The sequence below is a fragment of the Panicum virgatum genome, chromosome 2N (genome assembly GCF_016808335.1).
Source record: "Panicum virgatum strain AP13 chromosome 2N, P.virgatum_v5, whole genome shotgun sequence".
NCBI lineage: Eukaryota > Viridiplantae > Streptophyta > Magnoliopsida > Poales > Poaceae > Panicum > Panicum virgatum.
This window is the reverse complement of record NC_053146.1, coordinates 68,109,030-68,232,944: the sequence shown is the minus strand read 5'-3', so window position 1 is coordinate 68,232,944 and position 123,915 is coordinate 68,109,030. Positions and strand designations below refer to the sequence as shown.

Sequence of the window (123,915 nt, the reverse complement as noted above, 5' to 3'; positions counted from 1 at the left end):
AGCATAACCCTTAATTTCAGTATTCAATATTATTATCAAGTATTGTGCATTTACGTTGTTAGGAGTTGTATGGAACCCTAGTATGCATGTTTCTCCCTAGGTACCTATGAGTTTTTACTAGTATGAAGGTGTCGTTAGAAATGCTTTGCTAAGTAGGAACTCGGTAAAAGTCGAGTGATTTTGTCACTCGCGAGATATAGGTCTTGTTACTTATGGAAATGTTACTAGAGAATGAATTAATGAGGAAAGAAAATAGAGACCGGGCGGAGGAAAGTTGGACATGATTATGGATTAAAGAAAAGTTGAGTCTCTGCCTGTGTCGATTGAGGACCGTTCTGTTGTTGGCCCTTTGACTGAGGATTGAACAGTATTAACCACATGACAGAAGTAGGAGGTAGTCGAAACCGGTAAGCTAATTACCTAAATTGCGTCGGAATCTGAGTCTCGACCTGCGGTGCTGGGTAGGGATGACGAATGGTGAAGTCGTCCACGGGTTCACCGGGTGTTCGCACGTGCGGGGCTCATCATCCGGGTGTTTGCGGGCTTGATTCAGACTTCGGGGTAATCATGGGAACAGTTGCGTGGTGTGACTCGACGGGGTCGCACTGGGCGTGTGAGTTAGGTCCACCTTGTAAGGTTAAATCGGATCGATTCGCCGTGATTCGCGGATATGAGAGCCTTGATCAATGCGTCGCATCGTAGTAAGAATTGAAAGGACAGAAAGATGAAAGGTGGATGTATGGTTATGTTCTGGAAAAGATAATATGAACAACCATGTGTGTATTAGCTGTTCAGGCAAATCTAGTGTTATTTATCAAACTAATTGGATCTAAAATATTGAAAGTAAGGATCCAGTACTAGTGGCTCTTCAGCAAAAGAACTCCAGAGCCAAAAGCCTTGCATATTTAGGAGTCGGCTAAGTATATACCAATAGTCGGGTAAGCCTTGCTGAGTATTAGAGTACTCAGGGTTTGGTTGTAACCCTTCTGAGCAGGCTGTATTCCGGAAGACTTCGAGGAAATCTGTGCGTCCTGGATTGGTCAGGCTCTTCCTCCAGGTTGGACGGTCGAGTGGGTCCCGTCTTCTTCGTGAAGAGCAGGCAGGTGAGTCTCACATCAGTGGGCAAGATGTGAAGCTTTTTTTTGTCATCGACGTTATCTATCGTACGGTATTTTGAAGCTTATTTCAAACTGGTTGTATTTTCCGTTGCGTTTGAACTCTGTATACGAAAGGTAACCTGGCTTATAAAACTTTATTGTAAATTAATTTGGAGACTTTTGTTTAACTCTGGTTGTAAGTTAAGTTTGAAAACTTTTGTTGCTTGTAATCACCTGTGTTCGTCTTTTGGCGAGAGTTCCCGTTTAATCGATCCTGGTTATAGCAGTCAGTCTGGGTGTACTGGTGGAGTACAATATTGGAGGATTAAGTTAAATGGTTGATTAGTGCACTTTATCGGTATTATTTGGACTGTTCTGTGACAGCCGGCTATGGAGCCGGTGGCCGGACCTGGAGGCGCGCCGGCCAGGAGCCTGCGGCGGCACCGCCGCTCCGCTAGTGCGGCGCTCAGAAAGGAGGAGTGGAAATGGTGCTAGGGTTTGGGCGAGCACCGTCGCCGATTTTGCAATGCCGAAACACGCGGGCAGCCGTCGGATCTCATCCGACGGCCAAGGGCGAACGGGCGGCCATACGGGCTGGTTTCGGCCCAAGAGGGGATCGCGCGGAGGCTGAATTCCCGGCCCAGGCCCAGGTTGTGGCCTGGGACGCGGGGCGGCACGCGCGCACAGATGGGCCGCGTGCGCGCGCTGAGCGGGCCGTGTGCTGGCCGGTGGGCCGCGCGTGGAGCCAGTGCGCCAGGCCGAGCTGAGCTGGCCGGTAGAGGAGCGCTTGAGCTGCCGAGCCGGTGCGAGCCAAAGGCCCAGGCGGGGGCACTGCGCCAAATCGGACCGAGCCACATGGCTTGCAGGCCACGTGCGCGTGCTGCACGCCGATGCGCCGCGCTCGGCGCTGCTGTCCGCCTGTTAATGGGCCAAAGTAATTCCGGGCAATGGGTTGAATACATAGAGCTGAAAAGGAAAATTTTGGTTACAGTTTTCATATTTTCAGAAGCATTTATTTGATGAATATTGTATAGTCTTTTATCTCTAATCTTTTGGAACCAACGGCAAAATTAATTAGAGAAAAGTAAAGTCAAAAGAATGCTTTTGAAGGAGTATTAATTTTAAGACAGAGTTTTGGCAATTTTGTCAATATTTAGATCTTTACTCAATCTTGAACCAACTGGATAAATTGTTTAGAGGAGAAATCAGTGTACATAAATGTTTAGAAGTATAATTACTTCTAAAAAGAAAGAAAAGGTTTCCATTGCCATAAAGAAAGGAAAAGTTTTCCGCTGGCTTAAAGAAAGAAATGTTTTCCGCTGCAAAGAAAAGATTTAATCTTTCAATTAAGTCGGAACCAATGAGAAGATTTAATTGGAAGAATAGTTTAAAAGCTTAAATGAGTTTTTCCCTGTGGGTAAAAGACACATTTAAAGTTTAAGATAGAAAAGCTTATGCTATTTAAAGTCAAAATTGAATTTTGGCATTATTCTGCCATTTGAAGTCTCAAAGTTGAGCATCACTGGAATTATAAAGATAATTCTCAAAGGAGAAGAAATTTAAAATTAATTATGATATTGTTATTTTCTGACCAACATTGGTGATAACAATATTATAATTTTTTTATGAGTCATAGCTTAAAGATTAAAGTCTCTAGTAAATGTTGCATAAAGTGACCATTTTCAGAGAATAGATAAAGCACTTGTAACACCCCGTATGTTAATTACCTTAATTAGGATTAAGTGGGAGCTTAACTTGATCATTAGTGCTAATCGGGTACTATTTACGGGTCCAGATATTTGTTTTCGAAGTCTCCCGAACCGGCCAGCACGTTCCTGTGTTCAAGTCGTCCACGGTGTCGTCTCATCCTCGCTCACTTCCTCGCTTCTCTCTCGCGCGTGCGCCACCATGGTCGTCGCGGCCACGAGCCGAGCCGTGCCGTGCCGCTGCCGCTCAGACCACGCCATGCCTCTCATACTCGCGCGCGAACGCCGTCGCCGCACGCCTGCGTCGCCCACGCCACCACGCGCCGCGTCGGCCCTGCCGGCCGCACGGGTCGCGAGCCCTAGCTCCGCCGGCCTTGATGGCCGTGAGGCCGCCCTGCCCTCACCGCCGCGCGCTGCCCACGCATGTGCATCGCGCTGCGGCACCCGCCACCCGCCCGCGCGCCCTGCGCGCCGTCCTCGGCCATGGTCGCCGTTTTCCCAAGCTTCACCGTGGAGCACCCCCCCCCCATCATCCTCGGCCCCAATCGACCCTGAAGCTAGCTTCCCCACGGCGCACTGAAGCTTCCCGGCCCGCTCGCCGCCGCTCAGAGCCGCCGAAGCGCTGCCGCCGCGGAGCACCATCACCACCGCCCCCACCTCGTAGCAGAGAGCCCCTCTCCGGCCGCCCCCAACCCCGTCCGAACCCACCAACGGGTAGAGCTCGACCTCCTCTTGCTCCTCCCCCTCTTTCCCCTCGCCGCCGGTGAGCATCGTCGCCGGAATCGAGCTCCCCGTGCGCTCCTCTGTTCCAAATCGCGAGCAGGGACCTCGGGCAACAATTGACACAAGTCCAGGGGGTTTTCTGCACAGCTATAGACTCATATGAATAGTGCTGCGAAGAGCTCTAAGATATATAAAATTTGTTGGATTCCTTGTTCTAAGATATATAACTTTCCTTACAGGTTTACCTTCAGTTTATAAATATTTTTTGCCCTATTTTAAATGTTAGTTTAAGTGGTTGCAAGCTTTGAAAATGCATAGTAAATAGTATAAAAATGGTAAAAATATAAAACCAGTTGGGTTAGTTTTTTTTGGCATGTAGAACTTAGGAAAAATATTTAACCTGCTGGTTATTTAATATTTCTGTGATGTATTGGTTTAATCATGGTTAATGATTGTTTTACTTTATTTATTTAATATATGCAGTTCTGGATGTTTAAAAATTATGAAATTTATGCAGTAGCTTAATCCTTGCATGCCTAGTTCTCTGTAAAAATTTCAGATCCAAAAGCTATGTGCATGTTTGTAAATCTATTTTTATTCAGCTTGTATTGCTAAGACCAAAATAAATACTTTATTTTATCAACAAATGTTGGCAAATTGTTTTTTACACTCCCTATCAGTATCTTAGCATGCTATTTAATTTGTGCTATCAGATTCTTGCTACATGTCAAGTTTTTACATTTATATGGTTCCTAGATATATAGTTTTTCTTTTGTTATTGCTAAGAAATGTCTTCCTGCATAGATAATTGCGGCAACTTGTTTTGTTCACATGCTAACCTTGTGAAATCATTTAGAACTAGTATGTTGGTGGTTTTTATAAAACTTGCTTATGTTGGCTTGTTAGCTAAATAAAGTCTTTAGTTGCTCTCTCGTGCTTTGCCTACCATACTTGATGTTCCTTGCTATCTTTCTATGGAAGATTTGAGTAGTATCTAATTAAACACCTTTTGGTGCTTAAATCTATGTGGTGTGACTCGGTTTATCTTGTATGCCTTTTAAATGCATCGTGTGTTGTTTTCTTTATGTTCATGCATTTGCATCGTTGCATATCATATAGGTACGCTAGATGCACGACGCGTGGAACTAAAGGATAAAGTCGGAGCCGAACCCGAAGATGATGTTTGGTTGACATATCCAGAAGATGGATGGATGGATCCCGATGTGCATGACCGAAGGCAGATGCTTGCCAAGCGAGTATCATCTAACTAACACTGACTTTGTGTCAAACCCAGGCAAGCCCCGGAGCATAACCCCTGCTTTCAGTATTCAATGTTATTATTTAAGTATTGTGCATTAAGTTTTCTAGGAGTTGAATGAAACCCTAGTATGCATGTCTCTCCCTAGGTACCTATGAGTCTACTAGTATACAAGTATCGTTAGAAATGTTGTGCTAAGTAGGAACCCGATAGAAGTCGAGTGATTCCTGTCATTCGCGAGATATAGGTCCTTGTTACTTATGAAAGGGTTACTAGAGAATGAATCATTGGGAAAGAAAGGAAAAATGGAGACCGGGCAGAGATGAATTTGGTTTTGGATATGGAAGGTATGGAAAGTGAGTCTCCGCCTGTGTCGATTGAGGACTGTACCGTTGTTGGCACTACTGATCGAGGATTGAACAGTACTAACCACATGTCGGAAGTAGGAGGTAGTCGAAACTGGTAAGCTGTGTACCGCTTTACAATGATACTTTGAATCCCTACCTGCTACGCTGGGCGTGGGAGTTGGCGGGTGTTGGATGGATGCCACCTTCGGGTTCTCTGGGAGTTCCCCGTGAGGGGCCCCACACCTGGGTTTTAGCAGGCGCGATTCAGATGTCGTGGTAATGATGGAAACAGTTGATGTGTGTGGCCCGACGGGGTTTACATGTGTCGTGTTGGTTAGGTCTACCTTGCAAGGTTGAATCGAATTGATTCGCCGTGACTCGCGGATATGAGAACCTTGATCTCTCTGTCACATCATAGTAAATGATGGAATTGTGAATGGAAAGTTGAGAATATGAGTTAAGGCTGCGGTACTCTGAAAGGATAATGTGATCAACCATGCGTGCTCTAGATGTTCAGGCAAATCTAGTCGGTATATGTATGATAAACTTGAGCTAAAATACTGAAAGTAAGGATCCACTATTAGTAGCTTTTCAGCAAAATAACTCCAGAGCCAAATAGCTTTGCATGTCTAGGAGTCGGTTAAGTATATACCATAGTCGGGTAAGATTTGCTGAGTATTAGTATACTTAGGGTTTGTTGTTACCCTATTTTCATGTAGCTGCTGCTGGTTGAAGCTAACCAGGATTCACATCGGTGGGCTCGATGTGACGTTCTCACAACTTCGTAGATAACGTTGTTTTCAAACTAAGCTTTTATCTAAATTCCGTTGCATATTAACTCTGACAATTACTTTAAACTTGTTTTGTGAAGTTATGTTTTGTAATTTAAATTTGAGAAACTTATGTCTGCTTGTAATCATCTGCGCCCGCCTTCGGGTGAGACTTCCGGTGTTTTCGATCCTTAACCCAACAGGCTGTCGGATTACACCGTTTTAAGTGCATGTTTACTTGATTAACGCTTAATATGATAGTTAGCGCACTTAAACCGGTTTAATTTAGGCGGTTCTGTGACAGCACTGCTCTTAAACTAGAGAAATGTATTTTCTAGTTTCCGCTGTAGTAAAGTTAATTATCCTCAAATTGAATTCGACCCAACGGGAGAATTTAATTTTGAGGAGTAGATATATAGTTTCAAAGTTAATTGAGTTTTCCATACGTTAATTCCGTTTTCTGCCCAACAGTGATGTGGAGTTAATGTAAAAGAAAGATATTTTATTCTATTTCTGCCCAACGGTAATATAGAATAGAAATTAAAGTTTTAATTATTTTCTTTTCAGACAAAGATTTGCATGTAGTCCTTCTTGAAGGGACAAAATAAAATGAATTGAGTACTTGCGACTCATAAAAAAAGAAGGTCATCACATGAGAAAGTGTATTCTCTTTAAAGAATGTCTTCAAAAGAAGAGTACTTATGGATATTGATCTAAGGAAAAAAAAGATAGAGCAATAAGAGATTGTTTTGAGGAATGTCTCTTATGTACTCTCTATCAAGTAGAATTCATTCTGAATTCATTCAAAGTTGTGATAAGTCATACATGTTTAATTTGACCAACGTCGGATTAAGCATGTGTGTCATGGAATATTTAGATTTATTTCTGAATTTGATATGAGCCAATCTTGACATTTATGTCTGAAAAAGTATGAAATAATACCCGAATGACGGGGTAAAGTTGGCATAGTGCTAATCCTGCATGGCGTGAGAAAGTTGTGATGACTCATGTGCTGGTTTATCCCAAACTGGGAGAAAAGTTTGGAGTAGCTTTACTATTCTAGAATTGATCGGGCACTTCTATTGTGTCACAGTGATTAAGCACTCAATGAGTTTAAGAAGAATGGAAAGTTACATACGAACCTCAAGATAAGAAAGATATGCGAGCGTGACTTGCTAAAGTACTGTTGAGTTCGTGAAGTGAAATGAGAAAAAAAGTACTGTCATATCGAATAAAGGACTCTATTGAGTTCTCAAAGTAAAATGAATAAAAGGTACTCCCATACGAGGTAACAAATTACTTGATTCTGCATGTCGTAATTATGTGGATGAAGTAAGTAATAAAAGTTTCCTCATTCACGAAAGTTGTGAATAGTTTTCGAAATTGTGGTAGAAAAGTTCATGCCACATTTCGATGGGGAGAAATGTGAGACAATTAGAAAGATACCCCCTGTAATGTAGATAATCTAATAAAGAATGAATGTGACCATCAGGGGAGTACAACGGTCACTATAATGATACCCCTATGTAAAGAAATGGCTAAATTCCAGTATTTATGCTGGACGACCCTCAAAAATAGTAAGATGGTGCTTACGGAGCACATATAAATTTTTTAACAGATGGAACCCAAATAAAGAGATTTACTGATATGCCATATTTACAAAAGATGGCAAAATCTGGGGGAGTATGATATGTAGAGACCTAAGACTTGAAGAGAAGTAGGAATGCGTGTCCACTTCAATGATTCAAGAATAAAAGTTTCTCGTGCCTACTAATGTTGCATACGACACCTATTGTTAACTGTCAAAGAAAATGAATAATATAAAGAAGGATCATGTTATGCAGGACTTTGTCAATCCATTGCCATTTGGCAAAAGGAGCAACATCAGCCCTATACAAAGTAAAAAAAATCAAATGGAGGTTGTTCACCTCATTTGAGGAAGTCACAAAAATTCCACGGGTTAAGGCCATGGAAAACAAATGATTCCTAAAAGATTCTAACACATGGTGCTTGTTGCGGACAGCAGGAACAAGAACATGAACATATCTGCCTGGGTGCAGCAGACGACGAAGCCGATGGCCAAGTGGAAGCAGCAACCGCAGGTGGTGGTGGAAAACGAGGCGATGGCGCGGTTCAGGAACACGCCGTTGTTGCGGGCTTGGGATGTCAAGCTACACTGGTTCGCCGAGAGGAGCGGCTTGGTGCTCTTGAGCTGCACTGGATACGGAACATTCTGGCTGGATCTCCGGTCCATGGAGCTTGTGAGGTGGTTCCCAGGTGCTCCAGCTCCATATGGAGCAAGAAATTTGCCATATGAGATGGATTTGTCATCTTGGGTTCCAACATTTACTAGTACGATTTGATGATTCACTGATAATTTGCTTTAATTCTAGAGTTCCGTATATAAGTGAATCCTAGTTTCATGCGACCATGCATATTGCTTAGCGCAGAATAGCATTTTCTTGGAGGCTTATGTTCATTTGAATCATAGTCTTCCATTTGGATTTTAATTAAATGGCCAGCTATGGCTGCCGCTATAGACGGCTATAGCTGTTAGGATGGACGGCTGCTATGGTATTTAGCCCGCTAAAACTAGCTATAGCTAGCTAAACACTGTAACGCCAAACCCTACCGCTATATAAGCTAGCAATTTAAAACCTTAGTAATTATTTGTAATGAGCCATTGTATTTGTTAGAACTTTGTAGGACAGCATGTAAATATTGATCCATGTCGTTTGCATGCTACTAATTGGTTAATGGACACAAATGAAAGTTGGGAGTTATTGCTCCATTCCAGATTATTAGTCGTTTTGGTTTTTCTAGATTTATATATTAGTTGCATATAGACTTTGCTAGGCACTTAAAATAATATATATATATGTACATGCACGGTAAAATTATGAATTTCAAAAGCCAAAACGATTAATAATGTAGAACCGTGCGTGTGTGTATGAACTATAATAATGAAAACAGCAAATGGGTGATCAAATCAGAAATCACAATGTTCCACTGCTAAATGTAGGAACCCAAGACGACAAACACACATCTCGTAATGAGCAAAGCACTTTTGTGAGCTCGCTCCGAGGATTCGGAAAGCGGTGTAGGATCTTCATGGACTGGAGATCCAGCCAAAAGAAGCCGCGCTCCGAAATCCGGATGAGCACCGCGCCGCGCGCTTCTCTCGGCGAAGCTCTCCAGTTCAACCTGGGCCGTCTTCGCACTCCTCTCAAGCTGCTCGCCAACCTTGTCATCAAACCTCAAGATGGCCTCCTTCTCGATCACAACCCATGGCCGCGGCTTCCAGATCTTCGATCAGTTTCCGATATGTGAAGGAGAGATTGCAATGGTGGACATTCTTTGACACGGACATTTGCCTGAAATAAAGCTGCAAGATTCTCACTGTAGTCGTCAGCGCAAACCAGGATAATGAGGCATTTGACCGCATGATTAGAGCATGGCTACTGTAGTATTACTGTAGCAAACCATGGACTAATTAAACTCATTAGATTCGTCACGCTAAGTTGCATCCATGTGTGTAAAGATTTCGCAAATAGACTTCATTTAGTACTTCATGTAGGCAAGATTCCCTTTTCGCGAAATTTTTTTGAGGGGTAACCAAACGCGGAAAATACATTCTGCAGACTTGAATACTGTCGATCTCTGTTTGATTCTGATTACTGTTAAGCACATGCAGAATTGCAGATCATCATAAACATGCATGCATACACACCTGCCACGTAGATGAGAGGTTCACCAAGTTGAAAACGACAAAATAATCATAATGCCTGTTTGGAAACACTCCACTCCAAAAAAACAAACTTGATCCACTCCATTTGCTAGCTCCAATCTACTAAAGATGTTTGGCTATTATATAGCTCCACTCCACCAGCTGTAGCAGGCCAGCCCAATGCACAAGCCAACGGCCCAGTTCCTCCACACCGCAGGCCCAAAATGCAAGATAATAGCCCAACTCAGCCCATCTTTCATCATGGCACTTCCATCCCCCCCCCCCCCCCCGGTCAGAGGACTCCTCTACCTCGGTGACACTGGCGGTGTCGGTCTCCTCATCCCCTTCCTCGTCGTCGTGCTGGAGCGTCCTGCGGCAACGGCGGCGGCCAGCAGGAGCGGTGGCAATGGCCTGCGGCGGCGACCGGCGGCCAACAACGACGGCCAGTGGGAGGAGCGGCGGCGGCCCGCAGGTGCGGCGGCATCCGGCGGGAGCGGCGGCGGCGGCGGCAGCCCGCGGGAGCGGCTTGTGGGAGCAGCGGCGGCCTGTGCTGGCGACAGAGGCGGCCTGTGCCGCCGCCGCCGGCATGCAGCGGCTTGCGACGACGGCCCGCGGCGGTGGCATGCGGCTACAGCCTGCGGCGGCGGCTCGCCGAAGTGGCGGTGGTAGCGATCAACAGGAGCCAAGGGAGCGTCGTCGGAGGAAAAAGAAGAAAGATCGAACTGTTATATGTGTAACTAGTGTTATGGTGGGTAATTTTACCCAGCTTTACCAGCTCCATGAATTGGTGGAGCACCTCTTGAGGCGCTAAAAAAAATGGAGTGGAGCTGTTTTTGCTGGAGTGAAGTGGAGCACATTGGTATGTTTGGACATTTTTTCTTGAAGTGGATCTGTTTTTGGTGGAGTAGAGTGCTTCCAAAAATATAAAGGTTGGAACCCAAGACGACCTACGGGGCAATATGCTTTTTCCTTGTTGATTCGAGGATCCGAACAGCACCTTACGTATACGATGGCCTTGGACTGGAGATCCAGCCAAAGGAAACCGCAGTCACTACTCCGGATGAGCACCGCCCCGCTCCTCTCGGCGAAGGGCGAACCACTACAGCTCAAGCTCACCGTCTTGTTCTATATTGTGTCCTCTTAATAATAATGTATCTAAATAGCCAACTGAACCGGAGCCGAATCCTAATGATCAAGCCGATGGAAGAAGACGCGAGGTGCAAGGATTTTTTTTTTACCACTTTCATTAGCTTAATGGAGGCCCAAAACGGGCCCACGTCATAGGTTGGTTCGGATAGGGGAAAAAATAAATAAAAGTTTCATTTTCATTGTCCTATGGTGACCTTCACATATATAGCAACAAATGATGACCATGTGTATAACGTGGAACTTACAATTTAATCTAACATGTTTGTGAATTTTGACGCTTGTTTATTAGTATTTCTTTTAGTAATGCTAAATGCAGGAAAATTGCATATTTTGTTCCTTTGGGGCACTGTCAGTGGCGGATCTTGGGGGCTAGAGGCTCGAGTCCCCTCGTGCTGGCTGCCACCTCCGTTAGAACGAAAGGAGCTAAAGGAGGAAAAAGTAAAGGAGGAACTGAGGAAGAATGAGAAGAAAAGAAACATTAGCCCTTGTTTAGATGCGTAAAAGTGAAGCTGTAAAGTACTGTAGCACTTTCGTTTGTATTTGATAATTATTATCTCATTATGGATTAACTAGGCTCCAAAGATTCGTCTCGCAAATTATAGACAAACTGTGTAATTAGTTATTTTGTTTAGCTACATTTAATACTTCATGCATGCGTTCAAAGATTCGATGTGATGGAAAATAAGTTTTAGAATTTTGAAGACAACTAAACGAGGGGTTAGAACGAAAAGAGCTAAAAGAGGACAAAGTAAAGGAGGAACCGAGGAAGAATGAGAAGAAAAGAAAGGAGGTGAGAGAATAAGAGGACTTGAGCCCCCTATGGCTGTCCGTTGACTGATCCAGTATCATTCTTCTAATTAAGGAAAAAAATGATTAACAGAGGAAGAATATGTAATAGTCGTCTAGTCGTCCACACACGAGACACCTGCAATGCAATGGGTGCTTACAGCCAGAATGCTTGCCAATTAAAGTAGCGCCCATACTTGGGCACGACGTACGAGCGAGTAGGTCGGCGAGCAGTGGTCGTCAGCTCCCCGTCGTCGTCACCGTACTTGACGCGAAACGTGGTCAGGCGGATCACGCACTTCTCGCCGTCGTCATTGAACCACGCGGCGGCGGCGGCGCCGTCTAGCATCACGATCTCGACGAGGCAGAAGGTGCCATCGCCGCCCATGTCCACGAGCTTGGCGTCCACGTGCCGCTCCGCCGGGTCCTTGCGGAACAGCTTCTCCTTGACGAGCTTCCAGCCCGGCGCGGCGCCGGCGCCGAGACGTGGGACGTCGCAGGAGCAGAGGTAACCGTCCGGCCTCCGTCCTCCGGCGTCCTCGTGGAGGCCGACCCACGCTTGCAGCCCGCCGTCGTAGTGCGCCTGGCCCACGAACGGCAGCTCCCAGTCGCCGTGGCGCGTCCACCCGCCGCTCACCGTGTCGTAGGAGAAGGTGCCCTGGCCGCGGTGGCCGGGGACGCAGCAGCAGTGGACGGACACGAAGAAGGCGCGGCCCCCCGGGTGGAGCGCGTGAGCCCTGATCCCTGTCGCGGACAACGGGAGCCTCTCAGGGTCGCAGCTCCAGAGCCACCGCGTCGAAGGGTAGCGATTGGCGAACAGGTCCCACCAATACCACCGATCCTCGCTCAGCCTCGATCTGCTCGTCTTGTTGCCGGCATCGTCGTCCTGTTCGTCTAGCTTGAGGCAGTGCAGGCCTCCCGTGCAGAACTTGTCCCCGTCTTCCCAGGGCACCAACGGCGAGCCGCTCTCGATCACGCACAGCAAGTTGCCGACGGGCACGGCGACCTCGACACCGTGCTCGCGCACACCGTCGGGGAGATCGGGCATAATGGCCAGCGTCGCCGTCCTGGTGTCGAAGGTCAGGGTGTCACCGTCGCCGCGGTCATCGTACCCGCACCTCCTGGTGCCCCATCCCATGCCGATGATATTTTTGCCCAGGGCGGCGTAGTCATACGTGTTCTGGTTCTCAATGCGCAGAACAGGAGGCTCGGGGAGGCGGCGCTCGAGAGCCCCAGACTCCGCCGCCGCCCCGCCGCCGTAGTCCAGGTCGTCGTCCATGTCAACCTTGTGGAACGCGACCCCGTCCTTGGTGTCTCGCAAGACCAGGTACAAATGCCGCCGCTCCGTGGCGGCGCCGGGTTTGGGCGCCCTGCCGTCCTTCCGATGATCGCCGTCGCTACTCGTAGCATCCGACGCGTGCCGCCATGAGGCAGGCAGGGGTGGTCGCCCGGCGGCGCCGCGGCGGATGGGGTACTGGACGTGGCAGAGGAGGGGGAGGAGGAGGACGCGAGGCCAGAGGCCCTGTTAGTAGTAGTAGCACAAAAATTTTGATTAATAATTAGGGGTATTAAATAAAGACAATTTGTAAAACTAACTCCACAATTTTGCACTACTTCGCGAGACGAATCTAATGAGGTCTTTGTCCGCACGTTTAGAGGATGGTACTGTAGCATCACTGTAGCCAATCATCGATTAATTACTGTCATTAGATTCGTCGTGAAAAGTTACACTCATCCGTAAAAATGTTTTGCAAATAAACTTCGTTTAGTACTTCATGCATGTAAAATTCTTTTCTCGAGAATTGTGCACGCTAATCGTGCTAAACAACCAAACTGAGCCAAATAATTTTGGATGGATTGCTTCGGGAGATCCAGATCCAGGCTCAATAATTTTGCGAAAGAAAGAAATATAGCGTCGATCGGGCGAGAGGAAAATTCGACGGCGCTGCCCTAATTAAAATGGCGCCGGGATAGCCGGCTTCAATTCGTTTCGTTTGAGCCAGCGTTTAAAAAGCATCTCCAAGAGATGTTCTAATAAATATTCCCGTAATGCTCGGTTTATCTATTTACGGATGACGAGAGAGACATTACTTCAGAAAGATCGGCACCCCGGGCAGACCGATCATACCGATTCACAGAGGCGGTCAGACTAGTTGTGGTCTGTAAAATCTGTATAGAAGTTGTATTTTAGCACGGAATTTGTTAGAGTTTCGATCATATTCGAGGCAAGGCATTCCCACCCTATAAATATAAAGGATCACGGCCGATTGAGAGAGCATCCAATCAATAACCAATCTACTATTTTTCATTACCTTTTGTCTTTACTAAACCCTAAGTCTTTCAACCCCGTACTTACTGTTCTTCCTATGTCTCAACGATGTTCAAACCCCGTATAACAATCATGCGTGTGCTTGTTCTGACGGGGTCTCTTTCGGACGAGCGTTCGTCGGATCTTTGCTGGTTCATCTCGGCGACCGATCTGACCGGTCCAGATAACCAGTCTGACCGCCATGCGTAAGATATGCTACAACAAGCCCCTCCTCGCGTTGCACGTGCTAGTGCGATCGTGTATTGACCCAGAAAAAATGTCAACAGAACATAAGTACATAATACCACGGTACTATAATTCTGTACCGCTACGTAATACTAATTCTGAGACACTGATTAGCACAAACTCATCGCAGAAATGGCAGAGGCGCCTTTCAGAATCAGGCACCAGCTCGTCACACATGTGGCGAGTGCGCCGAAAACTCTGTTTTAGGTCCGGCCACCCGTGAGGATGTTATCCTAGCCACAAATTCTGTTTCAAGATGGATGTCATTTTGTCCCATATGAGTGTATTCATGTATTTACAATTTTTTTCTCTCCGTATTCCGGACTGTGAGAGGATGAGAGAGAAAGCAAATGGTTCAAATGATTTTGAAATGCCGTCGGAACGCCTCTTCCTACTTACCTTGCTTTGTGGTACCTGGTTTTGAATTTTGAATATGTATGCCGCGTGTTAGCATTTCTCTAATTAAACGGAACCCAAACACATAGTACAGAAGTGGAGGACACGTAAGACCGTATGTATACGCTCGTTTAGAAATGAGTCAGGTATACCTGACACAACTGTACCCAATCGCAAATCTCAAAAACTATATCAGGGGACAGATAACGAGTTCACGAGTACCCTAGTACTATAAGAGCATCTCCAGTAGTTTGGCAAATCGAGCTGTCATCTTTGATTTTTGGTAAAAATGTTAAAAATACTCCTCCAACAGTTTGGCAAAAGACTTGGCAATTTTTGGCAATTTGAAAAAAACCAGCCTCCAGCGCGTAAATATACGGGCGCAGCGCGCGGTTGGCATCGTGATTTCTAGTCAGGTGGGAGGGTGAAAAAAGAAATAAATAATAGAGAAGGGTTCCTGATTTAAATTTTCAAGAGGTGGAAGGGCATAAATATAATTTTGTTTATCTCTCAGGGTTCCTGATGTAAGTTAGATCTGGATTTGGCAAGCGAATTATGTGAAACTATTGGAGATAAACTCTTTTTTTACTTGGTATATCTTTTTAAAAATTGACAAAACATAAGATATGCCAAGTAAAATATGGCAAAATCTTAGAGATGCTCTGAATCTTCATTCTGAATGCGCGACCAGGCGACCAGAACTTCGAAACTACACGACCCCGATCCTACACCGAAGCTTCATTCTGAATGCGCGACCAGGCGACCAGAACTTCGAAACTACACGACCCCGATCCTACACCGAAGCTTCTGCCTGACTTCTTCGCCTTGAGCCCTTGACACATGGAGTCGCGTACAGCAACCAGACCAAACACATGGAGCGGCCGCTGGCTTGCTCCTGCTGCAACCTTGACTGAATAAATCTGCAAGAGTACAGAAGATACTGAGATAAAAGATAGATTTTTTATTCAATAACTTCAACAGTGAACATGCATTATGCAGCAAAAGAAAACAAACGATTTATTACTGGATAATGCAACGAAAGGTTTGGACAAGTGGCTGGACGGAACGGAAGCGGAGAAAGCACCAGCACTTTTTCAGCCTGCTAGAGCTCGACACCCCCAAACAAATGGCCAGCATCAACAGCAAGAGGATAACACACGCGACGCGACGCGAGGCCAAACAAGCGTCTGCTGGTACAAGTACAACGCTGTGGACAAGGAACAGCCTCAGCAATGGCGTTGATCTCTGCTCACTGCTACCCTCTACTGCGACCTTCTTCGGTCTCCGCGAGGACACCGGTGCCCAGGCGAGTAATCAGAAGAGGAACGAGGAGGCCGCTGCGGAGATGCCTCTGCTCCCAGTACGCCGACGAACGGCAGCCGCCGGACTCGCCGCCGCAGCTGGAGCGCCTCTTCTCGAACCTCAACCAGGCGACCATGGAGCACGAGCCTGGTAATGCACAGCCACTGCTTTCCTGAACTCTCAGAGTCTTTCCGGTGATTTGCTCGTACCAATGAGTTCTGTTTCCCTTTCATTTCAGGGAGCCTCACCAGTGCCATCTTCCTAGTGGCTGGCACAATGGTACTCTACTGTTTTCTTCCCTTGTTCTTCCTTGTGCTGTAGGAGTTGAAATGCTCAAGTAGGAATTGCTGATGGATTCTAACACGTTACCTCACGGATTAAAACTTGCAAACCAAATTCATGAGAAATGAAAAAGCACATTATATATGAGCTTAAATAACTTCCATACAAATCGGCCCTCTATTCCTCTAATTGGCATCCCTCATAACACTTCACTTACTCTTCTTTTTCTCTGCAAATAGGTTGGGGCAGGTATCCTCGCAATCCCTGCAGTCACACAAGAAGCTGGGTTCTTGGCCTCTGCAGTTACATGCATTTCCTGCTGGTTATACATGGTAATAGAACGTCATTGACTGGGTAAATTATCAAACCCGGCTTGTTCAAGGTGACATGCAGTCAGAGAAGCCTATGAAAGGTAAACCCTTTTGCATTCTGCATCACTGGATAAATTATTGCCTTTAACTTTAAGTTAAATATTTGTTTCTCGTGTCACCTTGATACAGGACGGTTTGATAATTGACCCAATGTCTACTCCATTCCATTGTTTACAGTAAGACAGCTTATGATTGGCATCACATTTCCAGGTTGTGACAGGGTTGCTAGTTGCTGAAGTAAACGTCAATACAATGTGTGAGCTAGGATCTGGAGGTGTCTCCCTGGTAGATAACATATCCTCCTGTGATGGTTTCCTGAACCAGAAGTACTATTTAGGGTCCATCAAAATGTTTATGCAATAGTAAATTCAGCTAAAAAGTTGCACGCTATGGACTTTGCTCCCTGTATATTTTGTATCTTGCACAATCTCAAAGTAGCCATCTGAAGCAACATATATTCCAGGTCTCAATGGCTATGCGCACTCTTGGGACATTTGGAGTAAGAACAACCTGGTATGATTAAATCACATGCTAGAAGTTATTAATTCATAGAAAGCCTGAAATATTGATAAACTGACATTTCTAAAAGAAGAAGGAACTTCATATTGTCACACAAATTGAGCTGACCATTTCAGTAGTACTGTTTTTTGACAAAAATAACATTTCATATCTCCTATGAATATTTTCTGACTTTGCTTTCCTTGTGCCTGCAGCTTATCCTATTTATTTATACATTATACGCTTCTTGTCGCATATGTGGCACGCTCTTCAGATATCATAACAGACTTATTGGGTATTCCATTGTAAGACCTATTTTTCTATTTTCTTTTGCTTTTAGTTGACTGCCTAGCTATTTGTCCAGCACTTTTTCGTTAAAAAAACATTGTATCCATTTGATTAGTGTGTCGTTTGATAGGACTCAAACATTATGTGTATGCTTCATCCTGTGTCATCTCATAAATCACTACACTGCAATTGAGTTAGCTTTAGCATTCAATTATTCAGTCATGCCTTCCTAAGCCATTGGTGGTGTGCTATTACAGATGGGAGAGTGCTACCCTGTTTTCACTGGCTTTTGGGGGGATTTGTTACTTTGGAAGGTAATCGTCAATTGTTAATGTATCAGACATCCTAAACACGTGAATTGTAAATATACAAGGAAATGGCTCTTTTTCTGAGTTTTGTAGCATTTTGGTTAGACTTGAAGTTTATCACATGCTATATCCAAGATATATTCTGTGACAGCTAGTGATTAAGTCCTTGAGACGTTGATATCATTACTTTATGACTATTATGAGTGTTTTTCTAGCTTTAAAAAATGATTGTACAAGTAATTCAGTCTGGGGGACGGGGTACTTAAATTCTTACTTGATAACCTTAATAAAACGATCTATTATTGACTACTTTCCCAAGAGATTATAAGCACTTGACAAATTGTGTTGATGACTGCAGCCAGCGACTGATCGGTGCAGTAAATGGATTTCTGGTAGTTGGCATCCTAATGTCCTTCACTTCTCTTGTTGTAAGTGCTAAATGCTTTCAGATATGTATGCATCAAAGTTGCCTTATGGAGTTTTACATTCGAGACTTTTTTTATAGTAATTAATTATTTCAAAAATCTCTTATTAAAGAACGTGTCAGATGAAAAAAGTAATAGGGATCAAAATCCCTAAGAACAACACAAGTCCGAGTCAATACTAATGTTATTTTCCAAAATATTATCAGAGAGAATCATTGTTGTTCAAGTAAACACAGGTAAGAACGGGATGAGTAAAACATTGCATAAACTCCAATTTATATGCTGTTTGGCCCATAACATGACAAATTTGAAGGAGTGTCTAGAACTTTTGATAGCTTTCTCTCTGTCTGATACATATACAGACTTCACATATACATAGACAATGAGCTCTTAGCCCATGGGCCAAATAACATTACTTGTGACAAAATTTAGACCATCAGACAACTTGGGAATACCTATAGGCAAAGTCTGCCCTTGTGGGTGTGGCACAGACAACTTACTGGTTCTGGTGCAAACAGGTGGTTGCAAGTGCAAACCTACAGTGGAGTTCTCTTCTTGAAGCAAATTTTGCTGCTGCTCCACAAAGTATACCAATAATTGCTCTTTCATTTGTATACCAGGTAATCCTGTTATCATCCGTATTTACTTGAATAAATTATCTCCCTGGCACTAAACTGAGTATTTGCTCTATCAGAATGTAGTTCCTGTTCTCTGTACAAATTTGGAGGGAGACCTGTCAAAAGTACGGTGAGACTTCTGAGAACAACTTTGTACATAAATGATGAAACTAAATTAAGTACAGAAGTTGTTATTTGTGCCAGTTAAAGGAGTTATCTATACTGTCAGCCTTGCAACAACAGAGCTATTTATACAACACGACAACAGTTTTTCAACTAAAGAAACGTCATGAATCTCTCCTAAATTGACTTTACTCTATCAAATGATCATATATCAGCAAATCGTAAAAGTGAAAACATGTCCTTTTGGGGTTTTGCAGAACAGCTATCATAGCGGGTACTGCCATACCCCTGGCTCTGTTCCTAGTATGGGATGGTGTAATCCTGGGAACACTTCCTGGCATTGCAGGGAGCAGCACTGTTTCTGATCCTTTAGAACTACTTAGATCAAGTAATGGGATAGTGGGGGTAAGTATTTTTCAGGTTGTTTATACAGTTCTCTAGAAAACTATAACTAACTTCGACATGCCTTCGGGTTTGCAGCCTATTGTTGAGGCGTTCTCATTTCTCGCAATAGGCACATCATACATTGGATTTGTTCTAGGACTCTCAGACTTCCTAGCAGACTGTAAGTATCTTTGGTCCATAGCAATCAGATTTCTCAGCTAACCCAGAGGGAGAACCTCTCCACCTTTTTATGGGAGAGATACCAAGGCAGCAATAATTCTTTCTTGTCGCTTCTGTAAAACTTTGCAGTGCTTAAACTACCAAGTGGCCAGAACAAACCTCTGCCATATTTATTAACTCTGCTCCCTCCACTTTTTCTGTCCCTGCTTGATCCGGAGATATTTTTCAAAGCATTGGACTTTGCAGGAACTTATGGAGGCAAGGATCTTTTTACTGTATATTAAACTGTGTTATTTCATAATCTATTATCCTCGCAAACATGTGGTAAAATGGGACGATACCAACAGTATATTACTCAGTTTTCCTTCTGATTTGATATCTCGAAACTAAACACCGCATCATAAGAATTGTTTATGTTGACCCAAATGAAAAGCACTCCTTGTGGATTTGAAATCACAAAGTAATAGCAGATAAATAGAAGTGCCAGACATCTATATGACATGGGATCATCTATAATCTAATTGCAGTAAGATATTATAAATTGAAGTATAGAGCATTCATCTGATAAGTGACTGCATATATATGACACTTCATACTTGAGTAGAATGAACTGATACCTTGCATGCATTATTTTCAGTTCTAGTACTCTTTGGAGTTTTTCCTGCAGCTATGTCTTGGTCAGAGAGATATTCAGATGAGTCGGAAGCCCCAGTACCCCCTATCGTCCCAGGAGGAAAACTTACTCTCTCGGTTGTTCTGGGAGGTGCATTGCTTGTTATTGTTTCAGAGGTAATCAAGGATGTAATGCAATTACAAGGACTACTCTGACAATCAGTGTAAGTGAAAGGATACATACTTAAGTTCCGAACTTTCAGATTTTTTGTACAGTAGTGCCAACAGGTAGCAAGTATATAGTCAAAAACAATCAAGTGCAGTTTGCAGTTTCATCGAGCATCGACGTTGAGTGTAACCGTTCCAATGAGATTCGCAGGAGATATTTATTGTCAAATAGAGAGCTGTATAATGTATCCTTGTTGAGTCTATCTATATAATGGGTTCCAATCCAACTTTTACTAGTAGCTTGTGAATTGTGATTCATTAGTTTAATTTGCTTCGAATTCGACTAGTATTTGATGTGTTTGATTTAAAACTAGTATCTTGTAGAACTGGCAAGTTGTCATCCTTCCTGGATACGAATACGATACGTACTAGCTAGGAGGCACGGCCAAGGATGGAAACTTTGTCGCTGTGACCCAAATTCTAGTAACTTAATTATTAGAACGAAGCACGATCCGTGTCTGACTGTCAATCCAGTCCGGATGAAGATGCAATTCCTTGCCCGTCGCGGTTCGTTTTGGATTTCAGTTCGATCTGAGATATATATACAGCCCTGTGCCTTTTCCTTGTCGATCTTCCACGACGACGACGACGACCCAGGCCAGTGCGCCAGGCCACCTCGATCCGTTCCGACCATGGAGGAGGGCGGCGGCGGAGGCACCAGGCGGCGTCTCTCCCGCTCGACGTCATGGCGGACATCGCGGCGCGCTCCGACCCGGTCACCCTCGTGCGCTTCGCCGCGACGTGCGGCGACCTGCGCGGCCGCGTCGCGGACCTGGCCTTCCGCCGGCGCCTCCGCCTCCGGCACGCCGACCGCTTCGTCCCCACCCTCCTGCGCGGCCACCTGATCGAGGACAAGACGAACTAGTACAGGGGCGAGCGCATGTACCTGGTGGACGCCACCGCGGCGGGCGACGCCGTCGGAGTGCTCCGCGCCGACGAGTGCTTCCCCCCAGGGCCGGACGGCAAACCCCTGGCGCTTAGCAGTCCCCTGTCTGCGCGCGACGGCTTGGTCCTCGTCCACAAGGCTCACGAGCTGCGCGTGTGCAACCTGGCCACCGGCCACAGTCAGATCATCCCTCCCGGACCTGAGGTCACCGGCGGCCACCACGTTCTGCTCGTCGGCGACGGCGGCGTTGGCCATCAAGCCCGGCCTTTCCTAGTGGTCAAGGCGCGCCTTGTGTTGGAACCAAAGCACGACCGCCGGCTCCTCCAGGTCCAGACGTTATCGTCGGAGCTGGGCACGTGGGGCCCGTGCACCGAAATCCGGACCCCTCAAATACGTGGAACCATACCACGACAATCCACTGCTAGCCCGGCCCTTGGTCGTCGGCGGCGCCGTGCACTGGCTGTGCTTCACCGACGAAGCGGGCTTCGTCCTCAAGCTTCGCGTCAGGGCGGCGGCGCCGCCGCGGCTGACCGTGACGAAGCTCCCGGAGAGCTTCCCCTACGAAAGCAGGTGGAACCTACGGCGTCTCATGGCGACGATGGAAGCCGGCGGGAGCCCGGCCGTGCTGGTGGCGGACGGGGAGAATTCCAATATATCCGCCTGGACACAGTCGAAGCACACGGCGAGGTGGAAGGAGCAGCCGCAGGTGGTCGTCGAGTACGAGGCGATCTTACGGTCCCTGGGCGGGGAGGAAGTGGCGGGCCGGGACCCGTGGCAGTGGCCGATGGGCAGAGTTGGCCTAGAATGGTTCGCCGAGAGGAGCGGCGTCGTGCTCATCCGGGCGCTTGACCACTTCTTATGGCTGGATCTGCGGTCCATGAAGATCGTGAGGTGCACCTGGGATACCCGGATCAGCAACACAACCATGTATTTCCCCTGTGAGATGCTCTCGACTTGGGTTCCAACTTTTAGTAGTAGCTTGTAATTCATATATTCTTGAATTAGATTCAGTTCAAGATACTGCTAGCCCGCAAAATAGCTGAAGTACTGAAATCTCAGCCGAGATAAAAAGCCAAAGACAACACTCATGGTACATGTTTCAACTAGTAGAAAATAGCAGGAGTTTCAGTTTTACATTCAGCGCCGGCAACAGCTAGCAATCCTCTTACATTCACTGCTAGGTGCCAGAAAACCTTCCAGGGCATATCAGCAGTACAAGAGGTTTCTCTAAGTTCCTCTACTTAGCAAATAATAATGATAATAACATGACTTAATCTACAAACAAAATTGGAAGCACTATGAACTCATGATCTTGTGCAGTATCAGTTCAGCATGCACCAACCACGCTGAGAGATAAAAAGCGGTCATGATGAACCACCAAATACCTGCAGTACCATGATGTGTGTCAGAACACTGGTGAAGACAAGAAATTTTCAAGGTGGATTTCCATAAGAGCTTCAACTTACACCGGCTAAAATGTCATTTGAAAGCTTTGATTTAGTTTTGGCTTCAGTCTCCCCAACTGGTTTCTTCTGAGGAATTGGACGGGCAGTTTTTGTTTCAACAACATTACCGGCTTCTGCTCCTTCTGTCTTCTGCTTCTGTTTCAAGGACAAGAAGTTTATAAGACAATCCAGTCAAATAAAAATGTTTCTAAGATAAGAGTTGTGGGCAAGTCACAAGCGCTTGTATTAAATAACCAAATAACCGCTGCAGTAGTAGTCCTTTGCGACGTCCTCTAGTATAGGGGGGCATGATTCAACCACAATAATTTTTAGAATTTCATTGCTAAACTCAGTCCTAAACAGCATTTAACAATACAACAATCAATTCGTCCATAATCCATGCAAGAATGAGGTCAGGTATTTTAAGCACCATTGACTATTTTCCCTTTGTGGATTAAATAGTACGGAACCAATGAGCAAATGCTCCAATAGGAGTATAGAGTAGGAACCACAAACATGCAGGCCACAATGCCTAGTTCCAACATATAAACAGTAATGCAAAAAAAATTTGATATCATGCAGTATGCAGAACATGACCAACCTTTTTCCTACGCTCTTGAATATGTTTCACTGCACGAGATTTTTCAAGTTTCGACAGGTAATGATCACGTTGTTTCTTTGCTGCTGCTATCTCCAAGGTTAATTTCTGCTCTCTGATATGAGTTTTCTCAGCTGCATTATATTCAAAGGATAAGGCAACCTAGAAAAATCTTCTAATTATCAAGCACTTCAATAGAATTTTATATAATCATAAATTATTACAACAACAACAAAGCCTTTTGTCCCAAGCGAGTTGGGGTAGGCTATATAATCATAAATTATTGTAGTTTAGAATTTTCACGTACCCATTTCACCAACCAGGTCATCCCATTTGAACTTCCTGAGGTATTTAATGTTCCAAATGTCATAATAAAATGTGGACCTCTTCTTTCCACCTAAGAAAGTAAATCATTAGCAAAGATTATTGCCTGGTGATTGCCAACGAAAACAAAAGCTCTAGAACAAACAGACTACGATTTTCATGCAAGAACTATACATCTAATACCTCTTCAAACAGCTAACCATATATACACTACCAACAGATAATAGCAAAAAAGAATAAAATGTCAATGAGAACACACCTATTTGTTCACCATTAAGAAGATTAGCCACTCTCTTGGCAACGCTTTTCTTTGCAAATTCAATCCACCTAAAAGAAGAATGAGTACATGCAAAAAAAAAATGAAGAGAACACTAGTAAATAATTTGAGGCTTTGGTGAAACTGTCCACAAATGTAATAAAGGTGGTGTTGATATGAATATTTGCACATGTTTCACTGCTATCTAGAGTAACATTTCAGATACAGAATCCAAAGTTCTCCAAAGCAGTGCATCTCTCCCTTTTTTGGTGTCCTGTCCAAAACATACCCTTCCGAGTAAGCCTTTGCTTTAACAGTAGTATGCTTACGATGACCTTGACCTGAAGGATGGACATGGCAGACATTAGTATATATAAGAGCAGCTTATTGGTCCAGCAACATGTACTTCAATTAGCATGGAAATCATAGCTAAAATCATAAAAGCAGCAGAAACGCAAGTAGCACAAGCCTCTTCAATAAAAGAGGAACCATGCTTTGCCGCAGCAAACTAAAAAACAAATCATGCATTGTGTGACTATATCTAACTGAATCAGTCGATGGAAACCATCCATGCCACAAGAGTTTATCTACGGGACACATTAAGCTCCTGAAATAGGCACTACGCTGTGCAGTGATCCCACCAAAATTTGCAGCTATTATGTACGCGAGCGTCGATTCCGCGGATTGCTTACCTTCGGGCACGAGGTAAATCCTGAGCACCTCGCCGTACTTGGAGAGCATCTGGCGGATGTGCGACGGGTTCATGTGCGGCGGGACGCGGCTGAGGTAGCACACCCCGCGCTTGCCGAACCCGCCCAGGCTCTTCCCCAGCCGCTTCCTCTTGCCCCCTGCTCCTGCTCCTGCTCCTCCTTCCTCGTCTTCGCTTCCAAGTCCTTGGTCGTCCTGCTCCTCGTCTAGGAAGTCACCTTCCTCCTCGTCCGTGAACTGGTCCCTCTCGGTGGGTTCCGCCATGGCTAACTGGCTCCGGCGACAGGTAGAGAGCGTGTGTGCGTGCGCCTGTGGCGGCGGTCGCCCTAGGTGCGGGGGCGAAGCGACCTGCACGGCGGGCCGCGGGTGGCAGAGGGGCGCGGTGGGAACGGCGGTGTGGAGTGGCGGCGATGGGGTTCGGTGGGCGGTGGCTAGAGGAGAAAGACGGAAATAACTAGTTGGGCTTCGTGGGCCCCCAGAGAAGAGATCTCCGGTGAAAATTGGTTCTGTTGCTTATCGGGTCTGGGATGGGCTAAAAGGTAGTTCGGCTCTGAGGTTTTACAAGCCTGGGGCAGTCTTACGGTCGACCCCCAGAAGTTCCTACCGTGGATTTTCCGACCGTTTATTTTTTTATTTTAATAAATTTTTTGTCGTTTTCTGATTTTCAGAAAAAAAATTCAAGGAAAAAAGTTTGAAAAAAAAGAGACACAAAATTTTGACGAGAAAAATTTAAGAAGCAAATTGAGAACAATTGAAGAGGGAAATTTTGCGTCCAGAAAAAAGTTTTAGGTAAAATATTTTTGCTTCCAAAACAAAAAAAACTCAAGGTAAATAAAATTGCATCCAAAAAATAAAAGAACTTTGGTAATTTTTTTATTTGGGAATTTTTTTACACAACTTTGCATCCACAAAATAAAAAAGAAAAAAAATAATGCCACACCCGGGGGCTCGCCACCGCCGCCGGGGGCGAGCGCCCGCGTCGCAGGTGGAGCTCCCCGCGGCCGCCGCCGCCACGCCGAGGATGCAAGAGGAAGGAGAAGGGGCACGGGGATGGATATGAGGGGGAACGGAGGAAGGAGAAAGGGCATGGGGGCTGCGGTTGGAAGGAGAAAGGGGCGTGGGGGCGCTGCGGGATCCAGATGGACAACAGCAATAAAGAGGTGGGTAGTGGGTGGCGGACTCCGCCACGTGAGAGCACCGTTGAAAAAATCGACCACTGGAAGGGAAAGTTACGGGCGAAGGTAAAATTGGGGTACCTGCAATGACCAAAAATACGAAATCATAAATACGAAATCAAATCTCCTCAACAAGAGAGGCTCGAGGAATTGATCTGAAGACTACACTATGTCCACTTTTGCTGCAGGTTGCTGAGGATGGTACAATCACCTCTTCTCCAAAATCAAGGACAGCAAGAAATCTGTTGGCATATTATAAAATGGGAGGATAACACGTGTCAAATTTGTCAGGGTGCCTCGGCGGCGTTGATCAAGGTGGTTACATTATTGTGGACTCTCTACATGGTCGGAAAGAAATGTAGTGAGGGTAGATGTTGTTGTAAGAAGGTTCCTGCAGGTGGATCTGGGGGCTCGCGCCCTGCGCGACTCAATTCGGAGCTGTGTTAATTCAAACGTGCGGCATCGCACGTGTCTGAAGAACAATGTCATGAAAAGTAGCCACGCTAAATTTTAATTGCAACAAATATTTTTGAGAAACTATATATATGATGAAAACAAGCAACGAGGTCTCAATTGTGGTGAAAACAGACAAAATATTTGAAACATGAAAAAAATATAATTATAAAAATAGGTAATTGGTATGTATAAGATAATGTATAATAGTATGTATAAGTATATAATTATAAAAATATATTCAAAACATGATACCGCTACGAATACGGTTGCTTTTCTAATAATGCATTGCATTCTATTCGCTGCAAACTTACGGGATAACACTCCAATAGCCCTCGCCGAGTAGGAGGCCAAGTTGCATTCTTCCCTAGGGCCTCGACAGGCAACATCTAGCTTGCCGCATGCTTTCCCACCGCTCGATGGCCATGCCTCCCCGTCCGCACCACTGCTCACCTCATATATGCATCACCGCATGCTTCCTGTATTGTCGAACACTTTCATTATCGATGCATGCTGCTCAATTGCCATCGTGAATAGTCATAAGCCACTGACACCGAGCCATCGCGTGCAACGATAGAAGTGTAATAAACCATGGCCATGTGCATGTGTTATATGCACATGACCAAATAAAGCCATTGTCATTTCTTCTGCAAATCTGCCAGGCGCAATGCCTCCGTACTGCATACAAGTTCAATACCCATTAATGTCATGCCTATGGAGTAGACATGAATTTTTCTTTTAGCAAAACAATTTTGATGTTCGATGTATTCAATTATATTCAAATTTTAGAAATCTTGTGAGCTGCACTATCTGTCTTTGATCGGTAAAATCTATCATCTTTTATTTCAACTATAATATAAAATATAATTCTTGCCTACATTACCTGTTTTACTTATTTATTTAATTATTTCTTAATTATATCTTGATGACATCACTCTTGCACAATATTTAATTACTAATTCCCATTTACTTCCTAATTTCAAAACTGTCCCTTAAATCCATATAACTTAGTTTTTTGTTTATATTATTGCCTGCGTGCCAACCTTTAGTTTAAATGCTTGGCAAAAATTTTTAGACTACACTAATCACACGAGATAGGACAAATTTGGACCTGCCACTCTTGCTGAAAGAACTTCAAGTTATGCTGGTACTACTCCTAGTTTCAAGTTATGCTATTACTACTTCTAGTTTCAAGTAATGCTATTATTATTCCCATCCCAGCTTTATCCAAAGACATGTTATAAGTGTCAGTGGCTCCAAGTTTCTCAAATATTACTACCAATCACTCTGGATGTTAAAAAGAGCATTGACTATTGAGTACCAATTTCCCAGACATCTCTACTCAGTCACAATATCAGGAAATTAACTTTAGCTTGTTGGTATGTTGAGACAGTATTGCTGGGACTCCTACTGTCATGGCTCAGTTCTTTTACTCTCTAAAATTCTGCACAGGAAAATGGGAGAACAAAGTAAATAAGTTACCACAAGGAAAAAAGGTTCATCAATTTCAGGTGCTAACTTGAGAAGCATTGTCACAAGAATATGAAGTTCCCACTACCTGTTAAATGTCAAACCAAATAATATAGAAGTGAGATCACCACTCATGAATACTCATTGAAGATGGATATTGTATGCATCAGAATGTATGAAGCTTCTCACATGATAGTATAGGACAATTGACATGAAATCTTTGATAAATGGCAGAGATTCGATATCCCCTAAAGATGTTCACAACGCAATCAAGCAACAGGAAAACCAGCTTCATAATATAGACAGCGGGCTAGAAATGTTGCCATGAAAACAGTATGCATTTATCACTGGCCAGCTCCAAAACAAAAATAGTGTGGATTGATTAAATGACATGTGAAATCGTTAAAAGAGCAAAATGAAATGAGGTATTTCTTTCCTATGAACATCCTCTCCTATTATGCAAATCACCTTCTTCCTCTATCGATTTCACATTTTCACTGCTATTCCTCAGGCGAAGCACAAAAATCACAAATTCCATTCGCAGGCTGATCACTTTAGTCAATGCCCCACTTGTAGTCCTCGTCTCCGGTGGTGACCAAGCTCCTTCACCGGGCGGCCAGGGCCAACACAGCTTACACTTCCTTCACGAGGGCAGGGCTGCTGCTCAAATTCAGGGTAACCTTAGGTAATCAGATCATGTGGTATTTGTTTTAAAGTAAACCTTGGATAGTAATTTTGAGTTAAGGCCCATCTTCCTCAATTATAAAAATAAATTGATAACTAAGCTAAACAATATTCATGTAGAAAAGGAGGGAGTATAAAATTTAGCTGACATCTCTTTAAAGTATATCGATTGTAGTAAAAAGAGATGTGGTCACCCAAATTTCATGAAATACACCCCGGAGATTAGTTCTGCCGATTGATTTTATACCCATATTTCATATTGTTTTTGTCAGAAAATGAATTGTTCATCTTATTTGCAAATAAAAAATTGAACGTCTCAGTAACCCAAAATTAAAATTTGATTGATATTAGCATGTGAAATTGCTAAACTGGACAATAACATCCACATCGGGAGAATTAAATGTCCATTACCACTGACAAAAGAAAACTTTTGATAACACTGGTCCATAAAATTGAAACTTGATAACACTGATCGAGAGATCACATAAAGTGATTATAATTTGGCATGAATGCTATAAACTTCAAAATTGCTCAAAACTGAAAATTGGGTGCAGGCCTGCAGGGTGGCAGGCGAGACCATGGCAACAAAACTGATATTGATCTATATCCTTCTCTTAATTTTCTTCCCTTGCAACGGAAGCGAAGAAGCCTGCCATTGTCATGTGGTTAGACCAGCATTATTTTCATATTAAAACTAATACGTAAACCCATGAGTATCTTTCAATTTCTAAACAATAACCAGCTAAAAGTTTCAACACAAAAAAGTGCTAAGTTACTATTTGCAAGAAATTGACCAAGCTATGACATACCAGATAATGAAGAAATCACAAGCCAATATATCTTATGATCAGTGATAAAGATCTCAAATAGACCGTTTCCCTTACTTCACCTAAATACTCTTATCTTCCTATAGAAAAGGTTCAAAAGCTGTAGTATTCTATAGGGAGCTGCACTGAGCTGATCAATTTCTACAAAGAATAGCCAGAACAGAAGGATCTTAGAGAGGACACCATGTGCAGGTCTCCTGCTAACTTGTTGGATGGCTGCATCAGTGCTCCGCTCCTTGCTGAGCTTCATTTGTAGTTAATCCAATACGCAAACACCAAGTTGTGAATGCCAAATGAAACAGAATATAGGATTGGATCACCCAAACGAACAATAGACACAATGCGCCACCAACGTTGTCCTCATCCCTCAAACACATCATAGCCTGGCATCGGTCTCCTGCAGAGTGGTGTCGAGGAGAGCCCCACGCTAATGCAGCTCCCCATCAACATGGATTTTTCCCATTGTTTTGGTTCCTTATAGTATATATATATAGATTCTACTATGCAAACAAATTGTGATGAAATTTAAAATAAAAAGGAGAAACATAAACCATCTATATCTAAAACAGTAAGCCAAAGGAGGTATAATGGTTATTTATCAGCAAAACTTCACAATTGAGATTTCAGATATTCCGTTGTGAAGATATGAGGAAAATACTTAGGTTCTTTGTATCTAAACTTTTCAGGATCAATCCTTCCACCAAAGGCATGGAAAGTACATTAATAAAAAGGCAAGCAGTATCAGAATGTGTAGTGCCATTTCAATGTGTTGCAGTTGCTTCAAAACCAACCAGCACTGCACCTCTAGATTTGGATTTTGGACAACCACTTCATATGCACTGTATCATGGTTACCCCTTTCCAACAAAGATTTTGGACAACCACTTCATTAAACGACATATAATTGCAGTTAATAATAATAAGCATCAGTGCATATATATACCAGCTGCTAAAGCTTCCAAGCAAGGATCCAGAATTGGGCGATAATTTACATTAATTGAATGGGAGGGCTTGAAGTTTACAAATCCAAAAAGAGTCTACATGAAAATAGGCTAGTCACAAAGTTGAAACAAACACTACAAATAGCACTATTAAAGTTAAGTTGTTATTTTATCTTGATAAAACATGATAAATTTTCCAAGGGTGCATTAAAAAAATGCCAAGCTATCAGTCCAGGAAACTATGCTACAGAATTATAGATAACAGCAAAAAAATGACATATAACACCATCTGTCATTTACAAAGCACCACACTATTACTGGACATTATAACATATTTTGATTTGGACAACATAACATAACTTGGTTTGGACATCCTAACATATCTTGATCTACAGGTGAATTGCTCAGCAACTCAACAAAGGCAATGGCTCAATGCAACAAGGAAAGAACATCACTTTGTATTTGACAATCAAATATTATATTGCAATAACACACATTTGCATAGCAGGAAGCAAATTAACATTCCAACATTGAGTGAGGGAGAGAGAACGTACGCAGTATTGATTACCTTGTGGAAGGCAAGGTTTTTGGCATGTTCCCCGCGAGAACGCACACCCGGCGCAGCGCAATCTCGAAGGAGTTGGCGAGGCTGTCGACGACGATAACGCGGAATACCGCGGTGACGAGCTAAGCTGCAGCACGGTGTGGCCCGCCCCGCCCGTCTGCCCGTGACCAGCACCGCCCTGCCGCTGCACTCGCTCGGCCCCGCCTCCGTCGCTGCCACGGCCATCATGAGAATTCCTCTGTTCATTTTTTATTTTCCTGAATATGTACACCATGGTCGTGTAAAATAGCACATATATGTTAAAGTAGAATCAAGTAATAGGAAAAATACTGTTTGATCATTTTTATTAAGAAAATGAACAGTAGAATATATTGTGATCAGACAAGAAGGCTTTAAGCTGAGATGAAATGTAGAATATATTCCATGTCTTAAAGTATACATATCACATTTAACCATATTTTCTTTAGGGTTTAGGGTCATTACTGGTGCTGGTCAGGGTTTACCTGTGATGACAACAATACTTCAGTATAAAGACCAGGCAAGAGGTAGGAACACCATCGTAACAGAAAGCAGACTCGTACATTTAAAGGCACATTTGTACAAGCTTTAAAAAAAATAGACCTCATAGCTATGCCAATGCCTCCCATCAACATATTTGACATTGCCATACCTAAAAAGGTGAAAAAAATCAGTGAGGGAGATGATAAAAGTTAAACTATAAGAAAATTTATTCGAAAAGGACACGAGTTAAGCATGAGGGTCTATATGCCACTCACAATTTAGCAGACTTGCAATCAGCTTACAGTCTACCAGACAACAACAACAACAACAACAACAACAACAACAACATAGCCTTTTTTCCCAAGCAAGTTGGGGTAGGCAGCTTACAGTCTACCAGAGGTGCTGCTAAAAATATTCGGGGTGAGCCCAAGTCCCCTAAAACCACGAACACTATGCTGAGATGGTTTTGTTTTCAACAGAAGCAAACAACACATATGGAGAATAAAAAAATAGGTCAGTTGGCCAAAGCAGATTATTGAGCTTTTTGAGAACTAATAAATAACCTGAGTACAAAATGAATTATGATCACAGGAGAGGAAGACATGAAACATCATTTGATTCTACAAATTTATTAGAAACCTGAAGTTTGCAAACAATATTTCACAGAGATCAAGCATTATCAATGCACAATATTTCACAGAGATCAAGCATTGTCAATGCAGTGAAAGTAGGGAATGCAGTAAATGTGTTTGACTGAAGTGTGCAAACAATGATTTCTCACAGGCTTGATAAACATGTATGCATGCCTCCTGATAGCATGTATCCCTTGCTCCAAGCAATGGACCAAGTCATCTTCATCTAAACAGAACAAAAATCCATGAGTAACCACAAGGAGATCTTATTAGTTAGGAAAAAAAACATTAACTCTGGAGTAATCTGCTTTTTAGAACCAAAACAAGAAGTCATTCGAAAACAACCATTTTCTTATTCTAACTAAAGTACAGTGAAGAAGCCACTAAAAAGTATTACCAGACTTATGTGCATCTGCATAAAAATCCACCTTCTAGCAGACTCCTATTCAATAGATCAGTGAAGCATTTCCTCCTTGATGACTTCAATAATAATGATCTATGTCACTATCATGTTGACAGATGAGCCAGGCATTGCTCCCTGATGACTTGAAATTTCTTTTCTAACACTCAATACACTTGACTTGAGTACAGTTTCTTTTCTTGAGACATGACCTAGCACCACTTTCTTCAAAAGTAATCAGAGTGCCCAAACCACTAATGTGTGAATTATCTCTTGGTACACACAAAATTGCGAAAGGGAGCTAAAAAATTATTTTCACTCAAATCATAGTTTGACTGAAATTTCTTTTCTAATACTCAATACACTTAATGTGTGAACCAACTCATTCATTATGAATGAGTTATTAGACAGAAAGGTGGGAAGTAAAAAAGAAGACTGACCTGAATGTAAAACTTCAGTTTCAATGGGAATGATTGCTGCCACAGTAGTGTGACCAGAACTAATATGTGACCAATACTGATCACAGAAAATAAGTTTATAAATTGTAAAAAAGAATGTTTAAATCACTCAAACATAGATCATGTTGTAAAATTATTCAAAAAGACTACCTCTTTAGTCTATGCGAAAACTGAGACTGAAACTCATGTTAGTGGTTGCTAAGATCTGTACATTTATTGTAGTAAAAGCGGACATGTTACATACAACACATGTGAAATGCCAAGCAAATTTCCACAGTAGCATGAAGCAGAATAATATTGTTTAACAAAGTAAGTACTATGCTCCAGCAATTAAACATAATGGAATGCAAGTGAAATGCCAAGCTAGAAATGTAGAGGAGAGGAGGAAATGGAATTGCTTAGAGATATTTTCTACATCTACATCAAGTAAATTCTAAGAAAAATACAAGCAGGTTAGGATGCAGTAAAGAAGACATACTTGCCTTCTGCACTTGCAGGAACCAACCCATGTCCTTGAAATTTCACTCCTGCTCCCCATTTGAACTTCCCACCTCCTCCTCTTTTGCCGCCACAGCACTGGAGCTCTCTGATTGGGCAATATACTTGAAGCCGCCATCGTAGTCAGATGTCGTTGGAACATCCGGATCATTTCTGAAGCACGAGACAGTGCCGCAATCTCCATTCCTAAACGTTCAAAGAAAAAAGAGAAAGAATAGGCCCGAATTATTCCAAGAATAAAAAATGCCCAATGAGGAATAGATTGGCTAGGTAGATAACATTCATCAGGCGATGAGCAAAACTGCAGTTCTGAGAAGTGAGAACGAACTGGACATATTAACCACTATAGTATAGGAGCTCACAAATCGACAGTCAGCAAACACAACAAACATGGGAGACTGGAACCCAGATTCAACCAGCAAAATGCAAAATTAAACAAATCCAACAACGTAAGAGGGCAAGGTACTGCTATAATGAAGGTTTAGCTGCGCCCAATACACGCGCCAAGGTAGAATCGAGTGGTTGGAGCGTCGTACCTTGGCTGGAGCTGCTCTCCAACTCCGAGGCCCGAAGCCGAATGGGGGCCGTAGAGAGAGGGGAGAGAGGAAGGAGGCGGAGGACATGGGTGGGGCGGGATAGAGGAGACGCCACGGCCGACGGCTCCGGGGAGGACGCGGATGAGGACGGGGTCCTCAGTGGCGGCGCCAGAGCCGGAGAGGCCCTCGCCCACGGCGGCCAGGGTCGGCGGACTGCGGCGCGGTGCCGGTGCCAGGGTCGGCGCCGCCGACGAAGATGGGTGGATCAGTGGGTGTGATTCCATGGGCACTGACGGGGAGAGTCCGAGAGTGGGAGAGAGGGGCGGCGTGTGCGGGACCCGCCGCTGGTGCCGGCCTCCTCCGTGAAGTCGCCGCCAGGTACGCGGCCCTCCGATCCCATCCTCCCCTCTCTTGCGTCGATTGTTTCATTCGGCTCATCAGCAATGATGGGTGGATCTAACGCGCATTCCTTGTGAACTCACCAGGGTCGATGACGAAGGCGGCGGGATGGGCGAGCGCGGCCGCGCCATCGTCGTGATGGCCCAGGCGGAGTTCACGCTCGGGAGAGAAGGCGGCGGGATGGGCGAGCGCAGTTCACGCTCGGGAGGAGGCGCTGGAAGTCGGGGTAGGAGCCGGGCGGCGGGGAGGAAAGGGGAAGCCGTAGAACTGTTGCTCATGTTTCATGTAAACTGAATTTAACATCAGCAATCGCTAGTAATAACGAACGTGGAGCCGACACGTCACCGCAAACGCCCAGCTGCTTAATTAATCTCAACAAGAATCCACAATGCATGCTACTGATTTACTTACTCTCGATAAAAGAACTTATATATGTAACAGCAGTTGAATCATCATCACAAGGCCAGCTGCAGATACATGAATAACAGCCTAACCCTCAACTACGACACACTCGTATCATCAAGCTGCTAGTTCATTGATCATTAAAGTGCCTGCCGGCTTGCACTAATTAAGAAAGACTGAGCTCCCAGATCAGATGTGACTGATATTACCACACAGACTCACTAAGTTCCCACGCTGATCAGGAACCGATGGGGGGTTTACCAGAGCAAGGCGAGAGCGATCAGCTGCAGGACGAGGCCGACGAGCTGCCAGGCCACGGAGCTAGCTCTGCTCAAGGCGTCGCAGCTCCGCCAGGTGCCCAGCATGTAGTTGATGTAGACGAGGAGGATGGCGAAGAGCGCCAGGCTCGAGGTGAAGCTCGCCAGGACCGCCAGGACGGAGAGGGCCCGCCGCGCTTCTCCCCGGCGCCCGAGCGGCGGCGCCAGCGCCAGCGCCGCCGCGGCCACCTGGACCGCGCTGCTCCAGGTGAAACTGGAACACTATGGATCCCAAGTGAAATGAGATGGGTCGGCCGATCGTAGATGAGCTTGTTGCTGCTATATATATAGAGAGAAAGAGGAGTGCTGTGTGCGCGGTGTGGTAGCCTCGTAGGTAGAAAGGAGCAGTTGGTAAACTGCTGATCATTCTGATGGGTAAAGACATTTTCTGAATGTTGAGGATACTGCGCTGGTGCACTGGCTAAGGGAAAGCATCGATTTTCTCACAGGTTCAGGAACTTGCCCTGGTAATTTGCTTTCTTTTTCAGGGTCAGTAATTGCAGTTAGGGCCCGTTTGGTAGGGCTTCGGCTCTTCCAAAAACAGCTCCGGCTCTGGCTCTTCAGATGGAGCGGCTTTTCTGGTGGAGTTGGAGCCGTTTTAGAAAATATTTGGCAAAACAGTTCACTTGTTAGATTGATGTGTAAGCCGCGTGAAGCCACGATTTCATGGCTTCACCTTGGCTGTGTAAGCCGCCGACGGCTTCAGAACCGGCTTCACGTGTGAAACAAACGTTTGGGAGGGCTTCACCTGAAGCCGCCGGTGAAGCCCTCCCAAACGGGGCCTTAGCATGGTGTGTACATTCAGATCTTGGCACCTTCGGAAAGCACATATCATGTGTTGATCCTTGTGTCGTCATCGTCATCATCTACTTTGATCTTGCACCTTTGGTCGACACTCATCTACTGCATTCCTATTAACAGTTTGTCCCTGTTTATACATTTCAAACCACTGCAGTATGTGATTTTCAATTACTTCAGCCGTTGCAGTAGGCCACATCCGATCCCTGGGCTACTACGGCCAGCAGGGGCATGCCTCTTGCTCATTAATCGAGTGGGGAACCTAGGCTCCTCGGCACATCAGGAGCTATTAATCAGTAATGTTGTGAGCATGATTGACTGATTAGTGAGTTTTTTTTTTTTTTTGCACAGCCAAGACTCAAACCCGACCTTGGTGATATCTTGTGCATCAGTGCATTAAATGAACACAATCAAACGATCATATAGAGGAAAACATCATCCGCATCAGTTACCACAGAACACCATATCATCATTCCCGCAACTATATGCTATTGCAGACAGAAAAGCAGTATCAGAAACACGTTTCTCATCCTCGTTCAAAACTAGCGTTGCACAGAAAACTGGTGTACATTAGACACAGCACATGTTTCACCGCCCAGCAGTTCAACTATTCAAGATAAACAGATATTCAAAAACCTGGCAGCACTGAACAATAGACTCAGACCCGACAATTTCTATAGCAGAGTAACTAAAAGGGGTAAGAGCTCGCATCCCACGAGAAACTTGAGCGCTTGCCATCATAACCAATCCAGTTCCAAGAGACCAAGACCCCAGCAGCAGATTTAGTGCCCGATAATTGGGATTCTAGATCTTGTTGAAGGCAACAATGTCACAGCTCTGGACATACTCATTGATGGGTGCCTCCATGAGGTGGTCCTCAATCAGACTATCAATGGACACGAGGTCATCCACAATGGTCAACATGATTGTCATCTTCTTGATACCATAACCAACGGGCACAAGCTTTGCTGCAACATTAAAGTGTGTTAGTCACAGGCAAATCTATTAGCTAGCTATGATAGAGACAGATAGAAGTTCCTTACAAGCTCCCCAAGTGAGACCCTCCATCTGGACACTGCGAACAGCCTCCTCAAGCTTCTTCATGTCAGTTTCATCATCCCACGGCTTCACGTCCATCAGGACAGAGGACTTGCCACCTGTATATATATGTATAAGCACACAAACTATGCACAACTGACAAAATCTGGATGTAGCAGTGGCAAGATTGCCCACTGATTTGAGTAAACAACTAGGCTACCACTCCAAACTGAAAATTATGCATACTTTCTTTCTTCTTGGCAGAGGCCTTGGCAGCCGCACGCTCATCAGCAGCCTTCTTATCCTCCTCGGTTTCATCACCGAAAAGATCCAAGTCGTCATCATCATCATCCTACAGTATATCAAACACAATATATTATTAAAACAAATCAACTTAGTAGCATCATATACGAACTGAGGAGCTTCATCATATACTATGAAATCAGGAGATTCATGCCTATCATTGATTCTAGGGTAGTAGGGTACACTTGATTTTACTGCTAGTGGAACTACTGTTTTCAGTTAGCTGGCTTTTGATTGTGGCATGACAAATGCATTGATCTAAGACATCCACATCATGTACACAACTATATAATTTATGAGATAGCTAGATCAATCCAATTTACAGTTACCATGTCAGTCAATGAATAATGCATCTAGAGTACCCACAATGAATTATTCAATAAAGCATACAGTAATAAATCAAATAAAGCAGCGATACTCAATTGCTCAACCATCACAAGTTGATAGAAACAAGGGGCAATATGAAAGGAGGATGGGAACAACAAACCTTAGCAACCTCAGCCGCAGGAGCAGCTGCTGCAGGAGCCGATCCCGCTCCAGGCAGATTCACACCGACACCCTTGCCAGGGAATCTGCAGCAAATGAAACACATTAGCCAACTACACATTAGCCAACCACATCACAAGCATGGATAACGAGCTGCAACACTGGAATTCACACCTGGCAGCAAGAGCCGCGGCGACGGTCTCGTACCATCTGGCAGCATTGGGGAACTCACCACCAGGCTTCGACGGCACCGCCGCAAACACCTTAATGTCGTCCTTGCTGATCGCATCCCTGCAGAAGAAAAAACAATCACCATAAGCAAACACAGCTCGCCCTAAATCACTTGAGAGATTTGCTAAATTCGAAGCTAAAACATCAAGATCTCTTATCACAGTGTATAATCTGGACACCGCGACTCAGCGAGGATCCAAGCAACTAAGCACAAATCTATTCAATCAACAGATCTAATAAGAGCTAGCGCAAGAGTAAGCAAGAGCAATCGATCGGGCTCACCCGGAGACGTAGGTCTTGCCGGCGAGGTGCGCCTCGAGGGCCTTGAGGCCGTCGGCGGTGTGGAGGTCCGAGAAAGTCACGGCCATCGGATCCGTTGAGGACTACGTCGGCTGCGACTTCTCAAGAACGTGAGGAGCGGCGGCGGCGGCTAAAATCTCAAACCCTAGAGATGAAGAGGAGCAAGCCGGGCCGCGCGCCCCGCTTATTTATATCTGGCGGCGCGGGTGCGAGTGGGGCCCGCGTGACAGACTCCCCAACGAGCCGGACACCCGTGCGATCAGGCATCTATGGCGCGGATATTCCGCGGTGGAATGGGGACAATATGGGCCGTCGGATCGGATCTTCGATCAACGGACGGCTCAGATTCTCCCCGCCTCTTTGGATAGCGCCTTCGTCTTCCTCAGCTGCAATGGCACGCCCCACCTTCTCCTCATCTTCTCCGGCGCCGTCCCGTCTTGCTCCATTCCCATGGCGTCGCTCGCCATCACGGCCTTGCACTCGGTAGGCAGCAAGGTCACTGGCGCCACGATCACAAAGCCCTGGAAGCCCGCTAGCCAATGCGCTTGCGTGTCTGGTGGCCATGGAGCGGAGCTGCAGGTTCTGGCCGCCGAGGCTGAGCAGATGGCGGTGAGCGAGGCGCCAAGGATCAGGTGGGATGCGTTCGGGTCCGATCTATCCGAGTCACAGGAGCGATCGATTCGGGGCCTGTCTCCGAAGCTGCCCGATCGCTGCAAGGCCCTGATGACGCGCGTGGTGTGCCTGTCTCCCGGGGATGAGAACCTTGGTACCTTGCTCGCGTACTGGGTGAAGGCAATGAAGCCCAAGAGGGCGGACTGGTTGCTGGTCCTCAAGGAGCTGAAGGCAATGCAGAGCCTGCTGCTTGCTGAGGTTAGTGACACTGACAACAGTGAGCATTTCGCTACCTGACTGTTATAACTCTGAACTTCTGAAGCATTTTTTTTTTCAAAGACTGAACTTTTCAAGTCGTTATGTTGTTTGAGCTGCTTGGATCACTGTAATAACTAGGAAACGCTTCATTTTGAGGTTTTTGAAGTACATAGTGGTTGATATGATCAGTTGGTTCTATATTGCTCAAAGATGGGCTCTTTCAGTGTTGTACCTGGATCAAATGTTCTCTGGTCACTGTTGTGCTTGGATGAAAATTTGAAATGATAGAAATTGACTCCACTATCACGTAGCCTAAAATTGTGAAATTTGTTCTTGGCAAGCGACATGCTCTAATTTACTCTCATCACCTTTATTAGACTTTTGGTTTGTTCCTTGTTCGGTTTCACTGTTACTCTGTTGGCATTGACCTTAATAGTCATGTAATCTAACGTTAGTCATGCATGATTGCTAGGTATTGGAGTATGCGTTGCTGGAGGATTCTTTTGAAGCAAATGTTCGTGACTACACCAAGTTGATCCACATCTATGGCAAGCAGAAGCTGCTGCAGAAAGCTGAGGATGCATTTCATGCCATGAAAGGCAGAGGCTTCCCTTGTGATCAGGTCATGTTGACTGCACTGATGGACATGTACAGTAAGGCTGGAGATCTCACTCGAGCAAAGGAGATTTTCAAAGAAATTATCTTGCTTGGCCTCCCGCTGGATAAGCGCGCATACGGCTCAATGATCATGGCTTATATCAGGGCTGCCATGTTGGACAAAGCAGAAGATATAATCAAAGCAATGGAGGATCAGCAGATATTTGCAGGAAAGGAAGTTTACAAGGCATTACTGAGAGCCTATTCATACAAAGGCGATTCAGATGGGGCACAACGGATTTTCAATGTCATACAATTTGCAGGGGTAGTGCCTAACACAAAGCTCTGTGCCCTCTTGGTGAATGCTTACTGTCTCTCCAATCGAATCAATGAAGCTGTTTGTGTGATCCGAAATATGAGAACAGCAGGATTGACACCTTGTAACAAATGCATTGCCTTGGTCCTGGGTGCTTATGAGAAGGCGAACATGTTGGAAACAGCACTGGAATTTTTGACAGAGCTTGAAGAAAATGGTGTTGTAATTGGTGAAGAGCCTTCTCAGTTGCTTGCTGGGTGGTTCAGAAGGCTTGGGGTAGTTCATGAAGTCGAACAGGTTCTGAAGGGCCTCAGAAGACATGAAAACTAAGCAAATAGTTGCAGTACCAGTGGAATAGGAGTGTCGAAGTCTTAGGAGAACTTGTGCTAGTTTTTTTTTTAACCACTGATAAAGTTGCCTGGAATCAATTACCCATGAAGCGCCTCATAACAAGCTACCTATGTGGAGTAAATTCAGCTATAATATTGCAAAAATGTGGTTGCAAAACTTCACTGCAGCAAAGAAATAAGATAATACATATATACACATTCAGTTTTTTTTATCGTAACTGGCAATGCTACCTTAAAGAACGCCAAATTTCCAAGATTCAGCACCTCACAATCATCAACCAAAGGAATTAAGGTTGCGAAGTAGCTCTTCCATTTCAATCCATGCACCATTGCCTCCCTACGTTATAAACCTCAACAAGGGTACAAAATGTGATTCCTCACCACAGGTGAAGCTTAAATTGTTAAGCCTGATTAGAATCTGTAGAGCCATGAACAAGATCCTAGACAATTATCTTCATTATCCAACAGCCACAAGAAATAGCCATCAAATAATTATATGTCATTGTCATCGGTTTTGGATTTTTTTTCTTTTTCTTCTTCCCTTCGGTGGCTGTCTTAGGCTCAACATCCTCTGATGCCGCATGGTTCTTATTTTTCTTTTTCTTCTTCGGAGTCTCATCTTGTTTGACATCCTCATTGGCCGCCCCGGTGGCCATCTCTTCATCCTGGGTCTCCTCGAGCTTGTGCTTCTTCTTCTTCTTTTTCTTCTTCTCAGTCTGAGGTTCATCCTCTCCAGCAGCAGGCTTATCAACGTCCATTGCTTCACCTTCAGCCTCAGCTTTAGACTTCTTTTTCTTGCTTTTCTTAGCAGACACATCATTCTTATCATTTCCTGTAAAAGGAATTTGCAAAAATGTGTTCAATACAATTTTTACGCTGAAACGAAGCATGAGTTGAATTTGAGTGTTTCGACCAAGGAGGGTGTATGTCCTTACCATCACCATCCTCTGAAACTGCATTTGTAATACCCTCAATGGCAGCTTTCATTACATCAAGGTTCTTCCGAGGTGCAACACCCTTGTCATAGAAGTCCAGTCTCTACTCAACTTGTTCATGCAGTTTCTCTCCGAAAATGGATGTATTCAACTCTGGTATCCAAAGTTTAACATTCAGGAAACTCAGAAAGGGGTGCCAACATATGAACGTTTGCAAACAAAGTTCTGCAACTGACCTGAATAACAATCAATGCGTGAAGCAAAGGAACACTTGTTTGCCATGTACCGAGCCATTCGGCCCTAGTTCCTAGCTGATGCACGACCAATGAAAGATGAGTGGAATACGAGGCCATACTTTCGTGTATTTCCACGAGTTTTCAGAGCTCTGCAATTAAATAGAGAGCAACCAAAAAAAAGAATTCAGCGGTGTAAAGGGCAAAGTTTGAACACTTGCCACAATACCAGCATTCAAGCAGCAAACTATCAACAAGAGGCTAAAAAACACATAAACAGCTCTAGGTACCTGAAAAGCGCCTTTTCAGCACCAAGTATCTGAAGAGTGGAGGCAGGGCACTTTGCAAGATTGGACAGACTGCCAGCATGAGAGATTAGTCGAGCTCCAACAACTTCACCAATCAAAGATGTTAGGTTGGGTGCAATATCATTCATTTTCGTTACCAAATACTCATAGAGCTTTTTACGGTATTCAGATAGATTCATGACCCGCTGGGCAAACTGTTGGACATTGATCAAATCAACTGGTGAAAGATCCTGGCCTCAAATAACAGAGAAAGAAAAGCAAAAAGTTACCACGGAGATACAGCTATTGCAAAACTAGTTGAAGTCTTGAAGATGTAATGTTACCCATAGATGCCTTTGCTGCTTCAACAATTTCTTTCGCCTTGTCCTCATCTCCAACTAGATCTGCTAAAGCCGGAATGTCATTTTCTGATAAATCAGATTTGTTCACCACAAACTTCGCAACCTTAGCATAAAGGTAGTTGTCATTAACGATTTTAACTAGCTCTGGGAAATGCCATGAGTACCACTCCCTGCATTACAGTTAGCAATACATCCAAATCAACATCACCATCATACAGGATATTCAAAATATAGCTGTATAATCATCAATGGAAAAGATTTGTAGCAATGCCAATTACGAACATAACAGAGTATATATGCACATATGATGAGTTTAGCAATCTTTGGCACATGTATTGGCAACATTTGTAAGATACCTCCAAACTGTATTCAACAGTACCCAGAGTTAAGAATTCCAGACGAAGTCATGACAGATGTTAATATTAATTGCATCAAAACTTAAGTTGGCTTTCTGTAAAGAGCAGCAGATATTAGAAACCCTTTCACGCTGACACTTGCATGTATTAAAATGAGGAAGCATGACAGTGTAGACCAGAATGACATGACTGCAGGTCAGAATATCATTAGCAGCACACGGAACCAAAACAACAGAACTAAGGTCATTCAAATATATTTAGAATTATCAGTGTCAAAATAAAGTTGAGGTGAACAACTTGTCACAGCATCTAAGAAATATTGACCTGTAAATAGTTTGATTAGAAATGGAAGACCTACCTCACTCTCATGGAGAAGGAATTGATATCCTTATAGAGTGTGTCCAACAGAAAGTTCGCTTGAATCACCATATTATCCACACGGTTCACATTGAATTTGACCTTAGCCCTGCTATAACTATGCCCCAGGCCTAGCTGAGCCTAGGTCAGATTCCTGTAAACAACCACCAACGGAGACAGTAAACAAACAAGAACAAAAATGATATCATTTGTTACGTCAAGCTGCCTTGCAGAACTTACACCCAGAACAAAAATTTGTAGCACAAGCAGCAAGTAGTTAAATCTGAAGTGATGCTCGTAACCTCTGTAGTATATAATTCGCAAGCCGTGCAAAATCATACTTTTCAGCTAGACAAGTATAATTTAACGAGAAAATCAAAATTCTCCAATAACCCGCCAATGTACAGCAAAGCACTCTACAAAGCGCTTGCAGCATTTAGTTCTCCCTTGACGATAGTCTGGACTCTAGACTCTAGACTCTAGAGTCGAGACTCCATATTTGGATGGGTTACAAAACCGATGTCAAGCTTAGAAGCAAATTCATCACCTTGAGTTGGTCAATGAATTGATTGAAGTGCAGCCGCACTCCTCGGAGCAGCTCCTGGACGAACTCGTTGCTCTGGCAGGGGATACCCGTGGCCTCTGAGATGTGAGACCCAATCTTGGGCTCCATGACACCGAGACTGTACTTCGCTTTCTTCCCCTCTTTTACCTAGGGCAGGTTGAGCTCGAGGAAGTTCCTCGGCTCGTCGGTCATGATCCCTGCACAGTCCACACACCGCTCAAAATTCAGTCGGGTCGGGGAGTAATGGGATCGGAAACAAGCTATGAGCAGGGGTTTCGAGCAGGCGGGGGCGAGAGAGCACGATACCTTCGGAGATGGCGTTACATTGGTTGAGCGCGTCAGCGGCGGAGGAGAAGGGTGAGAAGCTGGCGAGCTTGACGGCCTTGCCGAAACGCTGGAGGTCCAGCACGGAGGCGCGGACGGCGTCCGTCCACGCTCTGCCCAATCTCATCGATGCCGTACGCGTGGAAGAGAGCGTACCCCGACGCCGCCTCGAAGAGCAGGTACAACGCCATCTTCCTCGCCGCGCGCTTCGTCGGCGGCGGAGGGGCTAGGTTTACTTTGGCCGCTCTGCTATTTGCGATGGGGTTTCCGGTTCGCGCGTGTCCGGATTTCCCCTTGCCGTCACCATTGTTGCGTGTCTCGGTGTCCGGTTCCCCGCCATCAACCTTCCAAAATGGGCCTATGATGTGCTGGGTGGTCGATCAGGTGGGCCTCAGGATATCTCCAACCATTCCCCCGTCCAACTCCCCCAAACATACTATTTACTATATTTTATTACTTTTTTTTAAAAGATTCCTCCCCCTATAACTCCTTCTCTCCAGCCATTCCCCCATATCTATTCCCCCTATATACTATCATTCATTAACTAACTATTTATTTAACGTTTTTAAATTTAAAAAATCATACAGTATTTGTACTGTCATAATACATATTATCATCATGTTATGGGGCTCAAACAGAATTAATATCGCGAAGAAACGGTATAATTAGAAATATAGAGGGAGTTGGAACTCACTCCATATGTGGGGAGAGTTTCAACTCCCCCCATATAAAGAGAACTTTGGGGGAACCGTTGAATCGGATTTTCCTCCAGAACTCCCCATACGTGGGGTGGGGGCGCTTTACAGGCCTCCGTTGGAGCAAGCCTGATGGGCTTGTAGGAGTAGCACAAATAGGCCTGTGGCCTACTGGCCTGTCCATCCGCTCCCCCAGTTCGGCCATGTTTGGATGAATGCATGCATGAAGTACTAAACGAAGTTTATTTGCAAAACCTTTTTAGGAATGGATGTAACTTTTCGAGACGAATCTAATGAGCCAAGTTTCATCATAATTGGCTACAGTGATGCTACAGTAATTGCACTCAATCATCTTCTAATCGTGCGGTCAAAAGCCTCATTAGCTAGAGCAACTGCTACAGTACCATAGTTGTGGAGGTAATTTTATAATTAGACTTTATTTAATACCCCTAATTAGTGGTCAAAACATCATTTCTCTCTCATCAAAACTTTTACACACCTAAACCAAACATGGCCTTCGTCTGAATAAAAAAATCGACCCACTGAAATCACTTGACCAGCTGGAACCTGGAAGACTGATCCGAATCCGAGGGCACGCGAGGGGTTCAGGCGACCGGCGGCGAGCATGGCGGCGGACGACGGCAGCGCGACGGCGGCGCTGGACGAGGCTCTCAAGCCCTTCCAGGAAAGAGCCTGCGAGGCTGAGGTTCGCTCGCTTGTCTCCTAGCTCCTCTCTGATTCTCGGCGGTTTCTGTTAGGCAACCCTCAATCGACAGCAATCCGGTAGGTCTTCTGAAGTTCGAGGCAGTTGTGGGTTTGGTTTCGAAACTAACGGTCTCTGTGTTCCGGGTGCCAGATTTTTTATCCATGAATTTTACAGGGGAAAAGTCATCGGGAAGGGTTTATCTGCTGGAGTACACTCTGGAGCAAATAAAACGGATTGTTGGGGAATTGCCAGCAAATTACCTACGCGGTTTTTTAGATGTATTTTTGTGCTATTTATATTCAGAATCTAATCCCTCAGACCATAGATTGCGCTTCCAGATATATGTGAACCCAAATAAATGATTCAGAACTCCCAACTATCATTCCTATGTCATTGCATAGATTCATAGTGCATAGTAGTCGATGTATCGTTTGTTTCCATGAACCATGGGCTATCTGAGCAAGCAGAGACCACAATATTGCGAGACATAAAGTTTGCTCTTAATTTGCTTGAACCTACAAGCAGTGAATGTGACCCCCAGGCTTCTAGCTGTGGATAAAGTCAAATGTTACTTGAACTTGGAATGATAACCCTCAAAAAACGTGAATGATCTTTGGTCATTTCCTTGCTATCCTCCTGATTTGGAATGCTTGGAAAGAGAGAAAGCGCTGGATTTCCAACACAAATCTATGATCACGGTAGGCGTGGCCTCAAGAGCGATAGAAGATTAAGTGGGGGAAACAAAGCTCTTTTGAGACCATCAAATAACATTGTTTTGACCTTTCCTGGCCTGGGCACATACCTCTTTGATTTTGTTTGCTTGTTTTTGTTCTAAAAAAAATCTTGTTCCTTTCCATGTAGTACTGCTTTGAAGACCTTCCGCCCATACTGCCACACAAGCCACCCATACTGCCAACACAAGCGCGCCTAACTTAGTAACTAGCAACCTAGCATGTTTTTGCACTGCAGTATTACCTGCCAGGCTAGGGGCTACCATGGACCATTTGTTCTTTAATTGCAATGTCACCTACCCGGCTACCTCGCTAGCCATGGTCTGTGGATAACTACTGGTTTACGGTGTACTTTGTGGGCTGCTGTCTCTTACGGTTCTTTATCAAAAGTCATTGCGATGTGATGTATTGACCAGCCACATGGAAGCCTGTGGCAACCTTATCATGTTTGGTCAGAATGGCTGCACGAATGCTTAGTTTGTACAGGTGGTTGTCTTGAAGTTATCTTTCCTAAATTTATGGTTGTCCCCTTTTGTTCCGCAGATACGCATAGCAAAGCTGGAAGCCTTGCTATACAACAAAGGTAAATTGATATGGTTTGCTGTTCCATGCGTGCTCCTGTTCATGAGAGAGGTCAGAGGAGGTGTTTATTTCCTTCTTTACATGATTTACTAGATGGCCTGAACAACGGATCGGAGACAAGTTCTTCTGCCATGAAAGATCTTCAGTCAAAGCTAGACACAGTTAGTGCAGAATGCCTGACCGAAAAAGAGAAGGTAATCAATCCCTTTTGCTTCAAACTGTCGCCATCATACAACTGTTGACATCTGTATAACCACAACTCGTCTCATGAACCTTGTAGAACAAGAAGCTAATCATGGAGAACGAGAAGCTCCAGTACCGCATCACCCATCTTATCCGTGCAATAAAAGAGGCGGAATCAAGATAGAAGCAGCCTGATGAGGCCGATTTAAAGCCTGATGTTGAAGAATCCTATCTTGTTGTTGAGCTTAAACTATTGTTGTGATATATATAGGTCAAAACTGTATCGATCTACCGATCAGGACGCTACACGATCGGCTGTTTTCCCCTGACCCCATTTCGCCAAGGCTTTGGGCGTCGAACCGTGGTCCGTGGAATCCATGATGTGTTATCTGAATTAACTGTCCATTATTTGTTATCATGTACTGGCGTTTGGTAATCTGCTCAGCTGGCAATTGAGCCGGGTGGTTGAAAGAAAGAAAGAGAGGGTTTTCACTGAAAGAAGCAGACAGCTCTCATGATTCCATCATGCTTCGTGCATGTCGCTTTACTTGTCTTTCACATTATCTCCTTTACACGAACTCGTGCAACTCCACTAGCTAGAAACTAATCCTCGGATCATTGTTAGTCATGCATTCAGCAGTCAACGGACATGTTGCGTACGAACCATCCAGCAGCTGTTTTAAATAAAGTCTTGTCTGAATCACAAATTATCAACTGATGACAATCTCAGTCCATGGAGGATCCGGCTGCAACCATCGCGTCAATTTTATCGTTCCAAAGAACACCAAAAGAAGCAGGAGGAAATCGTACTTCCTACTATCACTCAGTTACTCCAGTAATAGTGGTCTATAGTCATTCGTATACAGTATAAACGCCTGATTATCTTACACAAATTATCCCCGTACAGCATGATTACGTGTACTTGGCTCGTAGTATGAGGACTTTCCAGCCGGGGTTGGGACGAAACCAAAACGGACAAGGCTAGAGACCACACCGCACCTTCCAGAAACGTACGTGGCAACCTTCCGTGACCCCACCCCACACTACCGAATCTCACCGACGGGTGGGTCCGCGAGACCATCCCCCACGCGTCAGTGGGGCTGTGCCGTCACTGTTGAGCTCCCCCGCGCTCCCTCCCGTGCACGCAAGGCACCCGACGGGATGAAAGCGAGAGGGCGTGAGCTTTAAATGGCCTCGCCGCTAACCACTGCCATTTCAGCCGCGCGAGCCCGTGGAGCGATTGGGGTTTTTTGCGCGCGGATCGGGAGGCGCTAGGGTTTGGGGGAGGCTTTGAGCGGCGAGAGCAGGGGAGGAGGTCGGGATTTGGATGGTCGCGGCGGCGCGGCGGTGGAGTTGGTGTGCTTTCCGGAGGAGGTCTTCATGGGCAGGTCGTTCAGGGACTCGCTCAAGGTGCTCGAGGCCGACATCCAGCACGCCAACTCGCTGTGAGTAGTGAGCTCATCTTTCTTATCGTATGCTATTCACGGATCGCTCTTCAGCTCCAGCTGAGCGTGTTGGTAGGTACTACTAGTATATCTTACCCCTAATTGCCGTGTTATTTTTTAGAAAAAAAAACAAAATTGCTGCGTTAAAAAAATTCAAGAACAAAATATCTGTGTTAATTGAGGTCTTGAGTGGAATGAGTTATTTTAAGAACAAAATTAGCAGTTAGACCATGTGGTGGGATGCAGCTTGTCACCTTGGTTCATTGGTCCCTATCATAATAGGTATATTAGATATGCTACGTTCTTGATTGTGACACCTAGAATAAGATTCCCTTTTGGTTTCGACTTTCATGCTATGTACATATACCACTTTAGTTATAGTTGGGGTATTATTAGTAATGCGTGAACGGCTTGAGTTTTCTGTTGGTAGCTTCTCACGCTGACAAATGTCAGCAAATCTGCTATTTTTATCTCCAAATCTCCTTTATCAGTGATGCATGGCTATAGCATTTTGAATTGCCATCATGGAATATCTCTTGCTGGTGTGTGATGCGGTTCTGCTGGTTGGCCAAATTGTCTTTAGGCCTTGAAGACCTTTTTTATAGCATTGGGAATTGCCATCATGAAATTCCTTGTCGATTTGCTTGGGGAAACTCAGTGGCTCTTCACTATCACCATCATTATTTTTGAAGTCCTTTGGGATTTGTGATGGAATTTGTTGTCCACAAGATACCAGGAGGGCAAATATTTAATCGTGAATTGAACTATGGTTCATGCTTTGTTTGCCACCCTATCCGTATGAGCATATTAGTTGGTCTGGCAAGTCATGATTTAGGTTTAGCCATGACTTTGGTACCTTCCAGACAATTCATTGCTAATAATTTTGTTTGTAAAAATGCAGTGCTTCTGAATTTCGGAGGGAATATGATGGCGCCACCCTTCAGATGAGAATGGCATATTGCCCTGCTGCCCATGTTTTCCTTTTTCTTGTCCAGTGGACAGATTGCAGCCTTGCTGGTGCACTTGGGCTGTTGAGGATTCTAATTTATAAGGTTGGCCAGCACTTCTGTCTTGGAACCAAGTTTCTGTCCATTTTTATGGTGAGTTAGTACTTATTAGGTTAACATTAAAAAATATATTAACTGTGCAGGTTTATGCTGATGGGACAACCACCATGTCTACTCATGAAAGAAAAGCAAGCATCAGGGAATTTTATGGTATAGTGCATATCTTTCGGGTTCTTTTGAACAACATTTGCTTTGCACCATTATTATCTTTAATTGCTTGTTCATTAGGTCTTGTTGGTTTTGGCAGCTGTCATATTTCCTTCTTTGATGCAACTACATGAAGGAATCAATGAAGTAGAGGGTAAGAAACAGAAAGCAATATGTATAGAGAGGTATAAAAAACGGGATGAGGATCCGAAAATGGTGACATCAGAGATTGACGATAATATAGAGGAGGAATGTGGCATATGTATGGAGATAAACACCAAAGTTGTTCTTCCAACTTGTAGCCATGCTATGTGCATTAAATGCTATCGTGACTGGTACAAATTTGCACTCCCATTTCTGAAGTCTTTTGGAATATTTTAGTTATTCTGTTCTTATGACAATAAAGTGTTTTTGCCTGCTTAGTGAAATGTCATGCCTTCAGTATGTGAAATAATTGCTTTTGTATTGCAATAGTGCTTAGATACATATGTATATAAGCTGGATGTGTCATCAATATGTGAATTAGTACCAAACTGAAAAGAAGTGTCATTTTGTTTATCTGGCTACTTGGTAGATAGCTTCATGGTCATTTCTTGCTTGCCCTGAGCTCCCTGCTACATTACAGGATCATTGACCCTTATGAACTTTTAGTTCTAAATCATGACCCCAACTGCAACTTTGCTTAGCCAGCTGCTGTCTGTTTTTGTCTTGACATCAGATTAGCCGGGCAACAAACTGTAGTGGAAAAATCTTGCAACAGATTTCTTTTACAGCCAATTAATATCAGCTGCCATTCTTGCTCTTTGATGATGTTTAGTCACTCAGCCTGTAATGGTCGTAATCCTACAGTCTATGCATCAGAAGTAGAGTTTTGAGGAAGAACTAGAAACCTTACTGTTCACTTCATCCCTACTTTTTTCCCCAATTCTTTTCAGCATACATTTTGCTATGAGACCTGAAATCAGGAATGAATACTGCAGACTTGGACAATAATCAGCTAGTGTAGATTACAAGAAATAAAATGGCAATACTAGTATTGACAAAGCGCAAGGCAGCCAAAAGGTAGATAGAGAGCAATTTATTTCTGTAACTAGATGGGCAGCCTTTACTTAAAAAAAAAAACAGATAGGCAGCAAGTTTGGAACAACATTGTGTGGTGATGTGTACAGGAGACCCAGACCCATGTGTGTTGGACTTCTCTTGGTTAGTTCTGGATTTAAGGACACAAAGGACTGAACTGACACCAAAATTTCTTGCAACTAGTCTATTTGCCTGATGTTGTTCTTATGATTTGGTGATTCTAGAGTGTTTTCCGTGAGTCGTTCACTCAGCTTGTTTTCTTGCAAGTTAGAACATACCATGTCAATATGTCGTATCCTGCTTTTGTTATTTAGAAACAAGACAAAACCTAAATAAATTTATATGAAGGGCAAAAGGCCTTCTCTTTTTTGGTGAATTTATGAGTCGTAGTTTACCTGGGGCTAGGGACCTGGCTATTGGCTTATAATATTAATAATTGGACAGAAAAGAAAAATTTTTGTTCCCTGATGCTTGAAGAATTAGCATTCATCTTTATGCCTGCTGAAAGTGTTCTTTTGTTGGAAATGTTCCATGAAGCCAAATAAGGGCAATGTCATTCTTTTGTGTGTTTGTGTGTGCTAATATTTCAGTGCAGAATGCCCAAAAAAAATATTTCAGTGCAGAATTAGCATGTGGTTTATTAGTGTCAATCTGATGGTCACTATCTAGCCTAAAAAGTTCGATATCTTTCTGATTCTCCCATTGATTTCTTTACACTAAATTTAGGTGTGACAAATATAGTTAGTAACCAAATAGGCCTGTAACGTTACATCAAGCTAAATAAGGACAATTGCCCTTCTTTGTGTGTCCTAGTAATGTGTCAATGCAGAATTAGTATGTGGTTTGTTAGTGTCAATCTGCCCATCACAATCTAGCCTACAATTATAACTTTCAGATTCTTTCAGTGAATTTCTTCTTTCTTCGATTATATAATATGTGTTGGTCTAAGCCTGTTATGGTATTGCTGTAGGAGGTCAAGATCCCAGTCCTGTCCGTTCTGCCGCGACAGCCTCAAGAGGGTAAACTCTGCTGATCTATGGATATACACGGATAACAGGGACATCGTCGACATGGCGACGGTCCGAAGAGAGAACCTAAGACGACTCTTCATGTACATAGACAAGTTGCCCACTGTCATCCCAGAATCTGTCTTCGATGCCTACGACTCCCATGTGAAGTGACGCAGGGCTCATCAGCCAATTGTTTATGGGTGTGCTTCGTCTAGTGCTGAGCCCTGGGCGTCTAGTGCTGTGTGCTTTTTTAAGAGGCTCGCAGCCGCTTGCTGGATGCTGAGGAGGCTAATTTATATAGGTACATATGTAAGTAGAACTTGTTCTATCATCCTGTGTGGCGTGCGAGTTATAGGGGTTTAGGACAACCTGACCCTACGTCAGTGGGATATCATGGTTATGGCAAGCAAACGGTGATATTCATATGGGCGTTCATCTGGTGGATGTTCTGGTGCGTGTTTCTTGTTCATGATTGGATAGATGTATGCAGCTGTCAATTGTGGAAAAGTGGTGGTTATTACCCTGCGATTGCATAGTGCTGTTTCAGTGGTCAGTCCAGGGCCGCCCTTCAGAGTAGTTTCTGTCAGATTCTTCTTCTCTTGAGGCTGCGTTTAGTTCTAAAAAAAATACTCTGTATCCGTCACATCGAAATTTCGGACACATGTATGAAACATTAAATGTAGTTGAAAAAAATAACTAATTACATAGTCTAACTAATTTCTACGGGATGAATCTAACAATACTAATTAATTCATGATTGGATATTAGTTGTCAAATAACAACGAAACGTGCTATAGTAGCCAAATCCAAATTTTTTCACCAACTAAACACCCCCTGAAATACATTTCTGTCAGATTCTTCATGGGTTATTTCTTCGAGAAACGGCACCGATTTGCTCAGGGATCAGGACCTGGTACATTCAGGTCGAACGCAGCTTGTGGTAGTCGAACTCTGAACTTGGAGGAAACAAGGTGTTATACCAGTCAGAAGAAACTATGGTCTGAACTCCGAGGCTTGGACGGTCAAATGTCCTGCTATAATCATTCATGTGTGCAACTCTGTTGACTTGAATTGTTGAATCCTTTTCTCCAAACAAGGCGGTATGTCCTTTCAATTTTTCACAGGAGCTTCCAAAATAAGAGCATGTCGGCACTGTCACAGCCCTGGAAAAAAAAAAGGAAAAAGAAAATAAAATCCTCCGCCGGGCCCCACCTGTCAGCCCCTTCCCTCTCCTTCTCTGTTTTCTCCCGCGCGCCGCGGCACGCGTCGCCGCCGCCGGCCATCCTCGTGAGCCGCGCCACGTGCCGGCCATCTTCGCGTCCCGTGCCACGGTCGTCCTCCCCCACGCCCTTATCCGCGCCCGGTCGACCCCGTTCCCTTCCAACCCAAACCCTAGCCCCCTCCTCCATTGACGCCGCCGCCCCGAGCTCCCTCCTCGCCGCCGATTCGCCGCTCACAGTGAGTCCCTAGTCGATTCTTCGCGGGTGGAGCGTCTCCTCGCTTCCCTCGACCCGTTCCACCCCTAACCCGGCCCCTTCCCCTCCCCTGCAGGGCCGGCGACGAGCGCCTCCGCCCGCCGCCGCCTCTGCTCGTCGCGCCACCGGTCCGCCGCCGCTCCTCGCCCGCATCGCCGCCGGTGAGCTTCGCCGTCACCTAGGGCACGCCATGCGCCCTCGCCCCGAGCTCCTCCAGCCTCGCCCCGCCGCGCCGCCGTCCGCCGGCGCCACCGCGCCGCGCACGCGCGCGCGTGGGCGTGCCCAGGCGCGGGGTCAAGGCAGGCTTCGGCCTTGACCCGGCCTGGTGGTGCCGCCCGGCTCCCTGGGCCCACCTGTCGGTGGCCGGGGTGGCTACCTCGGGTGTACCTAGCGTTTTAGCTAGGGTTTCTTAGGTTCCATATTTCTGCAATCTTCCAAAATTCATAGAAATTCATGTATAGCTCCAAAAATTGTGAAACTTGTTTTGTTGAGTTCCTCTAGCTGAGATCTACTTAGGAAAAATATTGTTTTGCATGTTACTTTGCTGTATATTGATCTATAGTTTTATCTTGCAAAAGTGAGTTTATTGCTTGGTTATTTGTGTACTGCTAGAAAAATGTCAAACCAAATTTTGTTAGACTCCTTGTGAGGTGTAGTTTCCAGTGGTGCAGGTTGTTCACATGATTACTTGCTGATGGTTAGGGTTTTATTTCGATTTCGTGCTTGCTGTCCAAAAGGTGGTTTAGTATAGAACTTTTTGCTGGAAAGTGATAAAATAGCAAAACCAGTTTTGTTAGCTTTGTGTTGATGCCTAGTTTCCAAGATAATTTTCTTGGATTTGTTTAGTTTAGTTTGCATTCCTTTTCTGTTTTATTTTGCTTAGAGTAGCTGAAAACGGTTTTATTTATGGTTAAGTCTAGGAAAATGTTTTTGCTGCAAAACCAATTTTCTTGAGTTCTTTGCTTTGTTCTCTACTTGTTCAAATTGTTTCATGATTTATGCGTGTTGTTAAGATCATTTCTTAATTCTTGCATCGCATTCATGCATTTTAGTGACCGGATCGTCGGAGAACGAACCCGTGGAACCCGCCGAGTCCGTGGAGCCCGAACCCGGAGTCCCGTTCGTGGTCGAGTCTGAAGTTAACCCAGGCAAGCAGCTAAGCATTTTCCTTGCACCTATTTAATCTGATTTAGTTAGCTATCTCATCGGGTACTGTTGGGTTATATATTATCTATGTATTGCATCCTTGTACCTACTTTGATGCACTAGCCATCCTTGAATTGTTTAACCATGTCCTTGCCACGTGTTAGTCAGCTAATAACTTAATTTGACTAGATGCTTAGTTTTGCTTTGAATACTTGTATAACTTGCAAGAAAGGATTGGGTTAGAGTATCACATTTACCATCCATCCTTGATCGCACTTGGGAAGCTGGGATAAGTGGAGTGTAGTAGCGAGGTTCGAGCGGAATGGTAGGGCCTAGAGAATGAAGTCACATGGGCATAGTCCGCTTGGATCGATTAAGGACCGAGTGGATGCCATCGGCCTTGAGCACCTTTCCGTGCTACCACATATCCAATATAATGGAACGGATGAGCCAATTACCTTCTTTGACTTGATCATTGATGTGCAGTCCTAGCTACGTGGCTACAGGCTATGCAGAGAGGCTTAGTGTGTCCCCAGGTGGACTTATGTGTAGGAAAGTTTAGAGATGTCCCTGGTGGAACTAAGTCTCTACTCGTAAGCTAGGTGTGAGGTTCAATGATCGAGCCTTGTTGGGAACGGTTGACGTGAGTACCCCCTTGCCCGGCGTGATCGGTTGGGTGAGTCGCATGGTCCTCGCGTCGTGTGGGTAAAGTAGTACACCCTTGCAAGGTTAAATCAATTCGAATTGCCGCGCTCTCGGATATGAGCAAGCTCTTGGTTCGCCGAATTCCTCTTAGAGAGTTTCGGTATTGTTGGTTTTGGAATCATGTCTTGTTAATGATCTATTGTTTAGTATTTTACTCTCTTAATCAACTAAAATTGTTTGGGGTTGGGCAAGATTAATTAATTCTGCTAGGTGGTAGTGTAAAGAGCTCATGCTTATGCAATAATTACTTAACTTAAAGCTTTTCTTTGAGCCTTTGCATGATCCTTGTTTATTTAATCGCGTAAGTCTTGCGGAGTACCTTTTGTACTCAGGGTGCTTTCTAAACCTAGTTGCAGGTGAGCCAGAAGTGGTGTTCGGCCATTTCTACCCCGCTGATCCTAATGCGGGGGAAGAGTAGGCTGTTGCTGCTGTGGTGATGTCCTTGAGCAAGGCATCATCATCTTAAGTAGGTTTTATCGTAGCTGAGCTTCGGGAGAGCATGTATTTTCAATAAGCTCTAAATCTCTGTTTAATATGACTCGCGTGAGCCCAAGGCTTGTAAAGTGAAGCTTTAAACCCACCTATGTTGAACTTGTAATATTAAGTCTCGAACTCTGGTTTTTATATAACTGCTCTTTGTGGATTGTTGGCTATGTATTCGATTGTATACGGTATGTGCATATGCTGATCCTGGGCGTATGTTGGAGCACATACCGGGACTACCGGATTTGGTATTATTTTGAATGAATGACGTGTCGGTTATTCGTGTCTCTAGATGTGGGATAACACGTGGCTCGCTCTACGGCAAGCACGTGTTAACTCTCATCTGGGTGATAATGACCGGCGGTTCATTTAAAATAGTATCAAATTGGGCGGTTCTCACAACGGGTATCAGAGCTGAGTTTCCATGAAGTGAACCTAAAATTTGCTTAGTGGGTTGAGAGTTAAATAAAATTTGATCACTTGCACTAATGTTTACTTTTGCTAAAACTTTGAACTTAAGGCTGGTTGCTACCTTTCTTCCTTGGTCTTAGAGCTATTTCTTCCTTAATGCTTCACTTGTTTAATTAAGATATGCTTAACCTCTCTTGTCTGCATGAGTAGCGGTAGCGTAGGAAAACCCTTTCACCTGCTGGAAACCTTTTGAGCCTTTTTACCGGAGTTGAGAAGGTGGGAATCACCCATTGTCCTGAGCGCTAGTAGGTGGGTTGTAGCGCTGTTGGACAATGCGGTTGTTGCGGATCGTAAGTGAGTGTTAGAACGTTAAGGCGTGCTCACGCTGTGAGGAGACGTCATGTTGCATTCATACCTCGCATGCATGCATATTTTCTTGTGGTTTTCAAACCTGCATCTAACTAATCTAGTGTGTCGTGGTCTAGTTTTCGCTGATCTCGTTCTTGCTAATCTTAGTGGACCAAATCTGCTCTATTTCTTAGAGTTGCTATTCCGGTGTTGATCATGTGTTAGATTTTTATCTACACATTGTCTTTCCACCCTGCCTTTGTGTATCATCCTCTATCTTTCATTCCTGACCGCTAACCGTTTTGTTTATTAGCAGGATGGTGTTGCGTTCGGGAAATGAAAGGGATGGTGCCAGTGGTTCGGGTGGTAATAACCACCGCAACAACGAGGATCCCCTTCCTAATCCTCCAGTTCACCCAAACCTCGCGGACGTCCTGGCCCGACAAACTGAACTCATGGCACACCTAGTCAATCAGTTGGGCAATCCCGGCAATAATGGTCCAAGAGCTGAGCCTCAAGTGAACAGGTTCGGAGATTTCTTCCGCACCAACCCGCCTATCTTCCGTGGCTCCAAAGATCCTCTGGATGCCGATTTCTGGCTCAATGTGATTGAAGAGAAGCTTGATCTTATTGAGTGTGAGCCCCATGAGAAGGTTCTCTTTGCTGCTCATCAACTTCATGATGCCCCTGGGGCTTGGTGGCGGAACTTCAAGGCATCTCACCCTGCCAACTACCGCTTCACATGGGAGGAGTTCCGCACAGCTTTTCGCTCCTTCCATATTCCCAAGGGTATCATGGACATCAAGAAGAAGGAGTTTCTGAATCTTACTCAAGGAGGTCGTGATGTGATGGCCTATGTCAATGCCTTCAACACTCTCTCCCAATATGCACCTGAAGAAGTGGCCACCGATGCCAAGAAGCAAGAACGCCTGTATGATGGGCTCTCTGCAGAGTTGCAAGACAAGCTCTCTACTACCAAGTTTGAAGACTTCAATGACTTGGTGAATATTGCCATTAGAGCCGAGCACAAGATGAAGAATCTGGAAGCAAAGAACAAGCGTCCTGCTCCTACCTCAGCAGGCGGTAGCTCCTCACGTCCACGTCTGGGGCCTTCTCCTTTTCCACCTCGGGCGCCGGGTGCTCAAGCTCCACGTCCTATGTGGATTGTGCGTCACCCTCAACCTCCTCAAGGACAAGCTCCTAGGCCGGTCAGTGCTTATTGGAACAACCCAGGTGTGACCGCAAAGGGTCCGTGCTTCAATTGTGGTGGCTTAGGCCACATCTCTAGGGACTGCCCCTCTCCGAGGCGTGGTGGTGCCTTCAATGCACCTAGGCCCAATACTCCTCTGCCTCAAGCACAGCGTCAAGAAGCTAAGCCACAACAAGCTCCTAAACGTGGCCGTCTTAACTACACCACCGCTGAAGAAATTCCGGAGAATGCTGAAGTACTCATGGGTACGCTCCTAACCAATTCCCACCCTGCTATGGTTCTTTTTGATTCTGGAGCAACTTTTTCTTTCATCAGCAAGAAATTTATGCTGCATAACAAGCTTGAGATGCAAAACCTACAAGTGCCATACCATATAGAATCACCGGGTGGGAAAATCATTGCCAAACACTTTGCTAGTGAGGTTCCAATTCTCATTGGGGGAGTTACCTTTCGAGCCAATTTTCTCATTCTAGACAAGCTAGAGTTAGATGTGATTCTTGGGATGAATTGGTTGAGTAAGCATGACGGAGTTATTAAATGTGGGCCCCGCGCCGTTGATCTTTTGCACCCTTCTGGGAGTAGAGTTGTACTGTCCCTTGCCAAGGTGGAATCTTGTTTATATGCCTTGGCGGGTACCAAAACCACGACGTTGGAAGATATTCCCGTGGTTTGTGAGTATCCGGATGTCTTCCCAGAAGAATTACCGGGTATGCCTCCTGATCGTGAGGTGGAGTTCGTCATAGAGCTCAAGCCCGGAACTGCTCCTATCTCTAGACAGCCTTACCGAATGCCTCCCCATGAGTTGAAAGAATTGAAGAAACAACTCAAGACTTTATTGGACAAGGGTTTCATTCGTCCGAGCTCCTCTCCTTGGGGATGCCCGGCTCTTTTTGTGAAGAAGAAAGATGATAGTTTACGGTTGTGTGTTGATTACCGTCCGTTAAACGAAGTCACTGTCAAGAACAAATATCCTCTTCCACGGATTGATATCTTGTTTGATCAACTCTTTGGAGCTCGTTATTTTTCTAAGATTGATTTAAGGTTGGGTTATCATCAAATCAAAATTCGAATTGAAGACATTCCGAAAACGGCTTTCTCTACTAGATATGGTCTCTATGAATTCACTGTCATGTCTTTCGGCCTCACCAATGCACCGGCTTATTTCATGTATCTGATGAATAGCATCTTCATGGAGGAACTTGATGTCTTTGTGATCATCTTCATTGATGATATACTCATTTATTCTAAGACCAAAGAAGATCATGCTCGTCATATTCATATCGTTCTCCAAAAGCTTAGAGAGCATCATCTTTATGCCAAGTTTAGCAAATGTGAGTTTTGGCTTGAGGAAGTATCTTTTCTTGGTCACGTCCTCTCCAAGGATGGTATTGCTGTAGATCCTAGTAAGGTGCAAGATGTTCTGGATTGGAAGCAGCCACAGAATGTCCATGAGGTTCGGAGTTTTCTGGGACTTGCGGGATATTACCGCCGGTTCATAGAGAACTTCTCTAAAATTGCGAAGCCTATGACCGAGTTATTGAAAAATGGGGTCAAGTTTGAGTGGTCCCCAGCCTGTGAAGAAGCCTTTCAAACCTTTAAGGATCGCCTCACTACTGCTCCAGTTCTTGCTCAGCCAGATATTTCCAAGAGTTTCGATGTTTATTGCGATGCTTCTCGCATCGGTCTTGGTTGTGTTCTTATGCAAGAAGGCCGAGTAGTGGCCTATGCTTCTCGTCAACTCAAGCGGCATGAAGAAAATTATCCTACCCATGATTTAGAGCTTGCGGCTGTTGTCCATGCTCTAAAGATATGGCGTCATTATCTGCTTGGTAATCATTGCAACATCTATACTGATCACAAAAGTCTCAAGTACATTTTCACTCAATCTGATCTAAACATGAGGCAACGTCGATGGCTTGAACTGATCAAGGATTATGATATGGAAGTGCACTATCATCCTGGTAAGGCAAATGTCGTCGCTGATGCACTAAGTCGGAAGGCTCAATGCAACTGCTTGACCATAGCTTCTCCTGTGCATACTCTCTGTGATGATCTTCGGAAACTCGGAATTTCTATGGTCAAAGAAGGTTATCTTGCTACTCTTACAGTCCGATCTGATCTTTATGATCAAATTAAGGAAGTCCAAAAGAAGAATAAAGGTATGGCTCGAATTCAGGAATTAATGAGGGAGGGCAAAGCTCGGTGTTTCTCTACTGATGATCAAGGAGTTATATTCTTTGGGAAGCGAATTGTGGTGCCAAAGGATTATAAGCTCAGGCGAATTATCCTTGATGAAGCCCACAGTTCTCAATTTTCCATTCACCCAGGTAGTACAAAAATGTATCAAGATCTCAAGCAAAGATTTTGGTGGACTCGCATGAAGCGAGAAATCGCTCGGTACGTCTCTGAGTGTGATGTTTGTCAAAGAGTTAAAGCCGAGCATCTTAAACCAGCTGGTACTCTTCAGCCCTTACCTATCCCATCATGGAAATGGGAAGAAATTGGAATGGATTTCATCACTGGATTACCTAGGTCTTCTCAAGGATATGATTCTATATGGGTAATTGTGGATCGATTGACAAAGTCTGCTCATTTTCTTCCAGTGAAGACTACTTATCATGCCAAGCAATATGCAGAGTTATATCTCACTCGCATTGTCTGTCTTCATGGTGTTCCTAAGAAAATTGTCTCTGACCGCGGTCCTCAGTTTGTTGCTCACTTTTGGAGAAGTCTTCATGAAGCGATGGGAACCGATCTCACTTATAGTACTGCTTATCATCCTCAAACCGACGGTCAAGCCGAGAGAGTGAATCAAGTCTTAGAAGACATGCTTCGAGCCTGTGCTCTAATCTATGAGAAGAAATGGGTTACATGCTTACCATTCGCAGAGTTTTCTTATAACAATAGTTATCAAGCAAGTATCAAGATGTCTCCTTTTGAAGCCCTTTATGGAAGACGGTGCAGAACTCCGATCAACTGGTCCGAATCGGGAGAAAGGCCTTTCTATGGTCCAGACTTGGTAAAAGATGCTGAGGATCAAGTCAGAATTATCCGTGAGAATCTTCGCATTGCTCAATCTCGTCAGAAAACTTATGCTGATCGTCGTCGCCGAGAACTCCATCTCAAGATTGGTGATTATGTCTATCTCAAGGTTTCTCCATTTAAGGGCACTCGCCGTTTCCAAGTCAGAGGAAAATTAGCGCCACGCTATGTCGGACCTTTTCGAATTATCAAGAAAGTTGGAGCAGTGGCTTATCAATTGGAACTTCCTCAATCACTCTCCGCAGTGCACAATGTCTTTCATATCTCTCAGTTGAAGCAGTGCCATCGTGTTCCAGCTGACGCCGTCGACCTTGAGTCACTTGATCTTCAACCAGGTCTTACCTACGAAGAACATCCAATTGCCATTCTTGATCGAGATGAAAGAAAGGTGAAGCGTAGCATGGTGAAGTTTGTAAAGGTTCAATGGAGCAATCATTCCGAAGATGAAGCCACTTGGGAGCGTGAGGATCGATTACGTCAAGAATACCCGGAATTCTTTTCCGATGAGTAAGTTTTCTCCCTACCACCCCCACTTTCTTGATGAAGCTCAGTTTCCCAGATATTGTTATATGTGTACACAGTCACCATCAAGAAAACCCTAGGAATGTCTCACATCACATCATCCCTGCCTTTGTGCATCATCTCTTAGATGTTTATCTTGTCTAGGTAAATATGGCCTCAACCTAGTCCGAGTTTTATCCTTCCCCTCTTGTCTACCTAAATCTCGGGACGAGATTTTCTTAAGGGGGGGAGAGTTGTCACAGCCCTGGAAAAAAAAAAGGAAAAAGAAAATAAAATCCTCCGCCGGGCCCCACCTGTCAGCCCCTTCCCTCTCCTTCTCTGTTTTCTCCCGCGCGCCGCGGCACGCGTCGCCGCCGCCGGCCATCCTCGTGAGCCGCGCCACGTGCCGGCCATCTTCGCGTCCCGTGCCACGGTCGTCCTCCCCCACGCCCTTATCCGCGCCCGGTCGACCCCGTTCCCTTCCAACCCAAACCCTAGCCCCCTCCTCCATTGACGCCGCCGCCCCGAGCTCCCTCCTCGCCGCCGATTCGCCGCTCACAGTGAGTCCCTAGTCGATTCTTCGCGGGTGGAGCGTCTCCTCGCTTCCCTCGACCCGTTCCACCCCTAACCCGGCCCCTTCCCCTCCCCTGCAGGGCCGGCGACGAGCGCCTCCGCCCGCCGCCGCCTCTGCTCGTCGCGCCACCGGTCCGCCGCCGCTCCTCGCCCGCATCGCCGCCGGTGAGCTTCGCCGTCACCTAGGGCACGCCATGCGCCCTCGCCCCGAGCTCCTCCAGCCTCGCCCCGCCGCGCCGCCGTCCGCCGGCGCCACCGCGCCGCGCACGCGCGCGCGTGGGCGTGCCCAGGCGCGGGGTCAAGGCAGGCTTCGGCCTTGACCCGGCCTGGTGGTGCCGCCCGGCTCCCTGGGCCCACCTGTCGGTGGCCGGGGTGGCTACCTCGGGTGTACCTAGCGTTTTAGCTAGGGTTTCTTAGGTTCCATATTTCTGCAATCTTCCAAAATTCATAGAAATTCATGTATAGCTCCAAAAATTGTGAAACTTGTTTTGTTGAGTTCCTCTAGCTGAGATCTACTTAGGAAAAATATTGTTTTGCATGTTACTTTGCTGTATATTGATCTATAGTTTTATCTTGCAAAAGTGAGTTTATTGCTTGGTTATTTGTGTACTGCTAGAAAAATGTCAAACCAAATTTTGTTAGACTCCTTGTGAGGTGTAGTTTCCAGTGGTGCAGGTTGTTCACATGATTACTTGCTGATGGTTAGGGTTTTATTTCGATTTCGTGCTTGCTGTCCAAAAGGTGGTTTAGTATAGAACTTTTTGCTGGAAAGTGATAAAATAGCAAAACCAGTTTTGTTAGCTTTGTGTTGATGCCTAGTTTCCAAGATAATTTTCTTGGATTTGTTTAGTTTAGTTTGCATTCCTTTTCTGTTTTATTTTGCTTAGAGTAGCTGAAAACGGTTTTATTTATGGTTAAGTCTAGGAAAATGTTTTTGCTGCAAAACCAATTTTCTTGAGTTCTTTGCTTTGTTCTCTACTTGTTCAAATTGTTTCATGATTTATGCGTGTTGTTAAGATCATTTCTTAATTCTTGCATCGCATTCATGCATTTTAGTGACCGGATCGTCGGAGAACGAACCCGTGGAACCCGCCGAGTCCGTGGAGCCCGAACCCGGAGTCCCGTTCGTGGTCGAGTCTGAAGTTAACCCAGGCAAGCAGCTAAGCATTTTCCTTGCACCTATTTAATCTGATTTAGTTAGCTATCTCATCGGGTACTGTTGGGTTATATATTATCTATGTATTGCATCCTTGTACCTACTTTGATGCACTAGCCATCCTTGAATTGTTTAACCATGTCCTTGCCACGTGTTAGTCAGCTAATAACTTAATTTGACTAGATGCTTAGTTTTGCTTTGAATACTTGTATAACTTGCAAGAAAGGATTGGGTTAGAGTATCACATTTACCATCCATCCTTGATCGCACTTGGGAAGCTGGGATAAGTGGAGTGTAGTAGCGAGGTTCGAGCGGAATGGTAGGGCCTAGAGAATGAAGTCACATGGGCATAGTCCGCTTGGATCGATTAAGGACCGAGTGGATGCCATCGGCCTTGAGCACCTTTCCGTGCTACCACATATCCAATATAATGGAACGGATGAGCCAATTACCTTCTTTGACTTGATCATTGATGTGCAGTCCTAGCTACGTGGCTACAGGCTATGCAGAGAGGCTTAGTGTGTCCCCAGGTGGACTTATGTGTAGGAAAGTTTAGAGATGTCCCTGGTGGAACTAAGTCTCTACTCGTAAGCTAGGTGTGAGGTTCAATGATCGAGCCTTGTTGGGAACGGTTGACGTGAGTACCCCCTTGCCCGGCGTGATCGGTTGGGTGAGTCGCATGGTCCTCGCGTCGTGTGGGTAAAGTAGTACACCCTTGCAAGGTTAAATCAATTCGAATTGCCGCGCTCTCGGATATGAGCAAGCTCTTGGTTCGCCGAATTCCTCTTAGAGAGTTTCGGTATTGTTGGTTTTGGAATCATGTCTTGTTAATGATCTATTGTTTAGTATTTTACTCTCTTAATCAACTAAAATTGTTTGGGGTTGGGCAAGATTAATTAATTCTGCTAGGTGGTAGTGTAAAGAGCTCATGCTTATGCAATAATTACTTAACTTAAAGCTTTTCTTTGAGCCTTTGCATGATCCTTGTTTATTTAATCGCGTAAGTCTTGCGGAGTACCTTTTGTACTCAGGGTGCTTTCTAAACCTAGTTGCAGGTGAGCCAGAAGTGGTGTTCGGCCATTTCTACCCCGCTGATCCTAATGCGGGGGAAGAGTAGGCTGTTGCTGCTGTGGTGATGTCCTTGAGCAAGGCATCATCATCTTAAGTAGGTTTTATCGTAGCTGAGCTTCGGGAGAGCATGTATTTTCAATAAGCTCTAAATCTCTGTTTAATATGACTCGCGTGAGCCCAAGGCTTGTAAAGTGAAGCTTTAAACCCACCTATGTTGAACTTGTAATATTAAGTCTCGAACTCTGGTTTTTATATAACTGCTCTTTGTGGATTGTTGGCTATGTATTCGATTGTATACGGTATGTGCATATGCTGATCCTGGGCGTATGTTGGAGCACATACCGGGACTACCGGATTTGGTATTATTTTGAATGAATGACGTGTCGGTTATTCGTGTCTCTAGATGTGGGATAACACGTGGCTCGCTCTACGGCAAGCACGTGTTAACTCTCATCTGGGTGATAATGACCGGCGGTTCATTTAAAATAGTATCAAATTGGGCGGTTCTCACAGGCACGGCGCTGCAAGTTTTTTTTTTCGAACAACTTAAAAAAAAATCGAACAACTTGCGGCGGCGCAAGTTTGAACAGAGCTTGCCCTTGGCGGGGAAACTGGAGAGGTGGCGGGAGCGGACAGAACGCCATCGATCCTACTCCTACTTCTTTCGAATTTGCAACGGCTACTGAACTTACCACACAGACCAGTACCTAACAAGTAACAAAGATCAATCTAGTGGACCGTATTCAGTGCTGTGGTAATCTTGAGTCTATGTCGATCCTATTCGCGTAGCAGGCACCGAATACTTCGGCCTAATGTTCCATCATCAAATAAACACAAATTATTTAGCTTAGAAGGAGATAGTACGGAAACACTGTCAGAGCCGTTCCATACTCAACCTAACTCAAAGATTTAAACATCCCATATGAACAACTTTCCTTCGATCCACCTTGATCTCTTCCGTTACACACTTTTCTCCGTTTCTAACACCCTTATCCGAACCTTGTTCTCTCGAGGCTGCCACCCACGCTCTTGTTAATCTTTCCTGGGTTTACATAAGGCTAAAAATTCCATAATGACGCAACTGAAAAGGTCTTTCACTATAGAAGATGATGGTGTCGTCAAGAAATTGACGAGCCTACCGGTAACAAGAACCTGCTCCGCGTAAAGACCATGTCTATAAATCATATGTTTCTAAAAGAAAGAACAATATAGGAGAGGGCGAAATGAGCGTAGCTCAGCTGGTAAGGTTTCTTATGGATTATGGTGAAACCCACCCATCCATATCTGAATCCTCAACTTGGCACATGTGCTCGCATTTTTCTAAATTTATTTGAGAATTTAACCAGCGCTATTCTTTCAGCGATAGCCTGGTAGGCGACGTGTTTGTTGATAGCAAGGTACCTGTGATGACTTCCTTAATCTCGAGAATCTGTCGGTTCAATCTCTCGAAGTTGCTCATAGGATTAGAGTTGTGTGTTTTCATACAGGGTGAGTGTGTGTATGTGAACGTCGGTGTTTTTGAGTTGGTACAAGAGGAGAAGTTTGTTATTAGCAATGCTATTGACCCAGGGCAAAGTGCTCAGTAATACTACCGTTGTAGGCAACAAAGCGCGCGTAGAGGAGTAAAGTTTTACCCACAGCGCCAAAATAGCAAAATTCTGTCTGACTACTTCCCAGAGGACTCGCGCTCCATCCATATTTTCCATTTCAAATCAAACGAAGGCACTTCCCGTGTCACGGCGGAGCCAAACATTTTCCCTCCCAAAGCGCGCCGTACTCTACACAAACAAACCCATTTCTACCTTGCTCGCGCAGAAGAGAGTCTAGTAGTCTACTAACTGAAAGGACTCGCAGCGCACCCGAGCGCCCGAGACTGCGAGAAATATAACACGCCTCTCCTCCCCTTCCTCTTCCCCTTCTTCCCCTCCCCCCCACCCCTACGGACGCCAGCGAGCCCAAATTCCCTGCCCCCACGAGCCCTAATCGCCCGCCGATCCGCACTTGCGCCAGCCGCCGCGCCCGATCCGCCGCCGCGCTGGCCTCCCCGCGCCCCAAACCCTAGGAATTCCGCGCGGGGGTCGGGCGGGCGGGCGGGATGGAGGCGCTGGTGGGGAGGGCGGTGAGGAAGGCGTTCCCGGGGTTCGGGACCTACGCCGGCGTCGTCGAGTCGTACGACGCCGACGCGGGCTACTTCCGCGTGCTCTACGAGGACGGCGACTCCGAGGAGGTCGACGCCGACGAGATGGCCGAGATACTCGTCGGCCCCGCGATGCCGGAGGCGCTGCAGCGGACGCCGCCGCGGGACGCCGCGGGGAGGCGGCCGAAGAAGCGCCGGCGCGGGGACGAGGAGTCGCCGTCCCCGGCCACGGGGCGCACCGTCGTGCTGGCGGTCCCCGCTGGCGGCGGGTCGTCGGAGGATGGGGAAGTCGAGCCCGCGACGCCGGCGGAGGCGAGCGGGGTGGCGGAGAAGAAGAGGAGGGTCAGTCCAGGGCCCGTGTCGTCGTCCCGGCCGCTGCGGCGGAGCGCACGCCAGGCGAAGGCGGCCGAGCGGGCGGCCGAGATGGAGGCCGCGGCGGCTGTGGCGGCCGCTGCAGAGGTCGCCGAGGCCGAGGCGGCCGCTGCTTCCACGCCGCAGCAGTCTGGGAGGAAGCGTCCTCGTGGAAATGGAAGTGGACGCTATCGGTCTGTCTCCAGGGATTTGGAGGAAGCCGCTACGCCACCGAAGCCGGTGCTGCCACCGAAGCCGAACCTGCCACCGTCATCGCAGGGTTTGGATTTGGGCGGCCTCCCTGTCCTCGATGTCTTTCAAGTGTACTCCTGCTTAAGGTCATTTAGCAGGCAACTGTTCCTGAGCCCGTTTCCACTGGATACATTTGTGGCTGCGCTGCATTGCTCGTATGTCAATCCTTTGATTGACTGGGTGCATTTTGCTCTATTGCGAGCTCTCAAGAGCCAGCTGGAAGATTTCGCCAATGAAGGAGATCCGTCGGCAGTACACTGCATTAGGTAAAATGCCATTCTCTGTATCCTAAGCTTAGAGAGCTTTACGTGACGAAAAACATGTTTCTCAAGTTACCCACTATTGTCTTCGTAGGAATCTTAACTGGGAGCTGTTAGACCTAGCAACTTGGCCAATCTATCTTGCTGAGTACTTGCTAACCAGGGGTACAGAATTGAGGTATGGTATGATGCTTACTGACTTAAAGCTGTTGAGTACAGAGTACTATAGGCAGCCTGCAGTGGTGAAACTCGAGCTCCTGCGTTCACTCTCTGATGATGTTCTGGAGATTGGGGCTATACGGTCAAGGATGTCAGAGTTGGATGGAAATGACGAGGGCTTCAGAAGCACTGGTTTAAGAAGAAAAAAGAGGGGCTCTTCTGCCAAGGGTGCAGCGGATTCTTTCCAGTCTCCAGAAGGCTCTGATGAAATGGATGACGGTAACAGTGATGAATGTTATCTTTGTGGCATGGATGGTAATTTGTTGTGCTGCGATGGCTGTCCAGCTGCCTTTCATTCAAAATGTGTGGGGGTGGTGGAGGATCTATTGCCTGAAGGTGATTGGTATTGTCCTGAATGTGTAATACAGAAGAATGATGGATCAAGAAATATGGCAAGTCCTATGAGAGGAGCAGAGGTTCTTGGAATCGATCCACATGGCCGACTATACTTCGGCACTTGCGGCTATCTTTTGGTGTAAGTTGTCATCGATCCCTTCCTCTGGTACATGTATCCCTCTGCTATATTGCCCTCATGTACCGTACTACCGTTCAAAATATAATTTTGACGATTACATTGCTCTAGTGCTCTGCTCTTCAGATATGAAGTCACTTTAGGATCTAGGAACAATGATATAAGCTCTAGCATTTTTCTCTTGTCTGAGCTTTACCTAGGATGTTCTATTTGTCTTGTTTCTTCTGGGTGGCACATGTCCATAGAACACGTAAGCTGCAAGTCTGCAACAATCATATGATTCTTTCTATACTAGCTGCTGGTGACATGTGAGCCTAGTAATACATTGTGGAATTAGCAATGGTTTGACTTTCGGCATGCTAGGTAGAGCATACCGTGATGTTGTATGATACCACAATAAAAGTATGATTTGTGTGCTATAGACTAGCACTTTTTACTAAAAGAAGGAAAGTATTGTATTAAGATTCTCTGGAATGAAACAAGAAAATTTGTGATACCCTGATTTAGTAAGCAAGACATGCTTATGCTTTGATCAATCCTGTATGTATCGGGTAGTTACTTCTTGCTGCATTAATAAACAAAGCATCTTCTGAACTTGCAGGATTGACTCATGTGAGGGTGACCCTCCATGTCATTATTATGGTCAGGTCGATCTTCATTCCGTTGTTACAGTGTTGAACACATGTCATCTTTCATACAGATCAATTGTTAATGCAATATCTTCATTTTTCGGTACTGCAATTGAGTCATCCAATCTTAACGGTCGGTATCAGAGTAGCAGGGAATGCAGTACATCTGATGCTGAGACAAACTGCAGATATTCATCACGATTGAAGCAACATAATGAAAACGACCAATTTATGGTGGAACAGGACAAGTCTTTTGAACAACTGGACTCTGGAAAAGCTTGTACCTCAAATTCTGATCAATTGGATCAAGATTTGTCACTCAAGAGCATCACATTTAGATCTGCACTTATGTCTCGAAGTGGAAATGCTGCTGAAGGTGATTCAAATCAAATACCTCAAAATAGATCCTCAAGTGCTAAGACTGATAACTGCAGTTCCCAGGAAGACATTGTTTATTCAGATGCTAATGATTTATCTTTAGAGAATCAGAAAGATTCACCACCTAATAAAAAACAAAGTGATTGGCATCTCCTTTCAGATCTTGTTAGATACATAAACTATTACAGCTTTGGTCAAATAGCAGCTTCAGCTGCTGAAGAGCTAAAACATAAGCTGTCTGAAAACAAGGAAGTGAAGAAACCTGTTCAGGATGCACTCTCCTTCCATCTGAGAACAATTTGTAAAAAATACGCTAACATTTTTGCGCTAACTGATCAAAAGCTTTCTGCCGAATTGCTTAAAGAAAAATGTGGATGGTGCAACTCCTGCCAAATCAGTGGCGGCGTCGACTGCATTTTTGGAGTAACTGATGTTAAATGTATGGAAAGTCATAAGCCACATACTTTTGGCCTCGGAGCAGTAAAAAATATGGAAAGTCATATCATCCTTGCTATGCGCAGCATTTTGTCAATTGAAGAAAGGTTGAATGGTCTGCTGACTGGCCCTTGGCAAAATCCACAATATAGCATTTATTGGCGTAAGGCAGTTCTCAAGGCTTCAGATGTATCATCTCTTAAGCAGCCTCTTCTAATGGTACAACTTGCCAGATGCTTTATTTTTGTGTTTTCCCCCAAATCTGTATACCTTATAATGATGCATGCTTTTCTGCTCGTACTTTGCAGTTAGAGTCCAGTCTGCGACGTGTTGCCATTTATGTGGAATGGGAGAAACCAGCAGACTCTGTTGAAGTGGTTGGTTCTGCAGCTCAGATACTGGTCCGTTCATCTAATAAATCTCTAAGTCATGGAATTGCTAGAAAGCCTGGGAGAAAGCCATCGTCTAATGGTGAACTTAAAGTTGACTCTCGTGATGTTGGTGTTTATTGGTGGAGGGGTGGAAAATTATCTCGTCAAGTGTTTCATTGGAAGAGGTTACCTCAGTCTCTGGTCCACAAAGCTGCTCGGCAAGGTTTATGAACAATCTTCCGTCAATTTTCAGATATTCCTTTTCTACTATTGTATTTGCACTAAACCATTTTGACCTGGTATGCTTCAGCGGGACGTAGGAAAATTCCCACGATTTTATACACCGATGGTTCACAATTTGCCCGGAGGTTCAAATACATAGCTTGGCGAGCTTCTGTGGAAATGGCAGAAAATGTGGCCCAGCTCATTTTGCAGGTAATAGCTTCTTGTTGAAAAGCAATCAGTAAAATGGTCGCTGAATTGTTTTCTACTGTGTGCCTGCAGATTAAAGAGCTTGAATGGAATATCAAGTGGACTGAGATACTGGGCACTCTCCCTTCTAGCCTCATGACCAAGGAAACACAGAAAATAGCAAGGCTTTTTAAGAAAGTTATAATTCGCAGAAAACGCATAGAAGGAACAAATGTTGAATATCTACTTGATTTTGGAAAGAGAGAGAATGTTCCTCCTGTTATTTCTAAACATGGAATAAAATTTGAGGAGCCCTCTAGCGAGAGGAACAGGTACTGGTTAAATGAAGGCCATGTCCCTCTGAATCTGTTGAAGGCATATGAAGCCAAAGCGTTCGCTCGCTTACTGAAAAAGAAAGAAACTGATGAACTTCCTAAGACTAAGAAGATGCGTGACTCCAAACCCAAAATGCTAAAAAAGACTGGGTTTGCTTACCTCTTTGAAAGAGCAGAAAAGAGATCCCACGGGCTTTGTGGTCATTGTAACAAAGAAGTGGCTGCAAGGTATGTCAAGGATGCTTATTTTTTCTTCTCCCTTTTAATATTTTCTTTTATTTGTTTTTCAACCACACTATACTCACCCCATCAAATTATTAGTAGCAATTGTAAATGTTTAATTCAGTTCAAACAAACTAACTAAAGCTTGTGCATTACATCCAAATTGTGATTTTTTTGCAATTCATGATTTTCTTGTGCCTATATCTGTTGCTACTTGATACAGTGCATGTGAGTAGTACATGTTAGATAACTTTGATATGCAGATTAGGGCCCTAGTACAGTGACATTTTGAACTATTTTATTCTTATGCCTTGTATACTCTGATCAGCTATGGACATTTTCAGTTATTTATTGCTTTCAGATACAATCATTATACTTATACTTTGTAGCAGTGTTTATCAGCATGTTAATAAAATTCTTACATGATTGGATGTGTTGTGTTAGATATCAATGTTGTTTTCTAAACAATCTAGGTGCACAATTACCAATCTAACTAATGGTGCTATTTCTTGAGAAGTCATTTAGGGAGCTAATTACTCTGGAAAACTTGTTATAGTATATATTTTTCTAGAGTTCTAGGGGGGACCCACCCCATATGCATTGCAACAGGACCAAAATAGTCAGAGTTTAGAGTTCAAAGTAACTGAGCGACACACGCATGAGCAAAAACACTGCACCTCCACACAGAAAGGTTCTAAGACAGCAGTAGAGTAACAACTAACAACTAGGAAGGATGACAAAATAACACACGCTTTGCTTCCAAACGGAACCATGGCACATGAATTTTCAGGGGCGCATCGGATCTGTTATGGTATATATATGAACCATGTATGGGAGTTCTGACTCTTGCAGCTATTTGTTTGGCCAATAAAATCTGGCATTGTGTTCTAAGTGTGGCAACATATTTGTTATTTGCTTTTGTATCGTGGTAAATTCTTTTGACTTGTTAATCTAACTCTTTCTCTCTCTCTCTCTCTCTCCAACAGTGAAGCTGTGAACTGCCAGTATTGTGCAGGTATGCCCTGTTGCACGTAGACATCCTTTGCTGTTTTGCACAACCATAATTATTATCCTCTAAGTTCATATTTTTATATGCACTTTCTGAGGTGTCCTATGTCTGCCATTGGATAAAGAAAAATTTCTATTAATTGTTAATGTTGCACTAGCTAAACAATCAACTGTTAAGTTTTCCTTTTACTTTGGTTATTGATGCTTGAAGTTTTGTTGAGACTTGAGAGTTATTCCAATGTCTGTCACTTATTTACTTTTATGTTATTCGATGCAGCTCTCTTCCATAGAAAACATTTCAAGGTTCCTAGGGGTGCTGCAGATGCTGTTTATGTTTGCAACAAGTGCTTTGCTGAAAAGATCTTAAAGGTGAAGTCTCCTCAGAAAAAGGCTGCACCAAAGAAGCCATCTCCTAAAAAGAAGCAATCACGCAAGATTGTGACTAGGAGAAATCAGATAGTTCTCAAATACAAGAAAATTGGCAAAAAGGGTAAGCGTGGTCGGCCAAGGAAGAACCCACTTGCTCCATCAAAGAATGAATTGCCAAAGACATGTGAGAGTGAACCATCAAATGTGCTAAAACATGAACCAGCAAAACGTATATCAAAACGATTGTATGACAAGTACATGAAAGGCAACACAAATGTATCCGAGCATGCTGCCAGCTGTCGCAAGAGGAAGCGGACTGCTTTGCAGTATTCATACTGGTTGAATGGCCTTCGATGGACACAAAATCAACATGATGAAAGGGCAAAAAGTTTTAGGAAAGAAAGAGTAGTTTTTCCATCGGAAGATGCTGAAATGTCTGAAGTCAGCCCAGTATGCTGTTTGTGTGAGAAATGCTACAGTGAAGAGGATATTTATATTGCTTGTGAACAATGTGAAGGTAAGCTAGGCTTTACTTGAATGACATATCTTCGTGATCTTGGAACAACTTCATGGCCAGTTAGCTTTTAAGAGCTAAAACAATCTTCTTTATTATGTGTTTAAATGTTTTCATGTAGTGTGGATAGTAGGTAGGTACCTATCAATTTAGGTGTTCATCCTCTATGAAACTATTTAGCTATTACCACATGCATTCATTTTTTTTTTGTCATTTTAGCCTTGGGCACGGATATTATGGAAAGTTCTACATGTCCCTATCTCCCTACTAAAGTTGTGTCACTTACTATTCCCCCCGCTTTATAATACTTGGCACTTTTATCACATTTTCCTTCCCTCATTTTTGGTACTGCATGTTTCCCAATGTATCATTTTTCAATTTTGCCCTTGTGATAAATCAAGAGGTGTGGTTGTGCCACTGCACTAATCAGCAGTATTCCAAAGCTTGAAAGGGAAAGCATTGCAATCTTTGTAGTGGGAAAACACAAAAGCCACGGTAACATTGACGCTGATGAGATGGCATGTGTTCTTGTGCATATCTAGAGAACGAAAGAGAACATTTTTTTCAGCTGGCACCAGCAGCTAGTTTAGGCAGCTGTTACAAAGTATCCAGAACATCCCATGCTACGTATCAAATATTCCTTCATAGCGTCGCAAAGCTTGAAAAGAAAACTGTTGCAGTCTTTTTAGAGGAAAAGCAAAATTGGTGATAACATTTGCACCAATGAGATAGCTCATATGCTTGCACTTATGCTGAGAACGGAGGAAAACATTTTTCAGCTCGCACCAGTAGTTAGTTTGGGCAGCTGTTACAGGGGTAATTGTCCATCCCAACTCAAAAAATGATTCCCTAATTATGCGTGCATTGGTCAAAAGTGCCAAGTATTGCGAAACACAGGGAGTGCTTCATTGAGTTAGCTTGTTTCGGCAACCACCTGTTATGACCAATGAGTAATTGAATTGATCATCGGAAAATGCAGCAAGCTTTAAATGGAGTATATGCACGTCCTCAAAGCCCTATAATGTCAAAAAGTAGAGAAAACTTTTTAATAGCTAAACGACAAAAAAGAACGGAGGTATTAATTTCCTGTTCTTCTAAGCTACTTTAAGTATTTCTGTTTGTTTGTGTTGCCTATGCAAAGGAGCATCCTTCCTCATGACTCAGCAAGGGGAGCACTGTAGTGCTCTTATGTCCTACAGATTAATTTAAACCAACTGCAAAATGTATTGTTTGTAGAGTAGTAGAAATTTGTGACTTCCACTTGGTCAAGTAATTGTTGTGCATTTTATATGTTGGATCTGTACAATTTTACTTTGCCGCTCTTTGTGTCTTGGGAAGCTTTCCATTTTTCCATCCTATAATCCTTACTGCATTTGCTTTTCCTTTCAGATTGGTTTCATGGGGATATATACTCTGTTACCATTGAGAATGTGAACAATCTCATTGGTTTCAAGTGCCATAGATGCCGCCTGAGAAGTCTACCTGTCTGTCCATATGCACAGACTCTAACAATTCTGAAAGGTCAGTCAGATAAGGATCATGGTATCAAGTTTGTAGAGGACGAGGAAGATAGCATAGACAATTTTGTAGAGGAAGAGGTCCCCAATTGTCCAAATGATCTTGGTGCTCTTGGTAGTCAGAAAGATCTTCATGATCATTGCAATCTGAAAGAGGTTGACATTGAGAAAACGCCCAATGGTCATATTACCAAGAAAGAGCTCAGTGATAATAATTGTCAAGAAGAGCTGAATGATCATAGCAATCTGAAAGGGATTGACACACATAGCACCGAGAAAGAACTGGATGCTAATAAAAGTTTGAAAGAGCTAGATGCCCATAATGAATTGAAAATGCTTGGCTGTCCTGGCTCTGAGAAAGAGCTCAACAATCACATCAATCTGAAAGATCTGGACAGCTGCAGGACTGACAAACAGGTTAAGAATCATATTTGTCTGAACGAACTAGATGAACATTACAATTGGAAAGGGCTTGATGACCATAAAAGTCAAGAGGAGCTTGATGGTACTGCAAGTAGCAACTTTGCTACTGAAGAAACACAATGCCCTATGGAACTTGACGGTTTTAATGGCCTGAAGCTTGACAGTAATAACAATTTGGAAGAGCTTAATAATCATAACTGTCCAGAAGAGGGTGATGATAAAAACATTTCAAAAGGGCTGGACAGTAATAGAAGCCAGAAAGATTCAGGTGACTTTCTAGCTGAACACTTAAACAACATAAGGATATCTGGCACAGAGGCATTGGCCGTTACACCTGGAACTGGTTCAGTCAAGGAATCTCTTGCTTTGCAATCCAAGGATGATTCTGAGAAGACTGTTCCTGCTGAGCATGAGATTGGCCTTCAGGTGGTGGTGACTTTATAGTGTACTGTGGACAGTGGAAGTAACCTTTCACCCTCAGCATGAGTACCCTTAGCTCTACAGTTTATTGTTTGCTGCTCCTCTGGTTGAAAATTCTGTTGGCTGTCAACTCAAATTGCCTCACAGCAGTGATCTACAATAAGGGAAAGGATACTTTAGGATTCCCTTTGGGATTATTCTGATTGGACTAGCCAAGCATTAGAATAATTGACCTCTTGAGGTTAAGCTATAGCATTCCCGATAGGGCTGACATAGGGAATAGTTAGGTACCATTTCCTTCCCATGCTTCACATTACCAGAATTTGGAGTCATGTTGCTCAAGGGCATGCAATAATTTTGATATCTCCAATGACAAGCTGCTGTTATTCCGTTGCCCTGTTATATATTGATGTTCAAGGTGAGTCTCAATTTTGCTTTACATATATCCGTTCATATGATGGTTTAAGGCAAATATTTGAAATGGATAATCTTTTATTGCTATGTCTGAATTTGAGATCACGTTGCATTTGACAGTGCATGTTGATTTAGGTTGTCATAGCCCGCTCCCTCCTTCAAAGAAACATGTGCTAATCTTGTCCCATCTTCTTGTGTACAGAACAAGTCACTAATGATCAGCACTGCACGTTGCAAACCTGTAACATGATATGCTGATTTTCTTTTATCAACCTATTTGTTGGTCTATAGTAATTTCATATGATACCAAGTTGCCAAATTCACAAAAGCACAGTTTATCCCCCCAGTATACCACCACATGCAATCAATCATATTATTTTCAGTTGACACTCATCCATCTTGTTTATTCACCATCTAAATAGGAAGGAGACAGCAGTCACTGCCACCGCCAAGCATGAGAAGGCATTCCCTTTCCCCATGATTTCTTTCGTGTCCCCTTAGATACTGCACCAGATCAACAAGCCAACCTGATGATTCATTCTTTCAGATTGCTTCTAACAGTCCGTTGCAATTGTTATTTGTATATGCTGCAAGGGGATTCATCCCGAAAGGGTTAATTAGATTTTGTATAGGTTTGCATTAGCCTTCTCAGCTACAGGGTTAACTCTAGCGTGACATCAGTTTGTACAATGATGTTTTGCTCATCTGGTTACATTCTGCTTCCGTGACGTTATAGAAGCTAACAATACTGGTAGATGTATATCCTACTGTTAGATCATGATCGATTCTTTTCTATATTGCGTGTTCAGTTGTTCAATTGCGTCTCTGGTTTTCGATTGCGGTCTAGCTACTAGTGCTTGTTGACGTCCAATTCTGTGAAAATCCTCCGGGTTCACCTCATGATGTTTATGTAGTTTCTTACTCTTGTCATGGCTTCTGTTGCGGGAATAGTTGTGCTGTGGGTAGAGGCTATGTTGAAATGGTGAACCTGTCAGTTGTAGATGATGCAGTCCTAGGAAAATTTCTCCTGATTTCATACAGGTAGAAACATCACAGCCCAGACATGCCCTCGCACCCCAGTTTCGTTGGAAATGCTCAGCGGGCGCGTGCAGGCTAGTAGCCTCTGTGCGCACGACTGGGCCGAGCGAGCTGGGAGAGGAAGAGGAAGCTAGTTCTTTTCTTGTTTTTATCGGATCTTTGATAATCGAGATCATCATTGGTGGCCGGTCTGGTGGGTAAGGAACTGAAGTCACTCTTCCTTCATCAACGATTGAGGGCGCAGTTGGGTGGTGATCCTGGGTGTGAGATGCAACAGGAATTCGGGGTGGATGATGTTGCTGTTGCTCGAAACGTTTACAGTTATGGGGGCAGTGCCCTGGCTCAGGTTGGTGGGTGCAGGCCAGTCACTCCGTGTAGCTAGGAGCTACACCCTCTACCAACAATTACAAATAGCCAGCTTATTAGCTTCTGCTTCTCCCTTTCAAGGTGCGTGAAATTGGGAAAACTTATACATGCATTACACTGCCAATAAGATGAGAATGAGGGAGGAGAGGGGCAGCAAGGATGAGAGAAGAGGAGAGCGGCAAGAAGATCGGAATGATGGGATGCGTTGTGACTTTGTGAGTCGGAATGGGTACCTCTGGTCGTTAATGATCTCCTGCATGTAGCTCTAGCTCTCTATATGTCCGAGTTCTTGCAGACTTTCTCAGTTCTAGCAAGCTTCCATCATCAACGTACCTGGCTACCATGATCCTCTGTCATCATGTTGATAGCTCGCTCCTGCACTGTGTACATGCTGATCGAAGGGGTTCTGTAACAATCAAAGAAGCAGAGTAGCACACATCATGATCCTCCACTCGTTGTTGTTGTTTGTCATGTTGATAGCTCGCTCATGATCCTCTTTCATCATGTTGATAGCGCTCTTCCTGCACTGTGTACATGCTAAGCGCTAAGACGAAGGGGTTCTGTAACAATTAAAGAAGCAGAGTAGTACACATCATGATCCTCCACTCGTTGATGTTGTTTGTCTTAACCAGGACGGGGTTGGACAACCACTTTGAATGGAACACTCTTTCATGAATCCTGCCGTGAGTAGTTTGGCGAGCCCTAATTTGATGGCGTTTCTCCAGTCCTGGGCGAAATCTGTGTAAGCGTCGCTTCCTTGGCGTAGTTTTAGGGTTGACATTGAGTGTATGGTCGATCAACTCCTTAGAGCATCTCCGGCAGTTTGGCAAATCGAGTTGCCATCTTTGATTTTTGGCAAAAACGTTAAAAATACTACTCCAACAGTTTGGCAAAAGACTTGGCAATTTTTGGTAACTTGGGAAAAACCAGCCTCCAGCGCGTAAATATACGCGCGCGGTTGGCATCGTGATTTCTAGTCAAGTGGGAGGGTGAAAAAAGAAATAAATAACAGAGAAGGGTTCCTGATTTAAGTTTTCAAGAGGTGGAAGGGCATAAATATAATTTTGTTTCTCTCTCAGGGTTCCTGATGTAAGTTAGATCTGAATTTGGCAAGTGAATTATGCCAAACTATTGGAGATAACCTCTTTTTTTACTTGGCATGTCTTTTTAGAAGTTGACAAAACACAAGATATGCCAAGTAAAATATGGCAAACTCTTGGAGATGTTCTTAGGTATCCCTAGCATGTCTGCTGACTTTCATACGAAGATGTCACGGTTGGCTTGGAGGAAGCTGATGAACGCATTTTCCTATTTGTGGTCCAGCCTGTGATTATCAGAGTTGTCTTGTGGGATTGCATTCTTCCGACTCGAAAGTCTTGAACCCAATCTATAATTACATCTTACTATTACTAATTGGAGGCTCGTTTAGAGCTTTCACGTGAAGCCACCTAGGATCCTATGCGGACACTCTAAAAAAAATAGAAAAATCTTATAAATTCTCACAAAAATCAGAAATATCCAACAATCAATCCAACAACTCTAATTATAATAACCATCGGATCTGTTATCTTTTCTAATAAATTATCCACATCTGTCATTATAAAAATAGACTAAAATAACCCCCTAAACATGTATCTAAATTACCCACCTATGCCATTATAAAAATCTAAAGTAACCTCCTAATCTTTATGTAAATTACCCACCTATGCCATTATAAAAATAATATAAATACTCCCTAAATTTGCATATAAATTATCTAATTATGTCATTATTATTACAAGTTAAATTACTCATAAAACTAAATCTAACTATATAATTATAATAATATATTAAAGTACATCAATATAAAATTCTAAAATTACTATTTCTATCATTATTAATATATTATTTATATAAAAATACTACACACGATATATGTCACCATATATTCATGTATGATGGAAGATATAAGAATACCAATTCACAAACAAATAGTTCAAACTAAACATATATTGAATACATATGGAGGTGCACAAAATGAAATCTATTATAACTAAATAATGAAAATATATATTTTAGAGTATGTGTTAGAATATTTAATAGATAAAAAATGCGTGAGATAGATAATTATAATTATTGATCTTATTTTTATATTAATTCTAATTAGCCCGTGCTGGAGCACGGGTTGAGAGACTAGTATAACAAATAGCTAGCTTATTAGCTTCTCCCTCTCAAGGTGCCTGGCAGTGGCAAAACTTGTGTTGTATCAGCCTAAACCCAACCACCATCTAGGTAGCTTTCGTCCAGGAAGCAGGCACTGTCCCATGACGAGACCTGAGGTGATCAGCCACGGGCGGTGCACGTCCACCGTACCGATCGATCGAAGGCGGTAGCTCAACCTCAACAGTCTTGGAAATCCCAGCGCGCGGGCGGGCCTCGCTGTGCCGTAGGCATCGAGTCGGTGGAGGTAGAGGTTCGTCCAAGTCCGGCGCAGCACCGAACAACTTTGTAGCCTCCATTCCACGATCCGGAGGAGCGTGGAAGCAACGACGTTCTCTTGTGCGTCTCCGACTACACGGGACGGATCGGATGCCCAAGCAAAAAAAAAAAAAAAGCAAGATGCTTTTCATTAGCTATGTGTAGCCGTAAATCTTAAAGTTAGCGTGGATCTAATGTTTTCCCAATGATTTTCAAAGATTTCAGAACTAAGACAATCATTATTTATATTTCTTCTATCCGTAAATTGTCATGGTACATTGTATATGATACAAATTTGATGCAATAATCGTCCCATCTCGATCGGGTACTAATTAATTTTCTCATGTTCTCTTTACTCTTGGATATGATGGTGGCCGTTCGCCCGTTCTGGTATGGTGGGTGAAGAACTGAATTCACTAGGTAAAGTTACTTTGAGTGACTCCATCCTACTACTAGTACCTTATAAATAGGTAGCATCTTACTGTACCATCCACCAACAACCGAAATTACAGAAGTCGCGTGCGTATCATCCGGAAATGCATGTGTGTTGTCGGTGGGTCATGCTCATGGCCTCATGGGAGTGAGATGCTACCCATATATATAGATAGCTTATAGCTACATTCTGTTGGAGTAATGGGCTTGGCCCATTTATTCTAAAGCATTAAAAGAATTTAAAACCCACTATTAATGCTAGGGAATCAATGTTTAATTCCGTACCGGGAATTGAGGAGGATCTCAACCGACTTAAAAGGTGGACTTCTTGTACACCACTTGTGAAGCCGGTAAGAGGAGGACGGTGAACCACACGCGCGCGCGTGCTCGCTCGCCTCGCCGGGCCGGGCCGTGGCCGAGGCGAGGCGCGGACGGACGGACGGACGGTGCGGTGTGATGGCTATTTTGCCGTTGACAGCAATTAATCGTGCGATTAAACGTGCAATTAAATCTGTAATTAATGGCCATAACCGCATCACCTAAATGACTCTGATGGTGTCCAGGTTCAACGATCCTGAGCACCTGAGTCACTATATAAGGAGTGCCATTCCCCTCATCCATCCTGCACCAGAGCACTGAGGCAACTCGGCTCCTCTCTTCTCCCTCTCCAGTTGCAACAACTGAGTTCCCCAACGCTAATTTCTGCGCGCACAGAATTAGCGTGAGCAGGCCTCCGAAACCTTGCTCGCCTTGAGATCCTGCACGGGATAGGCGGGCAATCAGGTTTTTGGGTAACGCTTTAGCGTGACTGCTCAAAAATACTAAGGCTTTGCCCGATTGTACGACTACTTCCTGGTGGACGAGCCGAACGACTACGTCGACTACATCTTGGTGACCGTTCGTGGGACTGCACTGCAAACTTCTTCCTGCACCGATTTAGTTCGACTACTTCGACTGAGGCCAGCCGAGTAGATGTCTACTCCAGTTGGTAACAGCGCAGCCAATGCCTCCGGCAACGGCCCCGCTTTAGGGTACTCCCTGAAACTTTGGTTATTTATATTGTTTATGCTTATATGTGTGATAAGTATAAACATATTCACATGTTTTATTTTACTCCTTAAAGTCATAGAAATATTGCTAGTTTATACATTTAATTTTGGAATTAAAATATACCGAAAATTGCCTAGATTTCTAACAATCCAAAAACCTGATTGCGTTAATAGGCTTTCGGTATCTAGCTTTGCTGCATCAATCAAACCATCACCTTTTGATGGTTCAAATTACAAACGTTGGCAAGAGCGGCTTATACTGTGGTTAACACTATCGAGAGTGATCCATGTGAAAGAGGGTAAGCCTGAACAATTCTCTCCAGAGGAAGGGAGTGCGTTCGATGAGGCTGATATCCTCTTTCGAGGCTTGATCATTAGTGTTCTCGGTGATAACCTGGTGGATTCTTATATCCGGCTGCCAACTGGCAAAGCTTTGTGGGATGCTCTTGAGGCTCAATATGGAGTATCTGACGCCGGGAGTGAGTTGTATATCATGGAGCAGTTCCTTGAGTACAGGATGATCGAAGACCGTTCTGTAGTGGAACAGGCTCATGAAATACATACTCTGGCAAAAGATCTCAAAAATTGCAGCAAAGAGTCCCCATGTGTGTTACCCAATAAGTTTGTGGCTGGAGGTATAATCTCTAAGCTGCCACCTTCTTGGAGGGACTTTGCTACTTCTCTAAAATATAAGAGACAGGAGTTCACAATAGATGGACTCATAGGGACTCTTGATGTTGAGGAGAAGGCGAGAGCAAAGGACATACGTGGGAAAGGAGTTGTTGGTGATTCAAGTGCCAATCTTGTTCAGAAGAACAACTCCCATAAGAACAAGAAAAAGCCACCGCAGAACCAACCAAAGACTAAGAAGACAACCACTTTTAAGAAGAAGAAGAAGACGGGAGCTTGCTATGTGTGTGCTAGTACGGATCACTTTGCTGCAAAGTGTCCGAACCGCAAAGGCAACGACTCCGCCAACATGGTTATTAGCGAGCCTGGAGGAACTTCGGGGTACGGTAATTTATTACCTACTGTTCTTTCAGTCTTTGGTTCACCCGAGTGGTGGGTTGACACCGGTGCTAATATTCATGTTTGTGCTGATGCTTCTTTGTTCTCTTCTTACCAGACCGGCGGGACTTCCTCCTTGCTGATGGGGAACGGATCACATGCGCGTGTTCTTGGTGTTGGTACGGTAAATCTGAAGTTTACTTCGGGGAAGACCGTGCAGCTGAAGAACGTGCAGCATGTCCCCACCATCAAAAAGAATTTAGTCAGCGGCTCTCTACTGTGTAGAGATGGTTTCAAATTAGTCTTTGAGTCCAATAAATGTATCTTGTCTAAGTTTGGTACTTTTGTTGGAAAAGGTTATGAAAGCGGAGGTTTGTTCCGTCTTTCTTTGTCAGATGTTTGTAATAAAATTGCATACAATGTTATTAACGTTGATGAAACAAATGTTTGGCATTCGAGGCTTTGTCACGTTAATTTTGGTTGTATGATGCGCTTAGCTAATTTGAGCTTAATTCCAAAGTTCACTTTTGTCAAAAATTCTAAGTGTCATGTATGTGTTGAATCAAAACAAACTCGTAAGCCTCATAAGACCGCGGAGGCAAGGAGCTTGGCACCCTTAGAATTAATTCATTCCGATTTGTGCGAAATAAATGGAGTGTTGACAAAAGGTGGTAAAAAATATTTCATGACTTTGATTGATGATAGTACTAGATTTTGTTACATCTATTTGTTGAAGTCAAAAGATGAAGCTTTACACTACTTTAAAATCTATAAAGCTGAAGTAGAAAACCAACTTGAGAGAAAGATCAAAAGAGTTAGGTCAGATCGTGGTGGCGAGTATTTCTCAAATTTATTTACTTTATTCTGCGAGGAACATGGTATTATTCATGAGAGGACGCCTCCCTATTCACCTCAGTCAAATGGGGTTGCCGAAAGAAAGAACCGCACTCTAACGGATTTGGTTAACGCCATGTTAGATACAGCGGGACTTTCCAAGGAATGGTGGGGTGAGGCTATATTGACTGCATGTCATGTCCTAAACCGTGTTCCTACAAAGAATAAAGAGATAACTCCTTTCGAGGAATGGGAGAAGAAAAGGCCAACACTGTCATACTTACGTACATGGGGTTGTTTGGCAAAAGTGAGTGTGCCAATAACCAAGAAACGTAAGCTTTGACCTAAAACTGTGGATTGTATCTTTCTAGGCTATGCTATTCACAGCGTTGGATATAGATTTTTAATAGTGAAATCTGGAGTACCTGACATGCATGTTGGTACTATAATGGAGTCCAGAGATGCTACATTTTTTGAAAACATTTTTCCCATGAGAGATGAAACAAGTTCATCTAGGCAAGAGTTCATCAAGGATGATGGCTCTGCTGAGCCGATAGAACACAATGAACATACACTTGTAGAAAATCCTGAGGAGGATAACAATGATGCTCCGAGAAAGAGCAAGAGACAAAGGACTGTAAAGTCTTTTGGTGATGATTTCATTGTATACCTCATAGATGATACACCCAGAACCATTGAAGAGGCATATTCATCTCCTGATGCTGACTATTGGAAGGAAGCAGTAAGGAGTGAGATGGATTCTATTATGTCTAATGGAACCTGGGAGGTCGTTGAACGTCCTTATGGATGTAAACCGGTTGGATGCAAGTGGGTGTTCAAGAAAAAGCTTAGGCCAGATGGTACTATTGAAAAGTACAAGGCTAGGCTTGTGGCCAAGGGTTATACACAAAAAGAAGGAGAAGATTTCTTTGACACTTATTCACCAGTTGCCCGATTGACCACAATTCGAGTGTTACTTTCCTTGGCAGCCTCTTATGGTCTTCTCGTTCATCAGATGGACGTTAAGACGGCTTTCCTCAATGGAGAGTTAGAAGAGGAGATCTATATGGATCAGCCGGATGGGTTTGTATCAAAGGGTCAAGAAGGAATGGTTTGTAAGTTGTTAAAATCTTTATATGGTCTCAAGCAAGCGCCTAAGCAGTGGCATGAAAAGTTCGATAGAACTTTGACCTCTGCCGGCTTTGTTGTGAACGAAGCTGACAGATGTGTGTACTATCGCTATGGTGGGGCTGAATGAGTGATTTTGTGCTTGTATGTGGATGACATACTGATCTTTGGCACTAGCCTTAATGTGATTAAGGAAGTCAAAGAGTTTTTATCTCAAAATTTTGAGATGAAGGATCTGGGAGAAGCTGATGTTATCCTTAATATAAAGCTGGTAAAAGAGATCAATGGTGGGGTGATTCTTACACAGTCTCACTATGTGGAGAAGGTGTTAAGTCGCTTTGGTTATAGTGACTATAAACCTGTCTCAACACCATATGATGCCAGTTTAATTCTTAGAAAGAACAAAAGGATAATGCGAGATCAGCTGAGATATTCTCAGATCATTGGTTCATTAATGTATTTAGCGAGCGCTACAAGACCTGACATCTCGTTTGCTGTAAGCAAACTGAGCCGGTTTGTTTCAAACCCGGGAGATGATCATTGGAAGGGTCTTGAAAGAGTAATGCGCTATCTGAAGGGGACAATGAACTATGGAATTCACTACACCGGGTACCCAAGGGTACTAGAAGGGTATAGTGATTCAAATTGGATTTCTGATGCTGATGAGATAAAGGCCACAAGTGGATATGTGTTTACACTTGGTGGTGGAGCTGTTTCCTGGAAGTCTTGCAAGCAGACCATCTTAACGAGGTCAACTATGAAAGCAGAACTCACAGCATTAGATACCGCCACTGTTGAGGCTGAGTGGCTTCGTGAGCTCCTTATGGACTTGCCGATAGTTGAAAAACCGTTACCGGCAATCCTAATGAACTGTGACAATCAAACAGTAATTGTCAAGGTGAATAGTTCAAAGGATAACATGAAGTCATCTAGACATGTGAAAAGGCGGTTGAAATCTGTCAGAAAATTGAGAAACTCCGGAGTTATAGCCCTGGACTATGTTCAGACGGCTAAAAATCTGGCAGATCAGTTTACAAAGGGTCTTTCACGAAATGTGATAGACAATGCATCTATGGAATTGGGCTTGAGACCCACGTGAGTCATTCTATAGTGGAAACCTGTCCTATGTGATCGGAGATCCCGTGAATTAGGATGGTGAAACAAACTAAAGTCTGACTGTGAGAAGAGAACCTTTGTGAAAAGGGCTCATTCCGTGTATAAGGTGCATTTCTCTTCTAATCTGTATGGCAGGTTGGTCTATACCTTAATGTGTGCCAGGTGGTTTCTTTTAAACAAATGAGTTGTTTTCTTGAAACAAAGATGTTGTCCTACAGAACATCTGAAAGGAACACACCTATATGAGTTTGACCACTGGTCATGGTCTATGAGAATTGGGTATTCTCTAGAAACTCATGAAGGGCCTGGAGTATGACTTATAAGCTCCAAACCGCGGGGATGCTTTTGCAGCCTAGTACCAGTGTAGGGCTCTGGTCAAACTTGTTTGCACAAAACTGGCAATTCAAGGCATAGTCCATTGCACAGTTGTGAATAAGTGTAGCCTTTGTCCTAGATGGAAATTCAACTTAACAGTCTCTGTCGAATACTGGTATATCAATGAGAGAATGAGGGTATTTCTAGTGTGGCTTAAATTTCTTGGTGGGGATTGTTGGAGTAATGGGCTTGGCCCATTTATTCTAAAGCATTAAAAGAATTTAAAGCCCACTATTAATGCTAGGGAATCAATGTTTAATTCCGTACCGGGAATTGAGGAGGATCTCAACCGACTTAAAAGGTGGACTTCTTGTACACCACTTGTGAAGCCGGTAAGAGGAGGACGGTGAACCACACGCGCGCGCGCTCGCTCGCCTCGCCGGGCCGGGCCGGGCCGGGCCGGGCCGTGGCCGAGGCCGAGGCCGAGGCGAGGCGAGGCGCGGCGCGGCGCGGCGCGGCCGGACGGACGGGCGGCGTGGCGCGGTGCGGTGCGGCGTGGTGCGATGTGATGGCTATTTTGCCGTTGACAGCAATTAATCGTGCGATTAAACGTGCAATTAAATCTGTAATTAATGGCCATAACCGCATCACCTAAATGACTCTGATGGTGTCCAGGTTCAACGATCCTGAGCACCTGAGTCACTATATAAGGAGTGCCATTCCCCTCATCCATCCTGCACCAGAGCACTGAGGCAACTCGGCTCCTCTCTTCTCCCTCTCCAGTTGCAACAACTGAGTTCCCCAACGCTAATTTCTGCGCGCACAGAATTAGCGTGAGCAGGCCTCCGAAACCTTGCTCGCCTTGAGATCCTGCACGGGATAGGCGGGCAATCAGGTTTTTGGGTAACGCTTTAGCGTGACTGCTCAAAAATACTAAGGCTTTGCCCGATTGTACGACTACTTCCTGGTGGACGAGCCGAACGACTACGTCAACTACATTCTGGTGGCCGAACGACTACGTCGACTACATCTTGGTGACCGTTCGTGGGACTGCACTGCGAACTTCTTCCTGCACCGATTTAGTTCGACTAATTCGACTGAGGCCAGCCGAGTAGATGTCTACTCCAGTTGGTAACAGCGCAGCCAATGCCTCCGGCAACGGCCCCGCTTTAGGGTACTCCCTGAAACTTTGGTTATTTATATTGTTTATGCTTATATGTGTGATAAGTATAAACATGTTCACATGTTTTATTTTACTCCTTAAAGTCATAGAAATATTGCTAGTTTATACATTTAATTTTGGAATTAAAATATACCGAAAATTGCCTAGATTTCTAACACATTCTACAAAGTACAAAAAGCTCGCTTGCTGCGTATGCGCGCGCGAGGACGACGAGAAGGAAAGAAGAGATGTTCCTTATTTCCTGTTGCGGATCGGCCCGGGCCGGGTACGGTCGGAATGGGATGCATCGTGAATTCGAGGCCAATCCACACAAACATCTGTTCTAGTTGCCGGCCGTAGCGTGGGCAGCTGATGGCAGAGTCCTCCGCAACCAAGAGGCCTTGGAACACTGGTTCCTGCATCCGTCCTCAGCCAGGTACTCTCCATGCGAGAATCAGCTATTGTTTGGTTGGTGCATCCGGAGGATCTGGCTCACTCGGTGCAAAAGGAGGGTGCCAGCCTGCATCCTAAGATGCGATTTCTTTCTCACTAGGCTCTGTGGATCCAGCAACCAAACTGAAGACCATTGCATCTGGCGAACCTGGCTACCGTGAGTCTGGATAGCAGGTGCGAGCCAGGCTGCTAGGGAAGGAAACCAATCGCGCCCTTTAGGAACTCTGCAGAGTAACAGGCAAGGGCGGAGCCAGCAACAAACTCAAGTAATATCGAGCTTAAAAGCTAATTCACATCTAATTTAGTCTGATCTATACAACTGGACCCGACTCAGGACCCGGGCTGCAGCATAGGCAGCACGGGACCTGGCTCCGCAGCGAGGATTAGAAGGAAGAAGAGAATTCGGGAATTATATAGCAAGAATTTGGGATCGGAAGATGAAAGATTAATTAATTGGATGAAAATAGAGTAGTTATTCTTCGTACATGAATGCCTCTCCTCTCCTCTCCTACATCGGATACGTATACTAGGGTCTTGTTTGATCCTATGGATAATAATTATCCCTTCGGAATCTTGCTATTTAGAAGTACTAAATGTAGATTAGTGATAAAATTCATTCCATAACCTCTAGGCTAATTTGCGAGACAAATCTAACAAGGTATGTTAATCTATGATTAGCGGATAATTGATGTAGTATTATTATAGTAAATTATAATAAAATTAGGTTTATTAGATTCATCTCGAAAATTAGCCTAAAAATTATGGAATATGTTTTGTCAGTAATCAATATTTATACTTCTAAATAATAAACTTGCAGAGAAATAATTATTATTCCCGAGGATTCGAACACTATCACCCACTTCAGGCCAACAACTCTGCTGTTGGGCCGCTTCGCTCTTGGGCCACTCACCTGGGGTCCAGGCCTGCCGGAGTCGCCTCGCTGTCCAAGCTGGTGCTCTCGGCTGGGGCATTCATGGCCGCAGCGACCTGCGCTGACCCTTTTCCCCTTCCGCAGGGAGCAAATAAAGTTGGTGTGCTTCGCTTGCTCCCATTACTCGTGGATACTACAATTACGCTGCCGATAAGAACAGGATCGTCGTCAGTTCGTTTTATGGCCCGACTGGTGCGTGGTCGTCGGTTTACAACTCATCAATAATCAGCATCAGCACTGACGTACGGCATCCTACCTATCTAGCTATAAATAAATAGCTAGCTTCGCCGCGTGCCGGTGCCGTGATCAACACTTGTAGCTAGGTGCCTAGGTCACACAAAGCTTGCCAACATCCATTCACCAGATGCTTGGTGCTAGTAAAGGCACGAGAGAGCGAGCGAGAGAGAGAGAGAGGAGGAGGAGGAGGAGGAGGAGGAGATGGGCGACAAGTCTCTGTGGACAGACACGGGGTGGAGCGAGTTCGTTCATTCCTGGGGAAGTGGGGATTGGATCAATCGGAGTAGGATGCAGAGGGAATTCAGGGCGGAGGGAGTAACCACAGCTTGGTCTCACTGTGAAACACCCTTGCGGTTATAGTAACATCACCGGCAGCTGCCATTCCGTTCGCAGGCGTGCGACAATCAATCTGCCAACGGAGGTGTTGAAGTCTCAAGGGTACCTCTCTGGTCCCTGATCTCCTCCATGCAGTTCTAGCTCCTCCATGAAGTCTCTTATGGTGCTGTCAAAATTTTGACAAATTTGTCACTCCCTGCTCAGATTTTAAAAGTGTGCTATTGGTTGGAAATTTTCTTTTAAACAATGTTCTCCAAATATATCATGTCAAACAGGGGTAAAATCACAACATTCTTATAAAAGTTGGGATATATTCACAAGGGTAAACTTGTCTTTTGCAAGGCCATTTGACACCATTGCCTATTTTTCACGGAGTAGGGTAAGGACAGGCTTCACAGGGGATAAAATTACAAACGGACTAAATGCAAGTGTAAAATTATAATTGCATTTCAAAATAGGGGTAAAAACGCAATTAATTTAGCAGGGGACGGGTGCACACAGTCGCCTGCCGTGACAGCAGCTGATACTGCAAAGCTAGCTGTGAGCAGCAACTGCTATCTAGTACAAAGGAAACTAATAAATCTTTTTTCTGTTTTTCTTTGCTCCTAGAAAATTGAAGAACCAAATGCATATCGATCACTTGGTCACTCCTGTGCGGCTAGCTTCGACCGTGCCGTCTCCAACATCTCAGCAGGCTGCCAAGCCGATAATGGGAGCAGCTAGCGGGTCATATAGCTCTAGTCCCTGAAACTGAAAACGTGTACGTGATCATGCACCCACAAAGCAAGCCGGCAAAATGGTTGGCTGCGACAGCTTACTACTTGAAAAACTAGCATTAGTACAGATTGTATGGCGCGGTGAGTACTGACTGATGTGACCAGTACCGGCGGGGAGCTTTAGTATACATGCAGAATTCTTGGAAATTTTAAAGGGCCGTAGCATGTAGCCTGACCTTTAAAAGAGCTATTTTTTAAAATTTAGATCACACATATTATTATTAAAATATTAAATTAAAAAGAATAAAGAAAAGAAAAATTCTCCGCCACCGCCCTGGTGCATTTGAATCTTTTGTACGATGCCGATGGGGCTAGCTGGCGAATTGGCGATCGACCTGAGCAGCAGGCTGATAGCTAGATGCTTCTCTTGCTCTCGTTACTCATGGATCCTGCAATTACGCTGCTGCTGATAAGAACATGACCTCAGTTATGGCCCCGGCTGGTCGGTGAACAAACAGCTCGCCAGTTTTTTTTTTTTTTTTTTTGGAGTAGCCAACTCGTCAGTTAGTATCAGCAGCGACGGCCGACGGCATCATATCTATCCTAGCTACAAATAAATAGGTAGTGTCGCGGCGTTCCGGCAGGTGCTATGTGATCAACACTATTGTAGGTTACTAAGCTTGCCAATAACAATTACCATTAAAATGCTAGAGAGGAGGAAATGGGCGACAAGAATATATATGTGGACGGGGTGGATCGAGTTCATTCATGGGATCGGATCGATCGGAGTGGGATGCAGAGGGAATTCAGGCCGGAGCCTGCTACCAAAATTTGGTCCCATTGTGGTTATCTGTGCAGTCACAGCTACATCAGCAATTGCCATATTGGTCTCCCAACTAGCTTGCATCTTGTGGTAAGGGCCAGCGTCCAGATCTAGGGTAGTCTTGGGCAGCTGGAACTTCGCGTATGATGATCTCTCATCGGAGGTGTTGAAGGGTATCCAGTGGCGAAGCTAGGATTGAATTGATCCCATCGCTCTTCATTGCAGGAAAAACTAATATAATTTATATAATAAATTTTAATTAATTAATAGAAAAATCTTTTTTAACCATGGTACATGTGCACTAGAAACAGGAACAAGAACAGATAGTGTAGCTTCGCCTTGAGCGTAACTGTGTGGTCGTTGATCTCTTACATGCATGCAACTCTACCTCTCTTTGTGTCCGAGTTCTCGAAGACTTTCTCAGTTCTCGCAACACTACTAGAAAAGAGGCCATTGGTCCACCTCAAAGGTAGCAAAACCAAAATGACCCGGCACCGAAGCTTCTTTTTGAGGTGCATGGAAAGATCCAGAGATCCTTTAGTACCGTGTGGTAACACCACCCGGCACCAAAAGCTAAACATTGGTACCGGGTGGTGTTACCACCCGATACTAATGGATCCTTTCACATTAGTACCGGGTGAAAACATCACCCGGTACCTATGTCTAGCCTTTGGTACCGGGTGGTGTCTACCACCCGTACTAAAAGTGCTTCACAGGTTACTTCAAAATGAAAATATTTTCCCCTCAGTCACAACTACGTCGTAGATGAGGTGGTAAAAGAGATACACGTGAGACAAGAGATCACGGGTTTGAATCCTAGCCATTGCAATGTGCCTCTATTTTCTTTTGACGCAGTGCAAAGGTATCCATAGGTACCGAGTCATTCACCCGGTATTAATGGCTAGAGCCTTTGGTCCCGAATGCCTAGTACCGATTGTAAGAACCGGTACCAAAGGCCATCCGTGACCGGTGCCAAAGGCACTTTTTCTAGTAGTGCAAGTTTCCATCAAACTGAATTCATGGGGCCTCTTTCACGATGGTAACGAGCGGGATGCACTGGAAATTCTTGGCAGAGGGACTAATTAAGCAGAGCTCTGCTCCATGCTATATAAGCAAAGCATGCAGTCTACGCCCACCAAACTAAAACTATAAAATGGTCCAGTATGCAGTATATATGCTATTTGCAGAGAGATTGGGTGCTCTGTAAGCTAAAGCTACAAATCACTCCTCTAGAACTCTTTCACTCTTTCACGGCGCACAATCCAATAACAACCCATTGTATGTACGAGCTTTCTGCATTCTAGTCTTTGAGCCACATAGCTAGCAAAAGTGTGTAATGGTTGTTGTTTAGTTGTTGTATATATCCTAAGGCTATTTTCAGTGCAAGATTTTATTGCACGATTTTATAGAGTGTCATGTGATCTAATTATATTTGAGTTTGAGAATGAAACAAGGTCCCCCAATGCAATATTTCATTTCACGATTTCATAGACTAGACATAGCATTTAATTGTGAGGTATGTGATTGGGTATAATTGCATAAAATGAAACTCAATAGTGCCCAATGCAAGTTTCATATTCTTGAAAACAGTGTATACACAGTTTTAGCCTGATGAAACTCCTTCCATCTCTTTCTTTATAATTAACTTGCCATATCATCACAAATGCTGATATGTCACTATATTTAATATGCATGAAATCTTTATGAAACTTGCACTAGGATTAGGCTAATGCTTTTCTTGTTTCCACTGGATATATAATTATGTTGTTGCTTCGAACAAGGTCAACTTTGGCGGGCGTGGCCGGCATTCATGGTTTGGTGGGTCTCTTCGCTATCTCTGTAGCTTTTTTTTTTTTTGCCTAGAGTCGTTCAACACTCAACAACGTCTTTGCCGTCTGATAAAAAAATACTCGGCTAAAAGCTATTTGCCGTCAAAAATTGAGGCAGAGTGACCTATGCAAAAGTGGCACTCAGTAAATTTTTTGCCGAGTGTTTTTCTCACTTTGCCGAGGCAAATCTGCTGTTTCCCGTAGGGAGAGGTGCAAGAGCAGCAGCGAGCGGGCGGTACGTACATGCTCGCACGCTCCACTGCTGTTGCTGGTAGCTAGCTGAACACGGCGAGGAATTATAACACGCGGCCGAAGCCGTGGCCTCCGAGTGCCCACTGAGCTGAGCTGAGCTGAGCAGAGCAGCAGCCTGATGATGCAGTGATAATTAATTTTGTTGTTCTCATTACTCCAGCTGGGTATTAGCTGCGTGCTCAGCTATGGGCCGGCTGGTGTACCTGGTGGGTGAACACTAAAAAGTATCAGAAGCGGCTGCTAGCTAGTACAAATAGGTAGCTGAGCTCTGCGGCATATCCAAAGGTTTGGCGCCTCATGTCGGTTCGGGGAGAGGACTTGCTCCCGGCGGCGTACTGTGTCGGTGGTGGCCGGAGCGGAAGAAGATGAAGATGTGGTATCTTAAGGGCTTCTTTGTAATATTTTGTTCTTCGGTGGATTTTTTTTTGTAAACCGGGACTGTACCGTGCTTTAATCAATATCATCCCGCATCGCAAAAAAACACATAGCTATTCTCAATGTGCCATCATCTCCAACAGCTCAAATTACAAAAGCTGGCCGTGAGCATACCATGAATTTGACAAGTAACGGCAGCCGTGATCTTTACCGGTATGATGAAACGTGTTTATCGAATTTTTTGGAAAATTATCAGAAAAAATATTTCAAACTGTACGCAAAACAATCTAGATTATCTTAAAAAATTTAATATGAAAAACAATACATCATGATGCTTAGAAATGAGAAGACATATGGCCTAGAAGGTAAGGGATGAGTACTGATTCAAAATTACCGAGAATTTTATCAAAACGATCACCACAGTCCACAGATAAACTTGATTATTAGTTTTCCCGGGGGTTTTTTTTTGCCGAGAAAATTTTACCTGCAGGGCCTAGGTGCAAGGACCAAGAGGAGCCGTCACCTCATTTGTGTAAAAACTTGTGCACATCTATATTTGCTACTACCTTAATTTGTTCAGGAGAGTATTCAGCCCCCTCCGACTCTGATCCATTGTAAAAGTGTTACTAGCCAACACCACAGGCCGGTCTGGTTGGTGGACAAATGAATTCACACTCTGAGCGACTGCATATATACTACTCCTTATAAACAACTAGCTTTTTATCACTGTGCTGGCCATCGTCACCAAAAAAATTAACGTCTGAAACTGCACAAAAATTGCGTGCCTGTGACAACACGAGAATGGGAGGAGCAGGAGAGAGAGGGGCATGTTTCAGGGAGTGAGATGCCACAGGAATTCTGGAAGAAGTGCGTCAGCCCCATCTTAACACACGAAAGCGCGTCCACTCCCAGGCGATTCCCTGACCCCTCGTCGCGCCACGTCGCCAAAAAAAGCAGCGGCCGTCCGATCGGGCCATCCAACGGCCACGGGAGCGAGCGGGGTCGCGAGCTCGCTGCCGCCACCTTCTTCCTCCAGCTCCGGGCCGGCGGCACGCCCCAGCACGGGAGTGGGCGAGGTCGCGACCAGGAGATCCGCCGGCGAGAGGCTACGGCGCTCGCCACCGGATGCAGCTTCTAGATCGAGCCCTCTGCCTCGCAAGCCGCCGCACTGGGGAGGCCCAGCCTTGGCATCGCTACCCAAGCTGGGGTCGCCGCGAGCGACTAGAAGTTTCCCGTCCGCCAGAATCCCCTGCGTGCGGCCTCCCCCGGGCTCGGCGCGGGCGGCCTGCAGATTCGGCAGCGCCGCCCTGGCTTGGGCTCGGTCTAGCCACGGCGGCGCATCCTTGGAACAGCCTCGTCGCAGGCGATGTCAAGCCTCTGCGGACCTTGGTAGCGGCAAACCCATCGCCGACCAACCCAGCCGCCTAGTAGCCTACTGCCTACAGCCAAAGCAAGGTCAGTGCCTCTAAATCTCAGTGCCATCACTGTACGCACACAAACTGTTCGATCAAATATCTCAATGCTCTGCAAGCTTACTTATTTGACCTTTTACATAAGAAGAAAATAATAGTTTCCAATGTTCTTCCTAAATTGGATTACAATGATGGCCTTGCTGACAGCAGTGCGCCCAATTTGAGACCTCTGCTTGGCAACTAGACATGTCTTTTGTTTAAAAAAAATTACTGTGATGTCAAGTAATGTGGTGGTTGCTTCTTGCATGATCTTTGTTTTTCAAATGTAAGAGAACAATATGTATAACTGGGTATATGCAACAAGTTATTTGTTGATACTCTGTAGTCCATGAATTAACATATAGTAAAGGGGAAAGTCAACCTTTGGTAAGAATGTCACAATAGATATGACGGACAACGCTAAAATTGTTTGATTAATGCTTTTTGTCAATTCAGTTTCTTCCATTGTATTTATTTCAATTGAAATCATGTTCTTTTGCTCTATAATATGGTATTTGATTGTGCTCGAAGCATTGATCCCTCCTTTACCTTGCCATGGGCTAGAACCTCAGCGGATAACTACCATCAATCTGGGTATTCCTTCTCCTTATTTCATGAAAATTTTTCCTATACTGTGCTATGAACACTTATTTATTTAAGCTGACTTTTCTAACTATTTTTTTAATAGGGGCATTCCAATAAATGAATCTTTTGAAACCTGCTTAAGGGCTGTTCAGATCCTGCCTGTAAATTTTTTTTTCCCTAGCATGGCTAATGTCTTCACTTGTCAGTATAAGAAGGCCAAGCACTCTACGATTGCACTAATGCAGGCTGGTCTTGCAACTGATGCAGTGCGAGAGTGTGAAGAGCTGAGAACTCAAGGTATTGTTTTTATTTGTTGGAAGAATTCTATTCTCTTAGCTCACCAAGGTTGGCCAGATAACACAAGCGGTTTATCTATCCGATATTTTCCAAGTGCTATAAAATATGTTACCAATAATCAGACGTACAACAGCCGGGCCAGAGAAGCAGACATTATCATCTGTTCTTGATATTCTATTTTGTACAACAGTTTCTGCTGAAACAATAATTGAATGCAAAAGCAAGTGAAACATGGAAATTTTACATATGCGACGAAGATCATATGTTTCAATTGTTCTATATGATTATACCGAAATATCACCATTATGTATCTGAACTTCCCGAATAAGTGTAGTTTCGAACCAAACAAATCTGAACAGGAATGAGTTTTCCAGCAGAACTATATCTGCAAGCATTATCTAATTACTGCATCTCTGAACAATTACATATTGCTGGACCACGCACATGGCAGTTGTGGACACTGAGATGCACTAGGTCAGTTCAACAATTTGAGCCATGTGAATAAATTTCCTTCTGTAAGTTTTAATAAGCACGGTCACTAATTTTTCTGCCATTTGCAATGTCAGTTCACTTACTTTTGTGGGTACGGTATTTTGAACTGCGACAAATCATGGATAAAGTTTGTGTTAAGGAGTAGGGCTCCTAGCTAAACTTGAATGCTCTATTAGTAGATAAACAAGTCTCAGTAGTGCAATGTTCCTTACATGTAAACCATATTTTACATGATGGAGTTGCTGTTTCCATCAGCTTGGGTGCTGTCTTTGATTTTGGTGTTTTTAAGAGTTGTTAGAGTGTCCAATCATGAGGTACATTCTCTTAAGAAACTGGTCAGTCTAAGCATGCTTGCCACTTACATTGTTGAAAGTATGGTGATGTCTCACTATTCACTAATCATTCAAAATTATAGAAATGATATACAGTCACCTTATGTGTGTATCCAATTTTAGAAAAGAGGACGATGAGAAACACTTGATTTTGAGATACATAGTCACCCTATGCGTGCATCCAATTTTAGAAAAGAGGGCGACGAGGAACACTTGATTTCGACAGTGTGATGCATACTTTGAGAAGTGTTGCTCTGCACCTGTTCCACGACAAGCTTCATAATGTTATGATGCCCAAATGAGTACCTCAAGTCCTCCAGCAATATTCTCTGTCTCACTAATTACTTTCTCACGAGGAACCTGGAGCAGTTGGATTTCATATTCATGGTATTGAATTCATATAGTGATAACCAATTTTGTAGTGAGAATTGCATGTTTCCATTTACTTCACAGGGTACTAAGCTACTAGCTGCAATGATGTGATGCAGGAAAGCGCACCCCTAGATCTTCCTTTTTTGCTTTTGGCTATGACAAGATATGGTTTCATCCTTGTATGATCCCTTACTCAAAACCAACACAAAGCACAAGCTGTTCAAAGATAGCAACAACAACTTCAATCGCAAATGACCTGTCACAGGCTCCGCGCGGCAATGCCGCGCGCCTTTTCTAGTGTAGCTCGATATGGTGAAAGTAAACATCCATGGGAATCCCACGAAGGTGCACATCACCCTGCTCACGTATTTTCCTTCACATAAATTGGCAGTGCCACAAGAGCTACAGCGCCTGTGGCGTTGGTTTCTGATGGGAATGGCATCAGAAAGTGGATGTCCTAGTCTATTTCGCACAAAGATCGCAGGTGGAGCCTTCGATGGCACAATTCATGTTACCGGAAAGAACGTGAAGAGGAACAATGATGCTTGTTACCTCTCTTACTGATGGTTTCTTTTGCCTCGGACATTATTCAGATTCAGCGTAGGTACAAGACTAACTGACACTGGGTAACCTGCCCATCCTTTTCGATGGATCACCGTTTTCAGGAGCCGTGAAGTCCGGCTACCTGAAAACCCGGCGCCGTCGTTCCTAGTCGCTGATTTGACTAACGAAGAACTTGGCTTTTGTTGCTGTGTTAGTGTTACAGATGACATACATGGCTCAATTGTTAAAGATCCTCATCAGTCCTGTTGTGGCATTCATCGATCTGTAAGGTCGTTTTCATTTCCATCGTATTTTTTAGGTGCTATGCCAATCCAATTCAGTAAGAGGGGAGAAAAGGAGTGAGCCTCAGGCTCTCAGCTACATGTTTTCACAATTGAAAGATACTGGAGCAAAATTTGAGAAGCCTATTGAGAAACAATCCAATGACAACCCATTGTATGAGCTTTCTGTATTGTAATGTCTTTATATGACATAGCAAAAGTTTGCAAGGGTTCTTGTTTAGTTGTTGTACATGTCCTATTGCTTTTCTTGTTCTCACTGCTACTGGATATAATTGCGTTGCTGCTTCGTACAAGGTCAATTTAGGCGGGCGTGGCCGGCATGGTTTAATTTGGTAGGTGACGAACTTCATTCATATCAGCAGCCATTGTATCCTACCTACAAATAGCTACCTTCTTAGCATGTCAGTGCCATGAACAAACACTTCATGAAGTCATATTAGATCAAAACCTACACAGATCGATTCTTCAGCTGCTAAGAACGAGAACAAAACAAGAGAGGAGGAGAAGGTGAGAAAGAAGTTGACGGGGTGGAGTAGTTCATGGGAAATGGGATGCACCAGGGATTCCAAGGCGGAGCGATCAGTAACCTTGTTCGTTAGGGAAGCTGTTATCAGCAGTATTTCGTTGTTACCTTGGTACCTTTGCACCTATTTGTTGCCCGGAGGGAGAACGAGAGTGATGCTATATTTGCAGAAAACCTCCTAGATTGTATCACAATTCAAATTAGAGGATTATATAAAACTTTGTGTCAGGGTATTTCACACATAGCCCGCTAATTTGGATCGCGATTAGTAACCGCCATCCGAATCAGGGGTTCTCTAAGATTTGGTGTTAGGATATTTTACATATGGTCTCCTTATTTGGATCGCGACTATTAATGGTATCTGATATTTTACAGTAACATCCTAGCTTTGCAAGTGAGTCCCTGGCCTGGCCTGGCGAAGGCTCCCGGTGGTGGCGGCGGCGGCGCTCTGAGATTCCTGGGGTCGTCCAGCGCCTACGCGCACGCCGACTTCGCCGGGTAGCGCCGCACCACACGCACCGTGGCCCGCGACCTCAACCTGGCGTGGAACGAAGCGCTCGATTTCGCCGTCGTCCGGCCCGGCGGCGTCGGCGTCGACCCCGAGGTCGCCGATGACGAGGTGGAGGTGCTCGAGGTCGCCGTGCCCATGCTGCACGATGTGAGCGTGGCGCCCAGCTAGCAGACGGAACAGCTTCCTCGGCCGTGTCCGCCTCGCGCGGCAGTTCGTGCATGCGCAAGGGCTAGCAGGCTCCTGTCCGCTCCCCGCTCCAGAAGAAGAGCAGCTTCCTCAACTGGATGCGCGACGACATCGGGGTCAAGGTGTACTACGCCGACGAGAGGGTCGCACCGCCGGATTGGAGCAGCATGTCAGATCAGCATGCATAAAGTAGAAGTGGTAATGGTTGACCCCACCATCTTTTACTGCTTTCCATCTTACCGAACCAATCAGAATCAAGAAATAGTGGGGATAGCTACCAGCACAGCGCATTTCGTCGGCTTCTGCTGGCGTTCCAGCAAAACGCTCGTTTCTTTGTCTCTCTTATTTTGTCTCTCCAGCTACTTGCTCTTACAATGCTTTGAATATTCTGCTAAATTGGTTCCGGCCTACTTTGTTCAGAAAGCAAAGCATAGTTGCTGACAAAGCTACCACACATCTACATTGAAGCAGGAGGTGCGTGGTGCTGATCCAATCAAACACACAGAGGACATTGCTTTCCCTTCAGCAACACTAAAGACATTGCTTCTCCGTTAGTGAAGAAACCTTCCCAATCAACTTCGTCAAACAAGAATAGGAAGAAATGGAGCGGTACGTAAGGGTGATTCGCGTGCCCCATGCCCCCCCCCCCCACCCCAAGACAAGCCGACATATTGCCAATCAACCTTTGGCCAACATTGCGTTGTCCAAGAGAGCTGAGATGTTGCTCATGTAGCGCTTTGATAGGGTGCCTGCGCAGGTAGGGCCCTTAGAGCCAACCAAGAAGATGATCACTGACTACTTTGATGGTAACCTTAGCGGCAAATACCACTACAAGAAAACACGCCAAAGGTCCACCCCAAAAGTACCGGTACCTATGCTAGCAAAGGTACCGATTCATCTCCATACTGATACTTTTGGGGTGGATGTAACCTATGGATGAGCCTTAGGTACCGGTTGGTGCAAAGGCTCTCCATAGATACCGGATGATGATTTTTACATTGGTACCGGGTGATATCACCAACCGGTGCCTATGGATGAGCCTTAGGTACCGGTTGGATAAAATACCGGTTGGTAACACCAACCGGTACCTTAGGCTCATTCATGGGTTACTTCAAAAGGAAAATATTTCCTTCTCAATCACAACTGTTGTGTAGGTGAGATGGTAAAGGAGCAACGTGTGAGGTAAAAGGTTGTGGGTTCGAATCCCAGCCAAAAGATGTTTTGCGTGAATATTTTGGTACCGGGTGGTACCAAAGGAGGCACCGGTTAAAATACCCGGTGTCTTAGATGCCCACTGTTGGTCTCGGTTTGGTAGTACCGGTACCTTAGGCTATTTTGAACCGGTATCTATAGCCATTTCTCCAGTAGTGTACATGGAGGCGACCACGGAGCTCTTTGCGTCCCTGAGGAAGAATTGGACATGGTTGCGTGCTGATGCGAAGCACCTTGTAGAGATGGTTAAGCAGTATTAGTCTTTTGGTCCTCTCTCTATCCCTCTTAGGCTGTCTTATCTTTTCTGTAAATTACAACCGCGTGCTCTAATTTATTGGAGATTGCTAGCCCTCCGCGCGCGTTGTTTTAAGAAATTTTATTCCATCATCCTCTTAATACAATGACATTCAACTATCCTGAGTTTTCGAGAAAAAAATAGGAAGAAAGGTGGCTTGCCATTGTTCTGAATGGTGCTCTCGGTGACACCCCAAAACCTGAGGTGCTAATGTGTGTTGACGTGAACGCTTAGTTCCACGCCGTTGTAAACTTTTTTCTTTCTTTCATCTTAATATAATGATATGAAGTACTCCGCGTATTCGAGAAAAAAGACACCCCAAAACCCAGCCTCCCTACCCCTATTGTGCCTCCCCACGCCAAAGTATGAAGGACCCGCCTGCTTCCCTTGGTGGTATCCAAAGCGAGCAGAGAAAAACAAATGAGCCCGTCGTGGGCTCATGGCCAAAGCAAAAGACCACTTTGAGAACTCACCTGACACATGCCGCTGGGCATGTGGTTGGCACCACAGCCCACATGCCTGGAGCAGAAGTGCCAAGTGTCTGCTGCGCTGAATGCGTCGATCGCATGGGGGACACTGTATTTGTTTCTTGACGTACGGAGCCAAACGATCATTGAAAAAATGCATGTCTTAATATGTTTCTTGTTTTCCTTTTTCTCATGGGTAATTGAAATCATCGTAATTGGTGGCCGGTCTGGTTGGTGGAGAATTGAATTCTCTCTGATCGACTGCATATATACTGGCTTATAAATAACTCGTTTATCACTGTGCCGGCGTCACCAAATGTCTGAAACTGAACAAAAGCTTTGTGCGCGCCTATCATTCGGCTGCCAGGACGAGAATGGGAGGAGCAGCGGAGAGGGGCAGATAGAGGAAAGGTGGAGCAATGGCTGTGCTCATGTTTCTGGGAATGAGATGCAATAGGAATTCAGGACTAAGAGCCCTTTGGCACCGCTCCGTCGGAGGCAGCTTCAGCTTCGCGCTACAGTAGAGTGACTTGCATTGTAGTGCGGAGCTGAAACCAGCCCCGAGGTGCTACACCCAACAGGGTAAGGGAAGAGGCTGGCAAAGCTGGGGAACAGAGCTTCTCCAGCTTCTTGGTACAAGTCGCTACAGTGTGCTGCAGTAAACGAAGCTGCCTCCGACGATGCTATCCCAAACGAGCCCTAAGTGCGTAAAGCCCATGTAGCTCCACTTGGTGAAAGTAAACATCCATGACACTTTAACAAAGGTGTAAACTATTCAGATATTTCTGCGCTTTAGTCTAAATTGGGTGGCGAAAGTGTGTTATCAAGTTCTTGGAACGGTGGGTTTCTTGCAAGGACGCAGGATGCAGCCAACAAACTCTTGTGATGGCTTTTTGTTGAAGGAATAGTTGTGCTGTGGGTAGAGACTATGTTGAAATGATGGATTATCTGTCAGTGGTAGTTGATGCAGCCCTATCAAAATTTCTTCTGATTTCATACAAGTAGAAACCTCACAGCCCAGATGCTTTCCATTAGCTATGTGTAGCCGTAAATCTTAAAGTTAGCATGGATCCGATTTTTTCCAATAATTTTCAAAGAGTTCAGAATTAAGACAGTCATTATTTATATTTCTTCTTTATTCGAAATTTGTCATGGCACGTACATTTTATATGATACAAATTTGACGCAATAATCATCCCATCATGGTATCTGTCGCTGGCCCATCTCGATCGGGTACTAATTAATTAGTTTTTTTGTCTTCTCTTTACTCTTGGATAATTAAGATCAGGCATTGATCGGTGGCCGTTTGCCCATTCTCTGTGTTGAGAGTAAAATGAAAGAGAGATTGAATGGAGAGGAATCCTTGTGTTCCTATTGATTGATTGTTGCTTATATACAAGATCAAGAGACACCATCCCAAGGGACATGTCCCTTTGGGATGGCCCCTTCAATGCACCCTTTGGGGGTGGAAGTTCCTCAAGTGGGATTTGCCTACTAATTACAGAATTATATAAATAATTACACTAATTGATCACTAATTAACTATTTTCTTCATAACACTCCCCTTGATCAATTTGTCCTTCTTGAGGTCTTGTAATCAATGTGTTCTTATAGTCTTGTAATCAATCGTTGTTTGATCTTTATATGGAAAAACTCCTTAAACCCTTTTGGGAAAATAGGAGAAAATATTGATATAACATATGTGTGTTGGTATTCCATTAAAACTTTAAAACCCAGTGGGAAAAATATAAGGAGAAAATGATATGGAATATCATTGATTGCAAACTTATATGAGAAAAACCTCAAAAGGGAAAACTCACAAGCAAGTTTGAATGTATTATGATCTGTGGATCATATCTAAATTAATTCTCCCCCAAAATCCGGTGGAAAATATGAGGAGAAATTATATCTTGAATATCTTCTTAAAAACTCTAATGAGAAAACAGAAGATATGATATATCTAACATGTCTCGAATATTCCGTTAAAAACCCTGGTGCAAAAAATTAGAGATATGACATAAAATATTGCCTCATTAAAAAACCTATATATATGAGAAAAATCGTAATAGGAAAATTCATTTAGGAAAAGAGTACAATTATATAATCTGATGATTATGGTTGGTTGAACTGGTTATGATTCAAAGAGAATCTCCCCCTGAGCCTTGTAACTCTCATGATTTGATTTGCAAGGTTTCTATTTCCCCATAAAATAGTCTAGAAGCAATATATTTTGTGATATTGCCCTTTATATGCTTGCATTCCTTTGTACAAATGCAAGATGAATTATCTTTATAGATAATTATTGGTTTCTTGATTGAACCAATGCCATATGACTGTTGTATGTGGTTGATCATTCTGTGAAGCCATATTCACGTGAAGCTTCATATAATGTAATTATTTCAGAATGATTTGTGGATATAACTACAAGAGTCAGATTTGATGACTTCTAAAATGTAGTTGTTCCACTGTGTAAAATTACAAAACTTGTTTAAGGTCTAGTATTTTGGGAATCAGACATCTAGCCAGCGTCATTGTAACCAACAATAGTCTTGTCTTAGCTAAAGCTAAGATCAATTGTGCCTTGGAAATATCTGAAAATATTCTTAATTCACATCCAATGGCATCTCGTTGGAGCTGTGCTATGTCTGAGCTAGTGCAATGATTCGATGGAATCATAATTTATTAATCATTCATAGAAGTAATGTATTGATGTGATGCTTCAGAATGATAGACCGAAGTTTCTCATTTGAATCTATTATGATGATTCATATGAAACTTTAGTACTTTAGATCAGTTCATATTCTGGCAAAATAGGGATTAGTTAGCCAGTATCTCGATATCCCACTTTTGTCGTGTTCTGATTTGATAATACAAATCAAGATCTTTTATGCCATTTTGATATCTGTGGATATCTTGTTTGACTCCGACCTGTATGGTATTGTTGGAGTTGCGCTAATTTGAGCTAGCTAGGTATCTACAAAAGCAATATCAGGCCTGTTGCAATTTGTATGACACAAAAGCGCTTTGGCACTTAGTTTCTCATCCCAGGGTCTAAATGGGTATTGATCCATTTTTAGGGATGGAATGAACACAAGTGTTGATGGATATGATTGTCCAATATTAATTAAATATTGGTAAACTGATATATGCGCTTAAGTTGAAAACTTAAACATTCTCTGGTTTTACCCAATTTTCATCTCGAATTCCATCATAAATGAATGCTTGTTGTTTGAGTGCTGAGATGATGAAAACTCCATTTGAAATTTATTTATGGACACATATATGCATTCATCATAATTAGAGTAATCCTTTTATGGAATATACTCATATAGTCAATTGTACCACAATCAAACTTGATTATCTCAATTCATAGAGTGACTTGTGCATAATTGTATGTTGTGATTTTTCGTTTTGGATTTAGCATACAAAATCCTCTAGAGACATATAAATCCAATTTTATCAAATCCAATTGATCTGCCAATATTTGAATATGGGAACGTAATTCTCACATATATCTTGATGGTATGTTTCTCGGTCTCTGCGTGAAACCATGTGCTACAAGTTCTCGTTGTCTCACCACCTTGCTTTCTTAAAGAAAAGAAATATAATATGTAGATAAGACTTTTTTACTTGAAAACGAGAGCACTTCTCCTTAATTGCCACCTTTTGATTTGACCCAATTTGAGTGTTTGTTAACACTCTGCCTAGGACTTTTTTGGTCTGGATCCAGTTAAAGGTGTATAGCAATTTTCAATAGGAGTATATGTCGACAAATTTGTAGTCTTAATATGATTGATCATAATCAATATATATATATATCTTGTGAGAGATTAAATTTTTTAAATCCTATGTCATTTCCCACGACCATAGGATCAGGGCGTTCCATGACCCACTGTCTTATTGACGTGCGCATATACTGGGTTTCTGAATGCAAAACATTCATAGGCTTTGGATTCGAATAAATCCATAAAGTATCTAACAACATTTATGATGTTTATTTGCATTTACTATCTAGGAGGATGTCTCCCTCTATTTCCGCGGATGCTTGTATTAAGCTGAATTCCTAGCTTGTGACCATACTTCTCCCCCTCTTATTTTGATATGGGAGTTGAGTGATAATTTTAAGTGCTTCACTCTTTCTGGTACAATAATTGTATGAATTTTGTTTGATGACACTTTTGATTAGTAAATGCACTTGGCAGGCTATTTGCAATGTGTTGCAAATATAAGATGTGCTGAACTATTGGTTCAGATATTATTTGTGTATACGTGGATATTAGGATCGAATGTTATTCTTCTATAATTTATAATCCCTGGCATTATTTGTGTGGTATTAATCTCCCCCTAATGCCTGGAATTTTCCTCAAAATATAGTCAGCATACGAGCTTATGAATAAATGAATTAATTCCTTATGAGTGATCCAAGATATTTTATGAATGACGGATAAATATCTTATATGGATCCTCAATTCCTATGGATGTATGCTGCGGTGGTGATATCGGTATGTGTAATATAACTGACACGCAAATGTAAAATATTTGGCTAAGGCCAAGATTCCACGTACTTACTGCAACGAGGGGTGCCGTTTTGATTGCAGTTATATGAATTTGAATTAAGTTTACGGTGTGTAAGACCGTATGATGCAAATATGATGTTGACTGCAATTCTATGATAATAGTCTATCAAGTAAGTGATTCTCTTGGTAAGAGATTTGGCTAATCCATTTTGTGTGTGTACAAAAATATTCCACATTAATGCCTAGAGCCATAAAATAATAATTGAAGGTTTTTGAGGAGAATTTAGCGGCATTTTTAATCCTGATGGATTTGATTGTGTGTTCCGGATAATATGCTCTTTAATTTGATAATTTGAGCAAATAATCATGCTTAGCATGATTTCTTGTGGATAACAATACATACGGGACCATCTGATTGATGCATCAACAAGTACCATGAAGTACCAATTTGGTCCGACTAGTGGATGAATGGGCCACAAATGTCTCCTTGAATGCGTTCAAGGAACTGTAGTAGTTCAGCCTTGATCTTAAGATAAGAGGTTCTTAAGATTAATTTTCCCATGGCACATGTTGTGCACACAAATATGAAGATTCGGGAAATTTTTGAAATATTTATGTGGTGATCAATTGAATTGCCGATAATTTTTATGTCATCCATATCCAAGGATGATTAAGGCTATGATGCCAAGTCTTGAGGATATCAAGATTCTAAAAATTATCTTGTACGCAACATTTCTACGGGTTTGATGTATGTGTAATACAATCCCGTTGATGTTGAAGGAATTCTTTCAAGCATTTTTTTATATATCCGTAATTTTATGATGAATTGATATTCATTATTGTTGTCATTATGTGTTTTCACATGGAAACTTTTGTGATAGATATCTTTGTAACTCAATAGGGTACGAATTGAATTGGGATATATGAGTGTATCCTCAATTGCTAATTTGGTGCCCATAGGGAAAATTAATGTGCCTCGACCAAAAATCAATTGATCACAATATCGCAGTATACGATTTGTGTGAAATTTCCTTTACTCTTTGTGAGAGTTTGGAAGTATTTAATTTTCCTGAGTATAGTGTTAGTGGTACCATGTCTACTAAATGAATTCCTTCCTTGATTTGGATTGTTCCTGTAGGATAATCCTTGACAACTAATATTTACTACACAATATAAATATGGCTAGATAATCAAATTTCTGGGGATTATGGAGATGAGGTTATGTCTCCAAATATGTCGTTGGTTTGAAATTCCATGAGCATGTTGTCAGTGCTCAATATGTAGTTCCATGTAATGGGATCTCCTCAGTATCATGTTCTGTAGAACATCTTTATTGTGTTTTGTAGGAACATCTTTGGAGCAACTGATGTCAATGGGTCGAGTAGTGAAGTGAGCTTCAAGCTCATCCCCTTCAACTTGTTTGCCAACAGATTTCAAATATAATTCAACCAAATATTGTTGCACTTTTTGTGATATAACAATCACACATTTGACAAACTTGAGAGTTGTCATATTGAATATTTTTCTGAAAGTGCTTTTGCCTTTGTTAGGACCCTTGTTTTGTGATGATGCTTAATTTTCCCTTGAAACTCATTTTGAATTTCATGCCACCAAATATCCTTTTGGTATTCTGATCATTGTAGTGATTTGATGGTTTTTTGTTAAGAGCTCATCATATTTCTTCTACTTTGAGTAGATTATATATGAGATCAGAATATTTGGAATAGTTGCACCAATGGTATTGCTGTTGCAATAACCTATACAAAAGGGAAAAAATATAGATAATGTCTTTTCGATATTTATGCATCATCTATAATCTGATCACAAAACTGAAGCTTGCAACAAATCTTTGGTACTACAGAATTTTATTTTGCGATAGATTTGAAGTTCATAGGACGAAGTAGTGACTATCGTGCCATGCTTCTGGCAAAATGATTGTCCTATGTTTATTTTGAGTGTAACTCAAATTTACGTGGATCCTTTGCCAATATTTTGAGATATGCGTGAATATGATGTCTCAAGAAGTAATGTATTTGGTTGTGTCTGAAATATGGGCTTGTGTATTAGGTTTATTGATGTCATTAATAAAACCTTTTTTCTATTAGCATTATTTTGATATTTATAGCCCAGAGCAGATACTATCTGCTACAATTTCAGTGAAATCCTTATTGATTAGATTAACCATTTTTCTATATGAAATAGCATGTATAAAATTAATTTATTGTGGTAAATTTTAAATTTATTGTGTGTAAATTTATGCAAAATATTGAAATCAAGATGATTCTTGAATTATAATTTAAGGTATATGTATTTAATAGTGCAACTATATTTGATGGTTTTCCTGCAGGAATTAATGACTTGATAGTCATATTTTATACAAATTTAATTGTATAGAATATTTTGGATATACACATTATAGGTAATCATCATCAGAGGTAGACTTTTAGTAACAGGCAAATAACTTGCTGCCTAAAAGCATGGTCTCAGGGCAAATAAATTCTTAAAGAATTTATCGCAGCCGATGCCTAGGTCTCCATTACCTTGTGTTTTTCCAAAATTCAGTTTTATATACCTTAATTTTAATTTTGCATATCTCTACATAATGTAGAATATAAATCAAATGCTATATTTATAATGATACAAATAAAATAAATTGCACATGAAAAGATTGTTTTAAAATAATATTTTCACAAATAATGTGAGATCTGGGAATCACATAATGCACAATTACTGCTGTAATAGTAGCCTCCATATTACTTTGATGCTAATTTATAAACTTGATAGTCTAAATAGCATTTTTTTAATAATTATACAAATTTAGAATAGTATGAGGACTAAAATAGAACAATCTAGGACCTTAAATATAAACATGCAGCACTAAATATACTTAAGCATGTAAATATTTAGAAATATAGGGTCTAAAATGCAAGATTTGCATATGAGGGGGAAAAAGAAAAAAATGGCTCGGCTTGGCCCAGCAGGAGGACCGGCCTGCGGGCGGGCGGCCTGCCGGCCTGCTGTGGCGCGGCCCGGCCTGTTTCGGCCCGGGTTAGAGCGGCAGGGGCGGTTAGGGTTGTGTGCCCCGACCCCCAAGTCCCATTGCCACCGCCGCCACCTTTTGCCTCTGGGCGCCGCTGGCGCCGCCGCCGCCCTCCGTGTGCGCTATCGCCGGGCGCGTTGCCGGCATGCGCCGCTGGCACTGTCTCCTCTTGCCCTTGCGAGGCTGCCGTGGAGGGCCACCGGCGCCGGTGTGCGCCGCCGCCTTGCGCCATGCTCGGCGCCCCCTTCTTCTTTTCTTCTTGTTCTGCGCCGCACCCGTCCCCTTGTGTGCCGGCCGAGGGCCGGCCGCCTTCTTCTGTCCGCGATGCGGCTGCCGGGTGAGGGGGGTGCGCGGCCGGCGGCCTCCGTCCGCTGTCGCCGATGGCGGCCGTGTCCTGTGGGGGATGAGGGGCTGCCGAGAGTGGCTTTGCCATCGCCGCTGCCGATGGCGGCTGTACAGGCCATGGAGGGGCTACCCCTGGCGAGTGAACTCCTCCGGTAGCGTCGACGTCGGGAGTGCTTGAAGCCGCTGCGGCAATCCTCGAGGGTCCAGGCCGTTGGCCTTGGTTCAAGAATGGTGCCGGGGCTCCTCGTCGACGGCGAGGATTCTGGTGGCGTGGCATCCAGTGCCGCCGGTTGTTGTTGAAGAACGATGGTACGCCTTCTTGTGATTCAAAGAAATGAAGAGGAACAAAATCCGTTCTTACTTGTTGAAGTTTTAGGCCTCGTGGCCTTTTTCCTCTTACTCTTGCCGTGATGGTGCAGGGACCATCATGCCTCTGCGTTCTTGGCGAGTTCATGAGAGGATGGAGTCGGCGAGTTACAGGGGCGTGAGGCACAGGGTGTTAGGCGAGCTCCAACGGCTCACCGTAAGCCGCCCCCCACCGGGGGCTTTGGGGGGGGGGGGGGGCGCTCCAACGGCTCCCCCTACCCAGGGGGAGAGATGAATCTCCCCCCACGCATGGGGGGAGTTTCAACTCCTCATATATCTCTAATCACACCGTTTCTTCGCGATATTAATCTCGTTTGAGCCCCGTAACACGATGATAATGTGTATTATGGCAGTACAAATACTGTATGATTTTTTTAAAATTTAAAAATATTAAATAAATAGTTAGTTAATGAGTGATAGTATATAGGGAGAATAGATATGGGGGGAATGGTTGGAGAGAAGGAGTTATAGGGAGAGGAATCTTTTGGAGGGAGGTAGTAAAATATAGTAAATAGTACGTTTGGGGGGAGTTGGATGGGGGGAATCGTTTGAGCTCCGGCGTGTTCTCGCGTTCTCGGCGTGTTCTCGCTCTCCCTGCAGTTGCATTCTTCGTGTTGGCAGGAACTCGGCGAGTACTTCCGCGCCCCTCTCCTTCTTGCGCTCAGTAGAGAACTATGCGTGCATGATAACGTGTTGAGAGTAAAATGAAAGAGAGATGGAATGGAGAGGAATCCTTGTGTTCCCATTAATTAATTGTTGCTTATATATAAGACCAAGAAATACCATCCCAAGGGACGTGTCTCTTTGGGATGGCCCCTTCAAGGCACCCTTTGGGGTGGAAGTTTTCCAAGTGGGATTTGCCTACTAATTATAGAATTATATAAATAATTACACTAATTGATCACTAATTAACTATTTTCTTCATAACACTCTGGTATGGTGGTTGAAGAACTGAATTCACTCGGTTACTTTGAGTGACTTCTTCATCCTACTACTAGTACCTTATAAATATAGGTAGCATCTTATTATACCATCCACCAACAACCGAAATTGCCACGAGACTACAAGTAGTAGGAAGGAGAAGTAGAGAGGGAGACACGGAAATGCATGTACGTAGTGTGTTGTCGGCGGGTCATGTTCATGGGAGTGAGATGCAATAGGAATTCGAGCCCAAGAGATGTAGCTCCGCTTGGTGAAAGAAAATGAGAAGATAGAGCACCAAAATGAAGATGTACAATGGTTCTGGACTGCAGTCTGCAGTCACGCCGATCCCACCGTCCGCCAGCAATGCTATGGTGCCTCCCCCGAGGGCTTTCCTATGCTCCAGGATCTTCAGTAGCCACCATGAAACATGAGGTTTGTTGTAGGGAACCAAGGGAGCCATCTCTTTTGTTTTTTATCTCCTTCCCACCCTAGTTTTTTCTGTAAATATTTCTCCTCCCTGTACAGTGTTGTTTTAATAAAAAATTTAAATTGAAGCGCTGTGGGGAACTCCCCCACAGTTTTCCTTCAAAAAAAAATTATGTAATGCTAACGTCACAAAACAACCTGTCATATGCTGTCAGTTCGTGGAGGTTTGAACTTATTTTTCGTCTCATCGACGGGAGTTAAAAATCATGGGGCGACACATCAGTCAGCCCCGCCAAACGAGGACGACCTCAGCCGAAATCGTTATCTATTAGGTGCAACCATTAATCATGGGCAATTTAAAATAGTGCATAAAACAAAATGGACCGAAGACATAAAACCCATATCTTTAGCAGCCCAAACAAAACATATGTAATTTTCTTAAATGGACCGGATCCACGCTTAGCTTAGTATCGATCTTAAAATTTGTTACTTAGATTTGTCCCTGTTGATCCGTACACAATCAGAGAAGTCAACTCAGGTTGTACTAAAGATTGGGCATTATTATTGGTAATTAACTTTATAAACAGTGCATAAGCAATCGAAATCCATATAAGAAACACATTGGATATAATCGACCCCAAGACATGACTCAATCCAGCCCGACACTAATCCTTAGCCTGTTACTATGTGTCCATTATTGTAAAAGAAAAATACAAAAGTGACAGAGCATAACAGACCTCTAGTAATGGGTCGTGTTTGGCCCAACCCACCAAGCTCACCACCGCGGTTTTTTCTTTTTTATATTTAAAAAAATTAAAATTTCAAAAATATATGTCCGTTTTGGAAAATTTCAAAAATATACCCCGGTCGCCCTATGGGGACGACAGGGCTCAAATGTAATTTTTTTTCTTCTTCAAATTTGCAACAAAGTCCCTGGAGAAAAAAAAAGAGGGGGCCTGTCGCCCCCCCAACGGGCGACAGGGGCCTGTCGCCCGTTGGGGGGGCGACAGGGGCCTTCCCCTCTATTTAAGCCCTGGCCGCCATTCGCCGCCATTCCCTGTCATTTGAGCCTAAAAATTCAGGAAAAAAGAGAGGGGCGAGGAGAAGAAAAACGGCGAAACTCTGCCGAATTGCGTACTCCTGATCTACAGGTAACTTCCGTATGAATCTATTGATATTGTATAACAATTTAATTTAATTAGTGGATTAGCTGAATTAGATTTGGTGCTTTAGAACACTGGTTTAGTATTACAATTTGAGTACTATTACAGACTTTTTCAAATAAAATAATTATACATTAGAATAGAATTATGACAGTACCTTATTGATATTGCAGCATAAGGCAATGGCTGCCTCAAATTGTGGAGGATTTTCATGGACCGAAGAAAAATCTAGTATAATACTTGATATCATGACCCATCTTGTTATCAGTAAGAAGTTGGATCCGTTAGCAGATGGTACGATAGAGATGGTGTTGTCCAAAGTAGTAGAGTTTAAAGATTTCACATTATTTCGAGGTATTACGACGCAAGATGTAATGGGACACCTGCTAGAACGTCGGAAGATATACATGAGTATGTGAACTAGCAAATCATCCTAATATCATTGGATTCTTAAAAAGTTCTTGTAAGATATGGATGCGGCCAGAGGTGTATGAGATGCACATTAAGGTAACTCTCATTCAGTTCTAATCCCGTCCGTCATTTCGAATCCATATTTATGAAACAGTAACATTGTTTTTTAATTATATGCTAGGATTACCCCGAGGACACGGAGTTGATTAACAAAACGATACCAAATTTCCGTAAATTGGTATGTATCTTCGGTGGTGGACTTATGCCGCAAACTAGACGAAGGAGGCGGATAAGATCTTCGGGTGATAGTACTTGGCCTGCGCAAGAACAGATGCCCGGAGGTTCGTCGAGTCATGCTTCAGCACCTCAACCACCAACTTGTGTTAACTGGGATGACGACATGGATGACTTCATGCCCCCCAAACCATGGCCTCCAACACATGATGTTCCTCCCCCTGTACATGAACCTAGAATCAGAAAGGAGACAAAGGGAAACGCAAGAGGTTCGTCAAGTCATGTTGCACCACCTGCAGCACAAACTTGTGTTAACTGGGATGACAACATGGATAACTTCATGCCCCCCAAACCATGGCCTCTAACACATGATGTTCATCCCCCTGTACATGAACGTAGATCCAGAAAAGAGAGAAAGGGAAAGCCAAGAGGTTCGTCGAGCCATACTACACCACCTGCAGCACCACCATCTGTCAACTGGGATGACGACCTAGATGATTTCATGCCATGATCTATAACATATGATGTTCATCGGTTTAAGATGTATTCGCATTTAGTATTGTTAATGTTGTATTATGCTTGTATGTATGTCTCGTACCTAACTTGCATTCACTGGACATGTATATAATGTCGAGTTTGAATCGTAATTAGTCGTAATGGAGCATCGAAGTATAACACATACCATCTATTGTATGTAATGGAAAATACGAGAGTGATCAGTGACGAACGTTGAAGTGTATAAATAAGCGGTCCACAGCTATCACACATGCAGTGGCATGTCAGAACCCGTTACAAACTACGGTAAACAGATTCCGGACTAACCTAACATGCCTTAGGTAATTTAAAAAAAAACAGAACAAACACAACGATGCAGCATGTCACTAGCACTAGGGAAGTCCTAGTAGCCGTACCCCCACGTAGCAAACTGCGTTGAGCCTTCTCCGCAGTATCCACCCATTGCAGGTGGTGCAGGCGGTGGTGCCGGAGGCGCAGGGCCCTTCTTCTTGTGACAAGGGCAGTTGCAGTAAGGAATAGTGCATGGTTCATCCTGTGAACCGGCTGCATTGCTGGTATCATCAACTTCGTCGTCTTTGTTACCCTCGCTCACTTCCTCATAATGGTTCACCTTGCATTCCAGATCAAAGATCTTTATCTGGAGGTACTCGATGAACTCCTGAACAGAATCAATTGGTGCAGGATCTACCCACCTAGTAAAACCACAGTTTTCTGGAGCATCGGAAGACTGCAAAACAAATTTCATGTAAGGTGTCTCATTGAAGATAAAGAAATGAAACAACCGAGTATTACCCATGCGTGTGGACATTTAAAGAAACGCCGACCGCCATCCATCCCGTCGGTGCACATCTGCACTAAGCAGTCCGCACCATGTCTGCATTTTGGCCACGGTTCTCTATGGTTATCGTATTGTCGAAGAGGAGTTTCATTGGTAAATTCACTCTTGTGCTGTGGCGGAAACTCAAACACTGGTTCCGGAAAGGAATCAGGTCCAAGAGGCCCCTCCCATATTATGGGGTCTCCCTTTCTTCCCCCTTTTCCTTTCCCAAAACCATAGTAATTCTTCCCGCTAGACCCACCTCCAGACATTGGGTATACAATGAGGTTTGGTGTTTGAGTTGTGCTGGGAGTTCACAAACTTGGGAGTATTTATAGGCGCACAAAAGTCTGATACCCGGAGTGTGGAGTGTAAATGCACCTAAAAAACCTACATGACAACACAGTGAAGAGGCTAGCTGACCTAACACTGAAAAGGCTAGATTTGATGCTCGAAATGACTACTCGATGCATCTCTGTGCATGCAGACTCACAGCACTGCATTGCTGCCGCTCGGTCGATCGCGCCTAGATGCCGCCTTCCCCACTACACGCCACAGACCTTCGCTGTAGAATGACAGGTCCGTCGTCCTCGCTAGAGAGACTGCTTTGAAGGTGAGCTGGTGTGGTTGCCGTCTTGTCACATCTATTTGAAATGGTGGAAGAGCACTGCTATTTGAAACCCGTGATCGCCGTGCTGAGCAGTGGCAACCTGTGATCTCATACTCGCAGCTAGATACACTATGGTTCCTATTTTGAGCTATTCGAGTGTGTAGTCGTCATCATCGTCGGCGGGTGAGGTCTCCGGATGCTTTTTAGTATTCTAGTGACATGAAAATGTGTGCTTTTTAGCAGCAGACCCCGATGTATTTCTTAGTTCTTAATTCTTATCGTTATATTAATAAAATGTGTGTTTTTTAGTATTCTTGTGACATGAAAAGCTCCTAAAATATTAAGGATAAGTTCAAAGATTTCATAGACTCCCGGCTACAACTACAAATTAATGGTAAAGGCTACACCACACAAAGTTAAGCTCTCAACTTAAAATATAAACAACTAATTGCAGTGGCATGTACACGCGACAAGATAATTTCTTGTTGCATCTAAACCTACCATGCCTTATGGAATGTAAAATACCGGGATTACATGGTACTACTCTACTGAGTGCACCTAGGATATTTGCCCTTCGTAATTGCTTCGGCCCCGGCTTCCATCGCACGGCGTGCCCTCTCACGCTTTCTCTCCCTGTCAGCTTCACGTTCGGCCGCCGCCTTACGATCCACCTCCTCTATCCTCTTGCGGATCTCTTCTTGCTCTTTCTTGCGCTTCTCCTCTTGCTGTTCCTCGTGCTTCATTCGGCGCCAACGTTCTGCAGCCCACCTTGCTTTTTGTTCCACAATGTCCTTTGCCTGCTGCGACGTCACGGTGTCGAACCACTGCATAAAATCACAAAGAGGCGGAGGAGACTTTGTCCAACACAAGTTAGAATCATAACTCAATGTTAGGTCACAGAGAAAAATAGCGTATGTTCTCCTGCTACCTTGGCCCGGTCTTTGCTGTATCGCTTAGGTGGATCATATTCGTAGTTCTCACACATAAAGAACCTCATGCCGTAGTCATCTCCTAAAACCTCAGATTGCATGAACTTGCATAACGAACCGCAGAAGCACATTGGCACATCAATTCCTTCGGGTACGGTGGCTTTACACTTGCTCCACGGAATGTAGGTTGATCCCGACGAAGACATTGGCGCTATTGTGTGGTGCGCCAAATAAAAAAACAATGATTTAAGCAATGCACATATCGTATACCAAATCGATGCGTGAAAATATAGGTACTGTCATAATTCTATTGTCTTATACTGCAATATAAATAAGGTACTGTCATAATTCTATTCTAATGTATAATTATTTTATTTGAAAAAGTCTGTAATAGTACTCAAATTGTAATACTAAACCAGTGTTCTAAAGCACCAAATCTAATTCAGCTAATCCACTAATTAAATTAAATTGTTATACAATATCAACGAATTTATACGGAAGTTACCGGTAGATCACAAGTGCGGAATTCGGCAAAGCTTCGCCGCTTCCCTTCTCCTTACCCCTCTCTTTTTTCTGGATTTTTGGTGGATTTTTTTAGGTCAAATGAGGAGGGAATGAGGGGGGGAGGCCTTATAGGGAGGGCTGACCCGGTCGCCCTCGGGGGGGGGGGGGGGGGCGACAGGCCCCCCAGTCGCCCGCGGGAGGGGCGACCGGCCCCCTGGCGCCTGTAGGCTAGGCCCACTGGTCGGTCGCCCCTGGTCGGTCGCCCTTGGGGTGGGCGACAGGGGCCTGTGTCGCCCCCTTTTTTTTCTCCAGGGACTTTGTTGTAAATTTGAAGAAGAAAAAAATTACATTTGAGCCCTGTCGCCCCCCATAGGGCGACCGGGGTATATTTTTGAAATTTTCCAAAACGGACATATATTTTTGAAATTTTAATTTTTTTTAAATATAAAAAAGAAAAAACCGCCTCACCACCTCCCCCGTGTTGGTTCCGAGCCCAACAACCTGGGCTCAAGCCAGAGGAAAGCTTGTGAGGCCGCGTGTCCCCACCAGCCCGCTTAAGCGCGACGTGTGGGTGCGTGGCCCAGCTAGTGGGGTCAAGAGTCGCTACAAATAGAACAATGGGGAACTTATGTCAAAAAAAAATTGGGGATCGGGTGTTATGTAAGCTAATGCTACAAACCACTGTATATATATGTGGAACAATCGAGCTAAAAATATAGCTCGGCTCGGAAAGAAAATGTAACGAGCCGAATCGAGCCAAACATGCTACAAATCGAGCAAGTTAACGAGCCACGAGTTTTTTCTGGCTACGTAATCATATAGAGTTATTGAGAAAGTTTGTATTGCAGTCTTTATATGACGTGACAAAAGTTTGTAAGAGTTTAGTTGTTGTACATGCTATATTACTTTTCTTGTGTTCTCACTGCTACGGGGTATAATTGTCTACTCCCTCAATTCCAAAATTTAGTTAGTTTTGATTTTTTTAGATTTATATATTTTGCTATACACCTAGATATATATTATATATTTAAGTACATAACCTCTACTTTAAATTAAAAAATCAAAACAACCTACAGGGAACGGAGGGAGTAGCTGCTGTTAGAATTGATCTCCATCAGTTGGCCCAACGGCCAACTTATCCCTTGACCTCGCGCCCTGATCGGGGGCTCAGCCCAAGAAAAGGCTAGTGGGCCCCCGTCGCGCAGCCCTATAAAATGGAGGTGGGGACTGACAGCTCCGGTCACGAGGTTCATCGCTGCCGCCACGGTTTCCCACCGTCCAAAACCTAGACCGATCGATAGGAGGGGTTGAGAGCGATGGGAAGCTCCACCACGCCATCGCCAGAACGCCGTCGCAACTGCCAAGTCTTCACCGCCCGTCGCTGCCCTAGCGCAGATCTTCACCGACGAACCCGCGGTGGCCCCGAAGAAAGAAAGTAACCTCCCGATCTACACGTAGTCGATCCCAAGTTTCTAACAATGGCATCAAGAGCCAATCTAGTGTGTAGATTGAGATTGGGAAGGATTCGTTTCACGAATCGAAAGAACCAGAAAGAAATCGATCTCGAATCGACAAAGTTAAAGAAAAACGAAACCCTAACCCTAGGAGATCGAAGCTGGCGGGGCTCACCTCCACTGCTGGCCAGAGCCGTGTAGGAAGCCCCATGAGCCGCCGGCTCACCGGTGCTCCACCGCCGCGGAAAAGCCCCGGCCGAGCCACGTGCTCTCCCGGGAGAAAGAACCGCCGTGGGTCTTCTCCTACGAGCAGCAAAGCACCGACGATGAGCCCCTCGACGGCGGCGCGCCCAAACTCCGGTGGACGCACACACCGGCGAGAGGGCCCACACCGGAGCCGCCATCTCCTCAGGCCGCCATGGGCGGCCGCCGACACCGCTGCTCCGAGTGTCGCAGCAAACAGAAAGGGGAGGAGGAAAAGAAGAAAAGAGCAGGCCCGGCCATGGGCACCGCCATGGAATGGCCATGGCGTGGCCGCCGGCTTGCCGTGGCATGGTGGCGAGAGGCCGCCGGTGCCGCCGCAGGTATCGAACCGGGAAAGAAAGGGAAAATGGTGTTAGGGTTCCAGTCGGCCGGGGTTTTGATATCGCGAAAAGCACGGGTGGCCGTCCGATCGGAATCAATGGCCAGGATCGGCCAGCCACCACTCAGGCTGGATTCAGCCCAGGAGAGGGTCGCGCGGGGACCGAATTCTCAGCCCAGGCCTAGGTTGCGGCCTGGGCGCGGGGGCGCCGAACGCTGGGGCAGGCCCTGTGATTGCTGGCCACCCTGGCGGCCTGCCTCCGGCCCAAGAGCGCGCGCCATGGAGCGGGCCGAGCTGAACGGAAACAGTTTTGGGCCATGTGCTATTTTGTTAGTCGGGCCACGAACACAGTAATGAAACGAACTTAATTTTACCATTTTTTGAAGCATTTCTTTATAGAATTTTGTACAGTTTTGATTCTCTATGCAATTTTGAACCAACGGGATAATTTGTGTAAGAGAATAGTAAAGTTTTACAGTGATATTGCTTCTGAATAAATGTTTAACATGTTTCCGCAGCAAAGTCTTAAAGTTGTTGCTCTTAATCCTAATTCAAACCTATGGGAGAATTTTTTTTAAGAGCATGATTAAAGAGCTTACTTTGAGTAAGTTTTGTACATTTTTATCTCTATTCAATTTTGAACCAACATGATAAATTGTTAAGAAATAAAATGAGTACAAAGTATTGTTTCTGAAAAGAAAGTAAAGTTTTACGATGCTATAAAAGAAAGGAAAAGATTCCTGATGTTATACTGTTGCTATCTTTCAATTTAGTCGGAACCAACGAGAAGATTTAATTGGAAGAATTGTCTAAAAGTCTTCAATGAATTTTTCCTGTGGGTAAAAGATAGAAAAGCTTGCGCTGTTTAAAGTCAAAGTTGAGTTTTGGCATTTTAATGCCATTTGAAGTCTCAAAGATAATTCTCAAAGAAGAAGATATTAAAGTTAATTGTGGTATTGTTATTTTCTGACCAACATTGATGATAACAATATTATAATTTTATGAGTTATAGCTTAAAGTTTAAAAGTTTAAAGTCTCTGGTAAATGTTGCATCAAAGTATCATTTTTTAGAGAATAGATAAAGCACTGCCCTTAAACTAGAAAAATGTATTTTTCTAGTTTTCACTGCAATAAAGTTGATTATCCTCTAATTAAATTCGAACCAATGGGAGAATTTAATTTTGAGGAGCAGATATATATGGTTTTAAAGCTAATTGAGTTTTTCACGCGTTAATTCCGTTTTTGCCCAACAGTGATGTGGAATTAATGTAAAAGAAACATGTTTTATTCTATTTCTGCCCAACGGTGATATAGAATGGAACTTAAAAGTTTTATTTTTTGTCTTTTCTGACAATTTTTGCATGCAGTCCTTCTTGAAGGGACAAAAGAAAATGAATTGAGTACCTGTGACTCAGTGTAAGGAACATGGCACCATTTATGCCATTTCAAGTGATTTTGGTGATCGAATGACAACACAACACTTGAACTAATATGATTGTTAAGATGACTATTCTCAGGCTTTTAGGTTCAAGTGATGACAAAGAGAAAGAGAAGATAGGCATAGCAAGGCCCGAAGGGCTGCCCCTACGGCGATTCCGCAGCGCCCTAAAAGCTCTTCGGATCAGGAGCACCGGAAGAACCGATGCCTAAGCATCGGTGCATCCGACGCTTGTCGGAAGAACCGACGCTATGATGATTGGTGCAGGAAGAAATCAAAGCCAAGTCAGCTTATGGGCACCGGATGAACCGATGGGTCAAAAAGGGGCATCGGTGCATTGGGCGTCCTATGTTCCAGAGACGATGTCAAGAGCCCAGGAGAAGATTCTTCAGCACCGGTTCAACCGACGGTGCATTAGAGTATTGCGTCGGTGCAATGACGTCAGCGCCCAGGAGAAGATTCTTCAGCACCGGTTCAACCGACGGTGCATCGGAGTATTGCGTCGGTGCAATGACGTCAGCGCCCAGGAGAAGATTCTTAAGCACTGGATGAGCCGGTGATGCATCGATACAAAGCATCGGTTCAACCGGTGATCACTGCGTCAGCTGTCAGGAGTTCAACGGCTACTTCGGGTTATGAGTGACCGATGCCTTTGGCTGAGGTAGCGTCGGTTCTTCCAGTGATACGCAGAATTTCAGCTGACCATTGGAGCAACGGCTACAAGACTTGGTGGCCTATATATACGCCTCACCCCGGCCATTTGAAGCGTGCTGGAGTTGCTGGACATCCCACACATATCCAAGAACATCTCCAACCACCATAGAGCTTCATTGTACATCATATAGGCTTAAGCACACTTGTGAGAGTGCTTAGTGCTTGTAATAGGGATTAGTTCTTGCGAGAGCTCCCTTGAGAGAAGTCTTGCTGCGGCAAGCAACTTGTGATCCATCGTGTGACCCTCCGTCTTGGTGTGGAGTGGCAACGACACTTTGTGCGGGGGAAGAGGAGGCCCCCTCCTTGGTGGAGAAGCTCCGTAGTGGATTACGGCCGGGTGACCGAGAGAGATGGTGGCGGTGCACGAGACTCGGTGTTTTAGGGGCACTTGCCTTTGCTTGACGGCATCGCCTTGGTGGCGTAGTGCAAGACGGTGATCGGAAGAGCCTCGGTGTCCCGTGGACGTAGGCGTTTGTGCCGAACCACGTTACATGACCATGTCTACTCGGGAGTTTGCATCCCTCTTGCACTTACCTCTTTACTTACCGCTTTACGTTTCCGCATTTACTCTATCTTGCGTACCTTTACTTTCCTAGTTAGTTTGATTAGGATTGGCTAGGTTGCAAGTCTTTTAGGGGTAAGTAGAGAGTAGCATAGATAAACCTTAGTCATAACTAGCATGTATAGGACGTGTTAGGTTTATCTTATGCAAGTAGTTTGAGCCCTAGGTTAAAAAGCGATTAGCGACCCTATTCACCCCCTCCCCCTCTAGGGTCGAACACCCCGGTGATCCTTACACTCAGAAAGAAAGAAGACCATTGCATGAGAAAGTGTATTCTCTTTAAAAAATGGCTTGAAAAGAAAAGTACTTACGGATGTTGATCCAAGAAAGAAGATAGAGCAATAAGAGATCGTTTTGAGAAATGTCTCTTATGTACTCTCTATCAAGAAGAATTCATTTTGAGTTCATTCAAAGTTGTGACAAGTCATACATGTTTAATTTGACCAACATCAGATTAAACATGTGTGTCATGGAATATTCAGATTTATTTCTGAATTTGATATGAGCCAATTCTGACATTTATGTCTGGAAAAGAATGAAATAATACCCGCATGACGGGGTAAAGTTGGCATAGTGCTAATCCTGCATGGCGGGAGAAAGTTGTGATGACTCATGTGCTGATTTATCCCACACTAGGAGAAAAGTTTGGAGTAGCTTTGCTATTCTAGAATTGATCGGGCACTTCTATTATGTCACAATGATTAAGCACTCAATGAGTTTAAGAAGAATGGAAAGTTATATACAAACCTCAAGATAAGAAAGATATGCGAGCGTGACTTGCTAAAGTACTAGTAACAAAGGACTCTGTTGAGTTCATGAAGTGAAATGGTGAAAAAGTATTGCCATATCGAATAAAGGACTCTATTGAGTTCTTAAAATAAAATGAATAAAAGGTACTCCCATACGAAGTAACAAATTACTTGATTCTGCATGTCGTAATCACGTGAATGAAGTAAGTAATAAAAGTTTTCTCATTCACGAAAGTTGTGAATAGTTTTCGAAATTGTGGCAGAAAAGTTCATGCCACATTTCGAGGGGGAGAAATATGAGACAGTTAGAAAGATACTCCCCTGTTTTGTGCATTAAAAAGCAAGAGATGATTTATTAAAGAATGTGACCATCAGGGGGAGTACAACGGTCACTATACTGATACCCCTATGTAAAGAAATGACTAAATTCTAGTATTTATGCTGGACGACCCTCAAAGATAGTAAGATGGTGCTTACAGAGCACATATAAAGTTTTTAACAGATGGAACCTAAATAAAGAGATTTACTGCTATGCCATATTTACAAAAGATGGCAAAATCTGGGGGGAGTATTGTCACAGAACAGTCCAAATAATACCAATCAAGTGCAATAATTAACATTTAAAGTCATTCCAGATTTACTGCACTCAACTGGTACACTCAGACCGCCTGCTGTAACCAGGATCGATTACACAGGAACTCTCGCCAAAAGACGAGCACAGATGATTACCGGCAACAAAAGCGATCAAAGCCATTTACAACCCGGGTTAACAGAAGCACCAACTTAAACTACAACAAGTGTTTACAAGCCAGTTTTACAATTCAAACCTCAGAGTTCAAACACAGCGGAAAGTAATTTTAGAGTTTAAGACAAGCTTCAAAATACACTACGATAACCAACGTCGCAGACAAAGACGAGCTTCACACCTTGCCCACTGATGTGAGGCTCACCTGCCCGAACTTCACGGAGAAGACGGGACCCACTCGACCGACCAACTCGGAGGAAGTGGTTGACCGATCCACGAGGCGCAGATCTCCTCGGCGTCATCCGGAACGCATCCTGCTAAAATATATGGCAACAACAAGCCTGAGTATTCTAATACTCAGCACGACTTACCCGACTATGGGTATACTTAGCCCATTATCTAGACATGCAAAGCTGTTTGGCTCTGGAGTTATTTTGCTGAAAAGCTGCTAATATTGAATCCTTACTTTCAATATTTTAGCACCAATTGAGTTGACCACTATAACTTAGGTTTGCCTAGTACTCTAGAGCATACATGGTTGATCATATTAATCTTTAACAACATACAACTCCATTTTTCCATTCTAGTCTCATTCCATTTCTTTACTACGATGTGACGAAGTGACCAAGGTTCTCATAACCGCGAGTCACGGCGAATCGATCCGATTTAACCTTGCAAGGTGGACCTAACACACACGTCACATATAGGCCCCGTCGGACCCTACGTGGCAACCCTTCACATATGCACACCGAATAGGCGAACTGCCCTGTGACCCGGGACTGCTAGCCCCACCGATACCAACGAAGGGTCAGCCATGAGTTTGTATACTAGCTCCACTGGTGAAGACAGTATCAAGTCCGCCTACCGGTGCACATATGGTACTGAGCTTACCGGTTTCGACTACCTCCTACTCCCGGCATGCGGTTAGTACTGTTCAAACTCGGTCAGCACGGCCAACAACGGTACGGTCCTTAATCGACACAGGCGGAGGCGTACTTTTCATCCATTCCATATCCATAACCAATCCATCTCCGCCCGGTCTCCATTTTTCCTTTCTTCTTCTCAAGGATTCGCTCTCCAGCAACTATTTCATAAGTAACAAGACCTATATCTCGCGAGTGACAGGAATCACTCATCTTCTACCGAATCCTAATTAAGTATTGCAGTACTAACGACCTGTATACTAGTGGAGTGACTGAGGAAACCTAGGGATCATGCATCTAAGGTTCCAATCAACTCCTAGAAACTTAAATGCACAATAATTATATAACAAATATTGAATACTGAAATTAAGGGTTATGCACCGGGGCTTGCCTTGCCAGTCAGTGGGGTTAGCGACTTCTGGATCTAGCTCGACGGCTGCTTCGGCGTGCGGTTCCCCTGCTTGCGGCTCCTGGATCGGCTCAGCGACTATCTTGTAGACGGCTTCGCTCGTGACGTCTACACGTAAGGAAAGATGCCATGCACTAATTAAAATGGGGCAATGAAAAGATACAAGTGAACATGAAGAAATGATTACACCGAGAGAAAGATTATTTGACAGCGTAAAAAGGAAAACTGCGGCTAGGAGCGAAACACGTGCAGGAACTCGACTTGCCAACATGAATAAATCACAAAACTTTACTAGCATGAAAATACATTGATAACACATGCAAAAAAAAATTATTAACAATTATTGAGAAAGAAAACATTTATTTTTGCCCTAGGAAAATAAATTGAGCAACAAAAGATCCACAAACATGCATATAGCCTATGCTCCTGACAATTTTTCAGTGGACTACACATACAAATAGTAAGCTACGAAAAAATTTCATAATTTTTAGAGCAATAGAACAACCGGTATTAAATAAACTAGGTTAAACACAAACTGAAATTTTAGCAGGGGCAAAAGTGACATTTACCAAGCACAAGTATTTTTCTATTGAAGATCTCGATTTTAGAAACCTAACAAAACTTAGTTTGCATTTTAGGATTTTTCTGCATTTTTCTAGCAATTATCAAACTTTCAGCCGAAATAACAAAAAGAAAAACAAAAACTACCCTAATCTTCCCCCTCTCCCTGACAGCGGGCCCCACCCGGCAGTGGGACAGGGAGAGAAATGGGGCGCTCCCCTGCTCTGCCCGTGTGCCCGGCCGTTCACGCCGGCGGCTCGCCTGCGCGGTTGCGCGCGCGCGCGGCCGTTGGCCGGCCGGCCAGAGGGGCAGCGCGAGCGGCTCGCGCGCAAGGGGGCCCGTGGGCTCGCGACCTGTGCAAGCCAGCGCGAGGGCGGAGCAGGGCGGCGGCGGTGCGCAAGGCCAGGGCGACGACGCGCGGTGGGCAGGGCGGCGGCGCGCGGCGTTCCGCCGGCGGCGGCGCAGGGCGGCCGCAAGACGGGGTGACGCGACACTCAGCGGGGTCGGGCGGGTCCGGTGCACGCGGTGGAGGGGCGCAAGACAGTGCGGGAGCGGATCGCCACGTTCGGCGGTCGCAAGCGGTTCGGCCGGCGGCGGCATGGCCGCGGTTCGGCGGCGGGGCTGCAAGAATCGAAGGGGGAAAAAAGATGGGAAGGAAGAGGACGTCACGGGGAAAGCTCACCGCGGCTTGATTTGGGCGGAGGGCGGCCAGAGAGGAGAGCTCGACGGCGGTGCGGAGCTCCGGGCGGCCCAACAATGGCGGCCGGCCGGCGCGAGGCCGATTTGGCCGGGGAATGGCCCAAATCAAGGTCGGGGCGGGGCGGAGAAGATGGAGGCAGGGTGGATTGGGGTCTGGAAGGTTAGGGCGCGAAGTACGGTGGGGCCAGGACCGGAGCTCGGACCGGGCGGCAGCTGTGGCGTCCACTCCTGGATCGAGGGCGCAAGCGGCGACGGAAGGTGGGTTTCTTGGTTTGCGCCACAAAACCAAGGAGGCGGACGGCGGTTGAAGACGCCAAGTCGTGGAGGCACGGGCGTCGGTCTCGGGACCGACGGAGGCGATGGGCGTCGACGGCGTCTAGGGCCTCGCTGCGGGCGAGGAGGTGACGGGCGTCAGGCGGCGTCTAGGGCCGTCAGAAGGCCGAGGCGTCAACGGCGTCTAGGGCCATGGCGTGGAGGCGGGAATCTTCCCGCACGTGAGGTTTTGGCGGTTTTCTCAAAACCGGCCATCTACCCGGGTTTCGCGGACCCTCCAAAACCGCGGACTGGATCTTCATCAAGACGGCGGCATCGCGGAGAAGACTTCGTTTCGAAGAAAGAACCTCGGCCGTCGGATGAGATCATGTACAGGGGGTGCTGCAGGCCAACCGGTTTGACCGGTCCCTGGCACCGGTCTGACCGATCTAACCAACCGGTCTGACCGGTCCAGCGCACCGGTCTGACCGGTCCCGCGGGTATAAATACCCCTTCACTTGTGTTAGGTTAATTGCGGCTTTTGTAATCTGTTCGTGGACTCTCTGTTTCTCCAGGCCGCCGCCCCTGCGTCTCCCTCCCTCTGTTCCTCTCGTTTGAGTTGATTTTGTCCATGGATTGTTGAAACCTTGTAAGGGATTTGATTGGGAAAGGAGGCCCTATCCTCCTCATGCCCTCTGGGCTTTTGATTTGATTCAATCCCCTGGTTTTGTGCCTTGTGCAATGAATTTTCGATTTCGTTTTTGGCACACTTGATTGAGAGGAGGCCTCGAGTTCTTTGCTGTGATTCCCGTGCTCCCAACTCTGACCTAAACCCTCTGGAATCACTGGCGTGTTCGAATTCGAGTTCTTGAGTGTTTGAGAAAACCCCAATCCCTTTTGATCTCCCCCATAATTCTCACGATTGGTTGATCTTTGGGACGAGATCTTTTGGGGATATGCTCACGGGGTAGGGGCGAAGCATTCCCCCAAGTTTCGTCGGATTTCGTGGTCGTTTGCTCGAAATTCACCGTTTGAATCTAATTTCTCGGGGGTTTTCTGGGTGCTACCGGTCAGACCGGTAGGCACGACCGGTCAGACCGGTCCAGCGCACCGGTCAGACCGGTCCAGGCAGATCAGTTCTGCAGCTTTCCCGATTCGCTTCCGTTTTGCTTCGTGGGTTCGCTCGCTCGTTCGAGGCCTTTTGTGTTGGGTTAGCTTTTCAATAGTTACCCCAAACTTTGGTCAGAACACTTGAGGGCTTGGGCGATTTTGGGACATAGGCCGACGGTTTGAATTTCAGAAGAAATTTTGATCGGCTCCCATTCACCCCCCCTCTGGTCACCGGCTTCGGTCCCACACAAACTGGGTCCCTCGATCTGATA

General features: G+C 44.3%; 6 protein-coding genes, 2 long non-coding RNA genes and 2 pseudogenes across 24 annotated transcripts; 6 read left to right on the top strand and 4 right to left on the bottom strand.

The window, feature by feature from the left end:
• The first annotated feature begins 15,521 nt into the window (after nt 1-15,521).
• Nucleotides 15,522-20,367, top strand: LOC120662101 (tyrosine-specific transport protein-like). 2 transcript variants are annotated; one of them, XM_039941195.1, is made up of 14 exons: nt 15,522-15,965; nt 16,054-16,094; nt 16,337-16,429; nt 16,679-16,753; nt 16,932-16,981; nt 17,182-17,271; nt 17,512-17,568; nt 17,921-17,990; nt 18,506-18,607; nt 18,682-18,734; nt 18,985-19,132; nt 19,208-19,292; nt 19,421-19,549; nt 19,929-20,367. In XM_039941195.1, the coding sequence occupies exons 1-14, from the start codon at nt 15,746-15,748 to the stop codon at nt 20,117-20,119; spliced, it is 1,404 nt and encodes a 467-aa protein (XP_039797129.1). In that variant the 5' UTR covers nt 15,522-15,745; the 3' UTR covers nt 20,120-20,367. The 2 variants fall into 2 exon arrangements, 1 of the variants encoding a protein (XP_039797129.1); XR_005670194.1 differs by having other exon boundaries at nt 15,742-15,965; nt 16,337-16,509; nt 18,506-18,734; nt 19,208-20,364.
• Nucleotides 20,368-22,092: 1,725 nt separating this feature from the next.
• On the bottom strand, nt 22,093-24,781 carry LOC120662102 (pre-rRNA-processing protein ESF2-like). Of its 2 annotated transcripts, XM_039941196.1 has the most exons (7): nt 24,333-24,778; nt 23,930-23,981; nt 23,644-23,711; nt 23,368-23,457; nt 23,064-23,194; nt 22,484-22,618; nt 22,093-22,402 (listed from the first exon to the last, which is right to left on the bottom strand). In XM_039941196.1, exons 1-7 carry the CDS (start codon nt 24,610-24,612, stop codon nt 22,382-22,384), a joined length of 777 nt encoding a protein of 258 aa, XP_039797130.1. In that variant the 5' UTR covers nt 24,613-24,778; the 3' UTR covers nt 22,093-22,381. The 2 variants fall into 2 exon arrangements, with proteins under 2 accessions (XP_039797130.1, XP_039797131.1); XM_039941197.1 differs by lacking the exon at nt 23,368-23,457 and having other exon boundaries at nt 24,333-24,781.
• Nucleotides 24,782-26,188: 1,407 nt separating this feature from the next.
• On the bottom strand, nt 26,189-34,153 carry LOC120662099. Of its 11 annotated transcripts, none has more exons than XR_005670184.1 (6): nt 33,488-34,153; nt 31,745-33,137; nt 30,966-31,132; nt 27,636-30,719; nt 27,459-27,534; nt 26,189-26,654 (listed from the first exon to the last, which is right to left on the bottom strand). It is a non-coding gene; the product is annotated as an uncharacterized LOC120662099 (long non-coding RNA). The 11 variants fall into 11 exon arrangements; XR_005670187.1 differs by having other exon boundaries at nt 26,190-26,654; nt 27,915-30,719; XR_005670191.1 differs by lacking the exon at nt 26,189-26,654 and having other exon boundaries at nt 26,666-27,534; nt 27,636-28,779; nt 30,466-30,719.
• Nucleotides 34,154-35,872: 1,719 nt separating this feature from the next.
• Nucleotides 35,873-37,953, bottom strand: LOC120662096 (elongation factor 1-beta-like). Its single transcript, XM_039941192.1, has 6 exons — nt 37,744-37,953; nt 37,405-37,521; nt 37,232-37,316; nt 36,688-36,793; nt 36,447-36,560; nt 35,873-36,371 (listed from the first exon to the last, which is right to left on the bottom strand). Exons 1-6 carry the CDS (start codon nt 37,827-37,829, stop codon nt 36,208-36,210), a joined length of 672 nt encoding a protein of 223 aa, XP_039797126.1. The 5' UTR covers nt 37,830-37,953; the 3' UTR covers nt 35,873-36,207.
• Nucleotides 37,954-38,114: 161 nt separating this feature from the next.
• LOC120662094 lies at nt 38,115-40,090 on the top strand (annotated as a pseudogene).
• A 97-nt stretch (nt 40,091-40,187) lies between these two features.
• Nucleotides 40,188-43,695, bottom strand: LOC120662098 (annotated as a pseudogene).
• Nucleotides 43,696-44,530: 835 nt separating this feature from the next.
• On the top strand, nt 44,531-46,708 carry LOC120662097. The gene is made up of 4 exons (XM_039941193.1): nt 44,531-44,714; nt 45,989-46,028; nt 46,121-46,221; nt 46,308-46,708. Exons 1-4 carry the CDS (start codon nt 44,634-44,636, stop codon nt 46,392-46,394), a joined length of 309 nt encoding a protein of 102 aa, XP_039797127.1. The 5' UTR covers nt 44,531-44,633; the 3' UTR covers nt 46,395-46,708.
• Nucleotides 46,709-47,400: 692 nt separating this feature from the next.
• On the top strand, nt 47,401-51,479 carry LOC120662095 (E3 ubiquitin-protein ligase AIRP2-like). The gene is made up of 5 exons (XM_039941191.1): nt 47,401-47,655; nt 48,557-48,707; nt 48,806-48,872; nt 48,970-49,204; nt 50,920-51,479. The coding sequence occupies exons 1-5, from the start codon at nt 47,591-47,593 to the stop codon at nt 51,128-51,130; spliced, it is 729 nt and encodes a 242-aa protein (XP_039797125.1). The 5' UTR covers nt 47,401-47,590; the 3' UTR covers nt 51,131-51,479.
• A 13,530-nt stretch (nt 51,480-65,009) lies between these two features.
• LOC120662093 (DDT domain-containing protein PTM-like) lies at nt 65,010-75,014 on the top strand. 2 transcript variants are annotated; one of them, XR_005670182.1, is made up of 10 exons: nt 65,010-66,086; nt 66,175-66,774; nt 67,373-68,432; nt 68,522-68,807; nt 68,895-69,019; nt 69,089-69,558; nt 70,539-70,567; nt 70,838-71,446; nt 72,833-74,221; nt 74,640-75,014. XR_005670182.1 is itself a non-coding variant. In XM_039941190.1 (9 exons), exons 1-9 carry the CDS (start codon nt 65,176-65,178, stop codon nt 73,825-73,827), a joined length of 5,085 nt encoding a protein of 1,694 aa, XP_039797124.1. In that variant the 5' UTR covers nt 65,010-65,175; the 3' UTR covers nt 73,828-74,225. The 2 variants fall into 2 exon arrangements, 1 of the variants encoding a protein (XP_039797124.1); XM_039941190.1 differs by lacking the exon at nt 74,640-75,014 and having other exon boundaries at nt 72,833-74,225.
• A 17,254-nt stretch (nt 75,015-92,268) lies between these two features.
• On the top strand, nt 92,269-93,435 carry LOC120659036. 4 transcript variants are annotated; one of them, XR_005668913.1, is made up of 4 exons: nt 92,269-92,529; nt 93,057-93,119; nt 93,214-93,271; nt 93,378-93,435. It is a non-coding gene; the product is annotated as an uncharacterized LOC120659036 (long non-coding RNA). The 4 variants fall into 4 exon arrangements; XR_005668911.1 differs by having other exon boundaries at nt 93,356-93,431; XR_005668912.1 differs by lacking the exon at nt 92,269-92,529 and having other exon boundaries at nt 92,902-93,119.
• The last annotated feature ends 30,480 nt before the right edge of the window (nt 93,436-123,915 follow it).

What these genes read in the sequence shown, in the direction of transcription:
- LOC120662102 (XM_039941196.1), bottom strand. Translation starts at nt 24,612, where the DNA reads ATGGCGGAACCCACCGAGAGGGACCAGTTCACGGACGAGGAGGAAGGT. An exon ending in TCTTAATGGTGAACAAATAG is followed by an intron (nt 23,458 to 23,643) that starts GTGTGTTCTCAT and finishes TTACTTTCTTAG; the next exon opens with GTGGAAAGAAGAGGTCCACA. An exon ending in TTCAAGAGCGTAGGAAAAAG is followed by an intron (nt 22,619 to 23,063) that starts GTTGGTCATGTT and finishes TCCTTGAAACAG; the next exon opens with AAGCAGAAGACAGAAGGAGC.
- LOC120662093 (XM_039941190.1), top strand. Translation starts at nt 65,176, where the DNA reads ATGGAGGCGCTGGTGGGGAGGGCGGTGAGGAAGGCGTTCCCGGGGTTC. An exon ending in ACTTGCGGCTATCTTTTGGT is followed by an intron (nt 66,775 to 67,372) that starts GTAAGTTGTCAT and finishes CTGAACTTGCAG; the next exon opens with GATTGACTCATGTGAGGGTG. An exon ending in AACAAAGAAGTGGCTGCAAG is followed by an intron (nt 69,559 to 70,538) that starts GTATGTCAAGGA and finishes TCTCTCCAACAG; the next exon opens with TGAAGCTGTGAACTGCCAGT.
- LOC120662095 (XM_039941191.1), top strand. Translation starts at nt 47,591, where the DNA reads ATGGGCAGGTCGTTCAGGGACTCGCTCAAGGTGCTCGAGGCCGACATC. An exon ending in TGAGGATTCTAATTTATAAG is followed by an intron (nt 48,708 to 48,805) that starts GTTGGCCAGCAC and finishes TTAACTGTGCAG; the next exon opens with GTTTATGCTGATGGGACAAC. An exon ending in ATTAAATGCTATCGTGACTG is followed by an intron (nt 49,205 to 50,919) that starts GTACAAATTTGC and finishes GTATTGCTGTAG; the next exon opens with GAGGTCAAGATCCCAGTCCT.
- LOC120662101 (XM_039941195.1), top strand. Translation starts at nt 15,746, where the DNA reads ATGGCGTTGATCTCTGCTCACTGCTACCCTCTACTGCGACCTTCTTCG. An exon ending in TCCTAGTGGCTGGCACAATG is followed by an intron (nt 16,095 to 16,336) that starts GTACTCTACTGT and finishes CTCTGCAAATAG; the next exon opens with GTTGGGGCAGGTATCCTCGC. An exon ending in TTTCCTGCTGGTTATACATG is followed by an intron (nt 16,430 to 16,678) that starts GTAATAGAACGT and finishes TCACATTTCCAG; the next exon opens with GTTGTGACAGGGTTGCTAGT.
- LOC120662097 (XM_039941193.1), top strand. Translation starts at nt 44,634, where the DNA reads ATGGCGGCGGACGACGGCAGCGCGACGGCGGCGCTGGACGAGGCTCTC. An exon ending in AGCCTTGCTATACAACAAAG is followed by an intron (nt 46,029 to 46,120) that starts GTAAATTGATAT and finishes ATGATTTACTAG; the next exon opens with ATGGCCTGAACAACGGATCG. An exon ending in GCCTGACCGAAAAAGAGAAG is followed by an intron (nt 46,222 to 46,307) that starts GTAATCAATCCC and finishes TGAACCTTGTAG; the next exon opens with AACAAGAAGCTAATCATGGA.
- LOC120662096 (XM_039941192.1), bottom strand. Translation starts at nt 37,829, where the DNA reads ATGGCCGTGACTTTCTCGGACCTCCACACCGCCGACGGCCTCAAGGCC. An exon ending in GGCAAGACCTACGTCTCCGG is followed by an intron (nt 37,522 to 37,743) that starts GTGAGCCCGATC and finishes TTTCTTCTGCAG; the next exon opens with GGATGCGATCAGCAAGGACG. An exon ending in GGGTCTCACTTGGGGAGCTT is followed by an intron (nt 36,372 to 36,446) that starts GTAAGGAACTTC and finishes TTAATGTTGCAG; the next exon opens with CAAAGCTTGTGCCCGTTGGT.